The sequence below is a fragment of the Oreochromis niloticus genome, linkage group LG3 (assembly GCF_001858045.2).
Source record: "Oreochromis niloticus isolate F11D_XX linkage group LG3, O_niloticus_UMD_NMBU, whole genome shotgun sequence".
Classification (NCBI taxonomy): Eukaryota; Metazoa; Chordata; class Actinopteri; order Cichliformes; family Cichlidae; genus Oreochromis; species Oreochromis niloticus.
Window position 1 is genome coordinate 40,956,868 of NC_031967.2, and position 115,568 is coordinate 41,072,435.

At 39.3% G+C, this 115,568-nt stretch overlaps 6 protein-coding genes and 2 long non-coding RNA genes across 8 annotated transcripts; 4 read left to right on the forward strand and 4 right to left on the reverse strand.

The window, feature by feature from the left end:
• Positions 1–12,807: 12,807 nt before the first annotated feature.
• On the forward strand, positions 12,808–15,472 carry LOC100698263 (nuclear factor 7, ovary). The gene is made up of 3 exons (XM_005461185.3): positions 12,808–13,064; positions 13,686–13,799; positions 13,901–15,472. Exons 2-3 carry the CDS (start codon positions 13,706–13,708, stop codon positions 15,295–15,297), a joined length of 1,491 nt encoding a protein of 496 aa, XP_005461242.1. The 5' UTR covers positions 12,808–13,064; positions 13,686–13,705; the 3' UTR covers positions 15,298–15,472.
• A 4,172-nt stretch (positions 15,473–19,644) lies between these two features.
• LOC100698524 (endophilin-A1) lies at positions 19,645–70,548 on the forward strand. The gene is made up of 9 exons (XM_005461186.4): positions 19,645–19,949; positions 57,728–57,796; positions 58,888–58,960; positions 59,067–59,210; positions 59,425–59,558; positions 59,702–59,860; positions 60,305–60,408; positions 60,501–60,631; positions 62,287–70,548. The coding sequence occupies exons 1-9, from the start codon at positions 19,905–19,907 to the stop codon at positions 62,481–62,483; spliced, it is 1,056 nt and encodes a 351-aa protein (XP_005461243.1). The 5' UTR covers positions 19,645–19,904; the 3' UTR covers positions 62,484–70,548.
• Positions 70,549–73,553: 3,005 nt separating this feature from the next.
• On the forward strand, positions 73,554–81,683 carry LOC100696835 (acidic leucine-rich nuclear phosphoprotein 32 family member B). The gene is made up of 7 exons (XM_005461188.4): positions 73,554–73,746; positions 76,986–77,135; positions 77,421–77,543; positions 78,271–78,457; positions 78,535–78,632; positions 80,018–80,084; positions 80,246–81,683. The coding sequence occupies exons 1-7, from the start codon at positions 73,693–73,695 to the stop codon at positions 80,317–80,319; spliced, it is 753 nt and encodes a 250-aa protein (XP_005461245.1). The 5' UTR covers positions 73,554–73,692; the 3' UTR covers positions 80,320–81,683.
• A 1,305-nt stretch (positions 81,684–82,988) lies between these two features.
• Positions 82,989–90,649, reverse strand: LOC100698793 (coronin-2B-like). Its single transcript, XM_025905531.1, has 10 exons — positions 90,303–90,649; positions 90,117–90,233; positions 89,687–89,791; positions 89,493–89,589; positions 86,889–87,004; positions 86,688–86,778; positions 86,439–86,593; positions 83,976–84,143; positions 83,827–83,895; positions 82,989–83,750 (listed from the first exon to the last, which is right to left on the reverse strand). The coding sequence occupies exons 1-10, from the start codon at positions 90,588–90,590 to the stop codon at positions 83,685–83,687; spliced, it is 1,272 nt and encodes a 423-aa protein (XP_025761316.1). The 5' UTR covers positions 90,591–90,649; the 3' UTR covers positions 82,989–83,684.
• Positions 90,596–94,390, reverse strand: LOC112846188 (coronin-2A-like). The gene is made up of 4 exons (XM_025905532.1): positions 94,355–94,390; positions 91,320–91,520; positions 91,100–91,216; positions 90,596–90,965 (listed from the first exon to the last, which is right to left on the reverse strand). Exons 2-4 carry the CDS (start codon positions 91,518–91,520, stop codon positions 90,699–90,701), a joined length of 585 nt encoding a protein of 194 aa, XP_025761317.1. The 5' UTR covers positions 94,355–94,390; the 3' UTR covers positions 90,596–90,698.
• A 2,882-nt stretch (positions 94,391–97,272) lies between these two features.
• On the forward strand, positions 97,273–97,965 carry LOC112846189 (uncharacterized). Its single transcript, XR_003219044.1, has 2 exons — positions 97,273–97,603; positions 97,780–97,965. It is a non-coding gene; the product is annotated as an uncharacterized LOC112846189 (long non-coding RNA).
• A 2,221-nt stretch (positions 97,966–100,186) lies between these two features.
• Positions 100,187–101,505, reverse strand: LOC112846190 (uncharacterized). Its single transcript, XR_003219045.1, has 2 exons — positions 101,445–101,505; positions 100,187–100,651 (listed from the first exon to the last, which is right to left on the reverse strand). It is a non-coding gene; the product is annotated as an uncharacterized LOC112846190 (long non-coding RNA).
• A 690-nt stretch (positions 101,506–102,195) lies between these two features.
• Positions 102,196–110,799, reverse strand: LOC100699066 (uncharacterized). Its single transcript, XM_005461189.3, has 3 exons — positions 110,702–110,799; positions 104,880–105,212; positions 102,196–104,091 (listed from the first exon to the last, which is right to left on the reverse strand). Exons 2-3 carry the CDS (start codon positions 105,207–105,209, stop codon positions 103,204–103,206), a joined length of 1,218 nt encoding a protein of 405 aa, XP_005461246.1. The 5' UTR covers positions 105,210–105,212; positions 110,702–110,799; the 3' UTR covers positions 102,196–103,203.
• Between the last annotated feature and the right edge of the window lie 4,769 nt (positions 110,800–115,568).

Below are 115,568 nucleotides of genomic sequence, written 5' to 3' on the forward strand. Positions count from 1 at the left end.
CAAAACTGGCCAGAGCAAGTCTTGCAGATACGAAGACCACAACGGAGCAGGCTACTGAGGAGACGAAGGCTGCCACTGAGGGGTGCCCAGCACCCGCTCCCTAGTAAAGGGGCTGGCTGCCACATTCAGGTGGTAGAACCTAGTAAAGGTCGAACTGAATGACCATGTTGCCTCTGCGAAAATGGCAGAGAGAGAGGCGCCCCTCCACAAGGCCCATAAAGTGGCCACCCTGCGGGTCAAGTAGGCCTGCACTCCAGATTGGAAGGGAACCTCTGCCGTCAGCCAGAGCCTTGCAGAGAAGGGGTGGAACAGTAATCTGCTCGCCTGGGACAGGAGGTCCCTCCAAACCAGAAGCTCCTAGGATGTCCTGTCCAGAAGTAGAAGGATTGCTGAAAACCAAGGCATGTGGGCCCAGAGAGTGCCTGCCAGCATCAGCGTCAACTCCTTGGTCTGAACCCAGTGGAGGCTCAGTGTGAATGGATGCTTATGTATACTACTGGAGTCCAAGAGTGAAACTCAAGACGTGAAAACAGGCCAGCCTCACTTTAGAGGTCAGCAAGCATTAGCTCATAGAGCTACTGGTTAGCCACCACCAGGTCTTGCTGGCCCTGTAAACCTGCATGAGCATGGGCCATACACCAGATGGGAACCCAGCACTGCAGGCTGGAGAACTCTACGTACTATACATAAGCTGTGGGTAGTGACCGGGCTGGGTGGCATGTCTTTAAAAAGTATCAACATGTCATGACCAGGGGGGATCAAAATATTACTCACAGACCCATTAATGGGTTAGAAGTCAGACTGACTGGTTCCGGGGAAAGGATGTCCAAAGGACTGAGAAGTATTTCTTCCACTTGTTGAATATTTTCCCAGTTGAGGCCAGCCATATCTTCACTGTATTTAATGTTGACAGAGATACAAACTATATTTTTTTTTAAAACAACTAAAAATAGAAAGCAAAGAAACATTTAACAAAGACTGAATATAACAAACTGAGTATATCAAAGAATATAGACACAAAACCTTCATTTTCTGAATGTTGTTTTCTGTGTTTGGATTACACCTCTGAACTTAATTTGTCTTTTTGATTTTATTTGAAAATCCATCTTACTTTGTGTTGACTTTTTTATTACTTTAGTGTGGAAAAAAAACTTTTTTGCTTTGCATACCAGTTGTCCCTGAATATGGAGTTCATCGGTGCATTACCAGAGGGGACAGTCTTATTTATCATCTACAAAAAATCTATTTAACAATTCCTCTGACTTTGAACTGAGGGAACACTTAAATGATAACTGATGCCAACTGATTTCTAGATTTTAAGACTCATTCCTGCATCACTCTCCTCTATCATTTATAATGTGCCACTTTTTTTTCTGCTGCGTCTTCTGCAGATGTGCTCATACAATCATTGCAATTGACTTATCTTGAAAACAACTATCTCCAGCTGTCTACTGACAGCAGTCAGATTGTGTCTCCTTTATGCTGAGCAGCAGGCAGCAGAACAGTGCGATGTGTGGCTCCCTCAAGTGGTCAGCTCTGGTTTGAGTCCCAGGTTTGTTAGGATGAATAAATAGCTGCATTAAGGCCTCAGAGTGACTCTAAATCAGGGGTGTCAAACAGAGAGTGCCTGCCAGGATCAGCCTGCCTGGGGGCCAGAATGAGCTCCAATCCGGCCCATGGGACTACTTTTGAAAATATGAAGGGCATACATTTTAGACTTTTAACTATATTTTTATAAGTTTTCAAGAATTTCAGTTACAAAATAAAGTTTTCATCAATCAGCAAAAACTTTATTTCGTACATACATCCGTGCAGTGAGCTACCAGAGCTTTTTCCAATTTATCATATGTTCTTATATTAAGATATCTCAGATTTTTACACTGCAATAAAGTGGAGTCGGATCAGGATCAGAAACATCTGCACTGGGTCTGTGTTAGGTAACAAATCTATTACGTAACACAGACAGGTGTCACGATCCTAGGTCAATTGACCCAGCACTTTGAGTTTTCTTGTGTTTTTTTGTCATTTTGTATTATGTTAAGTCTACTTTTTTATTCTCAACTTTTATTATTTATAATTTAATGATTATTCTGTAAGTGCCTGGGTTGCTGTGTTTAGTTTTGTTTATTGCACAGGTGTGGAACTCCAGGCCCCGAGGGCCGGTGTCTTGCAGGTTTTAGATGTGTTCTTGATCCAACACATCTGATTTAATGGCTAAATGACCTCCTCAACATGTCTTAAAGTTCTCCAGAGGCCTGGTAATGAACTAATCATTTGGTTCAGGTCTGTTGAAACAGGGTGATAGCTAAAACCTGCAAGACACCGGCCCTCGAGGCCTGGAGTTTGATACCCCTGTTTTAGCAGTTTGTGCTGTTCTTCTTAAATGCTGTGTTATGTACCGGGATTTGATTTGATTCAAACTCTGAATTCTGTTTTACATTATTTACAAAAACTGTTACCAACTGATTACAGTTAAAGTAAGGACACAACAGAAAATGAAATGAAATAAAAGCAGGTATAGACAAAAAGATTTGGAAACGGCAGGTACTGAAATCGGTGGAAAAGAACGATGAAAAAGCCGGTGCTACTTCGCTCTGTGGATTTCTTTTCATTTAAATGATCCCATTTCATGTCCACACACAAGATGAAAGATATATTTTTTACACTACTGATCTTTTTACATTACATAAATTCAAATTATTGTAACTTTATCATTAAATAAAAACATATCCTCTGATGTGTCAGAAACATATCACTTTCATAGATTGAATAAGTCGGCTCTCTAGCTCTGTGATGCATGAACTGTGAAATAATTGCAATACACTGAAGTGGTCATTGAACTTTTTTTTGCTTGTTTTCTCTTTTTTTTTCTTTCAACAGGTGATCCAGGTGATCTTTTAGTGTCTTCACTCCCTGTCCCTCTTCCCTCTCTTTTTTCTTTCTCCCTTTCCTATCCCCCAGTCATGTCTGTCCCGTATGTAATAACTTAAAATGAATAAAATAAATAAATAATAATAACAAAGGTCAATCAAATGGACCAATAACGGCCAGGCCGTGATGATCCACTTGGTAAAGTAAATCTGTTGGGCATCTTTCTTGGCCTTCAGACAACAATTCTGATGGCTAAAGAACCAAACCGGGACAGGCAAGAAGAAAAAGAAAAAAAAAAGTTTTAGAATTGAATTCAAAATCCTGCTCCTCACATACAAGGTTTTAAATAATCAGGCCCCATCTTATCTTAATGACCTTGTAGTACCATATCACCCTATTAGAGCACTTCGCTCTCACACTGCAGGCCTACTTGTTGTTCCTGAGTATTTAAAAGTAGAATGGGAGGCAGAGCCTTCAGTTTTCAGGCCCCTCTTCTGTGGAACCAGCTTCCAGTTTGGATTCAGGAGACAGACACTATCTCTACTTTCAAGATTAGGCTTAAAACTTTCCTTTTTGCTAAAGCATATAGTTAGGGCTGGACCAGGTGACCCTGAATCCTCCCTTAGTTATGCTGCAATAGACGTAGGCTGCCGGGGGATTGATGCACTCAGTATTTCTTCATCTGTCACCTTTTTTTACCCACTATATGTTTATACACCTCTCTGCATTTAAGCATTAGTTATTATTAATCTCTGGTTCTCTTCCACATCATGTCTTTGTCCCCGCACCCCAGTTGGTTGGAGCAGATGGCCGCCCCTCCCTGAACCTGGTTCTGCTTGAAGTTTCTTCCCATCAAACAGAAAGTGTTCACTTCCACAGTCATCAAAGGACTTGCTTATAAGGGGTCATGTGATTGCTGGGGTTTTCTCTGTTTCCTTGTGCAATCTGTCTTAATCTGTGTGTTCTGTGGCAAACAGATTCCTGTAAGCAGTATGGATTGCAAAAGCTCCTTCCTCATATTAAAATACTGTTTACTTCCTCAAGAACTTAATAATTGTAACTTGATAAAATGTAACTGAATATAAAACTAAACACAACAATGGGAAGGACTGAGTAAATGCTGCCATGGTTAGATTTTTTTTTATCTGGAAGAGTCAAAGTACAGACGTCAAAACACTTAACAAATGAAAGCATCTGTGTGCCACCACTTCTCATTTTGTAATTTCCTGACCTTTGTTTTTGTCTTTATCTTTCAGTTTCACCTCTGATCTTTCACCTCACTATAGTTCTTCTCACACAGTACTGTACGTTGCATATTTTAGGTATATACAGTAGACAAGGTTAAACAAGCCTGTTTTGATTGGGAGAAGATTTATTTTTAATAATGTTATATTAATAATCCACAACATCACTGCTGAATAAATCTGAACCTTTATCATTTTTGTAATGTTACAGTTACAGATTTTTAAATAAATCACAACTCTGTAGTTTAGGACATTACACATTTGCCTAACAAGTGAATGGCTGATTTCCATGAGGAGACACAAATCCCTTTGGGTGTGTGTCACGAAGTCAACCTATTAGTGAGCACTGGAAGCGCTTTGACTCAATAAGCTGCATTCATCCATTCACAGACACTCACAAATTCATAAAGGGCTTGTTGTATTTTCATATATGTTTGCATATTTGATGTAATAAATGCACCTATTTTCCACAGATACACTATAAAATGAGGAAGAAGATACAAAGCATTATGAAAGCTATGCAACAGTTGGCACAAGCAAAAGAGAAAATAAACATGTCTACTTTCATTTACAGTTCATAACCCAAACAGCAGCTCATTTAAAACTTCACTGAATCTAGTCCTTAAACATTTGTGAGTATCCTGATTTTACTCAGCACAATGACGTCTCCAGTGGGATTATTGCTTTTGCTTCTCACTTATGCAGCCTCAGCAGGTATGTATGTTTACTATCCAACAGTTTTGACAGCGGCAACACTTCAAATATCTGAATGATGTAAGTTAATTCTAGTGTATTGCATTTCCAAATTATTTAATTCAGATTCATCGATTATAGATCTTTAAAATATGTGCTAAATGTGCACATGCAATATTTCTTGGATAGAAAGCCTTTGATACAAATCCCGTTTTCAAAGCTAAAGTTAATGTTTAAATGGATATGGATAGTGAATATTTAATCAAAACATTTAGGGTTGTGGATCAACACTTTCATATTTCTCAAAATATTCCAACAGCTCCAGCTGTCAGCACTCCAGCAACAACAAGAAATACAAGTAAGGAAATGTTAATGATGAAAATCTGTCTTTTCATTTTTATTGTGTTTTTTTTTGTATTATTAGACAAAAGGAAGCATTTAAATGTAACATAATCCATTTTTTAAATGAATAGAATTAAAATAACATTCTGATAACATCCATCCATGTTTTGCCGCTTATCTGTATCAAAGTCACAGGGGCAGCAGTCCAAAGCAGGGTTCAACAAGGGTACGCTATTCATAGTCCACTGGCAGTCCTGCAGAGAGCTCTGATGTACAAAATATGTGGTACAACCCATCTGTGATAAACTGTTGCTGTTGTTGGTCTATGAGCCAGCCATGGGGAAGAGCGAAGTTCTAACATGCAAAGAACTGAAGTGAAACTAAGCAATGAAGTGTTCAGCCAATGTCTTTGATTCTCATGCTGAACTTTTTGATCTTTGATTTTTTTTAATTTTTTTTTTTTACTGTTCTTCTGTTGCTGGTGAACTCTGGTTCCCTATTTCCTTCCTACCAGTAGACATATATTTAGGATTTTGGAGTGCACAGGAACCCATCTGCTGTGGATGAAAACCTCTCTCTGCTTGCCGTTCTAACAGAAGCATGTAGGCAGAGACACATTTGTGGAACCATAAATTGTGCTTAAGTGGAGAAACCTAGATCTCCCTCTCCCTTGCCACAACCTTTCCCAAGCTGGCCAAGAGAAGTAATATCTCCAGTTATCCCACACCTAGGCACCCAGGAGACATACTTGTTAAATGCCTGAATTACCTTAAATGGCTGGTATTTGATGCCTTTGCTTCTATTCTGAGCCCTTCACAAATCACCGAGCTCCTCAACCTCTAAAGCTTAATTATAGAGAGATCCAATCCAGAAACCCTTAATCTTTTCATAGCTAAAAATTCTGCCCATCTATTCTTTCCATTCAGAGGTTATGAACAGAATTCATTAAACATAATGTGATTTGACATGCTTGGGGTTTATGCTACTAGCTGAAACAAAACTGCAAAAATTTTTAAAAATGCAATCGGGAAATGCTATGGCAGTGCTTCAAGACCCACATAAAATATAAGAAAATAACATCAAACTGAATTTACCCTTACTTTAATATTTAATGTTTTCATTTTCTGCAATATATAATTACATTTTAAACAGCAGCAAATACATCTAACCAAATTGTTATTTCGGATTAGTAGAAGTTCAACAACAGAGAAGATTTTAAAAAGTGTTTGAGTATTTTAACATTTGTCACAATTTTCCAACAGCTCCAGCGGACACTGATTGGACACCAACAAGTAAGAAACGAGTCAAAGAGTCAAATGAAAATGAATTTACTCTTACTTGTAAATGTTTCATTTTAATTTATGAACTTTCAGTTGTTGTACTTTTATTTTTAGAAAATCAAAGAAGAGTTTTGAGAAGTTAACTAATATTTCATTTTGTGTGATAAATAATTATGCTTTAAGTGTAATGCCAGCTGAGATTAAACAGAATTCGTTTAAAGCAGTTCTAAATTTTTAAGACAGCAATCCAAAACCCACAGAAAGTTTAAGTAAATATGTCGGGAAACCACATTGAACTTCTTTCATGAGTAATTTTATTTAATGTATTCCTGTTTTAATATTTAGAGGGGGAAATTATAAATGAAATGAAAACGAAAAACAATAGTTGCATCTAATCCAGCCAAATCAAAGAATTAAGTGAATGTTACACTAAAGGTTCTTCAACAACAGCAAATTAAGAATTTTTGACCCAAATGTGATAAAGACCATCCTAACCTTTGTCACAATATTCCAACAGCTCTGATGGAAACTGCTCGGACACAAACAAGTGCACGTGAGAAAAAAATGTCAAATGTGTCAAATTGATTTACTTGAAAATGACTTTGTCCCTTAGTTGTATTTTTATCTTTAGACAAAAATCAATCAACTGTTTTTAAAGTTTGGGATTTCTTTACATTAAAAAAATGACTACTATATAATGTTGTCTTGAAATGAAATATCTATTTCACAAAAGGGCACATAGACCTGCATTATGCAAAGTATACCTATTATGCACTTTGCTGTGAAACTTGGTTTAAAATATGCTCAGTGTACATTGAATGTATAGCAGTCAAGCAGTCAGAAACTGACCAGAAATTTTTTTGTTTAATTTGATGTGACACCATCAAATATAATGTTTGACATTGTACATGTACATTGTACATTTGTAAAAAAAACAAACACCCCCCCAAAAAAAGAAATAACATAAAAATTTATTTGTAATAAGATTACTTAAAGTCAGCATTTTGGGCATGTTTTTTTTTTTTTTTAATCTGAGTGCATTGATTTAATTAAGTAACCTAAGTAAGACCTAAGTAAAAAGTTGGAGGGGGGGGGTTGGTTTTTTGAACCCGTTCTTGTGTATATTTTTAGGTCCTCAAGCTGGCATACACCTTAACGGTGGCATCATCGCTGCCATTGCCATTGGCATTTCCGCTGTTCTTGTGACGGTCGTAATAGCCTTTTATGTAATAGCCCGGAAGTGTGGTACGTTTATTTTTTGCATTTGGGAGGTTTTTTTGTTTTTTAAATCTTTTTAAATTGTCAAATCTGCTAACCTGTAACACAGTGACTGTGCTACTTTTATTAAAATGCGTTCAAAAGAAAATGTATCATTATCTCTGAGTTTGTTTTAAACTAATATTCATCTTTTGGCTTAATTTGATGTTTTTACTCTTTCTGCTGTATCTTTCATGTTTACCGTGCTATAAATTATTGTGTTTAAGCTTTCTATTCATCCAAAATAACAAGTGCATATTCTCACACAGTCACTCATAAACTCTCCATGCATGTTTTTTTTTTTTTGAGGTCACTGACACTGACTGTGTTTTTGTGTGTTTGTATAGGTGCAACAGACAGCGAAATCACAACATTTTGCGACATACTTTGCTCTTGTTTGCGCTGTTGTCTGGCGTGCTTTGAGTTTGTGGTTGTCATAATGGAAGATACTGAGTAAAAGAGTTTGCTCTTTGCTCTTTTAGATATTGAAGATTTTTCCTTCATACTGTTTTTATTGAATCTTTTTTTAACATCTGTTGTGCAACACATGTTTATGCTTGTATGTTCTAATCCAACATCATTTCTATTTCCGTCAAAGAAAAGACCTTAAAAGTTGAAGAACTGCCATTTCTTGTTTCACCTACAGATGTTTAAGAAGTTAATGAAACTAAGTGGCATTTATGTTGTGGTTTTCTACAATTAGTGAACACCACTGTGTGGTTACTACAACCAACATTCACACAGATCCACACATGCATACAGTACTTTCAAACAATCACTCTTGAAGAGATTTTCCTTGAATTTTCATGACATTTTCCATGAAATCCTCCATGAACCGCGATCATGTCACACATTCAAATATGAGGTCAGCAGCACATACTTGGCCAGGCAAAACTTCAGCAAGCTGTCAGGTCTGTTGAGTGTAAATTTATCCTTCTCACCTTCATGTGTTTCTATTTCTGTCCTTATTTTTTTCCATGTCTGACATTCAAATATTCCTCCACTGTAATCAGTTATCATATTTTTGATGTTGCATTTTACATTAATGCTGCATTTTGATTGCAAAAATACATTCATATTCAAAACAACTTTACTTTTGGCTCCCTTGTTGGCTAGAGTTGAACAACTAACCAGCAGGTGGTGCAGTTGTACATTTTATATTTAAGTTACGTTTGGGGATGTTTGGCTCCTTAGAAAGTTTGTTCCATTATAATTTAACACAGATTTTTAGGCAGCATCTTGGAGGTATAAGTTTTTGGTTCCAAATCATCTCAAATAAACACTCAAACCAGGCTTTCAAACCCCAGAGACACACAGCACCAAAAATTGGTCCACCCCCAGAATCGGGTCCCTCGACACAAACAGAATAATGTTGTGTACGATGTTAAGAGGCAGGAGGATTGCCGTGATTTATACGGGAAAATATAGACACCAAACCTTCATACTGTAAATGTTGTTTTCTGTGTTTACATTTCACCTGTGAATTTATTTTGTACTTTTCCTGATTTATTTAGTTTTTATCCGTTTTACTTTGTGTGTGCCCTTTTTTATTACTTTAGTGTGAAAAAACTTATTTTTTCTTTGATGATTTTTTCTATGTCATGGAGAACGCCTCCCTTCCCTGAGCATGTTTCTGTTGGAGGTTTCTTCCTGTTGAAAGGGATTTTTTTCCTTCCCACTGTTGCCAAAGTGCTAATAGGGGATCATATGGTTGTAGGGGTTTTGCTGTTTCGTTTGTATTATTGTACAGTCTTTACAATATAACGCAACTTGAGGCATCTGTTGTTGTTATTTGGTGCTATGTAAATAAAATGAAGTGAACTGAATGTGTGTCCCACAGAAATAAAGAGTTTCACAACTTTTATATTGTTCTCATTTAACATGCACTCACTTCAAAGTAAATTAGTCATATTTAGAAATGGTGTCATACAAAATATATTCTATTCATATAATATAATACTCAATGTAGTGCAGAAGTGTCTCCTTCTTATAATAATTCATTAGACAGAGAAAGAGAGACAGAGGGAAAGAGAGATTGTCATAGTTAATTCGGTATCTGCAAGGCATCTGTTTTAAGCATTTTGGGAAACAAAAGATGTTTTTGCTTGACATTACGAGTTAAAGCACCGATCAGCTTTGTCTACTCATTAATCAAAGAGTTCCAGAATTTCCTTATAGACTAGTTTAGTTTCTGCAGTTTTCCTTCCTAACCACTCTCATCTATGCAACTGGAAATCTCTTTCTACAACACATAATTCTTACACAGCCAAAATCAAACTCTCTGTATCCTTCAAAAGATATTTTGGTAAGAGTATACTCTTTTTGTATCCGCATTAAGACCAGACATTTTATTTATTTTGGGATCTCTTGTGCTCCTCACATCTCTGCACACCAGGTCCTGTCTTCATTCATCCAGTTTTTTTCCTCCTGAGCTAAAAATACACACCCATAAAACTAGATAAATCCAATAAACTTACAATAAAAGACCAAAGAAGCTTTAGGTAAGTTACTTATGTCTCAGTCATTTTCATACACATTATCAATCATGAGTTGAGTAAAGCAAAAAGAATTCATGGTTTTTGTGGATCCCGTGGATTCCTGTTCATCTTCTAACTCTTATTTGCACATAGTTTTGTTGGAGGTGCAAAATTTTTACGAAATTCTCATTTTTTTGGTCGGTTCTTTGAAGAGGGCAAAGTTTGTGTTGCAATCAAAACTGTCAAACAGTGTGACTTACAAAAGAGCTTCCCACATGCGTTTTTCGAAGATGCTTCAACTCTCATCCAAGAAGTTCATTAGTGAGCCCTGAAAGTGCTTTTACACAATAAGCTGCATTCATCCATTCACACACACTCACAGATTAATGAAGAACTTCCTGTACTGTACTTTCATTTATGTTTGCACATATGATTTGATTAATGGATTTATTTTCCATTCTGCTATTAAAAGATTAGGAAATAGAGGTTGGCTAAAAAAAAAATTAGGCACCACTGAATTCTTTTTCTACAGAAACACTATAAAGGAGGAAGAAAGTATGGAGCAGTGTGAAAGAGAGACACTAGTTTTCACAACCAAAAGAGAACACAGGCACATGCTGCACTGAATCTAGTCTTTAACCATTTGTCAGTACCCTGATTTCACTCAGCACAATGAAGACTTCGGCGGGTTTATTCATTTTGCTTCTTACTTATGCAGCCTCAGCAGATATGTTCACTGGGAAACTGTTTTAATAACAGCAACACTTAAATTAAGTACAATCAGAGATGTTACAAAGGGGTCAAATTCATATTCATCCAATGAAGATCTTTTAAAAGATGTGCCACACACACATCTCAAGTGGATGTAGGATGGAACAGCAAATACTAAATATTTAATCAAAGTATTTACAATTGTAAGTCAGTACTTTCATATTTCTCTCAATATTCCAACAGCTCCAGCTGTCAGTGTGCGAACGCCGTTAAGAAATACAGATAAGAAAGGACCAAGATGTGTATTTTCATTTGTTATACTTTTGTATTGTTAGACAAAAGCAAGTTATTAAATTTAACATTTTTTAATAATTAACTAATAATGAATCCCATTCTTTTACACTTGGATATAAACTGTACCAACACTAGGGTTCGCCATTTCATTAAGACATTTATTCATTAAAAAACAAATAAATCAAAGAGGTAATCCGAACCATGACAAGTACGAGTAAAAAAACATGCCAAGAAGTCAAATGAAGCTGAATTTACTGTTGTGTTAATTATCCGTTTTCACTTGTATATTTTTTAGACAATCAAAGGACAGTTTTGAGAATAAAACTAATCTTTCTTTTGTGTATTAAAAGATGAAAAAGAATTCATTTAAATGAGTTGTAAATGTTTGATACAGAGATCCAAAACACAGAAACTTTAAGTAAATATTTGGGAAAACACATTTAACTCAGTGTAATCTAACCTCCATAGTTGTCATTGTTCTTGGCACATCTCGTTTAGATTACGACAGTTCTCTTCTTTGTGGTCTGCCTCATAAATCTCTCCATCAACTGTATTTAGTTCAAAATGCAGCTGCTCGTATTATATCCAGAATCAGATCCACTGAACATATAACACCTGTTCTTAAACAGCTCCAGTGGCTTTCAGTTCACCTAAGTGTCAACTTTAAAATCCTGTTTCTTACTTTCAAAATGTAAAACTATGAAAGTTATATTACAACTTACGTGTAAAACAAATTGTTTATAAGTATTCATTTCATTTAAGTAAAAGGTGTGTTTTTCCGACAGCTTCTTACATTTATTCTTTTAGGTCCTCAAACTGGCGTACAGCTTAACGGTGGCATCATCGCCGGCATTGTCATTGCTGCCGTCGCTGTTACTATGATGGCCGTTGCCTTTGTAGTATTAACATACATGGTAAGTTTAGCTTTTTTATGCACTTGAGAGGTTGTGGGGTTTTTCAGTTGTATTACATGTTAATTACTTTGTTATTTGTAAAATTAAAGGAAAAAACTAGAAGGAAAAGTGGAATGGGCAAAAGAATTACAGTATTATATGTACAATGATTTCAAATACACAATATAATACATATTCATATTTTATCAGTGTTGATAATTTAACAAAGTGCATCAAAATAGCTAATAAATTATTTTATAATTATTCTAAGAAGGTAAATTATGAAAGGTATTTCTCAAATCTGCTAACCTGTAACACAGGTTAGCACCTGAATTTGTTATTGTATTTATGTCCAGTTGTAAATGCATCATCTCTGAGTTTTTGCTTAACTAATATTCAACTTTGGTTACATTTCATGTTTTTAGTCTTTCAGACGAATCTCATGTTTAATCATGCTTAGAAAAGATGATTTTAAGCTCTTTAACATGTTTATACAATGTTACTACATACCTATAAATTATCCATGCAGGACTTTTTACACAGTGCGTTTGGGTGTGCGCGCGCGTGTGTGTTGTAGGGGTAAAAGTCCAGCAGACTCTTTTTCCTACCTGGTGATAACACTGTCATAAAACCATGTCAATAATTAATGTGGCCTTTTGTGTGTGTTTTCCTTACACACACTCACACTTTCTGTCTAGCAAAACCAGAGGTGTGTGTGTGTGTGTGTGTGTGTGTGTGTGTGTGGTGGTGGTGAGAGGGAGCAGAGCTGTTCAGACTTCGCCCCAACTGCAGGAAACTGTCGCTCCGTCGCTACATTGCCAACACTGCAACCAGCTGAGGAGCTTCACACCAGCCACTGAGTACAAACTGGGAAACCTGTGAGGAAGGTTCACAGCTGACGAGGGTGGGAGGCACACAACAGCCTAATATTCTTCACTAATCCCAGCTCTGTTCAACCGTACACCTGTGACCTAAAAGAGCAACAAGACCGGAGTGACTGGGGTGAGTGTGCTGGTTTGCCCAAGGCTGAGGATGTTTGTTGTATTGCTTTCTGTGTTTTGGCCAGTGTTTACTTTGACAGACACACACCTACTTAGTCTTTCCAGTTTCCCAGGATCACCACAGTGGGAGTAATGCTGTTGGGACAGTTACTGCCTCTCCTGTGGGCGCAACCCTCTTCCGTTTAAAGGTCGATCTTTGTCTTGTCTAGTTAGTTTCACCCTGCAATCTCAAACGTTTCACTAATATCACATTAATAGTAATGGGTGCTATATTCAGTTCCAATTTGCTGTTAGCCAATGCAGTTTCTTACCCATGCTCCATCCAGGGCCATGACACTGGCGTTGTGATGCTAACCGTTGCTTTTGGCCCACCTCACCAATCTGGCCCGATATTTTGAATTCTCTGCCCGATGGTAATGACAGAACAGCTGAAGTGTTTGTTTAGTACTGTTCTCCTTCTGATCACGGTTAACTCTTTTAGTTTTATCACTCTCTTCTGCATTACATCAGTTTTAAAGCAACTTTTTTTAACCTTTATCTCATACATTTTTCAAATGAATAGATTCACTTGTGACCACTTTGTCCTAAATTTTGACTACCAATCATTCCATTAAACTGATAGGTTGATGTCTGAGTATTGGAATGCAAGATAGCCTGAGTGAGTCCAGCTACGGGAGAGAAAAGTGGAAAACTCCCACACTGCTGCTTCAAGCTGCTGACGTTCCACACACTGAATGTGAGTCTGAGCAAAAACACGACTGAAAGGAAGTTTCAGTGAAGGTAGTAGAGGAGGGAGGGGAGCCAGGACTGACTGTACTTCCTATCTGCTGTTTTCAGCTTCACTCACAGACTCAATGGCTTCCAGATCAGAGGAGGATCTCTGCTGTCCAGTGTGTCAGGAGGTCTTTAAAGATCCTGTTATTCTGTCATGTAGCCACAGCTTCTGTAAAGACTGTCTGAAGAGATGGTGGAGAAAAAAACGGACACGTGAGTGTCCAGTTTGTAAGAAAATATCACTGTATGAGCCACCTTTAAACCTGGCTTTAAAGAACCTGTGTGAGTCGTTCTTACAGGAGAGAGATCAGAGAGCTTTAAAGGCTCTCTGCAGTCTGCACTCTGAGAAACTCAAACTCTTCTGTCTGGACCATCAGCAGCCAGTGTGTGTCGTCTGCAGAGACTCAGAAAAACACACCAACCACAGATTCAGACCCATCGATGAAGCTGCACAACAACACAAGAAGGAACTTCAGGAAACTCTGAAGCCCTTAAAGAAGAAGTTAAAGGTTTGTAAAGAAGTTCAAGTGAAGTTTGATCAAACAGCAGAACACATTAAGGTCCAGGCCCGACACACAGAGAGGCAGATTAAGGAGCAGTTTAAGAAGCTTCAGCAGTTTCTAGCAGAGGAAGAGGAGGCCAGGCTGGCTGCACTGAGGGAGGAAGAGGAGCAGAAGAGTAGGATGATGATGGAGAAGATGGAGTCCCTGAGCAGAGACATAGCTGCTCTTTCAGACACAGTCAGAGCCACAGAGGAGGAGCTGAGAGCTGAAGACGTCTCATTTCTGCACAACTACAAGAATGTATTGGAAAGAGTACAACGCTGCCCGCTGCTGGATGATCCACAGCTGCCCTCAGGAGCTCTGATAGACCAGGCCAAACACCTGGGCAACCTGACCTTCAACATCTGGAACAATATGAAGGACATGGTCTCCTACACTCCTATCATTCTGGACCCAAACACTGCTCATCCAAACCTTTTCCTGTCTGAAGATCTGACCGGTGTGACAGGAGGAGAAAGACAACAGCTTCCTGATAATCCAGAGAGGTTTGATGATTCCTGCTCTGTCTTGGGCTCTGAGGGCTTTAACTCAGGGACTCACAGCTGGGATGTCGAGGTTGGAGACAGTATACGGTGGGGACTGGGTGTATTTTCAGAGTCTGTTCAGAGGAAGGGAATCATACTGTCTGGATTATGGAGAATAGGGTTCTATGAAAGTAAATACTACGCACTCTCACCATCAGCTCCTCTCACTGCTCTCTCAGTACAGAAGAAGCTCCAGAGGATCAGAGTGAATCTGGACTGGAACAGAGGACAGCTGTCATTCTCTGATCCTGATACTAACACACACATACACACCTTCACACACACTTTCACTCACAGTATGTTTCCATATATTAACACTTACAATAAAGCCAAGGTGTTGTCATTGAAGGTTCAGTGTGAGTGGAGCAGATGAGTTGAGGATGATTATATTTCTAATGTTGTTTCCTGTCAGTGAATTGAACCTGTTAAACTGCAGCTGAAACAAGGATTCATGTTTAACTCCATATACGAAATGTTTCTGATATTTGATTAAAGACTTTCTTCATGACAGAAATTAGATTTCAGTACATAAATAAAACTAAATAAGATCCGAGTTGAAAGGTTGGATTATTATGTACGTGCTTCATTGTCAGTATCTCCAGGGGGATTCAAAGTCATGAGATGAACTTGTGTAGAGGCATGTAGAGGAAAATATCTGAGCTTTATTTTGTATCAAAGCGGAGAGTGTCGTCCAGCTAGAGAAACGTCTAAGACGACTTCACATGGAAACGTCAGCAGGAAGTTTATAATGACAGAGCTTGTTTCATCAGCTCATTTTTCCTTCATTTACAGCAGAAGAAGAACTGAAACTGTGTGTGAATTCGGAGTGCTCGCTGTCAGGACAAATAAAGGAGGGGAACGGGTTTAAAGCAGCAAAGCGCTGTTTTTAGAGCCTTTTTTGTTAAGGCATTTTATGTCCCACAGAAGTGAAGATTTGAAGATGAAATTGTTTTATAGCTGTAAATTCAGTGTGTACAGTGAAACGCAGAGGGGAAAAAACTATGATTACAGGAAAACACTTATACAGGAAGTGGCCACTTCATTAGGTACACCTGTTCAAACGCGCAATAGAGCAAATATCTATTCAGATAATCACATGACAGCAACTCGGTGCATTTGGGTATGTAAAGATTGGTCAAGATGACCTGCTGAAGTTCAAACTGAGCATCAGAATGGAGACAAAAGGTGAGGTAAGTGACTCTGAACATGGCATGGTTGTTGGTGCCATACAGACCAAAATCTTTAAAGAATAAAGTGGCTGGTGAGTGTATGTAGACATATATTTAGTATAGGACATTTGAATTACACACATTTTATTCTTGTATATTAATAAATGCTCAGATTCTCTCAGCGCTTTTTATATAGGTTTGCTGCTATTTTTATTAAAAATTGGACACTAAATTTGAGCTGAATGGTCAGTCGAGGGGATTCACTTTAATGTGATCCTGTTCACTTAGTTTCACACTGCACATTAAAAGGTGTTAAAATGGTATCCACCCATGTAACAATAATTTTATATAATTTTAAGTGAATCTGTTGTTTTTTTGTATTTACCATTGCTGGTGGAACAACACTTTCTTCAAGAGAACCACTTTTCAAGAAGAACTTAGTCTAACATTTTGGAAAAACAGAATCTTTTGAGCTTTAAATGAAATTATTAACCGATGGGCTGGCTGTGATGTATATGCCACGGCCACCACTAGAGGGCACCATGAGTGTCTCATTTGGACAAACTGTGCCGTCACCACAGGCAGGTAAATACTGGAACTTTGAAAGCACACCTGTGATCATTTTAGTCTGATGTATTATATTTTTTATTTTTCTCTTGTATATCTGAAAGTCTTTTGTATATTTTATGGTTTAATGTAACGGACTGGCGGACTGTGGCTTTAAATTAGCTGTATGTGTGCTAAATTTTGGAATAGTTACATCTAACATGCTTACATGGCTGTGTTAATGCTGCGTCGTTCAACCTGCTTCCCTCAGGGAAGTGCCACAGATGAATCAGCACAAAGACTGACAAACTCAAGAACAGTTTCTTCCCAAAACCATAACCACCCTGAACTCACACATGCACCGATAACACAGTTCCACCCCCCATTCCAAGGACTTCCCTCTATAAACCACCACCACTGTGCAATAACCCAAACTGTAAATACACAACATTATTTATTCATCACATATTTATTTCCTCTTTTTTCCAGATTTGTATATTTGTACACACACACACAGCTGCGCACCCCCTTCTTCTCCCACATGTTTGCACTGAGTAAGAGATGCTCTGTATGCTCTGTGTCTCATCGTACATCTGTATAGTGACAATAAAGGCATTCTATTCTATTCTAATGTGCACTGTCACTACTGAATTTAAAAAGAAAAGATGAGTGAGATATCACAGTTTTTATGAAAACTTTAAGTTTTCACATTGCTGTCCTTAATCTGCGTTTATCTGCTAACAGCTCATTTAACACAAGTTTTCAGCTTTCAAGTCGTTTTTCCCTCCTGTTTGGATCAAATCTGATGTCTGTGAAGGTTCTCAGACAACTCCTGAGAACAACTCCTTGCCAACTCCTTTGACTTGAATAAAATCTGATATTTCCCAGTAGTGTTTGAACGCACCATTGGACCCCCTAAAGAGCTGTCCTTGGTGCTGAAACGCAAACACCCTAAACTCTCCTCCTCCTCTCCTTCTTCTTCTCTGTTCTCATCCAGATGTAGTTTCGTATCCTGCCAGCGCGCTGAGGTCGCGTTAGCATCGTGACATCATTATTATTCGTCTCCAACAAGCAGCACGAGCCCGCGCTGGTGTCTCGTGCTCAGGGGGCGTCGCGGGGATCGCTCGTAGGTGGCGAAGGCCGACGTGCTGACGTCACAGAAATAACGTGAGGCTCCCCTCCCTGCCGAAGATCGTTTGTGTATGAAAGATGGGGGCTCCGAGGACAGAAACCAAAACCATTAACGTGAGATTAACTTGTGCAGGGATTCCAGAAACTTCATCTAACATCTGCAAAAGCTCTTTTTGATCACAGCAACATTTTCTGAGTTCTTACAACTGCTTCTTTTTTGTTTTCCCCTAAGTTCAGTAAGTCTCCATGGTGTGTTTTTTTTTTTGTTTGTTTGTTTGTTTTGTTTTGTTTTGTTGCTCAGATATTAGTGTTGTTTGTCAGGGGAGATAACTAAAACTTCAGAGCAAATATTACTGCTGTGGTTTTGTTTCCTGTCTGATATCTGAGTTTTGGTCACTGTTTGATGGTGTTTCTTCTTTCTTGTATTGCTAGGTCTTTACATCTTCCCCATGTGTTCTGTGTTTCTTTGTTTCTGGCTGCAGTCAAACTCTCATTTCTTCTTAGAAAGGTTCCTAACCCATTAAACTGTCTCCAAAGCACCTCTGTGGCAGCATATTCTCTAAATACTCAGGAAACAAGCTCCCTTTATTACCTCCTTTGGTAGAGGACACACTGGACCTTAAATCATCAGTGCTAATGCTCAAATAAAGTGGAGAGGCTGCATTAATTACCCACCAATTGACAGGGCTGGCAAACAGTGTAAACATTTGGGTGAACTGGCCCTTTAAATAATCCCGAGGAGAGGAGAAAAAACAAAACAAAACAGAGTAAAACACCTCAGATCATCTTAAAATCTGCTGCCTGTGGGGCTCAGAAAAATGTTTATTAGTTGCTGAATAAGATAGATAGATAGATAGATAGATAGATAGATAGATAGGCAAATAATTTCCTTAGGGATTAATAAAATATTCTGATTCTGATTATTTTAATTATTCCTGATGTCCTTGTGGGAGATCTTGAGAAGCATCCCCATATCTTGGAGGGTCTCCTCCTAGTTTGACGTGACCAGAAAAAGCTCTAGAAGTTGAAGGTTACACATAAATACCACAAAATTTAAGTGACTAGAGAGGTCACACAATATTAATACTAACCACTACTGTGAATGGTCAAAAAACAAAACAAAACAAAAAATTGTTACCAAAAGTAAAATAAAAACACATCGAGTCAGTCGATGTATAAGAAATTATTTCTTAGTGAAACTGTGACTGTGAGTGACAGCTCACCTGTCTCAGGTGTAGAGAAACAGATATACTGACTTACAGTGATCCTCTCTGAATAATGCAGTAGTAACTGTAGCTGCAGCTGCTGCGCCACAGTGTCAACTTATGTAAATATCTCACTTTGGAGAGGCACCTCTGGGTCCTGTGAGGCTGCGGGGATTTAATGAACGTAAACCTCCAGCTTCTGTTAGTCTGCTTCACTGCTAAACCTCTTTATGACATCACACTGACACATCTGTGCACATCTGCCAAATCAAACACTTTTCAGTACATTGGAGAACATCAGTATCAGGGAATGGACCTGAAGCCCTACCTCAGGAATGGTGTGCAGCCAGAGCCCAGTGTCCTGGGCTCTGGCTGAACTTTATGTTGAGACGAAACAAGCTTGTTTTCCCATTGAAGTCCAGCTTTTAGTTTTGGTCTCATCAAGCATGTGATTGAATGGAGACAGTTTCCCATGAGCCATAAACTGAAAGCTGGTCATCCTGGTTTATAAGCACATCACACATCATATCACTGGTGGACAAATACCAAAAGGGCAAAAGAATAAGATCATAAATATGAAATGGGTTTTTAGTGCCAGTATGAAGAGGCTGGTGTGATCCACCTTCTCATTAGAGGATCTTTGCCCTTCCTCTTCCTCCTCTCCTCCTCTCTCTCTCTCTCTCTCTCTGACTGAAAATAGATCCAGCTGGGTTTGGTTTGGCGATCATTGGCTCGCGTTTCCACCACATTTTTTCTCCACAATAAGCGGACAGTACTGACTTTAAACCGAACCGGAGGATTTACCGCCGTCTCCTCGGGCTCCACCTCGCTCCCGTCCCAGCCTCCGTGCTGTCCGTGCAGCTTTCACACTCGCACATAAATATTTTACACACCGTTTCTCCGTGGTTGCTGCCTCCGCCGCTGAAGTGATGTCTGTCGCGGGGTTGAAGAAGCAGTTCCATAAAGCCACTCAGGTAAGAAGAAGCGAGAGACCCGCTTCCTGTTTCCCTTCATGTGTCTGTACATTTCTCTGCGGGGAAAAAAACAAACCTGTGGACCTGTGGTTGCACATAAATCCACTCATATCAACAAAAACACGTTTAATCTTTAATGAAATCAGATTTATTCCGTTAAAAGCTGTAGGTTAGTGTTTAAAAATCGACATTTTCCCTCATTTGGGTGTTTTTAAATTTGTTTTTGTGCAAAGAAATTGACTGATTATTTTCCTCAAATAAAAACGAGATTTGTGAGTAAAATATTCAGATTTCTCGCGATGTTTTGTGTGAATTAAAAGCGGGGTATACCCCCCTCAAACACACACACAGAGGTTTGCATGTAATGTTATGTAACAGTGTGTGAGCTGAAAGTGTGTGTGTGCAGCTGATTGGCTGTTGATCCACGCAACAGGGAATTCCCTCCTTCCTCCTTCACATCCCTCCATCTTCTTCTTCTTCATCCTCCGTCTGTCCATCCTCTTCATCTTCCTTCATCCTTTTTAAAAATCTATTTACCTCTAAAATACAAACAACTTCCTTCATCATCATCATCCTCTTCCTTCTCCTTCATCCTTCCATTCTTCCTCCACACTTTCTTCGCCTCCTCGTGTTATTTTTATCCATCCCTCTTCTATAACGCTGCTACATCTTTCTCCTTTTTGTCCTCCTTCCATCATCTTTTCCATCTTTCACGCCATCATATCTCCACCCCATCCCTCCTTTTCTCTGTGTGCCTCTTGCATCACCTCCTTCTCCTGATCTCTCCTCTGTTTCCTTCCATCCTCTGCTTATTTCTTATCCATCTCTCCATTCACCCTCTGTTTTCCTTCCTTTTCCTTCCTATCCCTCCATCTTTTTCTTCTTGCTCCAGTCTCTCTATCACTCCATCTTTCCTGTCTTCCCATCCTGTCTCCTTCTCCACACACTTCTTTCTTTTTCTTTTCATCCATCCATTACCACCCCAACATCTTTTTGTTTTAGGCACCTGAACATCCCCTCTGCTTCTTTCTTTCTCTTTTTACTTTTAAATCTGTTTTTCTCTTTCTTCAGTCCTCCTCTATCATCCATCATTTTCCCTTTTTCTCCCTTCATCTTTTTCTCCACTCTTCATCATCCTCCTCCTCTTCTTTGAGACTTTCCTCCATCTCTTCTCACTTCACCCCCACCTTGTGCTATTTTTCAGTTTTTTAACATCCCCTCATCCACCCTCTGATCATCATTTTAATCCATGTTTCCTTTATTCTTTCTTCCTCCTACACTCATCCTCTGCTCCTCCATTTCTTCATCATCGATCCTTGCTTCTCTTTAATCTTTTTTCTTTTTTCCCATCATCATGCCTCCATTTTTCATTTTCCACTTTCCTTCACATCCACCTCCTACCGTCCTCCATCATCTGTCCATCATTACAGCGTAATCATAACTCAGGCTCAGATTTCAGTCTCATTAATGAGGATTTATTTTTAACACTTGCTGACATGTTTTTGTTTGGAGGTTTTTGGAGGAACTGCTTTGACCTTTCAGCCTGTTTTCTGCTTGTTGAATCTGAATGTGAGATGAATACAAAGAGTGAAGCACAAACAGACAGAATGTGTATGACCCGGTGTCTGTCCGCCCGGCCTCCTCCCCACAGGGATCCTTGCTCATCATGTCGGCTGTGGAGTGATGTCAGTCATGCTGGCAGCTCTGTGAGGCTGCAGATGGAAAAGTGGCAGGACTTTGAGCTGAATGGTCATGTGTGCGAAAAATAGTAAAGGACAGGAGGAGGGGGGGACTCAGGTTCCTTATATTGAAGTTTGTTAGGACTGCAATTATTCATCAAGTAATTCGATTAAATAAATTACCAAATTCTTGGCTTCAATGCTTCGCATGGCTCTGTTGCACCCTGATGTAATAAACTATGTAAACAAGAGTGTTTCACCTGCATTTGAGACTAGAACCGACCTGCAATAGATATGTATTTATGGAGTAGCGTGTGATTAAAAAGTTAAACAACATTATGGCCACAGTGCCCCAAATTTCAGGCCAAGTGAAAGAAAACATCCAAAACATCAGCACTGTTCCTGCACTCACCTTTCAAATTTTCAGTCCTTCATCAAAGCACCTGATCAACAAACTCCAACATGAAGAAAAGCGAACTTTTTAACTGCTCCATCCACTGCCATTTGTTTTATGCAGAGAAAAATCTGCAGTAAGCCTCCAGAAGTTGTATTATAATATACAAAAATGTTAACTTAGTCACATTGGTTTAATTAGACAGCTTACTGAAGGCTGACAGCAGCTGTCCTGTTTTACATGGAAGCAAACAGGGGTGAGTCTAAGAAGGGCTGTACTAGACCATATTAATTGCAAGGCTTTCGTAGCATTTTTCAGATTGAAAGTGAAACAATATCAAATTGGACACTGTCTGTTGGACACTGAATTATTATTCATTATTAACATCTACACTATTTTTCAGCAGCACAAAAAAGTTGCCTCCCATTAAAACGGAGTTTTTCCTTCCCACTTTCACCAAAGTGCTTGCTCGTAGGAGGTCATATGATTGTTGGGTTTTTTTCTGTATGTGTTATTGTAGGGTCTACCTTAAAATATAAGTCACCTTAAGGTGACTGTTGTTGCCGCTAAATAAAACTGAAAGAAAATTGAATTAATGTCAGAAAACCTTCCACAAAGACAGAGTAAAGGTAAATTATTATGTCGTTGCAGTTTGGTTGTAGTTAAACTTTTAAACATTGCAATTTCTAAAATGGAAACCAAAAAGCAGTTGATTTTGAAAGATCTGTTTTTTCTCACTTGAATAATTACTATTGCTCATTAATAAGACAAAAAATATTTCTTATCTGGTTACTTGATTAATTGATGGAATAATCAATAGATTACACGGCTGCTAAAACAAACAACAGCTGCAGCCCTAGAGCCCAAGCAACAGGCCTCCACTTGAGGCTGTGTCTATGTTTAAAGCCTGGTTACAAAAACAGTGTTGGCCTCTGTGGATGTTTCACTTTCATAACAACTGTGCTTCCATAGCTCCTCCATTTGGAAACTGAAGAACAGGGTGGGGCTCTTGATTGACAGCTAGCTCACCTGAACTAATTTAAATCGCGGAGGTGGACCTCTCCACTATGTCTGTGCTGTTGGTGCCATTTTAATGGTTCACACCATCAGTTCTAGTATTTTATTAATCTCTAGTTATTGTTAGTGTTCATTTATGGATGCGGTTTGCTCATCCAGCTTGCCAAGCTTGCTGATAACTACACCGCGCTACACGTTGGTGCCAAATCTTCTTCCCTTCACCTCCAACCCGTCACGGCTGCTCCTCCCTGCAACTGGTTCTGCTGGAGGTTTCTTCCTGTTAAAAAGGGAGTTTTTCTTTCCTACTGTCACCAAAGCACTTGATCAGAGGGGCCAATATGATTGTTTGGGTTTTTCTCTGTTTTCTCTGTATTATTGTAGAGTCCTTGCAATAAAGCGTTTGACCATCTGAAAGGAAAGCAAATTATAAGGTTGTGTTGAGGGATAAAGATCTTGGGGAGCAACGATGGTCAGATTGATTTGCCATTAGCTCTCAAGTAACTGTGTTTTTTTTTTTTCAGCTTGTTATTATGAATGCATTCATTTCCTGTTTACAGAATTGTTAGATTAATCATTTTAGTTCAAGATTCTGGATTCAATGTGCCTTGATACCGTTTCATGTCAACACCTGTCCATTTAAACAATCCCTGCAGACCTGGGCTCTGCAGGGATTGTTTACTTCTTCACTCTTTGAGATGAATGAATGTGTGTAGAGTGTCTTCATTGATCCACCTTCACCCCAGAGTTAGAGAAAACAGAAGAAAGTGTGGGTTTTTTTTTTTTTTTATCTGTTGGTTCGACTTTAAATTACAGCTTAATTAACAAGTGCACTTAACCCTCCTCCACAGCCCTCCTCAGGGGCAGTGGTTGATTATTGATTATTGGCGATCTAGCAGCAGGATCACAGCAGGAGCAGGTCAACAAACCCAAGTATCCAGTTGTACCTTCAGTTGTACGGGTCGATGGAGGCTCAGGAGGTGAAGCTGGAAGGTCGGAGTTTTAATAACCCAGCTCCTCTAGTCAAAGTGTCAAAGTGTCATCGGGAAACAAGCTGAACCGCAAATTGCTTAGCGTGTGCTTGTCACTGGAGCGCTTCCCCTTTTCATTGAATGCTTGTGGTTTGTACCCTTCAGAGGCCAGTCTTTAACCTCCACTGACAGTGTTGCACACTACAAAAATGGAATTTTTGAAAAATGTTGCAAAATTTCTATGCATAGTACCAATTAGTATTTTTTTATATGTGCTTGGGGAAAGACCACAGTTGCACAGTGCATTTCGAGTCTTATTGACCACTCAAAGTGGTCAAACAACTTCTCACTTGTCTATAAATTAAAATGACTTCCTCTCTTACTGCTGCTTTTACCGCTCTTACTAATGTAGCTGATGCCCCTGCTGCTCCTACACTTATTAAAACAGCTGTTATTCTGATTATTGTACAAGAAATATTAACAACTAAGTGTCTGCGGAGTGCCATTGTAAGACATTTTTACTACTGTAGCTGGTAGTGGTGCTATTTTTCCATAAACACTTCATTGTCATTGTCATAGTCACGCGCTGTTAAGGTTCATAAGATAAATCGGAGACATCACGGACGATTACCAGAGAGGAAAGAAGAGGAAATAAAGTTGTGACACACAAATTATTCTTATCTTTGCTCTTCTTTGGTAAATTAATGTGTGTCTGTGCTTGTCTGGGCCTCCCGCTGTTCTTAAAGAGAGTCGAAATCAATGAAAATGTCATATTAATAACATTTTCATGCAGTAATCTGACCCCAAGGGCTTCACTGATGTCATTAAAAAGTGTAAAAAAATAAAATAGGAGGAAGAGAGAGAGGAACAAAACAACCGATCGATGTTGTCCATGTTTGCTTTCCGTCTCGTCTGTCATCAGGACAAATTCCTACACATTCGTCGCGTTTGCGGGTGCTGATAAAGAGAGAAGATGATGTTTATTGATCCTTGAGGGAGAAACTGGGTCACAGCAGAGCAGAGCAAAAAGCAAAAATAAAAAGTACAGCAACAGAAACGGAGGGCGTCCTGCAGTTTCAGACAGCTCCAGAGGACAGCGTTAACTCTGAAACCGGTGCACCAAATACAGTCAGGCTCTGTTTTTATGTAACACAGTCTATCCAAAAGAGACGAACAGCTGGCTCGGCTGGTTCTGGATTGGTACTCGTGTCATACTCATTTATCGAAGGCTGTTTTTCACGTTTCAGAGATCTAAGCAGGAAGTGACAGAGGTTGGAAAGATGTGTGCAAAGTAAAAAGTGATCTTCTTATACATGATGCTCTGCAACTCCTATGGCATCCCATCAAGCTTTCCACAATATTTTGGAGTGTGCCCATTTATCCAGAAGAACATTGGTAAGGTCAGACACTGATGTTGGATGCGAGCTCCTGGATCTCAATCTCCCAAAGCATTCATTGTTCATTCCAGTTCATCCAAAACTGAAAGGGCCGGTTCTTGTATAGTTCTTTTCTACTCTACCTGAGCATTCAGCATACTTTATTCTCCCATTCACATACACATTCATACAAGCACTTTTTTTCTACGTCAAAGTGCTTTCTATCTAACATTCACAGTCCAATGAACGCAGCAGGAGTGAGTCTAGGTTCAGTATCTTGCCCAAGGATTCTCTGGCTGGCAGACTGGTTCAGCCAGCAAATCATCAACCTTCCAATTAGTAAATGACCTGCTCTACCTCCTGAGCCACAGCTCCCCCCTGAGGTGTTCAATGGGGTTAAGGTTGGGACTCTGTGAGGGCCATTTAAGTTTTTCCAAGTCAAACTCATCGAACCATGCTTTTATGGACCTTGCTGTGTCACTTGGTCACAGTCACTCTGAAACAGAAAAGGGGTTTTCCCCAAACTGTTCCCACAAAGTTGGAAGCTTAGAATTGGCCATCTTGTCTTGGTACGCTAAAGAATTAAGATTTCTTTTGACTGGAACTAAACCTTCAGGCAGGTTCTTCTGGCATTCGCCAAACACAGATTCATCAGACTCGTCAGACTTGTCTGATGGATAAAGAAACATGACTCCTCATTTCCACTGCTGCAGAGAACAGCGGTGGCATGCTTTCCACAACTCCATCCAGGGCTTGGTATTGTGTGTGGCGATGTCAGGCTTCCAGCCATAGAAACCAGCACAGTGAAGCTCCCAGAGCACAGCTTCTGTGCGGATTTTAATGCCAAAGAAAATTTGGAAGTCCAGACTCACTGACTCAGCAGAGTGTTGTTGACTTTTATGCACAATGCTCCTCAGCACTCAGGGACTCTGGTCTATAACTTTACATGACCTGCCACTTTGTGAATGAACTGCTGTGGCTCCTAAACACTTCTATATTGCAATACAGTGGTCCCTCGTTTATCGCGGGAGTTATGTTCTAAAAATAACCAGCGTTAGGTGAAATCTGCGAAGTAGCCAACTTTATTTTTTACAATTATTATAGATATTTTAAGGCTGTAAAACCCCTCATTACACACTTTATACACTTTTCTCCGACGGGCATGAACATTTTCACACTTTTGTCTCTTGTTTAAACACTCTCAAAGTTCAAACCTTCGTAGAAAAATAAGTCCAGAGATAGAATGAAACCAAAGGAACCCGCGGTTGTCTTTGACGGTGCAAAATGTTTCATCGACATTGTTGTGTTTGTTGGGGAGAAAACTTACAGACACACAGTACAGCACTTCAGAGTCACACTGGTAGCGTTCAAAGATTTATGTAAATTTGACAAACTGAACGCATTCTGTACTGTACAGGAGACACGGTACGAGATTGACAATGGTCTACAACCAATCAATCAGGATGCAGAACACAATGGGCTGTAAAAAACAAAACCAAAAAAAACAAACAAACAAAAAACCGCACACAAAAATACCCCAAAAACGCGAAGCAGCGAGGCCGCAAAAGGTGAACCGCGTTATAGCGAGGGACCACTGTAACACCATTTAGAGTTGAGCGTGGTATATCTAAGGGAAGAAATTTCACAAACTGACTTGTTGCAACTGTGGCATCCTGTTACAGTACCAGAGTTGAATCTGGTGAGCGCTTAAGAACAACCTGTTCTTTCATAAATGTTGAAAGGCATCTGGCATCTGTGGCAGTGGGACTGGAAAATACCTAAATTCAAGATTAAGAGACTGTGTAGGCTAGTACTTTGAAATTAGTGTAGTACACAGATGTTACAACTCAGAAATAATAACTGCTAAATAAGAACAATGCTGATGAAACTCTTGATTTAGAACAAGTCTATGAAGCTAAAACCTTTTAAAGGAGGCAAACAATTAAAAATGGAAACAGAGGATTAAAGGGAAACTTAAAAGATGAATCTGGTGTTGCTACATAGAAGAGGAGCAGAAGCATCAGTATGTGTGGGGTTTAGCTCCCAGTAATTTCAGATTGGACTCTCTGTTCTATTCTCTGTTCTAAAATGACTTGTAAATATACAGTTTTATTTCTGGAATAAAGCTGAGTATTATCCTTGTTGGGGACTATTTCAGTGGCAGATTTATTGACATTTGGTGCCGTAGTGACTATTTTCAGAAGCAGGCTGAGTCAAAATAAACTAAAATCATGAATGAAGTTGTCATGTTGTGTTGCTGTGTATGGTGGATCACAAGCTAAGTGTATGAATGAGGTATTATCTCTGTTATGAATCCAGATTCTACAGGTGTTTCTTTAAAAACACCTTTGACTTGTCACATATGAATCGCCCATTTGATTTGAGGTGGTGACGGCTCTTTGAGGTGAGACGTCGACGTCGAGGAGGCAGGTAGCGAGGCCTGAAATAGATCTGTGAATCACCAGTAGGCGTTATTGGACAGTGAGGGGGCAGCAGGTGGCACGAGACATCAGAGACCTGTAACTCTGGAAACCAGAAAAGAGGGACTGTCTGTCTGCCTGTATCTATGAGTTTCTCTCTGTGTGTTAACTGAAATATAAACCCGATTTGTCATCTTTCTGGTGCTGATTAACCATCGACACTGACTGCTGTGATGTCGTTCACGGCCATGGTTTATTCATGGCTGTACCAGGCAGAGTGCAAACACACAAGCACAAAGCAGAGAGGCGAGTCTGAACGACAGGGTAGATGCAGAGCTGCAGAGGTGAGAGATAATAACCCGTGATTACATGTACTGCTGCTTTACTAAGTAATAGCAGGTTCGAAAAATCTAATTCAATAGGAGAAATAACACACTGAGGAAAGTCTGAACTCAGAAAATTAAAAGACAAAGCACATTATTATGAAATTAGGAGTCATGAGTTTGTTTATTTTCAGCTTCTGTCTCATTTCAGGAATGTCAAGTTAATGTTGTATAAGAAAAAGAAAGGACAAAATATGCACTTCATCCACTGACCACTAGAGGCACACTCAGAAATATTAGTTATTCGCCATAGACACAGATATCTGCAAAAAAAAATTACTAATAAAATGCCAGAATTTAACTCACTGAAACTGATTAGCAAAGTTAGGTGCAGGGATTGATACAGTTGTGAAAATCCTAAGAAAATCTACATGTGTGTATTATAAACATCCTCCATTCATTTGTTATGGTTAACCATGATCTAGTTCACGGCCATGGTTTATGTATGGCCATGCCAGACAGAGAGCAAAACTAGTTTAAGAGAGTAAAACTGTAGGAGGTTGTAAACACATTTATTTTCTGCTCTAACAGGAGTCAACTGGTATTGGCTCAATTTTGGAGCCATTGTCAAGTAGCTGTTAGAAGAAACTGCAGGTTTTGGTGGTGTGAATCTTGTTGCCTCACAGCAAGAAGGTCATGGGTTCAAATCCAGGCTGGAGTTTTTAGGTTCTCCGTGTGCCTGCATGGATTCTTGTCTGATACTCCAGCTTCCAACCACAGTCAAGGCATGTGAGGCTAGCTTGTGTAAATCAGCTAAATCTGTATATAACAGATTATAACAGATGGGATAGGCTCCAGGCATCCCTGCCACTCTGAATTGGATGGATGGATGGATGGATGGATGGATGGATATTCCAGTATTGCCTCTTGGTTAGTCTTATTTACATTACACATTTATTTATATTAAGGCTAAAATTCAGAGGTGTGGTTACTGTGAGTGACAGGTGCCTGTAGACAGACTGTAGCTCCTGGCTGTCTGCTAGGTCTCACCACGACCAACTGAACAGGACCTCTGGATAGGGCTGGGCGATATGACCCAAAATTCATATCTCGATATTTTTTAGCTGGATGACGATATAAGATATATATCTCAATATTTTTTTAAAGCCATAAAGTAAGAACAAAAAGAGAGTTCTTAGTCAAAGCTGTGTCCCAGATGTCACACAGGCACTTTTATTAACATACAGCATAGATGTACATGAAAAAAACTACTCAAAAATAAATTATTTGCATTTATTAAATAATGATGCTCTATAAATAAAAGAAAACTATGTTGTTTTGTGCATAACAAAGAGCTCACAATTGTGCAGTCAAAATGTAAACTAAAAGACGCTGAGCATAATAACAAAGACAGATTTCACAGCTGCTCTGTTCCCAACTTCTACTGCGTGACTGACAGCCTGGAGTTTGAAATCCGCTTCGTAACCATGTCTCTGAACAGGTGCCATTTATGGTCCTTATACACACACAATACGGTAATATTACGTTGAAGCACAGTACGTATTACTCCGCGAGGCTCCTCGGTAGCCGTAATGCTCCGACAATCCATCAAGCGGTGCAGCTCCGTAGCTTACCAAAGTCGAACTAGAACATTTTTTGACAGATTGCTGAGCGCTGTGTATCACATAAAATCGGTTCGCGGTCATCAAGCACAACCAGAATTCATACAAAAGGCGCGCTGTCAACTTTTGAGAAAATGAAAGGATTTCAGGCCGTGCATGGCGTTAGCGTGGCTAGCTCGTTAGCGTGGTTAGCTCGTTAGCGTGGTTAGCTCGTTAACACATTGACGCCCTCCAGCCGCACGCACGGGGCGATGCACAGTAACTCATTAACGGAGATTTGCCGTGTCCATCTTGTCGCTGCCTGCAGGTGAAGCGATGGGGGAGGAGGGGGAGTTGTGTTCAGTGAAGGAGAGGCGAGGTCGAGTAACGTTGTGTAAAGACAAAAGTGGACGAAAGAGAGGCAAACTTGCGGCTCCGCAACTATAATTATAACGTAACATAGACTATATCGATATAAAGGATATTGTCACATCTTATATCTCGTATAAAAATATATCGATATTTTTAAAAAATTCGATATATCGCCCAGCTCTACCTCTGGACCGTGTTCATGCTGTTGGTGTTGGAGCATTTTTAAGTTACAGTTACCTGGCAGGTACAATGGCCTGCTGTGTGGCACTATCCAGTCCAATAAATATTCGCTTCAGTAAGAGTAAAATAGTTTGCACTCCAAACTCTCATTCATGGATGGTCACTTTTGGCTCCAATTAGCTGAAGTTGAGCCTTCAGATTATCACCGGGTAACATCACGGTATCACTGACTATGTCTCTTAGGATGTCTGTGTTATTTTGCACGTCTCTCTCGAACTTAAAAAATTAGATTAAAAGGTTAACATATAATTTTTTCGCTATAATTGAGGTGAGATTGTAGAGCAAAGTGAATTAGGCAGAGCTCAACAGATGAGTCATATGTTGCGACTCTGTAAGTAAATTTTTTACAGCTGTAACAACAATCTGCTCAGCTCATCTGACCAGGCTCATCTTATCTGTGACAGAAGCCATGTGAGCAGAAAGTTGGTTTTCAAATGGAGAGCATTAAAAAAAATGTTGTTTTCCACTCCTTGCTCATGGGGTGTGTGAGCCAATCAGACGCGAGAATGGGGAACATTAAAACTTGATTTGAACTTCTTGCCTGCTGAGACGTGAATCTGGGACACATCCCAGCGTGAGTGTGTGTGTGTGTGTGTGTGTGTGTGTGTGTGTGTGTGTTTAACAGATGGGAAAAGAAAAACCAGAGCTGAGCTAAGCAAGCAGTGGCAGTGTGAAGCCAACTGCCAAGTCGCAGTGCCACCAACCAAGATGGCCGCCAAGCAGGGGCAGGAAATGGGACACCTCGGTCTAAACAGGTGAATAAAACATGAGAGGGAGAGAGAGGACAGAGATCAATACCCAGCTGTACAAATGTCAAAGAAAGACCTACAAAAGAGGAAGAACAATAAACAAAAGATCAAAGACGAAGTAGATCATAAACAGGCCTTTGATTTCATAATTTCATACGTTTTCAATCTTCATCCCTGATTTTTAACTTATCCTTCACTGAATTGGCCTTTATTCATGAATTATTCCCAATTGTTTGAACTGTGGCATTTTAAAATAACTTTTTGTTGTTTTATTTACCAGGTGTCTCCAGTTATTTCTGCTTTACAGATTTTGATGGTTATAGCCATTATAAGCCACTCAATGACCCACAAATCTCCATTTTGGTTGTATTTTTGCAAGTTTTAGATACAAGCATACTTCATTGTTATTCAAATTTACCCATTACAGTGCACATAAGATGGATTTTGTTGCATTCGCTCAAATTGTGCAAAAAGTTTGCACTTATCTTTATTTGTTTATTCTTGCTAGTTACAGTGATTCGCAAAACAAGTGGCCTCCTGATAGCCAAACTACAATCTTATCTAACAGAGAGCCCAGCCACCCTTCAGAGGAAGCTCATTTCTGCCTCATGCATCGGCACTCTCACTCTTTCAGTCATTAGCCAGAGCTCGTGACCATAAGTGATGGTAGGAACGTAGATCAACCTGTGAATCGACAGCTTTATTTCCCTTTAATTCTGCTGAGATGTCATTTTTTGAAGACTTTTAATGAGAAGGGATGCAGGGATTCATAGTTGATGATTAGGAATGAAAATTACAGCAGGTAAACCTTCGATACAGAAGGTCCACAGAGGGTTATAGTCTTTATTGACTTTAATTTGGCAGGAATTTTATATGAAGGTAATCCAAGGTAATTAAAGGCTCCTCACTCCTTTGTGGCAGTAGACTCATTAGCGATGAATCCACCTGCTTCTTCAAAGGTAATCTTTTCATCTCCCCTTTTTGTTTTCTGCCATGTTTCTTTGGTTCAGCCACCATTTATCATATTATATCCTCATTAGCAGGAGTATTGATACATACAGGTAATTCAGAATACAGTCGTCCTTACACATACATGAAAATTTGACCTTATTAGCTCAGTACTGACTTTCAACTTCGCTAGCTCCCAGTTCAGCACTACCTTTAAAATCCATTTATTAGGTCATAATAGATTCTCTGCCTCATCTTCACTAACGTCCTGGTAAAGAAGGCCCAGCAGCAGCTGCGCTTCCTCCGTGTCCTGAGGAAGAATAACCTGGACTGGAAGCTGCTGCTGGCCTTCTACCGCTCCTCACTGGAGAGCGTGCTCTTCTACTGTCTCAGTGTTTGGTACGCAGGGACCACAACTGAGAACAGGAAGGCTGCACAGAGGGTAATTAACACTGCCCAAAAAATCACTGGCTGCCCTATGCCAACCCTGGAGGCCATCACCAGATCCAAACCAGCACCATCACAGATGACCACTGCCCACTGCGTGTTTGACACGCGGCCCTCCTGACAGTGCCTCAGGTCAGTCAGGTCCCACCTCCAGACTCACAAACAGCTTCTTCCTCTGGGCCATTCAGACTGTAAACAAACACTATCCCCCCATACCCACTCCTGGCCACCCACAGTCACTCAGACCACTAACACACAGACTCTATACTTGGACCAAGTCCTTTGCGCTACATTTAGGCACTTTGTAACTTGTCCTTTTAATGTATGTCTTCCTCTTATTTTGTATATGTTCCTCTTTTTTGTTATTCATTCCTGTTGTCTTACTATTTATATAAAGCTATTCTTTCGTATGCTATTGTATTCTAAAGCTCTCAGTGGTTTGGTCCCTCAGTACATTTCTGACTTGTTCAGTTTCTATAACCTGGTTAGATCTTGCAGGTCATCAGGTGCAGGTCTGTGAACTGTTTTATCAGAGTTGGATCTAAGTGTGTTCAAAGTGCTTTCAATTACTGTGGTCCTGTTCTTGGGAACAAGCTGCCTGCTGACCTGAGGTCAGTTATAATTACGACTGCATCCAAAAACAGACTCAGAACCTTTTTATTCGCACAGCCTCACACTTAATAACAGAGTGTGTGTGCACATGTGTGTTCTGTTATAAGCTATGTGGGGTGGCTGTAGCTCCGGAGGTAGAGCAGGTCCCCTACTGATCGGAAGGTTAGTGGTTCGATTCCTGGCTACTCCAGTCTGCATGTCAAGTATCCTTGGAGATACTAACCCCAAGTTGCTCTCCGAGTCTGAATGTAGTTAGGAAGCACTAAGCATAGAAAGAAAGTGCTTGTGTGAATGGGTGTGATTAGGTGAATGTGGCATGTTGTATAGACCGCTTTGAGTACTCCAGGAGAGTAGAATAGAAAAGGGCTATATAAGAATCAGTCCATTTACATGTTGTAGACCCACATCAGTTTTATCTTTTATATTTAGCACACTGAGTTTACGTGAAATTAAATGTGCTGTATAAATAAAGTTCTGTTTTCTGATCATTTTAAGCGGCTAATATTAACATGTGGTCATGGGTCAGGTTAATGTTGATGATAACTGTGTAAAATAGAAATGTTGAAATGGGAGCTTTACTTACTTTATCAAGATTGTTCAGCTGCTGTTCATGTGTTCAGCTGCTAGTGAGGGGAGGGGCTGTGCACCTGCCAGTTGTGCATCAGCTGAATGAGGTGAATATGGCACTCCTAGTATCAGTACTGCTGAGTATCTTACTCGGTGTTAGGGTTTAGAGTCAGTATGTCCATATGCTACCTACAGTGTTGTTTTCCAAATGTTCATATGAAAAGATATCAGGTGTAGTAAATGTTATCACTCCTGCCCATCTGTAACGGTAATAGACAGTGTTAAATGAACAGGATAACACAGTTACATGTGCCTACAAAGTGTTATTTTTGTCTGTGTCTGGTTGTACCAGAGAAAGTATCTCAGCAGTTAGAAACAGTGGCTGCCTTCCTTAGCAACCGTATTTGATCAGCAACAGAAGCAAAACATTTCCTCAGACAGCCTAAAAATAGTTATCCTTCATATCTTGCTCTATGTATTGAGTATTGAAATATTTTTGCGTGTGTACCTTACAGTTATGTTACTATATTATTAGTAGTAGTAGTAATACTAAAGATTGAGTAAGCACTTGGTTTTCCTTGTTCTACATAAATCTAAATGCAATATTTGAGAGATTTGAACTGTTAATGTGGCAAAGTAAGTCTTTTGTGAGGTTTTTATGAATGAAACACTCAATGAGTTAATTTAGAAAATGGTCTGTTACACTTCTATTCACTGTATTCTGAACCCACAGCCCTGTGCTGCATCAAGAGTAAAGGAAATGAATGGGTGCTTCAAGTTTCTTTGAGGATTTTCTGTTTCCTTAAACTCTGAGTTTCAGAGTGATCTCTGATCATCCTGGTTATGTTGATAAAAGTTCACAATGAGGCATTTCTTTGCTGTGGAAACATACTGAATTCATCTGCATCGTAGTTCTCTCTTTCCACATTTTTCTTTCAGCTTGCAGTCTCTGTTTGTGTTGACCTTAGACTTGTACAGTATTTGATGACGAATGATAGAAGAAGAGAGAGACACAGGAGGCACACTGGAGATAATTAGAGAGAAAGAGGTGAAGAGGATTGATGGAGCAGATTGAAGAAGCTGCTATTAAGTGGGAGCAGATGGGAGCGCAGTTTGTCTCTCTTAAATTCAAATTACGGTGACAGGACACTCAAAAAAATGAGGAAATAGAAAATAATGTGTCAATAATCAGATTTAAAAAGACATAAAGATGTTATTTTGAACAAAGATTGAGGATAAAAAGGATGTTAATCAGTCTGTCTCTGCTTCTCTGTTGCTTCCTGATCAAACACGCCTCTCTCTCCCTTCGAGGGATGTGTTGTCCTGGCAACCACACACGTGTGAAGTGAAGGCAGGCTTGATGCAAACACACACACAGGCTGAGCTCTGGTTTGCTCGCTCAATAATTGATTGTCCCTGAGGGCTTCACACGTGAGCAGAGGACCCGCGTGTCTCCGTGTCCTTTCCTTTTGTTTTCAAGTCACTTCATCAATTTGCCCTTTGACCTTCTCACTGCGTGTTGATGATGTGGCTGCAGCCATCAGCCACCGTAAGGGAATTCAGCCTAAAATCAATGAAAGCTGGAAGAAGACCGAGATTCTGCTGCCCGAGGCAAAGCTCCAGGAGAATCCCATTGGCTGAGATGAACCTCGGGGCGTGGAGGATCAACGATGTCACATAGCAGGCTGTGTGGATGTAATCAATATGCTGCATATTACAGTGTGGAAAACATAGACGAGTGCTGTCATTTTGACCTCCATGATTTTAAATTGCTCATTTGTATTTCATTTTTTAAAATTAGTCATCAGACTTGACAAAACAACAATATACAACAATACAACAAAATAAGGAAATAAAATGGCAGATTGAACAGGTCACAGTCCACATTTTAAATATGCGCCTCACAGTTATCTACAACAGCTTAAGGAACATACTTTTAACCGTTTCTTCAGAAACTGGTGGGATCATTGCTGGCCTGCTCATATGTATTAATATAAATGCTGTATATGTAGTATATGTATTAATTTAAACATATGTAGCCAGTTGGCTAAGGTAGATAGCAGATAATAGTTGCACAGTAACTAAAATGGACCGGCTTGGTTTGGGTCCTCTTATTTTGAAAATCTCATCACTTTAAAGAATTTTAAAACATCCAAAGATGAACTGGAGGGTTTTAAATTTGAAAAGGTATCACTACAAAGTCCATCATCTGCAATAGGAGTGGGCGATCTGGCCTTGAAGTTATATCACAATATTTCTAGGAAATACTGATATTTATCATGATGTGGGGAAAAACAATGAACAATGCTCGCAGCTGCGAGAGAGCTGAGTTTATTAGTGCAAATAAAATGAAGGACAGTTTCCATTCTTCTCTTTCAGTGAGCCACTGCTATTGACGACATACTGTCTAATTCAAAGTGTGAATCGATTGAAACAAGGCGCCGGCTGCAGCACCATTACAGTGTAATAGTAGTGACACAGCATAAGTCTAATCTAAGCACAAAAGTCGCCTAGGTGGTGTTTTTCTCTGGAAAGGTAAAAGTATAAAATTACTGCATAATATTTTAATAATAACTGAAGTAACTTAACCTTTGAACTGACGAGGAGCTGCACAAAAGTGTTACAGTGCCACCTGGGATGTTGTTTTATGTATTTCCAGCTGCTTATAGTTCCATCATGTATCAATTCGATTCAATTCAATTCAATTTTATTTATATAGCGCCAAATCACAACAGCGGTCACCTCAAGGTGCTTTATATTGTAAAGTAGACCCTACAATAATACATACAAAGAAAAACACAACAATCATATGACCCCCTATGAGCAAGCACTTTGGCGACAGTGGCAAGGAAAAACTCCCTTTTAACAGGAAGAAACCTTCAGCAGAACCAGGCTCAGGGAGGGGCGGCAGATCAGTAGTTTCCATCCACCCTTTGTTCTCCAGCGATGCTCATTTGAGCCATTTGTTCATGTTTGAGGGACACATTACCAGCTGCTAGCGTCACCTCCTCACGTGCCTCCAATAATGTTGGAGGTTGTTTGAAGCACCTCCAGTTTTAGCTACATGCCGTATGATATGCAAACCCCACTTCATGGTCATCATAAAGAGGGGTGGATTTGTGGATTAACTTTTTAAAGTCATGGCCACCGATATTATGTTTTTATAAACAATCAAACGTCCCTTTGCAACCAGAGAAGTCGCTTTCTGCTGGCTGTTAGGAAGAATTCAGGTTTGATGCTAAAGCCATGTCCATCTTTTTTATACAGTCTATGTTTGTGCCCAGTGGGTCACGGGGGAATACTGTCATTATGGTGTAGCCACCACATTGTACAATTAGCAATTACTTAGCTATGATGAAGCAAAAAACTGTCTGTTTCTATTTTAAGCACTGAGGTGAAGTCTGGTGATTAGGGCCGGGATTAGCATAATAACTGAGAGTAGGAGGACCATTAGAGCTCACTCACTTACTCATTTAAACAGAATACAAATGGAGTGTGAATGTATTTTCTTAAAAACTGTCGTTTAATGTAAAATATTATGTAAAAATCATTCATTTGACACAAATTACAGCCTTAAACTGTCTATTTAATCTAATGTGCAAACATTACCGGTCTCACCAAGCATGAATGAAGATGGTTCAGTCCCATAATCTTGTGTTAAATTTCCACTGAGTAGCATCATGACTGACTGAGTGGATGGGTGGATTTTATTCAAGCTGCCGTGTTTACTCACATTAAAAGCCTTTAAATTCATGTCACAGATGTTATTTTTTGTGCTGCGTTTTGAAATGTTTACCAACTTTTGTTCAAGGTCAGCCTTCTGAAACCAAACTTGTTTAAAAAAACAAACAAACAAGGAGGCTAGCTCTGCATGCTGATTTTTTTTTTTTTTTTTTTTTTTTTTTCCCTCCCAGTGCTCCCCCGACCCAGGCTCCCTCTTTCAAAATAAAAGCCTCACTTGCCAGCCCCGCTGACATGATGACACACTAGCGCTGCTGACAGGGACGGTGCGCTCGGCTCTAAATATATCAGAGTGATCGAAGCGTGCATCTGTGCTTCTGTGTGTGTGTTTGTGTGCAGCTGCAAAAACAACAGGTCGCAGTGATTGCAGACTATTCATCCTCTCGAGCAGGAAAATCGATGCTCAACAGAAGAGTTACAACCGAGCCAGTTTATTTTTTTCCCCACTTATATAAGGCTGCTTCAGCTTTTAACCTCTTCAGAGTGCAGCACTAACATTAACAAGCATTTAGAGGGGTTGGAATTTTTCCTGAGTGACACATTTCAGGAAACTGCTGCTAAAAAGTTCAAATCAGTCCCCGGTAATCAATAACCACAGTCCTGTGATCGTCGTTATTCCACAATACTCCACTGCTGTGCTCATTACAGTCCAATGTGATAAATAATAAGTACATGAGGCCATTTGTCCTTTTTGGAAACTGTGGCACAGTTGCTGATTTTCCAGAAGGGATTTATCGGATCTTTCTGCTTTAGTGCAAGAAAACTGCGCTTGTGCTTACAGCAGCGGGTCATATTACTGCAAAGTTCTTTCTGCAAACCTGTAAAAATGAGAGAAAGGGCAGAGAGCGAGAGGGAAGCCTTCACAGAGTCCTTCTAACAAACCATTTGCACCCCATGTTGTACAGGCACGACATCATTCCTGGCATCATTATATTTTATATAAAACTGGAATAATTCACTGACTTCACTGCGATTTTTCACACATTGCAAACCCTCTGCTGGGCCATTTCTGGCCTTCAGGCCACATGTTTGACACCTTAAATGAGGTCAAAATTCTTACGTGTTTCTGTAGATGAATCATTTTGAGCTGAGTGCACTTGATCTCTGCTGGTCTCACAGTTGCTTCTAGCTGTGTCCGACTGACGGGTTAGTTGGCTTTGAAGAGGTACAGATGTACAGGTGAAGTTAGCCCTCTGTCTTCATTCTTGTCTTTGCCGGCTTGTGTGTTTTACTTCTGTGGTTTTTGCTTTTGGCCAACAAACGCTCATTTTTGTAGCGTACCCCACCCGTCTCCCTCCTGCTGTATAAAGCTGGGTCGCTGAGGGGGACAGGTCCACTTATCAAAGAAAATGCTGCACTTCACTAAACCTTTTACCCAGGTGCTGCGCCGCCATATTGCTATGACAGTTCAACACGTTTCTTTATCACTGTGTCTCAGTTTTAGCACTGTAACATAGATAATACTGCCATCATCAGAAAAAGGTTAAAGTTAGTGCCAACTGTCATTTTCATCCATCATCTTATTAAAAGTTTGATTGGTCAAACTCAAAATTGGACAAAGACCATTTTATATACATCAAAAATTTTGAAGGCACTGTTTTTCAGTTAAGTGCAGTGGATGAACCGATTATATCTGATAGCACATTCTTTTTCCTTTGGATGCTTCTTGTTCATCCCTCTGTGTTTGTTTGCAGTCACATTACAAAGTCATACTGCACATCCTCCTGAGCTCTCATGCATACTAATGTGTCACCATCAATCTCTGCTTTACTTCCCTCTCTTTCTTTTGAAAGCTCTCTCTCTCTCTCTCGCTCATATTTCTAACTCCCAAAAACCCAATTCAGAGTAACGCTCTGTATTAAGGCCGCCTTCTGTTATAGTATGTGTCCTTTTGCTTGGCTTTGTTATTGCCCCATCAATCCTGAGCAGCTCTCTGAAGAGCAACAACAGGGCAGCCCTGCAGGGCTCGAGCACAAAAAGCCCTCTCATATTCTGAATAAAGTCGAGTCAGAGCCGAGTGTTGGACGGCTGGCTGGTCAAATGCAGGCTGAGCCGTGCAGATAATTCCTGAAATATATTTCTGGTAAACACAGAAAGTCAGAGGGGAAATATAACGAAATGGATAGAATGGCAGAGAATCAACAACAGTGATATACATACATATACATATATGCATGTATATATCACCACTCCACTCCAGCGTCTCCTTTCATGCTGTTTTCAACTGAAATATAAATTAGTACATATAGAAATAACAGCCTTCTTTTCACTATAGCGTTCCTGACTTCAGTGTGTTTCCTAAAAAGTCAAATAATTTTTTTAATTCTGAGAATTTACAATGTAGAATAAACCAACCATTTTATACACGTTTCCTTTTCCTAATGGAAAGATTAACTGAAAGCAGTTTAACGGTCAGGTGAAGCTCGCTCCTTTGTCGTTTAATGACAAATGAAGCAGACATAACATCCAGAGTTGGTTCAGTGTTGAATTTTTGTGTTTAACAGCTTCTCACTGCAATTTTAATGTCATTTTTAAATATGAGGCCCACAGAGACGTTAGTGGAAGAGAGGCAGGACGTCATCGGGCTGAAAAAACATCTTCTTAAATTCAACAAAAAACAACTCGAGTGCATGATGACGAAATTGTTTCCATGGTTTTATCTGTTCCAACATTATGGAGGACACTGTGTCTTAGTCATCCTTTTAATTTGAAAGAGATGGGGCTCGGAACTACTGCCGAGCTCCTCGCCATATCTGTAAGGCTGAGTCCAGGCGCGCTTCAGAGGAAGCTCGTTTCTGCTGCTGGTGTCCACAGTCTCGTTCTTTCTGTCACTGTCCACAGCTTGTTGACACAGGTGAGGGTCAGAAAGTAGATCGACCTGTAAATGGACACTCAACCGTCTCTTCGCCACAGGATCAATACAGAATCCGCAGCACTGCCACTGATACATCAATCCATCTGTCAATCTCTGTTTCCACTCTGTCCTCATAATTTAGGATGAATTATTTCAGAAAATATGACTGTTTTTGAACAAATACAATTTGCTGTGCACTGCAAGCTGCTTTGCAAACCATCCCTTTCCCTTACTCCTGACTGATCTGTTGCCACTTATGAAGGCTGTCTCATTCGGAGGTCTTTCATTCACTGTCTGGCACATTGAAGGCTGGGGAAGTCTGTGGTGCCACAAAACTTGTTTACCTGGAAATAACGATCTTTTCACAAAAATAGTCTTTAATGAAGTGTGATTCCTGTGTTGTTTCTATTAACTAGAAAGGTTTTAGTATTTTCTATTTTCAGATAAAAATATATTTTCAGGCATTTTTAAATCCCCAGAAATTTGCAGAGTTTGGTTTGTTGGCTTACTGAACGTTTAACTGTATGCGTCTACCTATCTAAATGTATATCTAAATATAAAATTGTGTAAAAGAGGACATTAGGATCATAAAATACTTTGCTCTGAAACACCACAGACGACCAAAACCTGCTGTATTTATCTAGCCCAGGGTTGTGTTGCTTATTGGAAGACATCTGTTAGTGTGATTAGTGTGAAAGGATTTAGTATTCATTGTACAGCCTGTGAATCGTGACTCGTGCATGCTGACAGGATGAAGAAGCCGCTGTCTGCTTTATGTAGAGCTAATGGTGTTAGTATAAATGAATGTGGTAATGGGTCCAGTAGGTCTAAGACACTCGTCTTTCCTTGAAGTTTATCTCTGGTTGTTCTTTCAAATTCGATTTCTTTTAATAAGTCCGGTGGATCTTTGATGTCTCTTTGTCCGCCTGAATATCTCAGTTCTCGCTGTTCCATCTTGTTTCTCACCTTTTTTCTTTCACACTTTCTACCACCACTGAGGCTCTGGGTGTAATGTGACATCATTTTTATGAGCTCTATAGTAGCTATAAATGATCCCTTGTTATTTAATATTTCTATATGATTAAACTCTGATGGTACTTTTTTTTGTTCTACTTTCTCTGCCACATTTTTTATCTCTTTTCTTTATAGAAAAATCCTGCATAACGTTAGAGTGAAAGTAGGGTAAATATATATTTATGTGCTCTTCAGCTGTCAAGCAGCCTTTGTAATCACTGGGGAAGTTTAAAATAAAAACACTGAATAAAATGCTTATTTGCAGTTGTTTCATATGTTTACAACCAAATTATCTGAGATTGCAGAACAATTCTCCTTTCCTATTGGTTCATGTCCGCTCAATAGAGGGTCCACTGTTTCGCACGCCTTCCTCCACTTCTTCCTATCCAGAGCTTCTTCCGGTGTAACATTCATTTCATCTTTGATTTGGTCCATCCAGCACTTTTTGTAGTCTTTCCTTGTGGCCTGTTGCCGCCTGGGTCTAATCGTTGGGCTGTTTTCGAGAAAGAGTTCTCATTACAATGGACAACATGGCCGTACCATCAGAGCCCCGACTCTTGCATCTTGTCAGTGATCGGTGCCACTCTTCATCATTTCCTGAGATCTTCGTTCGTCACTTGGTCACCACTCGACCAAGTGACAAATGAAGATGTCGAGCTTAGGTGGCCCTGAGACCCAGGGGCCACCTCAGGGGCCACCTCAGCATCATATCCAAACATTTTATTTCATGCACTTTATCAATATGTTTTCTGGAATCCACTTTTTGTGCTTCATATGCCCATCATCCACCCCAACCTCCTCCTAGAAGTTGATAACTGCATTTCATTGAATTTCATTATTTAACAGTTAATAAAAGGTTGCTTCTACTGTAAATATAATGAAGCCCAGATTGCAGGCTTTATATAAAAAATTAATACAGCTATCATCAACCGTTGGCTAACACATGTCAAAGCTTCAGCATTTGTATTTTGGCTGCTGGGTTGTGTTTGTTTTTGGAGCCAGTAGTGACCATACTTGTATGCAGTGCTGCATTATCAGCTGCATTTATAAAGTGTACACGAGCAACACACACATGAAAAAAACAAATAAACAAAACGAGGACAGATCAATGGTGCCACGTTTATAGCCTACTCAACAAATTCAAGCATGAACAACCTATCTGGAACCACAGTATGCATAATAACCATAAACACTCAGTACACTTAGAATAATTTATTTTGGAAATTAAAGGTGAGATCATGCTTTTAAAGACAGCCTCATGAGCTGAGGATGACCTTTTTGTAGTCCCAAAGAGACATATTGTAGCCTATAAGGGGTAGCTGATGACCCAAGAGCACAGACTCATGCTCTCCAAAATCAGTGTCCTTATTTGTAATGCTGCTTTTTTTTAAAAAAATAAAATAATAAATCATATGACTAAGTTTGGCTTATAGTAGTATGTCAGTAGAACTCAGCTTAGGGCGCACGGACCCCCGGAGCTAATCTATAATGCCAACGTTACACGTGCTACCTGGACTCATAATTCAGACGCCCTCTACAGGAAAGGGCAGAGCAGGCTGTACCTGCTGCGGAGACTCAGGTCGTTTGGAGTGGAGGGCCCACTCCTGACCTTCTATGACTCTGTGGTGGTCTCAGCCATTTTTTACGGTGTGGTCTACTGGGGCGGCACCATCTCTGCTGGGGACAGGAAGAGACTGAACAGGCTGATCCGAAGGGCCAGCTCTGTTCTAGGATGCCCTCTGGACCCAGTGGAGGTGGTGAGTGACAGGAGAATGGTGGCTAAGCTGTCATCCCTGTTGGACAACATCTCCCACCCCATGCAGGAGACTCTGACAGCACTGAGCAGCTCCTTCAGTGGCAGGCTGCGGCACCCACGGTGTGGGACGGAGAAATTTCGCAGGTCTTTCCTCCCCACTGCTGTCAGACTCCACAACAAAGACTTTAACTGATCAAACACACACATCCACACATGTGCAATAACACTAAGTGCAATACTCTTTTCTGACATTGTTGTATTATGCTCAGTTATATATAGCATTTGTATTCTATTTTATTCTATTGTATATAGTATTTTATTTTATTCTGTTCTATTGTGTAGAGTATCTTATTCTTATCCTATTCCAGTGTTTTTCTGATTTTTGCTATGTAACTTTGCACTGTCCACTTTCTACTGTAACAAAATAAATTTCCCATGTGTGGGACTAATAAAGGTTATCTTATCTTATCTTACTTGGTGCTCTGGAGCAGATTAATAAAACATAAAACAGGCTGTAACTCAAACCAAGCCATATTATTACTCTGATAACGCCATTAAAAATGGTTCACAAGGCACCAACACCACAAACACAGAGGTCCAAGAATATTAGAGTAAGTGAAGCCACCCAACAGACTTGGACACCTGTCAACTAGAGCAGCAAAGTCCCTAATGTTAAATTTTAGCACAATTCAATTGGCTAAGTTACACAGTTGTAATGAAGGGTGTAAACTATCCACAGAGGCCAAGACTGTTTTTGTAGCAGTCTATAAATTTGGACATTTTAACATTGGAGTCAGAGGGACTCACTTTTGGAGCCATCCTCATGTGGCCACTGGACCAACTGTAGCTTGTGTTGGCTTAATTTTTCAGGCCTGCAAAACTCAGCACTCCACCATTTCATCCAAATATGCTCAACGTAAATGTCAAGGTTTTAAAATGTGGGGTACAAACCCAGCTGCATATCTTTTTTATAAGTGTTTAATGCAAAAATCATGGACTTGAAACATTCGCTTTAAATGGTAGATGTGTTTTTGTTCTTTTTTTAAAATAATAGATTTAGCATGGCCTTTCAAAGTGTGGTTGAACTCGTGAAAACCAGCTTTCTATTCTACTCCAGAGCCAACATTTCAGATTTAAGCCTGTAGGGAGCAACTAATATGAGTGATAAAGTCAGTGGATTTTTCTCTATAGGTGGGTTCATAGGAAATGTGCTACCTGAGATAACGAATCCTGCCTAATGTCTTATTAGTTAGCTCTAATTATACAGAGGTGTTACCATGTCAAAAAGAGAAATGTCAACAAAAAGCTCTGTGCAGCATCATTAACCTTGCAGACGGAGCGGGATGAAGATGAAAAGCAGAAACCTGAATTTAAAAGCTTTGTTAGCTGCAGCGTGTTTTCTCTATTTCACCTCTTTTCTGTTTTCTACGTATTGATCCCGAGTGCTCGTGCCCCCAGGAAACAAACAAGAGTGGTTATGGATCCCTTTGCTTATAGACCAGCTATTGATCAGGCATTGACTGTGGACTAACACGACTCCCATAGGAAGGCCTCAAGGGCTGAAAAAAACATTAAAAAGCCCTTTGAGTTTCATGCTCACTGGTTTGTGGCCATTTATGTTCTTTTTATTTCGATTTGACTGACTATGGAGAGAATACTGAAGCTGTCTTAAGTACCATTATTTTAGGGTTTTGAGTTACTGTAGTATTCAACAGTGAATAACTGAACCTTAGTCTGTTGAGTTGGAGGGAAACTGATTTAATAACTTCACCAAAAGCCACCATGCATGAGGTAAAGAAGGTAGAGAAGTTAAAATACAAGAACGCCTTTGAAATCGCCCTCTGCAGGCTTGCTGCTCAGAGCAGAGTGTTTAATGTGTGAGCAAGTGGTTGTTAAGTAAGAGGAGGATTGTGTTTTGTTTTTAGGTTTCGAGTTTTTAAAAGCAAATATAGCTGTAATTTGTGAAGTGAGTCTAAGTGAGGTGAGCTCCTGCTTAATGAGCTCTACTGTCAGGTGGACAAGCTGAGATGGGGCACATCCAAGCCTGAAAATGTTGTGAAATGTTTTTTTTTTCTTCTGTGGTCTCATCTGGTGGATATGTCCCAACTCTATTAGCAACTACATCTATATAAACTCCAACTTAATTAAAAGCCAGTGCACACCAAAGTGGACACCCCCCTAACTTTAAGCTCTAAAGTAAATCCAAATGGATGAGTTATAAAAACAATAATACCCTGTGCAGTTCTAATGAAGGGTCAAATTATCTATATAGACCAAACTGGTGTTTGTAGCAGGCTGTAATCATGTTCCTTTCTGCTGTAGAGTTGGACATTTTAACATGAGACTCTATGGGGAGTGACTCACTTCTTAGAGTGAGCCTCAAGTGGCCACTAGTGGAACTGCAGCTTTTAATACTTGAGTGTAGGCTTTACCTTTCAGCCCTGACTGCTGCTGCTGCTCGCTTTATGGCTGCAAATATTTCACAATAGAGGCCCTACTGATAAAAAAGAGGGCTTCCAAACTCTTAAATGAAGTGTTGCATTCATATGAAGAGCTTGCAGTAACCTTAACAGGGCAAACAGCATGTCTTCTTCTGTGTTAATAAGTGAGGTTGTGTTTGACATCATCAAATCTTTATTAATGAAAGGATTGTGTTTATGAGGTGATCTGTGGCTCTGCTGCACTTCCTTGCTCTTCTCCTTTTCACTCTACCGCTGCTGTTAATAATGCATGAGTGTTGGTTGGCGAGGTGCTTGTGTTGTCTGTGAGCTGCTGCAGTGCAGCTGGTCAAGGGCTTTCTGCTGGAATCTGAATGTTGCCTCTTGAGAATTAAATATGTGTCTGCAGAGCAGTGAAACCTGCAGGAATTATAATGCAACACGTGAGGCAGAAGCTTTGCAGTGATCCTCTGCTCCTGCTTTGTTCTTCTTCGCCCCTTCATGTCCTCCAGTCTTTGACTTTTTCATCTCCCTATCCTTTCTATCTCTTCTAATTAACCATGAGGCCTCTGATCCGATCTTTTCCTGTCCTGTCTAGATTACAATCTCTTTAGAATCATTTAGAGAGGTTCTGAGGAAGAGTTTAGATTCAGATAATGGGAATAAACAGTCCTCCAAAGACCTCGCAGGGTGTGTGATCGCTGTCTTTCCAAGGGTTTTCATGCCCTTGGGTTGAATCTTTTGGGGGTATTCATCCAAAACACACACTTCCTCAAAGCTTTGTAGTTTTCAAAGCGGAGTGATTCATGCTTTTGGTGTTTTTTCCGACATCCTTTTCATGCATTCTATGTGTGTCTCATTCTGCCTTCCTGTTTGGGGTCTGTAGAGAGGGCGGGGTCAGTAGTGCAGAATAATAAACACTAAAAATCAGCCATAATGCTCATTTTCTTGAAGTCGAAGGCCTTTCAGAAGGGATAAAATACAACTATAAAGGAAATATGATTCTTAAAAAGTGTTATTCCTCTGAGAGGAAATTATGCATTTGCACCAAATAACATAATAAACTTCATATCCTGAGAACTGCAGTGTCTTAGTTAATATTATCAGGTTAAGAACTTATTTAAAATCAGTTTAAAACATCTGGATGAAAAATATGATCTTTCCTGCTAAATATAAACATTAATTTCACCCCATGAACACTGTTTTTCACACATAAAGCTACTTTTGGCTTATTCACTAGGGGTTGCCACCAGCGGTTGCCTTTCCTGACACAACTATAGTGGGATTTTTGTCATCTCCTGGACACGTGTAAGAAGCTGACTTGATCCAAAAAAAAGTGCTAAAGTCAATATTTTTAATGAACAAGCGATCAAAGGACAAAAATAAAAGTTTTTGAAGAGCAAACCCATAGATAATTATGACATTGTGTTTAAGTTTTACAGACAAAATCTTTGTAGAAATTTACTGTAAAGCATGTTATTATTTATTGATTAAGATGATAAATTACAGTCATTTACTTCCACTCAGACTCGTCAGTTTTCAAATCCTGGTTCATAGCAGAAAGCCAAAATACTTTGTTTATTAATAAATGGCTGGTAGTGGATGTCTTTTTATGGTATTCTTGATGCTGAGGGATGACTCAAATTTGTCTGCAGTGATTGGTGGTTTGCTGGACTATTTCTTCTTGGTTTGTCCCAAATGTAACAGATTCATCACGAAGGACAGCGTTGTTCTGAATGCTCCCAAGAAGCCAAAAATGTAATTTTTCAAAGGCTTAAAGTTTAGTTTAAAGAGACAACTGGCTCTGGTGGGTTTACTTTAGCATCAGAGTTTCAGTTTTCTCAGCAATATATGTAATTAAGCTAAAGAAATAATGTTTACATTGTAACGTGTAAAATTTAGTCTAAATAATGCATCAAGTGTTGCATCTGCAGCTCTCCAAACTGCACCACTGCCTGTGATTTCTAGCTGCTCAGCAGAAACTTACAGACTGCACCTTGTTTTTTGAAAAAAAAAAAAATCAAGTACAACACATAACCCATAACTGACAACAGCTTTTACTGTTCTAGAATTAGTATTTTTCACAGGATAACTGAGAAATCCCATGCTGATGAGACTGTTATATAGATTTCTTACACAGAAGAGTAAATCACATCCTTTCTTGGCTTGTTTTCTGAGATTGTGTAATTTCTTTTATTTTTCTATCCTTCTTACTTCTCTGACCTCTTTCCTGCTCACTCCTTGCCCCTCTGTCTCTGTAGATGTACTTTTATCCCCTCACACTGATTTTCAGCCCTGCGTGTCATAAAATATCAAAAAGCTATCACTCCCCTCTCTCAGTCTTTCATCCTGATTTACTGCAGGTCTAGTAACTACACCTCCCTCTCCCTCGGTGTGGTAATTGAAAGCCTGCTGCGCCTCACATTTTCTCTCTGAGGAGTAAATCGCGAGGAGACGACTCATAATTCCTCCGCTAAATAAAGCTGCAAGGAGCGGTTGCTGTTTAGGTTTCTCATTGTGAAGCTGACGGCGAAAGCTTGCGTAATTTTCCTGAACATTCACCAGCTTTCTACATCAGATGATATAACCATGGCTGCTGCTGGTAAAATAAATGGACCGTGTGTAGGAACCTGGCTCGGAGACGAAAGGCTCTCGGCACTTTGTGTAATAAAATAACTCCTGCCTGGCAGCAGAGCACAGAACAGGAGATTATACCGTAACACCTAATGAATCATATAAAAGCAGCACTGGACATTGTTTTTAAGTGAAACTGTAGCTGACTAATGATCATGTTTGTCCAAACTGGATTCAACACAACACCAGGAGGTAATTAAAGTGACACCTGAGTTGTTTCACCATCGTGAATATTGAATATGAGGGGTTTTCAAAGTTTACACAAGCAGGAAAATCTTCTTTCAACCACAAAAATACAATACAAGAAAAAAACTCCAGTTTAAACACTGAGCCAAGCTGAACCTAAACAAAGGCAGCAAACACAAGTTTCCTTAAAATTTCCCCAAAATATACAAGCTTTCCAAAATTCATAAATAAGGCAAACTGTCGATTTTTGAGAAAATTAAAGGATTTTAAGTGTGTCTTATACCCCGAAAAATACGGTAATGGTTAATGTAGATTTGTTGGCTATTGTTGGCTCTATTTCAGATTCCTGTCTGTCCTAGAAACCATCGATTCATCTGAAACTGGACAGGTTTGATTTGATATTTCTGAAGGGTTCTTTCTCATCAGATGTCCTTTCATAAACCTCCTGAAACTGCAGTGGCTCCACACTGATTTGAATCTGTACATTTGTGTCACAGCGTCAGCTTCCTGCCAGCTTCACACTTAAATTGTAAACTTACTGAATGAAAGGGCCAACTTGCAGCTGATGAATCAAACAAAGATGAACCTCGTTTGCAGATGGCTGAGGATGGCGTGCTTACTCTGAAGCATTATTACTTCATTAAATGAAACGCCCTACAGTGAAAAACTTCTGACCCCCTGATCAAAAAAACATTAACTTGTGAGTGCAGAGCTCCTTCACAGTGGCAGTAAATGAAGCAGTTTTAATGGTTTAAAGTGGTGCTTTGTCCTTGTGTACTTGAATGTATCCCACTAATAATTATGGACTACAAGTTCAGCCGTTCTTCCCTAAATGCAGTAAATTGAAAACTAGTGATGCAGCGTGCTCGGTTGAGGGTCATTAAAAATGCTTAATTATCTTTTATTACCAAATAAAATTTTTCAAAGGCCAGAATCACCAGAAATGTGAAAATATTGATGGAGATATAAATGTTTGTTTTTCTATAAACCAACCTTATTACATTTTGGCATAATAGCCTGCCATCAATCCAGCCCTTTATCCATCTACAGTTCAAGATGGCGTTTGAGTGTTTTGGCAGCCGTTCAGATAGATGAGCCGACTCTGGCTGCCAACCTTTACTCTCCCTGATTGCCCAATTCCCTTCCAAACAAGATTTATGTCAGCTGGAGGAAAGGCTATCTTCTCTCTCTGCTGGCAAGGTGCCACAACCTCTGACCTTTGACCTCTTCGCTGTCGTTCCTGTTATGGCAGTGTTGTAATTAGGCTTATTTTTCTGTGGCATCAGTTGCAGTGAGTCAGCAAAAAAAAAGAGAGGGTAATTGTAAGGTGGAAGGGGTGAGGGGGAAATCGAGGACAAAGAAAGGATGGAAAGGAGGAGGCGAAGAGAGAGAATAAAGCAGATGAAGTAGGAGTCGTAAAAGGCTAAGGAGAGAAAATGATAACGAGCAACTGTGGAGGTGGAGAGATGTAGAACAGATGGGGTTTGTTAATGCCTCAGTGGTCTAAAAGGTGGTTAGCTTCTACTGTCTGTGTTTCTGTTTGTGTGTGGGAGGGTTGTGGGTGTGAAATGACTTTCTCTAGAAGCACCCAGTGGGTCCATTTTGAGTTTTTATGTGTTTAAAGCCAAAAAAGTAACTTTTTCTGTGACTTGTGAGGGAAGAAAATCCAAATCCACTAATCCTCAAAGGGTAAATAAGAGATAGACACAACTACCATGATGGCACCTTTTCTAACTTTTTTGGAGTCTGAATTTTGAAGCTTTAACATTAGCATTTTGGTCACTGCCATTTTGACTTTTTTGAAGTCAAAAATGAAAATATTTACATAAGAAGGTAGAGTCCTACGTTGTCAGCTACTGCTAGCAAACATGGCTAGCAAGCTGTATCCGTACAGTAATTTTAATATAACTCACCAAAACTACAGCTGGAAGATTTGTTGGATGGTATTTTAGTACAAATACCCGCAAAAAAAATGCTTCAAATAATATCATGGAAAATAGTCATAAAGAGTGGGTGCACCAACAACATAAACAAGAAGACCTTTAAAAAAAGAAAAATCACCTAGTGGGGAAAATATATCCATAATGACCAAACCATTATTTACATCTATGGAGATTGGAAGGGAAAGGACTCTGAAGAAGATTCTCGGATGATAAGTCCAGTCAAGTTGCTTTGCTTTCCAAGCTCTTTAGATTACCAAGACCTGGATGAGTGAAAACCTACACAGATATTGTTTGCACCATTAACATGTTTAGTTTTGCTTTGAAGTTGGCCGTGAACCTCCATGGTGATTGACTTACTTTTGAAGCCAGCCTCAAGTGGCCATTATGTGAACTGCAGTTGACACTTTCCAATACCCCTCACGAGTCTCAGTTGACACTTTCAGCAATTGTTTCATTTTTCAGTTCCAGAGCCCTGAAGGCTACTCTTGCATTTATGCAGTAACTAACAGGGCTGAAAACTAAAAAACATTAAATCTGCTCATTTCTAGCTCCATATTTTTCTTTGACTCTATCAGAGCAGCTTTTCAAAATTCAGAGTTTAAAATTAATTCTTATTTATCATATCAGTGGGCCTTCGTGCAGCGTTAAAGTTCAGCAGTTTAGTTCCTGCTTCTTAAGGACAACTTCCTATGCTCCTTGTAAATTTACAGTTTGATGAGCAGGAATGTCTGAGATCAGGTATATCCTCTTCCTACCTACTACCTACCCTACTACCCATGAGTAGTAAAGGCCTGTCCTAAACCAACTCTTTGTGAAGGTTCATTTATTGTTATAGTGCGTCCATAGTGTACAAGTTTACACATTAGCCTAAAAAGATGCACAACTTAAAATTTTGACTTATAAAAAGTTCATTGGAGGAAACAAGCTACCCCAGTGGAGACTGCTTGTAAATAAGAGAGCAGCTTTATTAAACCTCATTATATGAAACTTAGCTCAGTAGACTTGTCTACCAATCAGACGATCAGTGGTTCAATCCCAGGTCTCCTTAGGTAAGAGCCCCTAGAAGTCCCCTGTATGGATTCATCAGAGTGCGAGTCTGTGTGTGATATATAGAAAGTGCTTAAATGTTAGAATAAAGAGGGTGTGGCCTGTAATCAAAGCATTATGAGTGCTCAGAGTAGAAAGCAATACACGAGTAACAGCCCACTCAATTTACCATAAACACTCATGTTTATTCAATGGGAAATAAGCAAAAGCAGAATCAGTGCTCTTTAAGGCGTGTGTTTTTGTTTTTGAAAATCTGACACCTAGGAGGCATAAAGCTGCTCATGTGTTCATGATCATCGGTGGATGCTTTTTGTGACCTGACAAAGACTGAATGGCACAGAAATGTTGTTAGTGTAAATCAGATTGTGTTTGGTCGTTGATGTGTGCTGTAATCTGTCATGTTTACGCTGTGCTCGAGGGTAAACGTGTTGTCATCACTTTATTAGGGTTTTATTTTAGTATCTGTTGTCTGCATGAAGGCAGCTTTGACTCAAAAATAGACTAATGTCATGTTTGTAAAATTAGATGTGACAGCCTGGAGTCGGTGAAGGAGTGATCATTTGATTAGCGCCTGTTGCTCCGGTGTTCCTGGTAGAGTAAATCAGCTCATCAGTTATATGTAATTATGGTGTTTAGCAAATCTCTCTTCTATCTGTGCTGTGATAAACTCTTTGCATTATCAAGTACAAATATAAACAAATATAAACTGTATCTAAACAAAATCATGCTGTTATTGAGAAGTACACTGTGCTGTTTTCCACAGTACGTGGAGGTATTTTAAAGTAAAACTGTCTGTTTGTGGAAGTGGCCGCTCCTCAACAACTGCAGCTGCACTCTGTTATTAACATGCTGTAATGAAGGAGTGTAGGACTGTAGGAAGGTGCTTTAAATGTGTGCTGTCAGATCAAAGAAACACCCCCCAAAAAATGATTTTTCTAGTGCCAGTAGCAGTTGTAGGTGTAGGTTGTTTTCTGTGTTTAAAAACAGCCTAATCGTCTGGTGATGAAGTTTAATTGGTGTGTTTACTGCTGTGGAAATTATAGTGAGATGCCTTGTGAATTGCAGAGGCACCCACACACAAAGGTATAATTCTTTTATAATAGATTTTGACAAAAGCCACATTTATTTATGTTTTTCTTTTCTTTTATATGCTTGGCCTTTCTGGGTTAAAGGAAAATGTAGTGATTTGGTATTTGCTTCATATAAAAGTCTGACAAAGGGTCGGTCAGTTCTGTGCTCAGTATCCCACAGGGGTTGGTAACAGCAGCGGTCACAGACCTGAGTCATTTGGTACCGGGCCGCGAGAGCTGAGGCTTGGGTGTGAAATTTATGGTTTTCAGGGTTTTTATCAATTTTTGCGTTATTTTTTTTAGTTGTTTTTATCGTTAACTCAGTTTCCCTGGGTCTTTACCCGTGTGTTATGGATAAATCTTCTTTTTTTTTTTTCTTACCGGTACTGGTTTTATTTTGTTGTATTTATCTGCGACACCTTAAAGGCCGGTCCCTGAAAATATTGTCCGACATAAACCGGTCCGTGGCACAAAAAAAGGTTGGGGACTGCTGGGTAACAGGAGAGCTAGCATTGCATGCATGGATGGCAAAAGCTAACAGTGTCAACAGGTTGGAGGTACCCTAATCCCTAGAATCATGTGATTTTGGGCTGTTGAAGGATGTTCACTGAAGTTAGGCCCTGAGCTGGCAACACTGTTGCCTCACAGCAAGATTGTTCAAGGCTGTAAGCTAGCTGGGGTGTTTGCATGTTTCCCCTGTGCCTGTGTGGGTTCCCTCCTCCAGTTTCCTCACGCAGTCCATACACCTGCATGTTAGGTTACCTAGTGATTCTTTATTGGCCAAAGGTTAGGTAGAATGGTGACCTGTCCACCTTTTGTCCAGTAGCAGCTGAGTCTGACCTAGAGCTCCTGCGACCCTGGAGTGGATAAGCTGTGGTGAATGAATTGAAGTTTCTCAGAGTGTTGAAGACTTTAAGTTTTCACATTTTGCAAAGCCATCCAATGGGACAGCCAGTCATCGAGCTGCAAGTTTAAAGGCCTGAAGTTTAGCCTAATGTTACCTTACTAGCCTCTTCCTCAGGGTGAGGGATACAGCTTATTAAATTAACAGTGGTGTCATATCAGTAACCAGTATCAGTAGATTCCTAAAGCCCTGTATTGAAATACGAAAAGGGTTAAAAACATTATGGAGGTACAGTTAGACCTCGAGAGTGCCGGAAATGTGAATTTTCCCCCAAAACAAACTTACATCTTTTGCTAACATGTTGTGAAACTCTGTGAAGAAAACCTGACTTTGGTAGCACCTTTCTAGATGATGTACAGCTTGCAGTGTTTCCACTCTGAAAGATGAAAAATAAACATTAGCGAGCTGTAAAAGCAGGTCTTCACATATAGAATGGAGGGACAGTAAGAGGGAAATATTAGAAGAAAGTAACACTGCTGAGAGAGACGCAGTTACGTAACAGCGTGTCAGTGCGGCGCTCCGCAGCCGCCTCATAGACGACAGGAGGGCTGCCGATGGTTCTCAGAATTATGAAAGGATGCAGTCAGCTCCCTGTCTCCATGGTAACTGCATCTTCCTCCTCATCTGTCTGCCCTGCTCACTTTCTTTCCCCGCTATTGTTTTTCATTATTTTTACATTTTCATCATTTATATTTTTTCATTATTATGTCTCCTCGCTCTCTCTGCCTGTCTAAGAGACACACTCAGCCTTGTGTCATAACAAGCACACACAGGTGCTCAGGTGCACAAGCCATTACATAAACACACACATATTTATCTTTATGCTTGCATGGCTTGTTGCTTTGATGAAGAAGACGTGTGACATCTGCTGTACCAGACACATTTTTAGCTGCTCATTCCACGAATTGCATGTTTTCATAATTCGCTGCCATGTGTGCAGAAATTGAGAAATAAGTCTTACCAGAAAAATCCACTTTAATTTTTACCTTTGGCATGACTACATATTTTACTGTTGCTGCTAAAGTGGAGTTACTTTTGACTACTGCATATCCAGTTGATTGGCTCCTATCCAAGTGATCATTTTTAGAGGTTATGAAATTCAATCAGTCAATCATTCAATCAACCAAATGTTTATTTCGAACATATAAGCAACAGGTCTTAGTAACCATAAAACCAAACCAAAAATAAACATTAATCACTAAAACTCACTAAAACCCAAAACAAATCATAATGATTTCCTGTTGGAAAAGGAGTCAGAAGAAACAAATGCTTATTAATTCTTACCTCCCGATCTTCACTGTGGGTTCCAGTGGGTAGGGATATCTGGGTTCTGTCACATCTATGTGTTGGTCTTTAGGCTCTAATTTCGGTGGTTGATGGATGTAGGAGTTTCCTCACTGAGTGAACCACTATACTGCCAGTTTGTTTTTGTTGTTGTTTTTTCCTTCTTCTCTTGCCCTCCTCGAGTGTTTTGTTTCTGGATGTCTTTTGCCTTTTTAGGTAGAAGAGATGGTAGATGGTTGTTGGGGCTGCTGGAGCAGGGCCAGAGCATGCACATATATATATATATATAACAATGAAATGACATTATTCTGTTTTATAAAAAAAAAAAAATCCAAATTGCAGACTGTTAATGTTTACAATATGTGTATTTAATTAGTTTTAACTTTATTTGAAGTAACTTTATTTTAAAGATGCTTTACTTTAATCATACAGCACATTTTGGTTGAATCATGTATGAAACTTAAGAGAAATGTTTGGCAACTGTTTCCGATGAACATTTTAACAGTTTCTCATAGTACAGCAATAGTGGCAACAGCAGTTTAAATATTCATTTTCACCCGTCACACATGAGTATACATAAGTGCAGCTGTCTGCTGTTGTTGCCGTATGTTGTTTTTATGCATTTGTTTACTGGTATCTACTGCATAGATAAGTGGAAAGGTGCATATGAGTTCACTAAGCTGTGGGTGTCTGATCTGAGTCACGATTGTGGAAAATCCCTCTCTCCTCCTTCCCTGCAACCTGAGGCGATTAGCAAGCAAGCAGTGTCACTCTGCAGCAACTCCCTCTCCTACAGTCACAAGCAGAGCAGAACAAAGATCTATATATAAGGAAGGCAATATCTATAACTCACTGAGTGTCGCTGTGATTGCAGTCGGATGGAGGTCACAGCATTTATGATGAGTCTGCTGTCTTTGCTGTGCAGACTTCATTCGCTCCACTATGTCTTTGTTATTACAGACAGGGCTGTAGTTGTGTAACGTAAAAGTCCTGTTTTTTTTGTTCAGTCTGAACACTAAAAGAAGAGATTTTTAAAGGAAATAATTACATTTTGGTAAAGTGAACAAAAACTAGTACTACTTGTTCTGAAAGAGATGAATTACTTGAGGCTACTTTGTGTCATTTGTTGGTCGTCTGTGGACTCTGTGTGATTAATTTAACTTGTCTTTGGCACCATTTCAGTAATTAAGTGTGTCTTTGTGTTTGTTTTGTCTCTTAAGTGTTTAATTTCCTTACTTCACAGGGGTGTCTGATATATGGTATTTCCCTTTCCTTGTTACTCATTTGTTTTTTCTTCTGTGTCTCTTCAGGGTTGTTCTGCTTGTGTTGGGGATTATTTTGGTAATTTCAGTCGTCTTTGTGGCCATTTAGTGGTTACTTTTGATCCCTTTTAATTGTTTTGTGTTGTTTAGCTTGTCTTTGGATGGTTGGTTTCTGGTTGTTTTGTGTCTCTTGTCTCTGATTATACACACACACACACACACACACACACACACACACACACACACACACACACACACACACACACACACACCCAACCCCCCTTTTGTGTCTCTTTGTGGCTGTTTACCTTCTTGTTTGGTTTATTTCTGTAATTTTGTGTGTCTTTGTGGTCACTTTGTGGCTGCTTTGGGTCTCTGTAAGCTTTTGTCTTTTTGTGGCCCTTTTGTGTCTCTTTGAAGTTCTTTTTTGTCTCTTTATGATTGTTTCTTTATAATTTTGGTGTCATTTAGATTACTAAGTGCGTTTTTCTCGCTCATTTTTTGGGTCTCTTTGTAGTTAATTTCAGCTATTATCCCTGCTTTTTGGGTTTAAAAACCTTTTTTGTGTGTCTTTGTGGCCCTTTTGTGTAGCTTTAAGGTCATTCTGTAGGTGTTTATCGTTATGTTAGATTGGGGCTATTTGGTAATTTGGGGTCTCTTTGGTGAGTTTGTGGTGATTTGGGTTCTCTTTGTTATCATTTTACACTGTTTAACTGAGCTCTGTGATCTTCAAAATGAGAACCATACTGAAGTGACTTCATAGAGAAGCCAGGAGGCTTTTTGGTGTTCAGACTCAACAACTGTGATGGTGGGATTGTAAGTGAATCCATTATCATCCATCACGTTCGTGTAGAGTCACACTCATTATTAAGCAATCTTCTGTTGTCTAAACTCATATTTTAACACTTTTAAGTGTCCACATTTTTCATAATATCCACACCAAAACTGCAGTAACAAAAGAAAAAGTTCAAGCAAAAAATGTGATTTATTCTCAGAACAAGTGATTACAAGTTTTAACCTTTTATTATTTTACTGAATAATGTAATCTAATCAGCTGAATATTCCAAGCTGGAGTTCCTTTGGTCTCTGACAAGGCTCTTAAAAAGAAAAGAATTCAGCTGCAATAAAGCAGTAATAGTGAGAAAGCTGCAGGTTTCAAAACAATTGTAAAAATATCTGAATTGCTTTTTTGTGGTGCGCTGCAGCTGACTTACAGGAAATATCTGTGTCTGTCGCGGGAAAGAAAAATCACATTATTATGTTTTCTTAGTACATTCATCAGTTAATAAGCCTTAATAAAATAAATTCTGGAGCTGGAGGTTCAGTGTTATGGTTCATTGAAACATCTAATGAGTGTGAACATAATAACCGGTGAACCCAGATTCAGACTGCCTGCTGTCTATGAACTCAGTGGTGCCGCTGGCTTGAACGTGTTTCTGAGAAAAATATTGAAGCATTGCAGTGAAAGCAGAAAGCCGGCTCGTCAGTTGAGAGATGCTTGGCCCTCTGAAAGAGGTTTTATTTATTAAGATGAAGAGACTATTTCAGACTGCTCAATTTCTGCCTGCAGAGGCCAAGGATGCAGATGAAAATAAACCCTTATTGACTCACTCTGAAACACTGTATTCTAATGGCATTAAAATAGAAGACAAAAAAATCGAGGAATATAAGGTTGAGTGAACGCTATTGTCACTCCACACCGACTTTCCTTCTCGTCTCTTTTTTCCTGCATAAATTATATTGTCCAACACTTCCTTTTTTTCTGCCTTTGCTCTTGTCACACAGCAAGACTTTCTCTTCATTACCACTTTAAACACAATTTGGTGTTTCTTCCTCCGAGGGTGGGTTTGAGTAATTAAAGCTACTCAAATATGAAATGATTAACCATCTTTCTTCCCCTTTCTGTCTCTTTCCTCTAATTTCTTATTACAGAAAGTCAGCGAGAAAGTTGGAGGTGCGGAAGGAACCAAGCTAGATGATGACTTTAAAGAAATGGAGAAGGTAATTATCTGTTTGATACCAAATTTAATCTTAGCTTAGTGTTATGAGTAAAAGCAGAGAGAAACCGGATCTCTCTCACTCCCTGCTGGTAGAGTCTAGCTAATTTAAAAGTTATACTTGTTGATATAATCACTAAAATAACAGTTTTCTGAGAGAAGGTTTGGTGCCAGAATACTTCTTGGATCTAATCCACGAAGTAAGTGGCCACAGCAGAGAGATGGACTAGCAAACTTTAAATTATGCTTATGTTTTGGTTTTTTTTGGTTTTTTAAATTAAACAACACATAAGTACAGGTAAAGTTTGGTGCTCTAACTACAGCCTAACTGGCTGGTATCTGTTGCTTCACCTTGACCACATATGAGTCTTACTAACTTGTAAACCTGTATTACACCAGCAGATTTTTTTTAATGTATATCTAGATATATCTAGAAAATATTGCAAAGCTGTATTTATTGTAGTATATAGAGCAACTTTATTACTTGAGTAATAACTGATGAGCTGTTGGCCTTAATCAGGGTCATTAACAGAAACGGAGAGCGTTCACCTTCAAAGTGAAAGTGTACTTTTTAAAATGCGTTGGTTTCGACATTAAGGTAAAGCTTCTCATGTGAAGGTGAACGTTCTGCATTTCGAGTTTGTAGGAGACAATGGATCAAAGAAAAGGAGGCATCTCTCCAAAGTACTGGCAACTGTGGCACTCTGCTCTTGACCACAAGGAGGGTTTTGGTGCAGCACCCCCTTTGCAACTGATTTTGCTCCACTAATCATTCTTCAGCTGGTTTGGAAAAACACTTTTTTTTTTTCCCCTAGTAATATATGGTTGGTCACATGTTGTTGTATTGATTTATTTTTTCTGCTTTATAAAATATCCTACCAAACATGTTGTTAACAATATGTTTCATAATTACCTTAATGAAGGCCACAAGCCTAAATACACAGGAAGAACAACAGAGTTATACTGGATACTGCAAAAGTTGCTGGAGCTTCTCTATGCACTTTGGGAGTAGTTGAAGTTGTTCCTGGACTTTCTACTCTGTTTATATGAGTGAGTATCAGTTGACATGCTGATAATCTGGTGTTTCCCCTGCAGAAGGTGGACGTCACCAGCAGAGCAGTGTTGGACATCATGACCAAAACAACAGAGTACCTTCAGCCTAACCCAGGTATGAAATATGCAAAGGTTGCAGCATATTAAAAAAATAAATAAAATTCAAAACTAATATATTGTAATTAAAGTGTGACTCCTGATGTCATTTCTGCCTTTTAAAGCATCAAGAGCCAAGCTGAGTATGATCAACACCATGTCAAAGATCCGTGGGCAGGAAAAAGGACCTGGTTATCCACAGGCTGAGACCGTCCTAGGAGACGCCATGTTGAAGTTTGGACGGGAGTTAGGAGAGGAGTCCAGCTTCGGTAAATGGGAATGTATACTTGTTAAATGGCTGCATATCTGCACAATTGAAAGTATACAAAGTTAGCCATTTTTATTGCATTGTCTATTCACGATTAGATAATGGAGAAAAATAGGTCATAAGCAAGTAGCAACCTGGCGGGGCTCAGAAATTCTCTTTTTTATCCTTCCTATTTTTCCTAATTTGCCCCATACTTCCTCTCACTTTCTTTCCAGGCTTGGCCCTCATGGATGCTGGTGAGGCGATGAAGGAACTCGGGGAGGTGAAAGATGCTCTTGACATGGAGGTCAAACAGAACTTCATTGATCCACTGCAGAATCTTCATGATAAAGACCTCAAAGAGATACAGGTCAGTAAAGACAAATCCATAATATTAGATATCCGGGAAATTGAATTTATAATGGTGGCATGTTGTTGAATTCTTCTTCAACATGAATCTTAAATTGTCTTCAGAGTGGTTTATCTCACATGTTCCTTTCTCATCTATTCCAGCATCATTTGAAGAAGATGGAGGGCCGACGTCTGGACTTCGACTACAAGAAGAAGCGTCAGGGGAAAGTCCAGGATGACGAAATCAAACAGGCACTGGAGAAGTTTGACGAGAGCAAAGAGATCGCAGAGCAGAGCATGTTTAACCTACTGGAGAGCGACGTAAGGATAATCTAATATATGTATTGCAATTCCAATTCCACCATAACTTATTATTAGTTGAAGGTAAATATGTTCCTTAGCTCTACAGATAGATGAAAGCGTTAAATAATCTCAGATCATTATTATCAAAACAGAGTTTTGAAGAGCAATCAGGAAAAGACAAACTAATCATATTGTGCCCTCAGCAAATTCAGAGAAGATTTTATACCACAGCCACAAAAACAAGTTGAATGTTATTTTTTTTATAAAGGGAAAATAAAATATTAAGGTCTATTCTTGTTACTGACATGTTCCAAGTGAAAAATTCGATGCTATATACAAACATGGAAAAGACAAGCAATCTTGTGCCTTCCTGTGCCAAGCCAGTCCCAGCCCAGCATGGGTATGGAGCACGCTTTGGAAGAAAAAAACCAACAAAAAAACATGTGTATGTGTGTGTTGCAGATAGAGCAGGTGAGCCAGCTCTCAGCATTGGTCCAAGCTCAGTTGGAATACCACAGCCGTGCCTCTGAAATCCTCCAACAGCTCTCCAGGAAAATGGAGGACAGGTATCGATCCAGCCTCCTACTCAGGATAGAAATAAAGATATAAAAATAGATTGTGTGGTTAGATAGAACTTAACTGTCTGGCTTCCTTCCAGGATAAAAGAAGTGTCCAGTAAACCGAGGAAGGAGTACACTCCAAAACCCAGAATGACACTGGAGCTGCTGCCCCCCAGCGAAAGCCACAATGGAGGGATACACTCTGCCAAATCCCCAGGAAGATCACCAGGTAGAGAGAGGATGTCAATCTAAGAAAGAAAAAACCTTTTTTTTCTTCTTTGATCTGCATTTAGATGACTGCCAGAATCCAGCTTAATGGTATCTGTCAAATAATGTCCAATAGAGATGAGGTATCTGCAGTAAAACAGTTTTATCTGATGTAGTTTCTTGGCAACTCAGGATCTGGGATGCCTCATGTAGTCCGAGGAAAAAGACGAGCATGTCTACCAGATAGAAGAAGCCGCGGGAGTTCCCATCAGACTTAGAACGCCACTGGAAAGTGGTGGGAACATCGCTCAGTTATTGTAATGGGTTGGCCTACTAACTGCAGGGTTGGCAGATCAATTCCTAGCCCTTCCTGTCCATGTTGCAAAGTGCAAGGCACTGAACCCCAACATACGATACATCCTGTAAAAGCAGTAGTTACCAAAGACTCTACATAAAAGCCTTGAGAAGTGAAACCATTGCAGCAGTGCATTAACCCTATTTTAAGCAATCGGCAGGGAATAACTCCCCTGGTTAAAAGAAGTCCGATTGTATTTAAGCGTATAAGAAAATTACCCCAGTTCCCAATTGCTTGATGTTTTTAGTCTTAGTGGCTACTTTAAAGTCATTTTTAAGAGAGTGCAGTGTTCATTTCTTAATATATATTCCCGATCTAGGTCATAATTGATTGTCAAAAATGATTTCGGAAAGGCCTAACAACAGACTTATGTGGCCACACTCCCACTGGTTTTTGAAGTCCTGTTGTGAAGCCTCTGGGTGAATTCATAATTGTGGGGCAAATCTGACTGATTGGCATTGCAAACTTGTGATTGATAAGTCATTATCTATCTGTCTATCTGTATGTCTAATTTTCAGTCAGACTCTACGTTCAACACCTTAATTGGAAAAACACAGGAAAGATTTCAGAAATGCTTATCTCAAGGTTTCACAATGAAACTTCACCGTCAAACAAAGGGCATCACAGTGGCTCATTGCTCTATCTGCCAGCCAGCATCCTGGGCCCCCCCAAAAATAAATTAAAACATGTCAGAAAGGAGACACAAACCAAGCCTCAGGGGTCGCAAGCTAGTGTACTCCCAGTGCTCGGCATCTGGTGTAAACTGTGTTCCAAATTAGCATGCACATCCATCCACTGTGGCAACCCCTTGGGAAATTATTTAGCAGCTGAAAGTTCCTTTCTGCGTTCCAGAGTAGTGTTAGAGTCTGTTAAACTTGTTTCATATTTGAGACTTCAGTTGGGAAACAAAATAACATTGTATAGACTTGCATTATTTTATTTTTAAGTTTAATTATGAAATATACAAAGTTATTTAAAAGACTCCTGACTTTCTCTGGATTTAAGTTATGCTTGGCTATGCATAATATTTTTTTATATTTATTTTACAGAGTATAACAGGATATCAAAGCTAGTGAGTTAGAATGGTTTTCAGTTAACAGGTGAGCCTTGTCAAACCATTATGTTGATATCCAGCAAATTAACCCTGTTCAATCCACAGCAATAAATTCATAAGTAAAACAAAACATTATGCCATTACTTGACCACCTAGGCCCAGTATGTGACGGTGTCTTTAAGCTACGCCAAAACAAACCAAACTAAACCAAAAATGCCTCATAGAGAGTGAAACTGACACGGTATGTTTTGCTTCTGTCCACTCACAGCCCCTATGGACCAGCCATGTTGTCGAGCGCTCTATGACTTTGAACCAGAGAACGAAGGCGAGCTGGGCTTCAAAGAGGGGGATGTCATCACCCTGACCAATCAGATCGATGACAACTGGTACGAGGGTATGATCAACGGCCAGTCGGGCTTCTTCCCCATCAATTATGTGGATATCCTGGTGCCGCTCCCTCATTAGGTCCTGTTACCAACCTTCCCCTCCCCCTCGACCAATCCAGACACCCAGAAAACAGCCTGTATTTGCATAAACAACAAACCACGCCCTCCTTCAACTTCTTCTTCTTCTGTGCTTGTGTGCGATTCTGCTTTCACAAAATGGACTGAAACGAGAGAGGAGCCCGAGATGGGATGCATAAGATGAGGCAGTAGAACAGCGATTAGAGTAGAAGAAGAAAGGGAGAGGAGGATTATAGCGTGAGAGATGCATAAGCAAGGGACTGAAAGAGATGAAAAGACAAAGCAATGATGTTCTTTTATAGCGCAGTGCTCGGCCGGGCAGCACAGAATACCAGTGAGGCTACAGAGACTAAAGCACGGTGTATATGTACGTGCATGTATGTGTCTGTATGTGCGTTTTGACCTGTTCTTACTGTATTATGATCAAGCCAGCACAAATTCCTGCTTGTCGGTTTAGCTGCCTGACAGCTTTTTTGTGAGACTGTCTTCTTTCTTCTTTTCTTGCTGTATTTCTCTAAAAGTAACTGTTCTTTCTACCTTAACTTGCCTTCTTGTGCTCTTTTTCATACCTAGATTTTTCAGCAACTGTCACAGTTTTACCAGCTGTCTATCTTTGTTACTTTCACTTGTCTTGTTATTTTCTTTCACTGGGTAGCACTACCTTTTAGCAAGGCTCCATACTCAGATTGTAGACCATCAAAATAACAACCCAGAGCCACAGATCCTTAGAGCTTACAATTTAGGTATATTTCAACCTCTTTCTAGCTCTTTTTGTAACACCCTCTGCCTTTGCCGACACTGCATAGCATTTAAATTCAGTGGCTGAATGCATGATCCAGCCCCAAAAAAAAAAAGATTCACAATGTTGAAATAAGCTTGGTCTTGCTAAAATGGAAAAGAGAACATTTATCCACTCGTTTCGAAACCCATTTATCTTGTAAAATGGGACTTTTAGGAGGGTTTTGAGGCTTGAGGATCAAGAAACTCATTCAACACATCACTAAGCAGGAGTTCAAGTGATGAAAAGGAGAAACTTGGGTTACTCTTTTTACCCAGCAGCACTGATTTGCCATCACAGCCACAGATTAATTTTATTGAACAGAACCTTTCACCTTTTTTTACTTGATGCATATTTGAACATTCCAGTATTCATAGTGAGAAAGAAGTTTGCTTGTTTTTTCCTTTCTGTATACTGTGGTTTCCTTGTACTCCGTGGAGTAGGTGCTTGCTTATTTGTCTAACTATGTGGCTTTTGCATGCATGAGTATGTGTGGCTAGATATCTAAAATCGCTGTTTTTCTTTTTTTTAAGCCTTCTTTAGATTTTCAATAACTGAGGCTCAGAACCATAATTAATTAAGTTTGGGAGTTGATACTCCCTTGCCAAAAGGCACATCAGTAGGACATGTAGTAGCTGATAAACAGTTACAACTAGTGCTGTCAGCGCTAATCTCGTTAAAATGGCGTTAACGTCATTTTAATGAGATTAATGCTGACGGCACTAGTTACAACCATTAATATCTACCCAACAATCTATCGGAGAAGTGTCAGTAAAGTCTACGCTTTAATCTTTAGAGTGCAGTTAGGGGCCCGACTATTTTACATGATCCTAGTTCCCACTAAACAAAGTTTCTGAAATTCCTTGGTGAATATTTCAGAATCTTTCCAACTTTATAGTTATTTAGCAATGGGAAATTTCTAGTATTTCGCTCTCAAACACTAAAAGTCTCTAATACTAGTAAGCTTTATATTGAAACAGTAAAGCAAGATCAAAACATTTTGCTGTCATGAAACCTGCTGTAATGCTAATGCTAAATTCCAGATTCATATTGTTTCTGTCAAAATCCCGATAGCTCAAATATAGCTTACCAGGGAGAACATCCTATATTTTTCCCTGGTCATGATACCAGATACCTGTGGTTAATGGCAGCTGACTGGGCCTACAAAGGTCAGTGCAGCTCAGATGTGCCATATTCACAATAGAAGTCATGCGCTAAACAATGTGCATTGAACAATATCTATAGTGTAAAGTTGCACACAATGGAATTAATTCATAGCAATGTGGCAACCAGAGGCCATAGGAAGTCCGTGACATTCGGTGACTTCAAGCAACTATGGCCAGAGTAACCACTGGCAATGGGAAGTAGATGGGATCCGAGATAAACTTTTTCATCTTGCAGGTGAGCAACTGAAGTAAATAACAATGAAGAGTGAAGTCTATTGAGTTTGGAAAGAAAAGCTTCGGGACTTTCATCCAAGAAGCTTCTTCAATTCTAAGAACTGAAGAAGCTTCTCAGATGATAGGTGAAACATCTTCGAGAAACTTAAAGAAGTCCAGACGCTTTTCTTAACAAGCTCCTTAGACTATGATGACCTGGATGACTGAGAACCCACAGACAATGAAGAGTGAATAATACCTGTATTGTCATATGACCTGATAGTGAATAACAATAGAAGGTCACCTAGGCAACCAGTGGCCAGAATACTCACAAGCAACCAACTGTCAGCTTCAAAGTAATGTGTGACAACCAACATCGCTTCTAGTGCGTATGCTTCTAAAGGCATCCAACTTTTTTTTAGCTTGCACTAAAGTTTTAGAATCTTCTTTGCCTTCTTGTCCCTAGAATGATACATTGTGTCATATCAGAATGTTGTTAATGTCCCCAAACATCTCACTTAATTCAAGATTTACTCATTTATTTATTTTAACCCTACGATCTTGACATTTTTTGCTTCTGGACCTGTTGTCATAATCTCAGGCATAATTATACCATTCTTTAACCAAATGCTTCGGATATCTCATTCTAGTTTTCTCTTAAACAGTTGTTGGAATAGTTAAATGTTAGTAAGAACTCTGTGTTGGTGGTAGTTCCCTGCCGCAAACACGATGTGTAGCATCTAGCAGGATGGCTACAATGCCAAAATGCGTCTCACTATTCTCAGTTTCTGGACAGATCAGCAGTATTGTTAAAAGCAGTGTAAAGAAGTCCACTTTGACAATGACCATATGAAAAACATTGATATTATTTACTGTTAAAGGTTCTCTGATAAAGCAACTGATTTATCTCTGATAGGTTAGTTTTAGGTTATATAGATAGTGACAAAACTACGTTTGAAGGGAAGTGGAACCAGGTGTTAGCAGGAAAATATCATGTTTGAGGATGTAACTTTAGTGGTTTTGTATACAAATGTATAACCTTTAAAGATCTGGACTCTTTTTAACAATTAAAGAGATGACTCAGTTTAAATAATTGAAACATTCTAGCAATATTGAGAGCTCTCTTCGAAATAGAGGACAAGACTACAAACCTATAATTATATGTGTTACTTGTTGAAATAGGCATCTAAGTATAGTTCTGGGTTTATGTCAAATCAACGGATAAAGGAAAAAAATAACACCCGGGTCATCTCTGCTTTGAATTCTAGTAGTAATTTACCAGTTACACATGTTTTAAAATGGACTGTTTGATACTTATTGTACAGAGTTTAGGAATAATTTTTAAAAAAAAGTCTTAGGGTTTTTCTATCTGAGCATTATTTATGAACCAGCAGGAATCTGTGCTAGCAGGGCTGATGCTAATGTGCCAGAAGTGGCTAACCAGCTAGCCTTTAGCTTAACATTCCTGTACTCGTGCTTTGGTGATGCACTGTTGAGCAGAATACGTTATTTTAGTGCCTGATTACTGAATACCTCATCTTAAATGTAACATACAGGCGAATATTGAAAACAAAAGAGAAATATGACATATTCAGAATTTTTTTAGAATACTCCGCCAGAAGAGCGGCTTTCATGTTAAACAGGTTATACTACAATCTTTTTTTCCTATTACTTACAGATCATTAACATATATGATCATTTTATATTATTAAAATTAACATACTAAAATCTATTAGCAGGTTAATGGTTTACATGTATAACATGGACCATATTAAAATATATAAAATCTTTACGGTTTCTACCAAACTTTAGGTAAAATAACGGGTTTGATTGTCTGCTTGTTAAGTAATCAGGTATTAAACCCTGTTTCCAGGTCTCAAAGCTCAAGACATTGAACTTAGGATCACATTTTTTTCATACTAAGCAATCCAAAACATGCAGTAACATATTGATTATTATTCATGTGTAGTGGATGGTTTCATCTCTGACCTCTAGGCTGATGTTTTATCTGTGTCCAGTGTTTTCTGTCTGCCATATGAAGCCTATATCTGCCAGCAGGGAATCCTCTTCCATTTTTTATTGAGAACAATTTAACCCTCATCCTACATCCTCATCCCTGTGCTGATGTGTTGATATTAGCCTACCTATTGCTCTGTAGCTAGCTAAAAAGGAGTAGATCATTATGTCAACTAACCCAACTTCAGTGACCCTCTATATGTTACTGCTAGTTTACATTCCAGTCTTCATTTGCATCTAGAGTTACAGAAGTCCTGGGTGTCTGTAGGCTTTTCAGAAAGATGTCAGTAAAAACATGGTATATTGTCTTTAAATGACAACTATTTCAGTGACTAAAGTTAGCTTACTGCTAACTCTGCCAAACCCCATAGATCATTGTTTTAATGGATGCCTGGATAATGAATTATAACACCTGGAGAACGCCACACTGATAATTTTATTGGAACCTAGACCTTTAAAAAACAAAAAAAACACTGCTCAGTGCTCAGAAAGGGCATTTGGACCTGGAAATGGCTGATGATGTTAGGCTTAAAAAAATAAAAATAAAAATCGTAAATTTTTATCTGACCGTTTCAAATATAATTGAAACTGTCATGAAACGGTCATGTTTCAATTATATTTACGATCTCATCGCTTTCTCTTGCTAAAGTCTAGTGATTAATCAGTGCATGACACATACCAGAGAAAGTGTATGCCACCTAAAATGGTACAGATACTTAAGAAGTGTGACAGAGTCAAGAAAGAAAACAACAAAAACAAATTGCTTTAGTTGAGATATTTTTCAAGATAAAATATTTGATAGAAGTTTGGTTGAAGGACAGGAAAACCTAAAGCTACTGTACAATCCTTTTAAATAGTAATAATAATAGTAAAAAAAAAAGGAAAAGTACCGGTTCTGACTAAACATTATCTTCTATAAGCTGTCAATAAATACTGAATATAAAGGCAATAAGTTCTGATGGAACAATAAAATTTAATGTTTCATCAAAGGAAGAGGTATCTACCCATCTCTCTATCTATCTCTCTATCTGTCTGTGAAAGAGCTAAGAGATCTCTTCCATCGCCAAAGCACATTCGTGAAAACAACAATACAATCATCAAATAAAACTTGATAATTATCTCTTTCCAGTCTTCATTTTTTTTCTGCCGTATACCTGCTTTTGCATAACTGTTACAGGTTTTTGTAAAAGACGGAGGTTTTGTTGGCGCAAACGTATGTTCAGTGTTTTCTTTTTATTTATTCTGTTGGTAAGTTCTGTGTCTGAAAACCTGATTTTTCTGAGTCTGCCTGTCGAATGTCTGTGAGCTGCATGCAACTGGACCGCTTCACGTCTGCTGTTTGAGATGGATTTTTTAAAAGACAAAACATTCAAAAAGGGAGAAAAAGAAGGGGAGATGTTCCTCCTGCTGGCTTTTGTCTCGCAGTGCAGTGAACCTGGGTTAATTCTGCTACTCTTGTGTTTCTGTTGTTCAATTATTGTATTCTTTGACCTGTTGAAAATTCATATGGCACTCTTCTTCAACTTACAAAGTGCTTACAAAGACTTTTTTTTTTTAATTTTTTTGAATGTTGTATTTAATTTGCTTTTTTTGTTTTACTTCCACTGCGATTTGCCCTCTATGGCGACATGTATTCTAACCTCAATGAGGGACTTGTACAGTGTTACCCTCCATTTCCCCTGTTCACTTTGGTAAGAGTCAGACCTCGGCCACATTACCTACCTAAAGTCAGTTTCATCTCTCCAGTTGAGAGATCAGTCATAACACTCCAAACAAAGCCTGCAGGTCTCCAGTCTTTCCTCAGAGGTACAGCTGTTCTGGAAGGAGAAACACTGTCATTGTTTGGGGCTAAACTTGAGAAGCACCAGCTGGTAGATTCTAATATACATTTACATTTGGACTTCTGCTAACAAAATTATTCATTTTACATTAATTATATATTAATAAGCAGGTTAATAACCTCAAAAAAGCATTTGCGAAATTGTATTGTATTATTGGTGTGTCATTACTGGTTAGAGAAATGACAGACTTTTCTTGCTAACAGTAGCTTTAAAAGATTTAGGGGCTTCTCATAGCTCAAGGTTTCCACCAGTGTACAGCAACAGTGAACTAAAAAAATATGTTGTATAATTTAACAGTAAGATGCATTATGACTATGAATGCTGTGGGAAGAAACAATATTTACATGTCTTTGAATGTGGCATGGTTGTTTGAGTATTTTAGAAACTGCCACACAGGGATCTCCAGGGTTTACAAAAATGTTCCAAAAAAAGAGAAAATATCCATTCAGTGGCAGTTCACTGAGTGAAAATGTCTTGTTAAGGTCAGAGGTTGGAACTGATAGGAAGGCAACAGTAACAGTAACACTGTGCCATTCCTTTCAGCTAAGAGTGGGGGAGCAAGATAGCAATTCACATGGGATCACCAAAATTGGACAACAGAAGAGAGAAAAAACATTTCCTGATCTGATCAGTCTCAATATCCGCTGTGACATTCAGACGATAGGATCAGAATTTGACATAAACAAAGCATCTTGCCTTCTATTAACAGTTCAGGCTGGTGATAGTGTTATATTGTGAGGGATATTTTCTTGGCACAGTTTGGGCTCTTTGTACCAACTGAGCATCATTTAATGTGACTGCCTACCTGAGTATTGTTGCTGACCGTCTTCTGATGGCTGATCAGAGTTCATTGTATTCACATGGTTCCCAACAGTCACCAAATCTCAATTTAATCGAGCATCTTGGGTGGAAAACGAGAGTCACATCATGGAGGCGTAGCTGAATAAAATCTGCAGCAACTGTGCGATGCTTTCTTTTAATATGCACCCAAATATCTGAGGAATATTCCCAGAACCTTGTTGAATCTATGCCATGAAGAATTAATGCAGCTCTCAAGGCAAAGGTGGGTACAACCCAGTGGTAGCAAATTGTACTTAATAAAGTGACCAGTGAGCACATATACTGCCTGTGCTTCAGAATTAGTGTTGGAGTGATAAGAAAACCCTGAAGCTACAGCCAGTTATCTCAGAGAAATAAGGAACTGCTTGTCTTGCTCGGCTCAAAGACGGCAGCATAAGCCAATAAATTGGGCTTGATTGATCAACAGGTTATGGTTTGAGGTGTAGTGTCCACTAGCAAAAAAAATCATCTATTACACTTTACTTTGTGCACCAAGGATGATAATATATTTATTTAAATAACAATTGGTGCTTTATTTTTTTAACTCTAGCTGTTTTTTGCTTTTTTGAGGCTCCACCTGTGAGGTTTAACTCAACCAGAAGGATTTATCCCAAGGGAGCAGGTCTGCCTCTGAGAGCTGACCTGCTTCAAAGAAACATTTGTAAAACTAAATCTAATCTCTGCACCGTGATTTTTGGGGTGTAATAATGTGGCCGGGGTCTGAACTGTGGCTGTGTTACATAATAATACTTTATGCCTTGTGGCTGTATGAAATGGCCCTACGACTATGGACCTGCTGTCCACTGGTGAGCTACTTGTGTGTATGTGAATATATACACACACCTTGTTGGTATTTATTTATTTATATATGTATTGTATGTATTGATTTGGTTATTTATTAATTTATTTATTCCTGTGTCCTATTTAATGGTTGGGCACCTGTGACGTATTTGACAGTCGTCAATACATTGGTGTATGGTGTTGAGTATGGGAGGGGTGGTGATTAGGGGGAGGATGAAGGGGTATTTTGGGGGGTTTGCGGGTGGGGTTGGTCAATGGAAAAAATCTAGCTGTGATACTAACTCTAACTGTTGCTCTCCTCGTATTGGACGATGATATAATCTAAGACCACTGTATGTATAACTGCTTGTCGTGAAGATGAACTACAATGTAATGACAATAAAGATAAACACTATGATGACATGGTTCAAACAAGGCTCCAATCTGTTCTTCACAATGAGTCGATAAACGGATGGACAGGACAAAGAGCTACAGCACCACTGACTGCACAAAAGTGGAACTGCATCAACAACCAGCAATGATTGCTAGTTTTGAAATCCTACCTGTGATTTCACATCGGAAAGGTTTCAGTTTGAGTCTTTAGCACATAATCGCAGGGCAGAGAAAAAATGAATTCATGAGCCAACAGTTTTAATCTGCATTTTTTTGTTTGTTTGTTGTACATTTTCTCAAAATTACTGTTAATATATTATGTTGTAAGTTGAAAATGATAACCAGAATGATACATTACGATACAACAACGATGATAATAATGATAATAATAATAATAAGTAACTATAGTGTGTAGCAGGAGCGATTTTAGCCCAAAATGAATCAAAGCACCCCCAAAGATTTCTTACTTTTTTGACAATATTTGCTGTTTGTGTGACACACTACTAAAAATATAAAAAGCATTCAGTACTTGTTTGAGACATAACATTTTAACAACAAAAGTATAGATAACCCCCCCCCCCAAAATGGTTTGCTCCAGCTCGCCTCTCCCCTGCTCTGGCTCTAGCGCCGTTGCTGCCAGAGCGATGGTGGCTGAGACGCAGCGGAGCAGAGGTGTAAGCGCCTGGCTTAAAACAGGACATATTAGCTGCATTTAACCTTCAGTTACTCTTTATATAGTTAGGTAGGAGTCAGACCATGTTTCTTTTTAGCTGAAAAACATTACACCCAGGTAACCTGCAGTGTTGAAAACATGTTTACTGATGATGTTTGTTACCCTACAATCCGTCCTACTCTGTAGTAAATTCAGCGACATTTGACCGTCCTGTTGCTCCCACTGAAATTTATACAGCCTATTTAAAATCTAAAACTTAACATTGTCCGTAGCCTGCTGTTGTTACCACTGTCCTGTTTGAAATGGAATGAGAGAAACTGGTTATTCTGTCATATGTGCCGATATTAAACCCAGGAGCCACATTCAGGTAAAAGTGTGAGAACAAATGATCCATCAATAAAGGATAATGTTGGATCAGTGTTTCAATATTTATATCTTTTATTAGATGTACATGTGGTTTGATTATTTGCCTTTTGGTTGAAAGTAAACTGAGAGAGGACTTTTTTTGTTAGTGATCTTAATAGTATTTTTTCATATTAATGTAATTTTTTCATCTAATTGAATACAATCTATTTGTGTATGATTGTCAGTCCAAAGAGGGAGAGAGGAAAGAAGGGAACATGAGGAGAAAGTACAAGATCAGGAAGAACCAGGTAAGAAAACAGACAGGGAACAGTGACAGGCACAACAGAAACTGTTAAACTGCTTGAGAGAGTTGATCACCAAAAAGTGATAGACAGATTTGCCAACCTCAAGGTGAGGCGACACAGGTTAAAATAAAAGAAAAAATCTGCAGAGCCATAGTAGTATCTGCAGTAAAGATATTTTCATACATTGTATACATTGTACCATAGGCAAAGTTGCCTCCATTTTTATTATTTTTTTTATCAATATTTTGTACATTTGTACATTTCAAGAACTCTATTTTTGGAGTGTATTTTTATATACCTGTATTATATTATACAAACACATTAAAAGTTAATCTCTGTCCAAAAAATGCACTCAGTTTACTTTTTACTCACTATGAGCATCATTCATTATTCTCCCCCAGTAATTAAGGTTAGGATATGTGTTTGTTTTTTTAAATTCCAATCATTCTTTGTTTGCAGCATTTAAATAATCTTTATCTGATATGATGGTTTTGTTACTGACTTTTAAAATAGTGTTTTGCTTTTCTTTCACAAATGTGGGGATTAAATTGTGTTAAAATGTACAAAACAGTGATGTCATGTTTTGTGACGAGGACCCAGGCACAGAGAGACTTGATGAATTTAAGAATCTTATGATTTAATAAAGAAATTTGCAGACTTACACAGAGATGGTAAAATTATGATGACTGATAACGGAGATGAAGACAACAGACGATGAGGACAGGGAGGAACAGGGGTTTAAATGCACCAAGGAGACAGTCAGAGGGAACTCGGGACAACTGGAGACATTTAAGGATGCCTGGACTGTCAGAGACAGGGAAGAAGTCTCCTCGTGACAAGTAAAGTTTATCTTGCCTGGCTGGGCAGCTCTCTGGGTGCTCAGCACCCCCAAAGCTCTGATCCTAGACTCGCCCCTGGTGTGTAGTAAAAATGTCATAAAGTCATAGTGAAACTGAATTAGTCTCACATGCCAGACATTTTTTGTTAGTGATAAACAATTCTTCGTTACCGTTTATATTATGTGGAAATAAATTAGATATGATTTTTCTTTTACAGTTAAGTCACTGCACGTGGTCTACTTTTTATCTCTGTGTAATGACTCCAAATGACTGTATAGTGGCGCTGTAGAGTATTGTTTCCCTACTGCTGCCGTTTCCCTCCATTTACAAATCAATATCTGATATGTTCAAGAGCACCTCAGGAACTCGAAATTTACATGCTCAAGCTGAAAAAAAATCAAACTATCTATATCACAGGAAAAATTGTGAATTTAAAAAGCATCTAGTAAGGTTTAAGGAATCCAGCAATCTTTATCCGTTTTGTTATCAGTTTAAAAATAGTGTCCGCAATTAAATGTTTTGGCCCATTTGCATTTATTTTCTGTCATTTTCTGTGCGAAGGCTAAATATCTGATTTCTAACTGAGGCATTAAATGCACCAAACGGCTTGACCCACTTTTCCACATGCGCCACTGGAGCGTTCCGAGCATACGTCAAGCTAAAGCGAATACACTAGAACCTAGAGGAAGTTTTGTGTGTTCCCACTAAAATAGCTGTATGAGACGTAGCACTCTCACGCGCGCTGTATAATCTCGTAAAACGAAATCAGAGCATATACGTGGATCAATTATAGAGTACATGTCCTCAATGTAATGTGTGCCTACCCCTCGGTGGAATAAGCCCTGTTTCTACTTCCGCTATACCCACAGGAACCTTATTTTGAAAGCCATTCCAGGAAGTGACGAGTGTCTATTGTGGCTAGCTTCACACCGGTTCCGCGTGTTGATGCTCAAGAGAGGACGAGAGAGAAAACAAGCTTTCCCCAACGCAAAGAACCAAAGCCAGGCAAAACCGGAGGAAAATGGACATGAAGAAGAGGGTCTCCTTAGAGCTGAGGCACCGGTCGCCCTCGGAGGTGAGTCTCCCGGGTTGTGTGCTTCTTTATCGGAATTGATCTGCTGTAGACCGGCAGGAGGAGGGGTGGCGAGCACATGGCAGCGTGTCTGCAGCTTGAAGAAAAAAGTGATAAAAATGCGTATTTAAAGCTAAAATTTAGATCTAAGCTAACACAAAGTCTGTGATATGCTTGAATTAGCTGCTTCCCTTCAACTAAGTAGCTGTTTGTTATCGCCGCTCGCAAACAGCGCAGTCACGCAGTTGTTTACCACGTTGTTTTCATTTTTATGCCCACGCATTGCTCGTTTTATTCATGTTACTGGTGCTCTTGTGAATTGTTAAAATTTGAAAGTAAATCCCCACGCATGAAAATTAACTTAAAACCGCCTGCTTATCGGGAAATAAAAATAAAATTTACGTCTCTCGGGCCTGGCTAATTCTAGAATTTCATTTATTTCGAAGTCGATAGTTGGCATTTTGATTCTAAAAAATCATTGCGTGTTATCATTTTTATTTACTTGTTTATTTTTGGTTAAAACTCTTTTCCTGCAACTCACAGAGTCGCTTTGTAAAAATAACTGTTTACGCGAGCGCGTTTCCAGAGATTAGTCGGATCCAGTGAGCGTAAACGCGCTAAGGGCGCGTAGGCAGCGGCGTGCTAAGCGCTACTTTTATAAAGTGGCTGAATCGTTGTGTCCCGAATTTACGACACTCACTTACTCATATCATTTCTCATACAACCACCGTAAAGAGAGACATTTTCCGCCGCAGTACCTTATCATTTTGGGGCGATAAGTGAGGGCTCCGCGGAGCGGAGAGGCTGGTAATAACACGCAGCTAGCAGCAGAGCTAACTAGCAGCGTCACGTGTTGCTATGAGTTTACAAACAGAGCCTCGGTCGGGCCTCGTTCCAACATGAAACCGCACAGGCGTCCTCTGTAGGTAGGATCCTAGTGTGTTTTTCTTTTTGAAACAACCGAAAATGACGAGATTTACAACAAATAAACTGACATACACCTAAAGTGTTTTTTGTTTTTGTTTTTTTGCCAGATTTTGTTTTATTTTAATTGACACAAACATAATAATTTACTATGTATAAAATAAATGATTTATTTTAAAGTTAACGTATTGTATGTAATGTTATTTTGTTTTAAACATTACAAAAGGTTTAAATACTGAGGGTAGTGTATGTACAGGTAGTCTCTGTGAGCTCAATGCTTAGGCATTAGGCAGTCTCTTTTTTTCTTTTTCTGTACTTTTGGCTGTCCCCAATCTCCCTACTGTGGCCATTTCAGAAGTTTTTGAACCAGTCAAAATCTTGGAAAGCTACTCTTGTAGTTGGTGTAATGTTTGGGCTAATGTGGTAGGAGTTCAAGAGTGAAAGGGAAGGTTTACAAGATGGTCGTGAGACCTGCTACAATGTATGGTATAAAGACGGTGGCATGGTCAAAAAGACAGTAAGCAGAGCTGAAGATGTTAAGGTTTCTGTTTGGAGTGAGCAGGGTAGGAAAAAATTAGAAATGAGAACACGAGGGACAGTTCGGTTTGTGCGGTTTGGGAGACAAAGTTGGAGAGCCAGTTAGAAGCTGAGATGGTTTGGTCATGTGCAGAGGAGCGATGGTGGATATACTGGACAAAGGGTGATAAACAGAGAGCTGGCAGGCAGGAGGAAAGGAGGAAGACCACAGAGGAGGATGCAAAGTATAGGGTGATGTCCGAGCTATGCTTCGGTGGGAAATCTGTGTCGTATCTTAAATTAACTTAACCCTGTGCTGTAACCTTCCACCCCAATCAGTCATCAAATTATTCCATAGATTTCCAGCTGAAGCAGAGTTCAGGTATGAGGTGGACACTTTAAGGTGTTGCTGTTGCGCCCACTAAAGGCAGCACTCAGAGAAAGGAAAAAATGTTTAAGTTTTGTCCACATTATTCAAATAAGTGAAAATTATTAACTGATGATGCTTTTTGTACATTTTAAATCTGGCTGAAAATAAATGTCACTACTACACCAGGAATACTAGCTCATTAACTAATTAATAAAGCCATTGCATATTTTTAATACAGACCACACTATTAAATAGTAAAAAGCTGCCATATGTTATTGCCCCCTGGTGGTGACTAAAAACACTGCAGCTTACAGACTCTGAAGCTTCATCCATCTTTTATGGTGTCTCTGGGTATGCAGTGTTTTTCGAACCTTGTTAGGCACATATAGACTGAAAAACTGATTGAATGAATCATCAGTTTGAGGTCAAAGGAAGTCTTTTTTTTTCTTTCTTTTTTTTTCCTTTTTTTTCTTGGTTTGCTTGTTTTCCACATGACACCCAAGTGCTGCAAGAAAGTAAATGGGTAACTTGTGTCAGCTTAATATTCTGCAGAAGTCCTCCTGTTTATATGTAGGGGATGATTGGGTTTTATTACAAGGGAGGCGCTGTGATCATACAATGAAACATCGACATGTTTCAACGAAAACGCCGTGGAAACTCCCGTGTTCTCGCGCTGCTTCTGTGGGTAACCACGCTTTCTATTTGAAGTCACCTTACCCGTTAGGCAGTGCTCAGTACAAGGAAAATAAATTAGTCACAGTGACTTCGCTATTTAATCAAACCATCAAATGAGTCATTTGAGGTTACAGATTTGTTTCATGTCACCAGCCGACAACGAGATTACAGCAGCAGCTCGACTGATTTTGCAGATTCTTCGTCCACATGTAAACGCAGAAAGTGGAGTTTCTGAAGAACTTCAGCCTAGAAGAGTTTCAGTGATCTAAAAAGCTGTTTACATGTGAACGGAGGGCCAAAACACACAGGGGAAAAAAAAACACAAACCCTATGAAACCCTGTGTATGTGTGGAAGCATAACCACAGATTATTATAATGAAGTTTTTTTTATTTTTGCATAAACAGCAAAGTAAGCAGAGAGGAAAACCTCAACTAGATTAAACATACAAGAGCACTCAGTGTATCCAAAAAAAAAACTTTTGATTTTTATTATGTTTTCATTACAATATGCTGTTACTGTATCAACCATCACGCAAAAATTGAAAATGATATGTTGAAAACTGTGGAGGCTACACTGTAAACAAGCGTGAAACATTCAGGGTTAAAAATGGCAAAGAGTCACTGAGTCAAACTGTAACCAGTTTGATGTGTCACTCTCCTCACATACTGCTTAAAATAGAAATAGTGTTTACAGTTATCCACTGGCGACTTTGAGCCATGCTGGATTAACGCTGCGCTGTCCCCTCCGTCACCTCAGGTCCAGGAGCTGGTCCTGGATAACTGTCGCTCGAGCGAAGGAAAGATCGAGGGAATCACGGAAGAGTTCTCGAATCTGGAGCTGCTCAGCCTCATTAACGTCGGCCTGACCAGCGTCGCAGACATCCCAAAGCTGGACAAACTCAAAAAGGTGAGAGAGCCTGCAGAGCTTCAGGAAACCAGATGTTCATGTAAATGTTTGAAGAATGTGCAGATGTTCAGCTTTGCAGAGCTTTCAGTTCCTTTTCCAGCACATTTTCTCTTTGTAGTTTCTGAAAGGTGATTCAAATTTGATTGTTTGGTTTGTTATTGGTGAATTTCTCAGTTACATAGTCCGTGGGCAGATACATTTGCTTTTTTTTTTTTTTTTTTTTTTTTTTTTAAGTATATTTCTGTTTGATTTTTAGACTCATAGTTTTTCTTTGTGTTTCTGCAGTTGGAGCTCAGTGACAACAGGATATCGGGTGGTCTGGAGGTCCTGGCGGAGCGGCTGGTGAACCTAACGCACCTTAATCTCAGCGGGAACAAGTTCAAAGACATCAGCACCCTGGAGCCGCTGGTGGGTGGAGTCGACATGATATTTAAAAAAAACAAGTGACAGAGATCACTGCTGTGTATGTGGATACATTGTAACTATCAGTAAATCGTGTAACAGCATGAAGTACACACACACACACAAACACGTGTATATACGCATATATAAACAAACAGCCAACTTGGAGGACAGTCAGCGGCTCTGGTATCCTTATACTGACACTTAGGTATGCAGCATATGTGCTAGTCTCAGTTGTCCATAATACAGTTTGTACAGTAGAGCGACATAATAGTGCACAAGAGCTGTGGGTCAACAGTATTATGTCCAAGGCAAACTTGCACACAGTGTGCTGTGGCCAAACGAGGGCAGCACTTTGGTTTTCTTCATTATTTCTTTAACCTCCTAAGACCCGAATTCTTCCACGGCATGCATTTTTAATTTCTCTTTGATATTTGGGCTGATTGGGACCCGATGAATGTAAAAACAAACAATTACCAGATTTTTTTTTTTTTTACCTAATTTTTGCTTCTAAGAAAAATGAGAGCCACATATGACGATATTCATTTAAAATTTCGATAGAACAGTAGCAGTATAATGTCCTCATAAGTGGATATCAGGCCCTTGTTGAGCAAAATTGAGTATTTTGGTCTAAATAACCCAAAATGTGATGTCCACATATGTGGACGCCAGGTCCTAGGAGGTTAAAAATGTTTTCAGAAAATTGATCAGATGTCCGTCTTTGTCCCTCAAGAAAAAGCTACCGCAGCTGAAGAGTCTCGACCTGTTTAACTGTGAGGTGACAAACCTGGCCGACTACAGGGAGTCCATCTTCAAGCTCCTCCCCCAGCTCACCTACCTGGACGGCTACGACATCGACGACTGCGAGGCCTCCGACTCCGACGGCGAGGGAGACGGTGTCGACGATGAGGACGAAGAAGGTGAAGCTTTGATTTCTGGGAAGCTGAGAGAAAATGAAAGCGACAGAAATATTTAAATAGTTCTTTTTATTTTGCAGAGGGAGAGTCAGAGGACTTTGAGGAAGAGGAAGAAGAGGATGAAGAAGACGTAGTGGTTGAGGAGGACGACGAAGATGACGACAGCGGTGATGATGAGGTGAGTTTGGAGTTAAATCAGTAACATTTACGTGGAAATGCTAAAGAACGATGTGATGTCTCTTCTTCGCTGTTTTTCTGTGACGTATTTGCTCGGCTAAAACCCACTTCAGTGTTTTCATGTGGATATCGTTCCTTCTTAAGCAAAGCTGCTACTTTAACCACTTTGATGAAGTTTACTGGGAGCAGCTCTGCTCCCTCTCACAGTCAGGTGCTGTCATGTGACTTTGGTGCATTAAGGTGGAGTCAGTCTGCAATTTAATGGGGTTAGATTAGCATTTATGTGCAGTTTGTGAAGAATCTGTGAAACTTGCCAGTCTTTTGCCATCTACATACACAGAAGATCACATTAAATGCTTGCATTCAGAGTCCAGCCAGAACCAGTTAAGTAAAGTCCCATACTGCACAGAGACGTGTTGCAGACAAGTTGCATTCAGGGACACAGAGTTGCTCAGTGTTTGCAGCATGTTGGGAATCTGTCTGCGTTTATAAATAATTGCTTGCAAATTCTTTGCCAATGTGACTGAATGCAGTCACGCCGGGATGGAGGGAGGCAGGTTGGCTCCCACCAGGAGACCTGTGCGGTCGCCCCGAGGTTGAGTGTGTAAACACCTGTAGGCTTAATTTATAGTACAGCAGCTGTGTTTGTTTTAAGATGTACAGAGATGTGCTTTCACGCAGTCCTCCAAAACCCCAACAGGTGTCCATAGGTCGAACATCGACTGCTTGGAAAGGAACAGGGAAGCTAGTGTTGTGCTCGATGAGTCATGAGAGCGTCTCCTTAATTCTTTCACAAAAAATTAAAAATCGTCATGTTTGAAACCCAACAACGAGTGAAAATGGCTACATGAAAAACAATACAGCGACAAAAGACGTACACAACGTCTTGACGAAAAGCTGTACGCCAAGCACAGTTTGCGTCGCAGACAAATTATGTCATTGGACGTTCAGCCCCGTTGCTATAACAACCCCACACACAATAGCTGGTACTCTGGTTCCAGACAAAGCAAAGAAAGGCAGGATTTGTTTTGGTTCGTAGCAAAGTAGAGCCATTCAGGCATCACTAGCAAAACGTCAATAAGGCTTTTTTTTTTTTTTTTTCTTCTCAACGCATTCATGAGTAGAGGCTGGTCAGTGTCCTGCGCATGGCTTAGTCGGTCAAAAATACACCGCTTTGGCGGTACAGTTTAAAAGTTTAGCTTTACTACCGTTTATGTTCAGTAAACAGTAGTAAAACTTGGATTGTGGTACGTTGGTCTGCTCTGAGTTCTCAAGCGGGGTAATCCGAGTTGAGGGAGCATTCCACAAAACGTTTCCAACTGGGAACTCAGACTTTCTGATTCCGAAGGCACCGTGAGTTTGCATCAACAGTCTTTGTCCCTGCAGGACGGAGAGGTGAACGGAGACATGGACAGCGAGGAAGAAGATGATGATGAAGATGAGGAGGAGGACGGTGAGTAAACCTGTATTTTTGCTCACTATTATTTTTCTTTGTTTTTGAGGAACACTAAACTCTCGTTTATATCTGACGGTGTCTGTTGAGTTGGTTCGGTCTGGTGTAGCTAAGTAGTAGTTAATCAGCCAAATGAAAGACTCCCGTTGTTCCTCCTGCAGATGAGGACTCATCTCCAGCCAAAGGAGAGAAGAGGAAGAGGGACCCCGAGGACGAGGATGATGATGATGAATGAGGGTCTGCAGAGACCCCTCCCTGACCCCCGCAAACCCTGCTGACCTCTTACCCACCCTCAGTATAAATGACTCATCCCTGCTGCCAATTCTTCCCTCTCTGCCTCCTCCCACTTTCACTCTGGGCCACGTCCCATTTCCGAAACTGGTCTCCTCGCTTGTCGCCTGCCTCTAGCAGAGCAAATTGACATCCGTTATTATCTAAAACGCCTCTTTAATTGTTTGTTTTACAGTATTTTTTTTAAATACTTTCATTTCCACAAGTTGAGCCAAATTTTGTTCCCGTTGTCAGTCACCAACTTGCAGCCTTCATTTAGTCCTCTGTTTCCGCCGTAGTGTTATTCTTTTGGTTTAATGGCAGCACATTTATTTTTGTGAACTCAGGAAAGAAGAAAACACTTTAACAGAAAAGTATCCGTTTTCTAGTCTCACTATCAACTGTACAAAAGAGTTTGGTTAGCTATTAAAATAAGAAGCTGCAGAGATATTCTCACATTTTTAGAAGCTGGAACCAGTGGATGTTTCGCCTTCTTATTTGGAAAGTTGCAAATCTTCCGTCGGAATATACAGCTTGACTTTTTCTTTTTTTTTTTCTCACAGTTTACATTTTAAAATGGGGGGGACAAACTTATGCTAACAAGAAAGAAACATCTTAACTCTAAATTCCAACTCTTGTGTGTGGGCAGTAAATGCATCACCAGTCCTGAAAAGCTCAAAAAACAAAACGTCAGCAGACGTTACATCAGTTTTCCTCTTCATCCTGAGAATAAAAATCTTTCATTAACTTTTTTTTTCATTGCATGTGGGCGTGATTTATTTTTAATTTTTTTACAAGACAATAAAAACATGAGGAGTTAATAAATGAGTGAATGAAATGTGAACCCAAACCCATCATTTCCTTATTTTCCCCCTGATGTCATCGGTCTGTGATGTAGCTCATCACTCTGATGACATCATTGTGTTAAAGCCAATTTACAAAAAATAAAAAAACAGCTACCCACCCTCCCCCTCCCCCCTCCTGTCGCCAAGGCCAAACCTGCTCAGGGCAAACCGTGTTCTGTCTTTTTTTGCCAACAGAGCTTTTTAAAAGAAATATTTTTTCAGAGGAATTTGTTTTTGTTTAATTTTTGTATGGTTGTCTGGGGAAACGCTCTGTCTCTGTCCTCCCCCCTCTCCCTCTCTGTTTCTGCCTCCTTACATTTCTGTCTCCTCAGTAGAGAGCTCCAGATGTCCTTCAAGCTTACACTGACTAGTCGAGGTTGTTTTCTTTTTTTTTTGTTTTTTTGTTTTTTACTTTCTGTAAGTTAAATGAAAGCAAACAAAAAATGCATACAAAAACGACTTTGTAAATAAAATCTTAACATTTTGCTCCTGTCTCTCTCGTGTCCTCTTGTCTCCCCCCCCGTCCTGCTTGACAAGCCATTTTCTCTGTTTTAGTCTTTTCAAGCCAGCACTGCTCACAGGGATACGTTAGATGGTCGCTGAGGGTACCTGTGGTACTGTGCAGAAGTCCTAAGCTCTTTATTTTCCTATATTTTGCGGGACCATTGAAATACGTGTAAACATGCACAGAAACACAAAATATAAAGCAAAAACAGAGTTTGTACAATTCTAACGAGCTTGAAAGTCAACATGACCACTTTTATTCTTCAACACAGTCTGAACTCTCTTAGGCAGATTTCTTTTAGTTTCGTTACGTAGTCTTCACGAATAGTTCTCCAGGCTTCTTGATGGACATTTATAACTCTGTTTATCCCTTTTTTTCTGTCCTCTGTCAAGATGATCCCACACTGCTTCAATAATGTTGAGGTCCAGGCTCTGCAGTGGGCAGTTCATAGTGGATAGTGTTACACTGTTTTTTCTCTCCAGCTATGATTGTTACTGCATTGGCAGTGGGATCATTTGTTCAGTTTCCTCAAATTTTGCTCATGCTGTGCACCATACCAAGATATGCCATTACAAGTTTTCAGCTAATTGGCCTTCAACACAAAGAAATTGATTCATAAAATACAATTTTATGTCTGTTAAACTGTGTTATGCATTTTTGCAACATTTTTCTATTAAAAAAGTGCCAAAAAAATAAAATTCTTCTGGCAATGGTCGAGTACAAGGACTCGACTTAAAATGAGAAAGCAACCGAAAACTTTGAGAGACCTTTTGAAAACTTGGAGAAGAAGAAATAAGGGGAGGCTTAAGACTTTCACACAGTGTTGTATCTGTGAATTTAAACTATTTTGTCATTCATTAGTCCTAAAAGTGTTTTAACCTATAATGTGTTTCTGCTTTCGGTCCAGTCCTTACTTATTCTCAAACATAAGCTGATGTGACGTCACAGATCAACTTTAAATATGAAACATGATGAAGCCAAAAAAACTGCAGTTCCTCTAATGGCCACTTGAGTGAGTCACTCACCATAAACTTAAACTAAACAAACTTTAAAGCAGAAATAAGTACGTTTACAGCCTGGTGTGAGAAACAGTTTTGGTCTTCGTAACTAAATTTTCTGCACACAGGAGCTGTGTGTGCGCTGATCTGAAACATTACATTATATAATGTAATGGTATGGCTGAAAGGGCCGTGCAGACCACCCAAAAGAATAGTGCTTCAGATTTGTTGAGTGAAAGACTCATATTTTATTAGTCTTACATTCATTTTGATGATTATTCGGTGAAACACGTGCACTGAGGCTTCAAAGAGTGGAGTCGAGAAACACTGGGTGACTACATCAACCATTTTTATACAGTCAAGTTCCAAACTTCATTCAACACTTTTTGCACACTCAGACGTGTCTGGGTGTTTGATGATTTTTATGATTTATGCATTTTAACCCTTTTGGCCTACCAAAACAACAAGGACGTGTATATTACCCTTGAAGTAAATTCGCAAACTACTAACAAGACATCCAAGAGAAAAAAAAGTCCTAATATTGTGCCTGCTGTGTCTCTTCTCTCTTCCATTATTTTCAACCTGCTTGCACCAGTAAAAGTCACCAGAGGAGGTGGTGTGTGGCTGCTGCCTGATGTCACTGCACTTGTGACTGATAAAATCTGATGACGATGATAGGAAATTTAAACCATTGGGATGCTTTGTGCCCTGTCAACACACTGTGCTCTGCTCTAATGTGTAATACTTTACTTTTTTTATTAAAGAAACAACCCAGATGCTGGGTTTCTTATATCAGGTGATGACCGTTGTGTTTCAGGTAGTTTAGGAAATATGAAGGAAAATAGTCTCTGCTCCCAAATAAACCATTTTCAGGAGCTGTAGGAGAACAAGAGTCATGGCTTCCACCATAAAGTCCAGTCTGTGGAGGATAACTCGGCTGTCTGAGGGTCACGCAAGCTCCTCCTGCACAGGAGGGTCTGAATCAGAAGGTCGCCCTCATGTTCTTTCTGGTGTTTTTGATATCCTGCTCCAGCCGAGCAATTTTCATCTGCAGAACATGAAAACACAAAAATATAAAAAGTATCTGACAAAAACTTCTGATAATGTACTCTTTGTGAACTCACGTCTTTCTGGTGGAGCTCCTCCTTCAGCCCTCTAATCTCGTCCTGCTGCTTGTAAAATGCCTGAAGTAGCTGAAACACAGACAAAACTAGGACTGAGTTTGTGTGCAAGAGAAGGAGACCCTCCTGAAGTGTTTTATTATTTATCCAACCTCACTGTCGGTCATTGGTGGCGGTCTCTCTGCAGGCTCGCAGCAGTGCGGGGTGCAGCAGTACGTCCACAGTGGGACCTGGGTCTCGTCTGGCTGCCACCCCGACAGATCGCTCAGATCTTTGGGATATTTGGCATCCTGATAGGACAGCTGCTCCTCCAGGAAAGCCTCATCAGAGAACAGCAACAAAAGTATCAGTACTGTAGGAAGATATATTTCCTAGTTCATCTAAAGGAAACAGAAGTTTCTAAAAAGAGTAGTGGTGTAAAAAAGTGTTTCCCCTCCTTCCCAGTTTCCTGGGTTTTTTTGTAGGTTTGTCACATTAAATGTTTCAGATCATCAAACAAATTTAAATATTAGGCAAACATAACACAAGTAAACACAAAATGCAGTTTCTAAGTGATTGCCCCCCAGTGTTGGGTAAGTTACTTTAAATTAGTAACTTAGTTACATTACTAGTTACTTCTCTAAAAAAGTAACTCAGTTACTTCAAGTTACTCGTTACTTTCAAAGTAACTAGTTACTAGGGAAAGTAACTTTGGTTTTACTCAGAATTCTCTTGTTAATGTGTTGCTTCCGTAACTGGATACCCAGCAAGACTGCCAGTCTTCTAGCTTGCTTACTTGCCACAAGTGCACTGTGCCACCTACCAATACAAAGGAAAAAATAATGTGCACATTTCCACGAGAGAAATCCTACGCCTGGACCGTCGTTGACCGCCGCCATGATTCTAGCCTGCTTTTTACATCCAACACAAAAACTGCAGTCGTGGTCCTTTTGATTGTACTCAGAACTTGGAAATTCTGCCTTCTGAATAGGAAGATGTAGGTAACACCAGACTGCAGATGAGCTGCATACAGAGCTGGACTGGGACAAAAAAATCATCCCGGGCATTTTGACTAGAGACCGGCCCGCCATTATAGGAAAAATCATAAAGCCTTTGAATGAAAATAAACACTGTTGTGACAGTGATGTACACTGTTCTGATGGTACATATGTATCAATCTATCAATTGTTTGTTGTAAGACTCAGATAATTATTTTTTTTAAAGCTAGACATTTTAAATGAGAATAATAAAGAAAACTATTTCCTTGTGCCCCCCTTTCCCTGTTAATGCCCTACATGGACCCCTGGCAAAAATTTGCTAGACCCGCCCCTGCACAGTTACCAGCTGTCAGCTACATAGAAAAGGATCTTGGTGTTATTTGTCTCTCAGAAACAGTTCATAACTTCCCTTCAACTCATTCATGTCACCTAAAAGGTAAACCTGTTTCTCCATCAGCTGTTCAGCTCTGATGATTCAGTCAGGACATCTCCTGGTTTCATCTTCATGTGCCCCTCTCACCAGATAACCAAACCAATATCATGACCAGCAGCTTTACAGCTGTGGCTCCAACAAACATCAGCTGATACTAGCAATTAATATTAAATAAATTCTAACAACAGCTGATCAAGCTTAAACGTGCTGCTGTTGTTTAACGCGACATCCCGCGGTTTCCTCTTTCTGGCGCAAAGTGAGCAATAAACAAACAAGAGAGAAAAGCCGATCAGCTGATCATTGATCAGTTTCGTGATTGAAGTAGAAACAGGAGAGAATGAGAGAAGAAGAGGCAGCTGTGCAGCTTCAGCTTTGTGTCTTTTTCATTGTAGCTGAAGTCCGGGACAAACTGTGTTCCTTTTCACCTCAGTACGAAACGCGTAATATTTTCTCTGAATATGAGACGATTCTGTTTTTTACTGGACGGTTGGCAACTCTAATAATTAACCGTATGAACAAAATAAAGTTCAACATCAGTAACATAGCACCCACCCAGCTGTATAGAAACTCCGTCATGCTAGCTAGCACGCAGTACGAAAATGTCAGCATACCGAAAATAAACTCCACCTAAACTTGGTTTATATCTGACTTCTTACCTGAAGTTCAGTTCACCTGACACTCTCGGACCGGCGGCCGCTTCGGGTCTCTCCTCTTGCCTCCCTTTTCCTTCATCCACCTGCTGGCCTCCACCACTTGCTAATGTTATTGAATCTGTGGAAGCTCCGCGATATCCACCACACGAAGTAACGAGTAACGAGCCTATCTAAATCCCAGTAACGAGTAACGCGTTCCTGGTTTTGGCATAATAACTAGTTACCGTGCTCGTTACCACAATAATAACGTAGTTACTGTAACGCGTTACTTAATAACGCGTTAGTCCCAACACTGTTGCCCCCTAAGTCTAATAACTGGTTGGGCCACACTTAGCAGCAACAACTCCGATAGCTGGTAATCTTTACACATATTTTTACAGCCTTTTACTGTGAAACATTTAAGTGTGACAAACATACTAAAAAACAGGAAACAAGATAAGGGGCAAGCACTTTTCCACACAACTATATACCACTTTCAAATCAAGAAAATACTTCCCAGATTGATATATTTTACATTGCAATGTAAGATAAAATAACCAGATCACACTTTACCTCCTCTACAAACTCCTGGCCTATCTCTGTCACTGCAGCCGGGCTCCTCTGGAACCTGAGGGAGCTAAGCTGCCTCACCATCCCCTTCTCACCTGGGGTTTCTGGGTAAGGGTTGGCTACTCGAGTCTCAGGCTTCAGGGACATCAGCACTGGGCCTTGTGTGGAGATGTAAGAGACCAATGGTGAACTGAATGATTTACAGAGAGTAAATATCTTTAGTGTACCTGATGGTCCAGTTAGGTTACAGACCTTTGTTGACCCCCAACAGCCACTCCTGAGCAGTCATGGCTGCCTGGTTTCCAGCTGTCATGGGGTACAGGTCCTCTTGAAAAATTCCTGACTGGAAGGAACGAGGAAAAAAGTGGATCAATACTTCTTGTACTCTGATTTTTTTTCTGCTTTTATCACCTGTAAGCAGGATAGAAAGCAAGGTAAATACATCATCCCAACCTCTTTGCGTGGTACAATCATGGACAGCGGTTCCACCAGATCTTTGATGGCGATCAGGCGATAAAACCGGAAAATCTCACAGGCGCTCACATCTAGGCCACGCTTTGGCATCACCCCTGGAGTGAGTCAGACGTCAAATCATATTTTGGTCTTGTATCACATATAAAGTTTTGTGGAGATTCTGAAAGTGCCGCAGTACTCTTTGTCTTTTTCTATCATTACAACATGAAAGTCTAGACTTTCAACATCAATATTTAAAGGTTGGTGAGATGGTGGTGGAGCAAGTTGTGGGTTTTTCAGGCAGAAGGCTGGTCCTACATAGAACGCCTTAACTGTCTTGCAACCAGATTTAAGACAGTTTCAGAATTTTTTTCTGGAACTGTCTTACCAACAGGCATGAAAAGGCAAACTGATTGATTCAAAACCAACATTTGTTGAGTTGTTGCAGCAGAAGCTTGGTACTTGGTGTCTTCCAGCTGTTAACATGACCATAGGATGTAGCATTGAAACAGTGAAGGAAATCATCCATCAAAGTCGACTTTTAAGTCTGTTAGATCAGCGTCAAAGTGCCTGTGAACAATGTTCCCTCTAAGCTGCGCACGTGCGCAATTGCGCACTGCTGGCACGGTCTCTGCGCACAGAAAATCTGCGTTGTGCACAAAAAAAATCTAACCTGAATTGAAATTGAAATTAAGACTTTAACAATTCTGTTTTGCAGTGTTAGTAAGTGACTGGCTGCTCCCGTATGGGATTAGAACGATGCCACCTTATCCCATAGTCCAGCCAATCACGCGATTCACATTCGTATATACGCAGCCAATCAACGTGGTTGACAGGCTATGACAGCGTCCTTATGTGCCGACACCGGTGTTTTAACAAGCAAAGCGGCGTGGCTGATGTGGAGTGAAGCGACGTTAATGACAACGTGTACAACCATTGGAGATGTGAGCAGGACAGACGGAACAATTGACGGAAAAAGTGTGGACTTTATACCAGTTTTTAAATTGTGTTGCTAGGCCACGTAAAACCAGAGTTATGATAAAAATATCTGCAATGTTTGGTTTTCTTCCTGAATACTGTCGTTGTTTATATTTACTGCGGGAAGAAACGGTAAAAACGGCGTTTTATAAGAAAAAAGGCTCGAAAGCCTGTGAGCAAAACAACCCCCCCCCTCCCTCTCCCTTTCCTATTCGTCCAAAAAAGTACCATGTCGACCAATCAAAAAATGATATGGCAACGTGGCATCTAGTTGTTAAGCAACGGGGGGAAGTTTTAGGAGTGACGGTGTTCTGAGATGTGAGAGATTTGCGACGTTTAGCGCAAATCTTGTGTAGTTAGTGTGTAGTTTTGTCAATAGTTTTGTTGTGTGTGTCAGAACAATGAAGCGAGTACTGAATGTTACAGGTGTTAAAGGAGTGATACATCTCCTGTTGTCAGGCCTGCAGGTATCAGGCTGTTGTTCTCCTTTATCTCATAGTGGACAGAAATTATTTTTTGGAGTGGCACAAATAATTTGTGTGGCATTAAATTTGATGCAGAACAGCTGATTGTTCTGTAAATAGTTTGAAATGTTTATTTAAAAACGCCTTGGCTGCATTAAAAAAAAAAAACAGCTGCAAAAAACTTTGTTTGCCAAACTGAGTTACTTTTTTGAAGAAGTAACTATATAATTAATTGCCCAACATTGGTCATTATATGCTGTATTTTGCAGACAGAGAGTTACAGGACTCTCTCCCAGACCACAGACTCAGACTCATAATACAAGTCAGAGCTTTATGAAGAAAAAAAGAAAAGAAAGAAAGAAAGTTGTGTTTTCGAAATTGGAGTTCAAGTTATTTTTACTTCCAATAGTGTTAACATACTACACAGGTCAATGACTAGATTTCTTTTAAAAATTTTCATTGTAAGTGGGCTAAAGCAGTTAATTAAAAGTAGTCTAACATAAATGTAAATGCTGTAATTTGATTATTTTAATAAACCATGTAACTTGGATGGATTGGATGCTGGCGTGACCACAGTGCACATGTCTGCTGTTGCTCACAGTGGTCCAAGGGATCGCTCAGAGAGTTTGTGTGTTCGCTCAGACACATGAAAAATTAGAGGGAACATTGGCTGTGAATGAACTTAGAAAAGCTTTCTTAAAATTGTGTTGGCACCTTGAAATGAGTATAGGTATAGATGATGAGTTGGATACAAAGTTTTTGGGTTTGTTAAAAACTGCAACCAAATCACTGTTACATCCATTCCAAGAGGATCACAATCTAAAGTCAAAATCACGTTTGTGTTCTCTATGATTTTTTCCATATCGAGCTTCAAAGAACCAACATGTCTGAGAGAGTAATGGAAACGAGCATGTTTGATCTGATTTGCTAATTTACTCAAGATTTACTCAAAGAGTATTTTGGCTAAAATTCCAAAGGGTCATATCACCATGTCTTGTTCTGTCATTTTATGACTTTTCTCTTTTGGTCCTTACCCAGATTTCATGACTATAGGTGAGAGCTGGAACAAAGGTGGACTGGCAGCTGTATAAATGATGTCATTTACTAGCTAACACACTTATGGGTGTGTGTTGGAGTTTCTTCATGTGTGTTTTGGGCTCACCGAGTCCTTTTTGTGGGAGTAGGGACCTGTACTCAGTCAGGTAGCTGATGTAAGGTTTTTCAGCACTGAGCTCATAGTATCGGATGTTTCCATCACCCTACAAACAGAACATATACAGTGGCCCTAAACCTCCTTAATGATGGTTATTCAAATGTAACAGCACACTTTGCCATGAGCAGTTTATGTTTTATGACCTTTCCAGCCAGATACAGCATGTGTGTGTCTGGGTCATAGAATGGGAAGAGGACTCCAGCAGACCCATCCAGATCTTCTTCATATAACGGCTCAGATAAGTCATCCTGAATAAAAACACATATGGGAAGTGGGAAAATGGTAATGTTACATTTATTACTGAATGTAGAGCAAATTGTAAAGGAAGAAAAATCATGTTAAAATATGCAAAAGTTGCTCAATTGAGATATACACTTTATATAATTAATTCTCCAGTGAGATTCTCATAAATCATTTCACAAGAAAGCAGTTTTCATCTCTTGCGACCCAAGTATTCTTACTCCTAGAAAATACTGGTAATTGGACTCAGGTTTAAGAACAAGCACATCTTCGATTAAGTTTCAGATCACAGTTAAGGAGAAAAAAATAAATAAATGGAAAAATCTATCTTACAGGGTCCCACAGGACGATCTGCCGGTGGTTCCAAGGCGAGCTGCCAGTGGACAGAAGCAACTTCAACCCCACGATGTATAAAACTTTGTTGGCCTTGTGTGAGTTACTGCTCGATACCTACAGAAGCATCAGTTACCTTCCTGGCAATTTTCTGTCATGACACTCAGTCAGATAAAATAATCATACTTGTAAAATCTTTCCTGTCCGAGGGTCCAGGACTCGAACCTGTCTGTCTTTGGATGTGACCGCCAGCCTGCTGCCATCACTGTTGAAGCTGACTGAAAGCAGCAGTGCCTCAGATGGGTAGCGGTGGTGGATGGGCATCAGCACCACCCGAACTGGATACCTGATAACTGCACCAGCCTGGGATACATCCCAGAGAAGGACCTGGAGCAGTAAGTGAGACAAATTCAGGTCTGTTTTGCAGCCTAAATGCACTGGAATTACTGAGTGTCGAGTGTAGCTCTTTAGCATTTGGTTCTCTTGTGTTGGCACTTTCTTCACTGCTTCAATCTTGTAAAGTGTCTATTATAGGAAAGTTTCTATACCAACAATTGGCTTTTTCTCCAAGATTTCGGTGCATTATGTACATACAAAATATAGAAGGAAGTCGAATACAAAACAAAAGCAATGACTGTTTCTTTTCATAAAAATAAACGGTACCCATTTAGGCCATAATGTTATATGATTGGCACTGACCTTGTAGTCATAGGCAGCACTTAGCAGAAGGTTCTCAGCAGTTGGATGCCACTCAATTAGCCCCACTCTTCTGGAGTGACCAATCAGGGTTTTCCTGGCCTTGGTGAGGTTCTGCTGGACACCACAGATTGGGATATCCCAGATCTTCACCTGAATAGATGCACAGGACCAAAGTGTATGTGCTATATACTAAACGTTATATAATTCCCAATAATTTAGCCCCATCCTTATCCTAAACCTAATTCCAAAGTTAATCCTAGTTAGTTATTAACTAACTGCCATACAGTGCAGTCCTCTGAGCATGAGGCGATGCAGTAATCATCGAATGGATTCCACTTGACGTCCAGGACTCTGCCGCTGTGGCCACACACCCTCGGATGCTGAGGATCCACTCTGCCTGTCTGAGAGAGAGAACATGAAACTATTTTAAAACTTCAGGTTTCCCCGTTTTTGATCCTTTATTATGTTCATTCAGAGGAAATTAAATTAAAAGGGCATATGCACATGATGGATGGGCAGGACTAAAAAGGACCCGCCTCCCGCACACTCAGTCACCACAGCGATGAAGCAGGGATTTGCTGAGCAGTAGTGGTTGTCGTGGACACTACGTGTGATTGGCACCCCGTCGTAGCTGTGTTCCTTGGTGGCAGGCTTTCCAAAAATGTGACGAAACTTTGAGCAGCGAAAGGATGATCGCCATGACATCTGGTGGACAAGAAGTACAGTAGCATCAGGCTCAGAGGAGTGTAAGTTTGGTGCAGATTTATATCAAGAAATCAGAAAATGGGGAAAATCTAATGGGGTACATTAGATTAATGCTAATCATTGAAAGGATTAGTCTTAGACTAGATTAAAGTTAGGGGAAGTTAGGATAATGTTTAAGGTTAGGATAAATAAAGGCTAATTTTGGGTCAAGCGAAGACTTAAGATGAACCTAAACGAAGGCTTAGGTTGGTTTAGATATAGGCTAAGTTGCGGTTCAAGTTAGGTTTAATATTAATCTTGGCTCTAACCAACGCTTTGATTTAAGATTAGGATAAAGATCCTAATAAATTAAGGTTAAAATCAGAATGAAAGGAAGGAATTGTTTGGATACAAAAAACTTAGAGGTTAGTTTTAGGACATGTGAAGATCAGAGTAAGTATAAATTATGATTATAGTAATGCAAAAAAGACAAATTTAAATTAAGATCTGCTTTATCCTAGAAATCGGAAGATCAGGTTTAGGTAGGATTAAGCTTTTGAAAGGCAAGATCGAGGTGATGATGCATATTTTCAACTGTAGCTCTCAGTTTTCCTGCATGTTAAAGTAATACTGCTATAATACTGAAATAAATCTTTCAGAATGGCTCTTTGTCAAGTTAAAAGAACTTTCCAGTCATTTAATAGTATTTTTTATTCATTAATTACTTGTAGTATGAATAAGCTAAAGCTGTCAAACTTCAGAAAATATGGTCCAAAAGTCCAAAATGAATGCCTTAAGAAAGACGGGGCTTAGGTTAGATTAATGATATCATAGGTAGTTTGGGATAGGGTCAGAGGTCAAGGTTAGAACAGAGACAGGTTAAGGAGGATAGGTTAATGATAGGTTTAGTTGATCATTTTGGAGGATTATACCTAGGTTTGATTGAGATTAGGGAAGATTGGTATAAAGTCAGTTTAGGCCCAGGATAAAGATTGGTTGTGTTTAGTTTTAATAAGGCTGAGTTTAATAGAAGATAACCTTACTGAGTGTAAGACAATAACCTTACAATATGAAGCCTTTCAGGTAAAAAACATTTAGCGGCCTATTGTTCATTTTCAGACAGTTGTAATGTCTTCTGAAGCAGTGGAGAAACGACTGCATGTGTTTGTTTTGGAAAGAGCTTCAGAACCCCAGCAGCTGCATTATTGGCTCTAATCAATAATGCAATTTGCTGTTATTAATGGCTTTCATAATCTTATCAATAATAAATCAGTTTCTTCAATAAATGATCCTAATCATTTACTCACACAGACACGCACACACACACAAAGAGAGCGATATATCCATCCTCCAAGACAGCTTATTTGTCTCTATTAAATATTTATTGGCTACACACACACTTCCTGTTGTTACAAAGTCCCCTAACCTGACCTTTGACCTTTACTGTGGCTGAGACAGATCACCTTACTGTCGAGTGAGGAGAAGGAAAGAAATAGTAAAGGAAAGAGAAGAAGATAATCAAAGGGGAAATTATTTCATAAAATTTACAATAATTGAAATCAAAGCACAGTTTTAGTGTTTTTTAATTCAATTCGACTAAGTGTACCAGTAATATGAACATGATCAGTGCTGGAATCTGATTTAAATACTTTAAATCTACTTGTACTTATTTGAATTCTACTTTTTTTACGTGCCATACTTGTTGGTGCCAGATAGGCTGATCTGGGATTTTACCACACAACCATCTTCAGTGTTTACAGAGAATGGTCTGACAAAGAGAGAATATCCACTGGAAAGCTAGTTCGCTGAGTGAAAATACCTTGTTGATGTCAAAGGTCAGTTGAGTTTAGACTGTTTTGAGGTGATAGGAAGGCAACAGTCACTAAAACAATGTCTTGCTACAACCAAGGTATGCAGAAGATAAGATAAAATAAAATAAAAGAAGAGCCTCTCTGAATGCACAACACCTCGAACCATCAGGCAGATGGGCTAAAGTGATAGAAGACCACACCAGGTGTCACTCCTGTCAGCTAAAAACAGGAATCTGATTCTCATACGATCATTGATTTTCATACATATATTTTTTTTAAAAATATAACAACGATGAAATCACAGTGGTTTCTTAGTTAGAACTTTTATAGCCTTGTATAAAATTGTAAAATTACGAGAGATGCAAGATAACAATTCCCAGTTATTTTCTTTGTAAAAAGAAACAAAATCTGAGGTTACTTAGTTTTTATTGGTTTGAGTGAACCAACACTTCAGAAGAATGATGACTCTTTGGTACCCCCAACTCTCAGGATGGAAACCACTCATCTGGCACCTCATCTTTGAGCAAGGCTAAATACAACAGCTACTGAAAATGAAAAGCCCAAAACAAAGCAAAACAAAAATCCCAAAGCAACAGTCCTACAGGGGACTCGGACCCCAGGATCCTGGATGAAAGTCAGGATTTTGAGTCTGGCAAATTTTTCTTCATTTTATTTAAATAAAATTGGCTTAATTTAAATTAAGAGTAAATTAAATCTAGTAAGAGTAAGTAAATCTAAAAGTGATTTATTCTTATCATAGGAGAGAGAGAGCTTGGGTTTAATCAAGGCCATGAAGGCTGGGATGAGGTTCAATTAATCCTAAAACGAAGACAGGTCAAAATTAGGTTCAGGTTAACATTAGGAAAGATTAGGTGTAGGTTTGATTAAGCATATGGATTGTTCAGATAAGGTTAGGTAAAGTTTAGGTTCATCCTGAGGTTAGGAAAGATTAGATTCAGGTTCAGTTAAGGTTATGGAAAATGTTCATTTAAGGTTAGAATAAAAATAAGATTAAGGTAAAACAAATAACACTTAATCTCTCACCTGCTCCTTCTAATGTTGTTTTAAGAAAGGCATAAAGTCCTCCCTGAAAAATATCATTTGAATGAATGAATATGGTCTTACCTTGAATTCAGTTACTTAGGAATCACTGGGTTCTCTTTCTGCTAAAAAACATATACTGTTATTATTAATAACACTGTTACCAGTTTTATCCACTTCTTCTGCAATACCTTTTGTTAGAGGTACTATGGCTGTGATACAAATACGGCTTTTTAAACCTGCTCCCTCCGTGTCTACAGCTGAGCTGATCTGCATGCACCTCTGTGTGTTTCCGTGTGTGGGTTCACTCCTGATCCATGACGTCTAGCCTCTGCTCCCGTATTAGCAGAGCTGTTTATGCACGGCTGCACGCATACAAACACACCTCTACAATCCGATACGACTGGCACAGTCGCACGCATTCACATTCTAATGCAGCTCCAAGAGCTAAGACAATAACATGTGGGTTATTTCAAATCTACTGGAGAGTTGGGACAGTGTAAAAAATATATTTTACCTTAGAACTTGGTGAGCCTATCAAATACCAATCGAATTTCTTATGACTTTAGTTATGATTAAGACACTCCTGTTCTATTTTTGTATTCATTTGCATTATATTACTTGATTGTTTCTGTTAAACGCTGGGGTAGATCACCACTACATCCAATCATCCACCCATAGTCTCACTAGTCTCACTTATCCAAGTCCAGGTCTTGGGTACAGCTGTCTCAGTAGACATCCAGACCCTGTCCCTGAATTCTAGCTTTTCTGGAGGGACTCTCAAGTCAGCTGATAAATATAGCCTGCAGCAGAACATGTCCCAAATACCTCCTCTAGGAGGCGTCCAGGAGGGATCATGGTCAGATGAACCACCTCAACTGGCTCATTTTGATGTGGAGAAGTAGTGGCTCTACTCCAAGCCCCTTCTCAATGACCTTCTCCTCCTGCCTCCAAGGCTGAATGTAAACACCTTTGGGTGGAACCTAATTTCTATTGGTTTTAATCCATTATTTCATTCATTTGGTCACTAGTCAGAGCTCCTGGTTTAATGCAAGAACAGCAACATTACTTGATGGGTTACTGGACAGTTCACACTCTGGTCACCACAACAGGCTGGTATAGTATCAATCACCCTGAACAAGAGCCTAAGATATTTAAAGTCATCCACTTGGTGCCCACGCTGGACAAAAGAGAGATTTGGGTCAATTTTGACCCAGACCGAGTATTCTCTCATAATAAGTGTCTATACTGAATTTTGAACTACAGATCTATTTAGAATGTATAAACAGGCCCATCTGGTATTAATACATGGAGATTAATCCTTAATGAATGTTTTAGAAAGCAGGGAGAGAGTTTTTGCTTTTGTAACACAAGTTTTTAGAGAAAAAAAACCCAATGATTTTAGGATACTTTATTGAAAGTGAAACTGGCAAGAACATTCTGCAAGTGTTGCCATTTATTGTCAGGGCAATGTTTAACTGTTAGAACTGTTAAACATTGCCCTCACTGCTATATCAAATAATTCATTAAAAAAATCATTTGGCTTTTGTGTCTGTGTCACCCTCTCAAGGCACTTTCAAACCTCAGTCCCTTTTGTACATACATGACATTGTATACATTACACTGTTTGGAGATTACCCCATGAATCTCTAAACTAGGGGTGATTGCAGAACAGAACAGCCTCATTGTATGAACATTTGTGCTGCTGCAATAACACTGAAATTAATAATTACACTTAAAAGAAGAAAAAAAACCCTATGTATTTCAGGTTTTATATTGTTGATTGTCATTTATGCTTAGAAATATCTACTCATATATGCTTAGAGTTGTATAATCAATATCATGTTGGTAGAGGTTTGATCCTTAGTTGTCTTCAAAGACTTTGTGTGCATTCCAGAGCACTCTGGCATTCACACCCACATCTTGGGAGCATGGGAGAGGTCGTACCTTCTCTTATTGTTTTATGGCAGGATAAATGTATCTGTGTCGGTTTTAGGCTAAGTGCCTTTTGTTTAGATGAACTGCTGGACTTTCAGACCAGCAGGTTTAGGGAAGTCTTTATGGGGTCACACTCTGACCCCCCCCCCCCCCCCCCCCCCCCACACACACACACACGCACACACATACTTACAAAACCACAGGCAAGGTATTCTTTGTGTGTATGTAGACGTCATATGTTAATGAACCTATGTATACTCATGTTACCTCAATAAAAGAGCAGTGTTACAGGGGAGCGGACGAGAGCAACTGGGGTCAAGCGAAGGAACAGCGCTCGTCCGGTTCTCTCCCGTGCATGTGAAACATAAAGAATGTTGCCTACTCGTGTCTTGCTTTGCTGTGTAATTACATTGTCTTCAACGTTCCAGCGTATAGGGTTAAGCTACAAACCTATCAATGTACAACATATTTTGTGCCAATTTTCTTTTTTTAATTGTAAAAAGAAAATAAATGTATTAGCAGATAGTAAAATGAGAACTAATTGAAAATGCAAGAATGCAGTCATGAGAATGAGCTATAAATAAGATAAAAATATTTTAAGTCAACATACTATATGAGGATACAGAGAAAGGTGGGATACATCAATTCATCCGTTCATTTTCTTCTGCTTATCTGTGGACAGCATCCTAAACAATGAATCCAAGACCTTCCTCTGCCCAGCCATCTCCTTGAGGCATTCCCAAATAATAATATATAATATAATGGAGAGATACAATCTCTCCAGCATGTCCTTGGTCTGCTCCGGGGCGTCCTCCCAGTGGACATGCCCCACCACCTCACCTAGTCATTCTAGTCAGGTGCCTGAACCAACTCAACGGGCTCCTTTCAATGTGATGGAGCTATGCTTTACTCTAAGCTTCCCTTGACTGACCAAACCCCTCCCCTATCATTAAGGGAGAGGCCAGCAACCTTTTGGAGAAAGCTAAATTTTCCTAGGTGTATCCATGATCTTGTTTTTTTTTTTTTTTATCACTACCCAAAGCCCATGACCATAGACTACGGTAGGGATGTAGATCAACTGGTAAATTGGATGCTTTGCTTTCATGCTCACCTCTCTCTTCACCATGACAGACCAGTACACCATTCTCATCACTGCGGCTACAGTTCAAATCCATTTGCCAAACTACTGCTCCCCTCTTTCCTCACTTGTGAACCAGAGCTCAAGATACCTGAACTACTCCACTCGGGGCAGCAACTGGTCCCTGAGAAACAGTAGGCCTTTTCCGGCTGAGGACAACTATTTTTTCTAGCTTGGTGCGAAAAGGTGTTGTATTGAGTCATTTTGTTAATGCTGGATTAACAAACAGTCAGTCACTGTGCTAAAAGTGTGTCATTTATTATAAATCATACATTTCCCAAAATGTAATAACCATCTGGATTTCAGACACCTTTATTCATCACTTTAACATCAGGTTCTTTTTCTGCAACAGGCTGACTCAACATCTGACTCTTCAGTTACAACATTTGCTCCTCCTACAATGACACCTGGCTTCATCTATCACTTCAGAATCTATAACGTATTCTATTAATATGTATTCTGTCCCTTGGGTTATTTCTGAAGGATGTATTTATAAGTTTGATATATGACGGGTCATAGTCATTTGTTCTGTAAGTAATTTAATCAACGTGTCAATATGTTTATTCCGATCTTCTCATGGCAAAGTTTGGCGAAACGATTGATTGTTGTCACTTATTAGTACCTTGTCCAGTAAAGTGGTGACCTTCTTGTATGTTTAGGGAGTTTGTTATATTACTAGTGTAAGCTAGATGTTGGTGCTTTGTTTAACCTGCTATTATGAAACATAGCAGCTTATTGTTTTTGCTGTACTACTTGACGTGCTATGTCCATTTATTGTTAATGTTGAGATCTTGTATTGGTTGTTTTCACATGGCAACAATATTGAATGTATCATTTGTGTATTTGAATGGAGACTAAATACACCTTACTCTGTTTCTATTATTACAGTATTACAAGACTGAAAGTATTACAAATGGTACATCAGTAAAGCTCCGAAGAATTCGACACAGTCTCCTGAGTGATCACTGAAGCCATTTAATGTTTAGCTCTTTGCATAAGCTAAATAGTAACATTTAGCTGAGGGCAGAGGATTATGATATGATCTATTATGCCGATAAAATGTAATTTTTTTGTACAGCAGCCACAGACCAACAACAGAGTCTCCACCAGGAGGCAGCAGCAGGTTATAGACTAGAGAGTTGCATCTCTTTTTCAGCTTCATAAAGTCTCTGTGAAATCTCAGAAATGTAATTTATTTTCAAAAGAAGAACAAAACTATCTAATTGAAGTACTTACGTACATTTTAACTATGACAACAATCAGTTAAAACAACTACATAAGATTATTTTGGCATAAAAATAAAACAAAAATATTGTTTCAAGCTAATCAAAGCTAACTACAAAGAATATTGACTAGAGCAAAGATTAGACATGTGAGAACAGAGAGCAGACATCTGGCTCTGGCTCTGCAGTGAACTCTAAAGAATGCTGTTGGCCCTCACAAATAACCCAGGGAAGTATTTAAAGCGTGCTGATTCATTTTAAAAACGGTATTCCTTCTGCTCTTTCTTGTTTTTACAGAGGAGAGATGACACGAGAGATGAACATATCTATCTATGTTTATATATATATAAAATATATATTTATCATTTTAATAAATGACAAATTAAAAAGGCATGAAAATTTTTTTGTGTCGAAAAAATATCGAACCGAACCGAACCGAACGGTGAACTTTGTGTATCGTTGCACCCCTAAAATATATATATATATATACATGGTAAAAATGGTAAATGGCCTGTATTTATATAGCGCTTTACTAGTCCCTAAGGACCCCAAAGCGCTTTACATATCCAGTCATCCACCCATTCACACACTGGTGATGGCAAGCTACATTGTAGCCACAGCCACCCTGGGGCGCACTGACAGAGGCGAGGCTGCCGGACACTGGCGCCACCGGGCCCTCTGACCACCACCAGTAGGCAACGGGTGAAGTGTCTTGCCCAAGGACACAACGACCGAGACTGTTGGAGCCGGGGCTCGAACCGGCAACCTTCCGATTACAAGGCGAACTCTCAACTCTTGAGCCACGATCGCCCAGATATACCAATATATATATATATATATCTGTGTGTGTGTGTGTGTGTGTATCTATCTATCTACCTATGTTTATATCTATCTATGTTTATATATATATATATATATATATATATATATATATATATATATATATATACATACATACACATATATATAGATTTAGATGAGAGTGGGGGCCAGTTTACTTTTGGTTACATCATTTTAGCAAAATACACAAACAAATTCATTTTTACAAATGTTTACAAAACAATACCAAGTCACATAACTCAAGTGTTTACAGCTTAATCTGTCTGTTTTTTAAATTCTTTATTCTTCAAAATATGAAGAAATAAATAGAAATAGATGACAACCCAGCACCTCATTACCCAAATCTACATCAAAACGTGAGTAAACATGAGTGCCGTTGTGTCCCCTTAGATTATTTCCAGTAATTTGCTGTGAGTTGTTTCATACAGAGACCCAAAGTAATTTCTCCTGCCTCAGCCTGGAGAGTGTACACTGGTTCTGTTTACAATACTCCTAAACTCATTATAAGTGTGTGAAACTAAATAAAACCTAGGTCTGGCAGCACTAATAGGCTGCAGACAACAAACATCCATCTACAGAGTTTACACTGGTTTTGTTTACAGTACTCCAACGCTCATTATCAGTGTGTGACACTGAATGACATCTGGATCTAATAAGTTGCAGACACCATACATCAATCACCTGTTTCTGAAGTGCTATATAAATATGTTTCACCCAGTACTCGACCTGGGTGAAACGTCCTCCTCTGGCGTAAGTTATCAGGTGAGACAGGCACTTTTTGAAGTAGGTGTTCGCTACGATGAGTTTGTGGGCTTCAGCAAAATTCTGGACTATGCAGCCTTCTTTGTTACGTGTACCGTGTTCTTGTCCACCATGATGTTGTTTGTAGCCATCTCTTCTGGCCCCCACATGACCATTTAGGTCGCCACCTATGACCAAGCCTTCTGGCTGGACTGAACACAAAATTCGTCTTTGGACTCATCCGAGCACTTGTGGTGTGTAGCAGCAGACCACTTGCAGAGCTGTCTTTCCGGAGTCTGTTTCGATTGACATGATGCTGATTTCCTTGGCTTTCGCTCCGCTCCATTTTGTCTCTTGGACACAGGCGATATCGATGCGGCGGGTCTTCAGGGCAGTGGCCAATTCTTTATTTTCCTTTGTCTGTATCAATTGAAATAATTACACACTATTTAATATTAACATATTAGTAAACTCTTGATTTATCCTTTGTAAACCATTAATCCTCTAGTATATAATTCATAAACACATAGTAACAAATTATATATTTAAGTAACTGCACATTTAAAAAATACAATATGTGATACAAAACTGATTGTTTAGACTTGTGTTAATAATTAGTTTGTGGTTAATCGAGACAGCTACTAGTTGTTAGTTAAGTTTTTTATGTGACCGCATCTAAAGTGAGGGCTGTCTGTGCTTTACAAAGCATTTATAAATTAATTTAAAAAGGTCAGCAGTACCTCAAGACTCAAACAAGTCATCATTATCTTCACAACAGAAAAAAACAAAGCACAAAATGATACAAAACATATATAATCATGCTTCAAACACAACCAACTTCCTATCTCCAAAAGTTGAATCTGTTCATCTGGACATAGCGTTTTGTGGGAGAAACATTTCGTCACTCATCCAAGTGACTTCTTCAGTCTCAGCTGACTGCAGGTTTCCCCAAACCTTATAAACAGGATGAGTGACGAAACGTTTCTCCCACAAAACGCTACGTCCAGATGAACAGATTCAACTTTTGGAGATTTACTTTCTTGGATGATTGAGAATGCATCAAAACCAACTTCCTAGTTTATAGATGACTGAAATGTAAGTAAGACCAGAGTCTAAGGCAGGGGTGTCGGAATCCAGGCCTCGAGGGCCGGTGTCCCTGCAGGTTTTAGATGTGTCCTTGAACCAACACAGCTGATTTAAATGTCTAAATTACCTCTTCAACATGTCTTGCAGTTCTCCAGAGGCCTGGTAATGAACTAATCATTTGATTCAGGTGTGTTGACACAGTGTGGGATCCAAAACCTGCAGGACACCGGCCCTCGAGGCCTGGAGTTTGACACCCCTGGCTAAGGCTATAAGAGAGATTTAAGAGAGAGAAAGACACATGTAAATGTACTAAAGCTCTTTTGATCAAAATAAAACATGAGTAAGGTTATCACGAAACAACAGCTAATGTTTCAGAGATTCATGAACTAGTGTAAACACCATAAACAAGTGGCCATTAAATGAAAACTGTTAATGCAGGAAAAATGTTGGTGGGATGTTTGACAGTGTAGAATTCCCTTAGTTTGTTCGCCAACCTCCTTGTAAAATTTAACGCATATTTATGAAACCTTAAATAACATGCCCACATAAAATTAGCTCACATCTCAATCATTATATGTATAAATGAGGCAGCAGCAGGTTGTAGACTAGAGAATTGCATCTCTTTTTCAGCTTCATAAAGGCTGAGTGAAATCTCAGAAATCTAATTTATTTTCAAAAGAAGAGCAAAACTATCTAATAGAAGTACTTATGTACATTTTAACTATGACAAAAATTAGTTAAAACAACTACATAAGATTATTTTTGACATAAAAATAAAAACAAAACAAAAACGTTGTTTCATGCTAATGGAAGCTAACTACAACTTCTATTTCTTCGTGTTTTTACAGAGAAGAGATGACACAAAGATGACTGGAAAGTGATGGTTCAATAAGTTTTATTTATGGTTACATATAGAATGCAGGCTTTGTATATTGTTGCCAAGGTATTAACTATATAAACTATATTGAACAATATGATGGATAGATATGTCTGCTGATTTCAGCAGGTTCCTAGATAAACATGAACCTGCTGGTCTTTTTATCACTAAAGAATGTCCACATTGTGAATTAGTAGTTACAAGTGATCAAGTTATACAAGTGATCATATTCTGCTCAAAAATGTAAAACAACACTTTGAAAACACATCAGATCACAATAGGAAAAAAACATTCTGGATATCTAAACTGATATGGATTGGGTAATGAGTTAGGAATTAAAGGATGCCACATTTCATCACTCCCCAATCTTGGGCTCAGCCCATTGTTCCTTGAGTGGTGCTAGTTTCCGTCATTATGCAAATGTACTGTTTACAAGATTGAGGAAACCTGCAGTCAGCTGAGACTGAAGAAACCACTTGGATGAGTGACGAAACGTTTCTCCCAATGAAAACATTAGGTCCAGATGAACAGAATCAACCTCATCACACATAGCAGTAGTGCTGGGAGTAACTATAGTATTTAGGTTGTTATTGTCTTTTTGCTGTAGTTGTTGAGATTAGCTTTCTTGGAGTAGCTGTTGCTAAGATTAGGTTTTGTAATATTAGAAGTTGTTTCCATAGTTGTAGAGGCAGTGTGAGCAGCAGTAGGTGAGGGACTTCTATTTGTGGCAGCATTTGCCACTTATCTGTAATTAAGTGTAAAAACTGTACAGTACTCTATTTTTGGTAACCATTGTCCTTGATGTAAATATGTAAAAAGTCGTGTATGTTTCTGTTCTGTGGCCTGTGTCCTGTTTATTTATATATGTGTTTTTCTTGCTGCTGTTACAACCAAATTTCCCCTTGTGGGACAATTAATGGATTATTCTATTCTATTCTATTAATTTGGGCATAAGAAGTACAAATTAAGTTTGTTCATATCGGCTTAGAATCATGTGTTAGTTTTGGGTTTAATAGTCATGATGGATTCCTGTGAAAACGCCAGAGAAAAACCGGCGACATAGGCGATAGCACTGCATTGTCTCACGAGACATTGTCCTCACTGAGGACAGTGCCTCAAACCTGTTTCCACATAAGTCAAAGCACCCCCGCAACCCTGATTTGGTTAAATGGCCAAGAAACTGGATGTAAGGACGGATGCTACAGTATGTTTGGGGTGCAGTAATTCTGGGAATAGTGTTTGTTGTTATCTTGGTGGTTGCAGTTGTAGAGATAGTGGGGAAAGCAGTAGCTGATGTAGTGGGAGAGGCAGATGTATGTAAAGGTGGGAGTAGGCATTGGCATGTTTTAGGAAGAGCTTTGTAATAGTCAGCAACAGTTTCACTGAGAGGACATGAAGTTTCAGGAAACACCTTGATTCCCAGTTCTTGATAAAGTTCATTCAAAGTTTTTGTCTTCATAAATATAGGCTCAGATTCTGCAGTGTTGTCGCCCCAGTGGGCACTCGCTAACCACTTTTTGTTATTGCGATTATAACAGCAGAATGCTGACCAAAGTATGGATGGTATGTTGACCCTGTTTTTGAGTTTATTGTCCCCGCTAGGCACTGATCCAGTCACTACAAATCCTTCAAGGACATTATTATTGTTGAAGCAGTAGTTTTTTAGCACACATTTGATGCATGTCTCCATTCTCTCCCAGCTGCCGCTGTTGAAAGTAATGGCTTGTGGCACAATGTTTGTAAAGGTGAATGTTGAGATTTTATCATTGGGGTCTTTTGCATGACAAGCTGGAAATAGATGGCCTCTGTTATAATCTTTGTTATCTTTATAATCATAGTCACAGGCCTGATTTAGGTATTTCTCATCCCTCATGTTGTTGGTGTCTCTGTCTTCTAGCTGTAGAATATGGAAGACTCAGTCAGTGGCACTGATACTGTACATCAACATGACATCATTGCATACGTGTTTACAAATATTAGTAATTCAGCAAAAAAACTGATTAATTTCATAAAACACTTTAGATTTAGTGAATTTCAGTGGTCTATGCTACTTAAATCAGTAAAAAATAAAACATTTAATAAAATAAATAAATAAGACAACATCACAATTTGTGTGATAAAGACTAAGTGGCATCTATGATAAAACAAACTCATGCTTATATTCTGCTGACTGTTGATTCATTTCATTTCAATTTGATTCAACTGTATTTAGATAGCACCAAATTACAACAACAGATTTCCTCAGGGTGCTTTATATTGTAAAGTAAAGACCCTGCAATAATACAGAGAAAACAGAAAACCCCAACAATCAGTCGACCTCCTTTAGGCAAACACATGGTGACAGTGGGAAGGGAAAACTCTCCAGTAGAGTCAGACTTAGTCAGGGGCAGCCATCTGCCCCGACTGGTTTAGGTGAGAGAAGGAAGACAGGACAAAGAGACACTGTGGAACAGTGCCAGAGATTAATTCTAACTGATAATTCACATAGGTGTATAAACACATAGTGAGTTGAAAACATGACTGAAGACGAAACACTTAATGAATCATTGGAATTCTCCCCATAGTCTGAGAGCAAAGTGCTAGTTGATTAAGGGACTCTCTCATCCTGTAACTGTAACTAACAGTATGTGAAGCACATTTATTTCAGGCTTTATTAATACTAAAAGACATAAAGATGGAGGATACCTGTGGCTCTATCATCCAAGGTGTTTCGGGTCTTTTCTGTGTAGTCTCTCCTGTGTACTTATAGGCAGAAAACACTGGAATCCTGTTCTCAATGTCATAGAGGGTAAGAAATTTTTTGCTGTTTCTGTAGGTCTGGCAGATGGGTTTGTATCTGTTCTGGTCCAGGATGTTGTTGCCGTTCAAGATGTCTGGGATCTCTGGTGGCTTTGCATCAAGAAGGAACTCATTACAGTCCGACACTGAAGACACCACCTCTGTCAGTGTGGGAACGATGGGCAGGATGACAGTGAAGAGCAGGAAACACCACATCCTTGAAGATGTAGTCATCATACACTGTGATTGTTTTGAGAAGAGAGTAAAAAAACAAAAAACAGATAAAAGTAGAAGTTAAGTACAGCTGGTTTTATAGGCTTTGCCATGTTACTCCTCTGAAACCTTCACAACATGATGATAACTGCTCAGAAAATTAAGGGAACACTCAAAAGATTGTACCCTTTGAATTACTCTTAGTTACATCATTTTAACAAGTTACACAAACAAAATCATTTTTACAAACGTTTACAAGGTAATCAGCAACACAGGGAACTGTCCTCTCCCCCTTCCTCTTCACCCTCTACACCACAGACTTCAGCCACTGCACAGAGACCTGCCATCTTCAGAAGTTTTCTGATTACTCAGCGGTGGTTGGATGCATCAGCAGGGATGATGAGACGGAGTACCGGGCTGTGATTGACTCCTTTGTCACGTGGTGTGAGCAGAATCATCTGCAGCTCAACGTGGCAAAGACCAAGGAACTGATCGTGGACTTCAGGAAGACCAGGAAACACTTGACCCCTGTTTCAATCCAGGGGGTCAGTGTTGACATTGTGGAGGACTATAAATACCTTGGAGTACATATCGATAATAAACTGGACTGGGCTACAAACACCACAGCACTTTACAGAAAGGGCCAGAGTCGTCTCTATTGTTTGAGGCGACTGAGGTCCTTCAACATTTGCCAGAAAATGCTCAGGATTTTCTATGAGTCTGTTGTGGCCAGTGCGATCCTCTATGCTGTTGCATGCTGGGGGAGCAGGCTGAGGGTTGCAGATGCCAACAGACTCGATAAACTGATCCGTAAGGCCAGTAATGTTGTGGGGATGGAGCTGGACTCCCTCAAGGTGGTGTCGGAGAGGCGGATGTTGTCCAAGATAAAGACAATGTTGGATAACACCTCCCACCCACTCCATGACATGCTGCTCAGTCACAGGAGCACGTTCAGTGAGAGACTGAGATTACCGAAAAGCACCACTGAACGACACAGGAAGTCATTCCTGCCTGTGGCCATCTCCCTGTACAACTCATCCACTTAACACACATGTTTCTTTTTTCTTTTTCTTTCTTTTTCTTTTTTAGCTATTTATTAATAAACGACTTACTTGTACTATTCTTAGTTAGTGTATTGTCTGTCTTGTTAATGTCTGTTTATTATGGAGCACTGTAACAAAAAAATAATCAATAAAGTATTCTGATTCTGATTCTGATTCAAAACAATAACAAGTCACATAACTCAAGTGTTTACAGCTTAATCTGTCTGTTTTTTAAATTCTTTATTCTTCAAAATATGAAGAAATAAATAGAAATAGATGACAACCCAGCACCTCATTACCCAAATCTACATCAAAACGTGAGTAAACATGAGTGCCGTTGTGTCCCCTTAGATTATTTCCAGTAATTTGCTGTGAGTTGTTTCATACAGAGACCCAAAGTAATTTCTCCTGCCTCAGCCTGGAGAGTGTACACTGGTTCTGTTTACAATACTCCTAAACTCATTATAAGTGTGTGAAACTAAATAAAACCTAGGTCTGGCAGCACTAATAGGCTGCAGACAACAAACATCCATCTACAGAGTTTACACTGGTTTTGTTTACAGTACTCCAACGCTCATTATCAGTGTGTGTTTCTGTTTCTGAAGTGCTATATAAATATACTTCAAAAAGGCAGTATCGGTTCTCCTCTCATGCCTTAGGAGACATTATAACCAAATAATAACCTCCAGCAACCACACATTAATAACCTTCTTCTATGTATTCACTATAATATTCATGTTACATATGAGAGCATGAAACTACGCTGACAATTTTAAGGTTTTACATATCAGGATAATAAATAACATGGTCCTCAACATGTACTAAAACCTCATATGAACAACAAAATACAACATATTACAAAACTTATTTAACAAAATAAATAAATAAATAAAACCAAGCCAAAATACAGAAACCCGGTCAAGGTAGTGAACTTATAAACTTTAATAGATTGTCATATATATCTGGGAATTTTAATAGACTCTAAACTCTCCTTTGAGTCCCAAATAAAGAAGGTATGCAATGTAGTTAGATTTAATCTTGTCAGCTTTAAATACATATGCATTAATATGTCTATTCATGCAGTAAAATGTACATGTATTCCATTTCATTACAGTCTGGCTTTAATGCTTTAAAACCATTACAGTCTTCATATAACGGAACACTGACAATCTTTGATAAAAGGCTCTAATGGTACCACCACTGTTTAATTTTAGAGTACATCTTACTGAGCTTTGAAAATCTTAGTAAATACATGAATATTTATCTTATTTATACAAATTTATACAATATGACTCCTCAGCCCTTTAGTCAATTTATTATCACTGGGGTAAACAGAATCCAAATTACAGTATTTTTGGCTAGATAGGACTGTAGAATTCCTCTGAGAAAGAGTTTTAAATTTGTTAAAAATCGTTTTACCTTTTATTTGTTTTTCTAATGTTGATATTATATATCGGATTTGTTTGTTGCTTTTTTGTTTGTTTCGTTTTTTTGTTTTGGGATTTTTTTCTTTGTTTTATTTTGGTTCCTTTTAAAATCTAGCAAGGGACTAAGGACAAAAATTGTCCCATGGCTAACTCAGCATTCACAGAATTACAGATTTATTAACGAAACTGCTATGAAATAGACACATTAAAATCAATCTAATGGTCCCTCGCTATAATGCAGTTCACCTGTGAAAAAATTGTGTGTGCAATTTTGCAATTTTTTCTTTTTCTTTCTTTTTTTTTTTTTTTTTTTTTTTTTTTTTTTTTACAGCGCATTGTGTTCTGCATCCTGATTGGCTGTTGGCATTGTTGATCAATCTCGTGCCAAGTCTCCTGTACAGTACAGAATGCGTTCAGCTTGTCAAACATACATACATCTTCGGTCGCTAGCAGTGTGACTCTGAAGTGCTGTACTGTATGTTTGTAAGTTTTCTCAAAAAAACACAACTGTGTCGACAAAATGTTTTGTACCGCAGGTGCCTTTGGCTTCATTGTATAACACTGGACTTACTTTTCTAGAAGGTCTGAACTTTGAGAGAAAAGTAAGAAAATGTTCATGTCTGTCTGAGAAAAGTGCCCGCCGGCGGGCCCAGTTTACAGGCACTGTTTAAATGATGCTAACTTCGTCATCGTTTATGCTAGAGCGAAAATGCAAACAGTTTTGAAAAGAAGAGAAGCAGGGCTTTACGGGGATATGCGGTGCTTTACGCTAGCATGAAGCATACACAAGCTAATCCTGTTTGAACACGGAAGGAAAACTCAGCCTCCAATTTTACCAAGTGCGTATTACGCACCGTAACTCTTCAAGCTTTTGAGCGAGTGAAAGCTGAGAAGACGAGCTTTACGAGACTTTAGGGGACTTTACGAGACTTTACAGTGCAAAAGACTGTCCAATCACAGACAAGTATTGGTGACGCACGGAGCAGAGAGACCACTGGCCACCTGAAGGATCCAAGGAAAGCATGGCAACCCAGGGAAGGTGAAAGTGCACTCTGTGCAAAAGAAAAACTCCCTGGCAGTGTGAGCAGTGCAGTGTGGGTCTCTGTCTCCAGGTGGATAGGAACTGCTTCAGAGTCTTTCACACAGGCCCAAAAACGCCTGGACATTTGTAATATAAAAAGGCCAAAAAATGAAAAACTGAAAGAGCAGGGCTAAAAAACTTTTTTGTATATATTTATTATAGTTCATATTGCAAGTTGATGTTGTGTTATATTTTGTTCATGTTGAATATCAGTTTCCACTTAATTATAAATCTCAAAAAACAAAGTTCGTTTTTGGTTTTTTTCCCCTTTAAACTGTTGTTCCATTGCCATAACAATAAAATAATGTAAAATGTCTGCCAGGTATTGAAAGCTGAGGTTATTCTGAAAAAAGGGGCAAAAGCATTCACTTATAGTATGATTTCTGGCCCTTTTACAGCCAAAAATTCCAAATAAGTCCAGGCGGCCTAAATGATGCTTGGTCAATAAAGGGTTAAGATATCTATGATAATTGTAAAAAAAAAAAAAAAAAAATACTTCGCGGATTTCACCTATCGCAGGTTATTTTTAGAACGTAACTACCGTGATAAACGAGGGACACTATATTTAAAAAAATTATGAAACAATTAATATATCTGTTACATTGGATTGCTATTGGTAGAACGTTCTACAGACAACGAGTCTTTTTATTGTTTTGATGTTGTTTGATTTGTTCGTTGTTGGCTGTATAACAAATAAAAACAAAAGTCAATTTTATTATTGTCTGAAGTTGTAAAAACAATGATATGTAGTATAAATATATATTTATTTGATGTTTTTTGTATTCTTTTTGACAACATGCATAATATAATAATACTAATAAAAACCATACAAATAATATTATTAATATGGGTTTATAGGATTTGCGTATCAATGAATGAGCCCCCCGGCTTTATCATTTTAAATAATTACACACTATTTAAAATTAGTAACATATTAATAAATTCTGAATCCATACTTTGTAAACCATTAATCCTCTTTAGTATATAATTCATAAACACAAAGAAACAAAGTGTAGGTATGATAGGTAGCACAAAATCATACAGAACATATATATATATATATATATATTCATGCTGCAAACACAACCCACTTCCAAGTTTATAGATGACTGAAATATAAGTAAGACCAAGTCTAAGGCTATAAGAGAGATTTAAGAGAGAAAAAGACACATGTAAATGTACCAAAGCTCTTTTGATCAAAATAAAACATGAATAAGATTATCATGAAACAACAGCGAATGTTTCAGAGATTCATGAACTAGTGTAAACACCATAAACAAGTGGCCATTAAATGAAAACTGTTAATGCAGGAAAAATGTTGGTGGGATGTTTGACAGTTTGGAATTTCCTTAGTTTGTTCGTCAACCTCATTGTAAAATTTAACAAATATTTATAAAACCTTAAATAACATGCCAACATAAAATTAGCTCACATCTCAATCATTATATGTATAAATTTGCATCCAAATATGTTGATAGTCATATACCTAGTTTCTAAATGAGATCAAGAACCATTAATAGGTCCTTTGTTAATTTCATAAAGTATAAAAATGTTGTCATTAATCACATTGTATGTGATTCTATTAAACACTACTCAACTATTTTTTATCTCTCTTTATATATCTTTTCATACTGCAACAGCAAAGCTTTGAGAGCCTGATAACATTATTACACCAATACTTACCCTGTTGAGCAGAATATCTATAAGCGAATCTGTAACCTAAATTAGCAAACCCTCTATTTAAATAGACATTTGTGGAAAGAGGCCTGGCTAAGAAGTTATATCTTTGATTGATGAAAAAGATAATGACTTTAATTACTTTATGATAGAACAAAGGAATGTAGAAGTGACTAAAAATATTAAAGGCCTTTCCTGGTCCATATTCTTGTATTTTTGGATAACTGTTGATCAGTGAATAATTAAGCAGTCATTTCAATTATTAAAAAATATGCCAAGAAAACTCACCAGCTTAAATTAGAGCTTCACAAAACCTGCTTAAAAAGATCAGGAAGCGCTGTCATTCAGTAGGGGCCAACATAAAGAAGACTAATGCCATGAAGGAGGTCTGAGTTTTATATCCAGTGGAGGTGTGGCAATGCTCTGTGGCGTGTCCAGCGGGGTGGCCTGGGGGGGGCACAGGCCACCCCCCCAACCAGACTGGCCACCCCAGGTGCCACCCCGAAGCCACAACAATAAAATCCAATGAAATATCAAATGTACGATTATGTTTTCACAGTAAAGCTCAGATATCCGAGTGTAAGTGAATGCAGCATCGGCTTCTGCGCTATGAGCATCATGTTAGCAAAGGTAGGAGAGCCAAGCAAGAAAGAGGCACCGCAGAAAACAGTTTTTCGGCGAAAGATTAACAGTTTAACATAGCTGGATTGGCCATCGAGGCGGAGCTTCCACAGCGGCTAGCAGGTGGATGAGAGAAGGGGAGGCAGGAGGAGGAGAGACCCGAGGCAGCCGCCAGTCCGAGTGTCAGGTGAACTGAACTTCAGGTAAGAAGTTATGACCTGCAGTCTGTCTGGGTCAGATATAAACCAAGTTTAGGTGGAGTTTATTTTCGTTGTGCTGACTTTTTACAGTCCGTTACAATAACTCCTACTGGTGCTATCTAGTATGACGGAGTTTCTATACAGCTGGGTGGGTGCTGTGATGTTACTGATAGTGAACTTTATTTTATTCATAAGTTTAGTTAGTAGAGTTGCCAACGGCTCCTTAAAAAACGGAATGGTCCCTCATTCAGAGACAATATTACAGATTTTGTATTGAGCTGAGAACAGACGCAGTTTGTCCCATACTTAAGCTAGATTGAGAAAAAGACACAAAGCTGGAGTTATTCTGTGTCTTTATGCTGCACAGCTGCCTCTTCTTCTCTCATTGTCTCCCCTCCCTCTCCCGTTGCTACTTCAATCATAAAACTGATCAATGATCAGCTGATCGGCTTTTCTCTCTTGGTTGTTGATCTCCCACTTTGCGCCAGAAAGAGGAAACCAGCAGATGTCACGCTAAACAACAGCAGCACGTTTAAGCTTGATCAGCTGTTGTTAGAATTTATTTAATATTAATTTCTAGTATCAGCTGATGTTTGCTGGAGCCACAGCTGTAAAGCTGCTGGTCATGATATCGGTTTGGTTATCTGGTGAGAGGGAAACATGCAGATGAAACCAGGAGATGTCCTTACTGAATCATCAGAGCTGAACAGGTGATGGAGAAACAGGTTTACCTTTTAGGTGACATGAATGAGTTGAAGTTATGAACTGTTTCTGAGAGACAAATAACACCAGGATCCTTTTCTATGTAGCTGACAGCCAGTAACTGTGCAGGGGCGGATCTAGCAAAGTTATGCCAGGGGGCCAGGTAGAGCATTAACAGGGAAAGGGGGGGACAAAGAAATACTTTTCTTTCTTATTCTCATTTAAAATATCTAGCTTTTATTAAATAATTATCTGAATCTTGCGAACAAAGTTTTTATCTGATGTAAAATTGATAGAAATCATACATATACCAAGAAGACAGTGTACATCACTGTCACAACAGCGTTTGTTTTCATTCAAAGGCTTTATGGCTTTAATACTTGGTGGGCCGGTCTCTGGTCAAAATGCCCAATTTTTTGTCCCAGTCCAGCCCTGCATGTTAATACTGGCAGTGTCACCATGCCAGCTGACTGTATTTCATCATCAGCCAGTGTTGTTCTTTATACATCAATATTACCAAAGTTTATCATAAGGCAGCATAGAAAGTATTTACTTGCTTTCAGGTTTCATTCAAATGTTAGTCTTTTCATTTGTTTCCCCACTTTTTTCCTGTTTCAAAATCCAACACCAGTTTGTGAGAAGATTATCTTCTTTTTTTAATAGGCAGATAAAGTTATGCATTGGCTAATTTGCCAATTGTATGTTAAAAATGTTCGTATTTTAATATTTAAAAATGTTTTTGCCCAAAACATACGTGCACTATATGTCAGTAAAAATACTATGCAAATATTGCTGCACCGTAGTGGTTAAAACCTCATTCTAATAAGAGTCAAAAGCAAATTCAGTAATTAGGTTTACAGGGTTATTGAATGATGGTTAACTGTTGGTAGATTTTTTTTTAACATTATCTGCTAATTACATCTGCCACCCTTCTCCAAATCTGTGCCCCTACCTGGCCCCCCCAACAAAAATTTTCTAGACACGCCACTGGCAATGCTCCCACCACCCCCAAGAGGAATGGGGACCTCCAAACACTTTAATGACAGAGAAATCAAAGAAAAAATGGAGCACATTTTTGTCTGTTGATTTTAAATGAGATCTAAATGTGGCTCTGTGTTTGGATAGATGTTTATTACCTGATTTCCATGTTTCAGCTTTTTTGATTTACTGGACATGAGTGTTTGTAGGAGAAAGACTCTGTTGGGTGTGGGAAGGGCACAGAATGGAGGACAGACAGGTGAGCCCTTTTACACATACAGTTGTGGTCAGAGGTTTACATCCATTCATCAAGGGCCTGAGTTTTGGGATACTAAGGGTTTATCTGAAATATTATTTTTTCAGGGAGGAATGATTGTGCAGCATACATCTTTAAAAAAAAAACCAAGTATTAGATGCACAAGTCAGAATTTATTTTAGATTTTCCATCCACAGGAGGTCCAAAGTATACATACAGAATTAAATATTTACCAACAAAGCATCCACTTGGTGCACCTCAACCAGATGCTTTTGATAGCCATCAGAATTCAACATAATTTCTTGAGCTAGAGAAATTAATTAATCTATTTGATAAGAGAGTCAGATGTCCCATCATGGCAGACCAGAATCCCAGTGGTGACAGGATTTAGGACAGGAGAGTGGGAGGAGGTGGGTTGCGTGAATGAGAATCTGAAAGGGAGAATGAGAAATTCAATTCAATTCAGTTCAGTTTAGTTCATTTCAGTTCAGTTCAGTTCAGTTCAATTCAGTTCAGTTCAGTTCAATTCAGTTCAATTCAATTCAATTCAATTCAATTCAATTTATATAGCATCAAATCACAACAACAGTTGCCTCAAGGCGCTTTATATTGTACAGTACACCCTACAATAATATATACAGAGGAAAACCCAACAATCAAATCACCCCCTATGAGCAAGCACTTTGGCAACAGTGGGAAGGAAATCTCCCTTTAAACAGGAAGAAACCTCCGGCAGAACCAGGCTCAGGGAGGGGCGGGGCCATCTGGTGTGACCAGTTGGGGTGAGAGAAGGAAAACAGGATAAAGACATGCTGTGGAAGAGAGACAGAGATTACTCAGTATGATTCAATGCAGAGAGGTCTATTAGCAGGTAGTGAGTGAGAAAGGTGACTGAAAAGGAAAAACTCAATGCATGATGGGAATCCCCTGGCAGCCTACGTCTATTGCAGCATAACTAAGGGAGGATTCAGGGTCACCTGGTCCAGCCCTAACTATATGCTTTAGCAAAAAGGAAAGTTTTAAGCCTAATCTTGAAAGTAGAGATAGTGTCTGTCTCCCGAATCCAAACTGGAAGCTGGTTCCACAGAAGAGGGGCCTGAAAACTGAAGGCTCTGCCTCCCATTCTATTTTTAAATACTCTAGGGACAACAAGTAGGCCTGCAGAGCGAGAGCGAAGTGCTCTAATGCCACGGTCCCCAACCTTTTTTTGAGCCACTGACCGGCTTATGTCCAACAATATTCTTACGGGCCGGCCTTTAAGGTGTCGCGGATAAATACAACAAAATAAAACCAGTACCGGTACCAAAAAAACAAAACAAAACCTCATAATACACAGGAAAAGACATGGGGAAGCTGTGGTAACAATAAAACAATAAATATTAAAGATAACAATGAATAAACACCCCGAAAACCATAAATTTCACACCCGAACCTCAACACTTGTGGCTCAGTAGCAAACGACTCACGGACCGGTACGGTTCCATGGCCCGGGGGTTAGGGACTGCTGCTCTAATGGTGTGATGTGGCACTATAAGGTCATTAAGATAAGATGGGGCCTGATTATTTAAGACCTTGTATGTGAGGAGCAGGATTTTGAATTCAATTCTGGATTTAACAGGAAGCCAATGAAGGGAAGCCAATATAGGAGAAATATGCTCTCTCTTTCTAGTCCCTGTCAGTACTCTTGTTGCAGCATTTTGGATTAGCTGAAGACTTTTCAGCGAGTTTTTAGGACATCCTGATAATAATGAATTACACTAGTCCAGCCTGGAAGTAATAAATGCATGAACTAGTTTTTCAGCATCACTCTGAGACAGGATATTTCTAATTTTAGAGATGTTGCGCAAATGGAAGAAAGCAGTCTTACATATTTGTTTAATATGTGCGTTGAAGGACATGTCCTGGTCAAAAATGACTCCAAGGTTCCTCACAGCATTACTGGAGGCCAAGGTAATGCCATCCAGAGTAAGAATCTGGTTAGATACCATATTTCTAAGATTTCCAGGGCCGAGTACAATAACCTCAGTTTTATCTGAATTAAGAAGCAGAAAGTTAGCGGCCATCCAGGTCTTTATGTCTTTAAGACATTCCTGCAGTTTAACTAATTGGTGTGTGTTATCTGGCTTCATGGATAGATAGAGCTGGTTGTCATCTGCAAAGCAGTGAAAATGTATGCTATGTCTTCTAATGATACTGCCTAGGGCAGGGGTCGGCAAGCTGCGGCTCCGGAGCCGCATGTGGCTCTTTCGTCCTTATACTGTGGCTCTGCGTTTGGGAAATTAAATTAGAAGTATTTAGCTGAAGTGTATTTTATTTATGTTAGTTCTTTCTGACTTGTAGTTCTAAATTGGAAAATTATTGTGATATTGAAATATAAAAATAAAATTATATTCTATTA

Coding starts and splice junctions, on each gene's coding strand:
- LOC100698263 (XM_005461185.3), top strand. CDS start 13,706: ATGCAAGATAGCCTGAGTGAGTCCAGCTACGGGAGAGAAAAGTGGAAA. Junction 13,800..13,900: donor TGACGTTCCACACACTGAAT/GTGAGTCTGAGC, acceptor TGCTGTTTTCAG/CTTCACTCACAGACTCAATG.
- LOC100698524 (XM_005461186.4), top strand. CDS start 19,905: ATGTCTGTCGCGGGGTTGAAGAAGCAGTTCCATAAAGCCACTCAG. Junction 59,211..59,424: donor AGGAGAGGAGTCCAGCTTCG/GTAAATGGGAAT, acceptor CTTTCTTTCCAG/GCTTGGCCCTCATGGATGCT. Junction 59,559..59,701: donor AAGACCTCAAAGAGATACAG/GTCAGTAAAGAC, acceptor CATCTATTCCAG/CATCATTTGAAGAAGATGGA.
- LOC100696835 (XM_005461188.4), top strand. CDS start 73,693: ATGGACATGAAGAAGAGGGTCTCCTTAGAGCTGAGGCACCGGTCGCCC. Junction 73,747..76,985: donor GGCACCGGTCGCCCTCGGAG/GTGAGTCTCCCG, acceptor CCGTCACCTCAG/GTCCAGGAGCTGGTCCTGGA. Junction 78,633..80,017: donor ACGACAGCGGTGATGATGAG/GTGAGTTTGGAG, acceptor TTGTCCCTGCAG/GACGGAGAGGTGAACGGAGA.
- LOC100698793 (XM_025905531.1), bottom strand. CDS start 90,590: ATGCTAAAGAGCTACACTCGACACTCAGTAATTCCAGTGCATTTAGGC. Junction 90,234..90,302: donor GGACAGGAAAGATTTTACAA/GTATGATTATTT, acceptor ATGCTTCTGTAG/GTATCGAGCAGTAACTCACA. Junction 87,005..89,492: donor ACTCCCACAAAAAGGACTCG/GTGAGCCCAAAA, acceptor GACTCACTCCAG/GGGTGATGCCAAAGCGTGGC.
- LOC112846188 (XM_025905532.1), bottom strand. CDS start 91,520: ATGTCATGGCGATCATCCTTTCGCTGCTCAAAGTTTCGTCACATTTTT. Junction 91,217..91,319: donor TAGTCCTGCCCATCCATCAT/GTGCATATGCCC, acceptor TCTCTCTCTCAG/ACAGGCAGAGTGGATCCTCA. Junction 90,966..91,099: donor CATGCTCAGAGGACTGCACT/GTATGGCAGTTA, acceptor GCATCTATTCAG/GTGAAGATCTGGGATATCCC.
- LOC100699066 (XM_005461189.3), bottom strand. CDS start 105,209: ATGATGACTACATCTTCAAGGATGTGGTGTTTCCTGCTCTTCACTGTC. Junction 104,092..104,879: donor CTTGGATGATAGAGCCACAG/GTATCCTCCATC, acceptor CATATTCTACAG/CTAGAAGACAGAGACACCAA.